Genomic DNA, 144,179 nt, shown 5'->3' with positions numbered 1-144,179 from the left:
TGTGGTCCAAAAAACCTGTGAGACAAAAAAAGGTGGTCAATACATGTATAGAAACTGAATGATCACCTACCTGTTACACACTTGCAGACAGATTGATAGCGAGCCACACACACAGTGGCAATGGAAAGACCCTTGGTTCATGCGGTCCGAAAAACCTGTAAGACAAAAAAAGAAAGTCAATACATGTATAGAAACTGAATGATCACTTAACTGTTACACACTTGCAGACAGATAGTAGCGAGTCACGCACAGTTGCAGATGCACAGACCCTTTGTTTATGTGGTCCGAAAAACCTGTAAGAGAAAAAAAGAAAGTCAAAACATGTGTGGAAACTGAATCTTCACCTTCCTGTTACTCACTTGCAGAGAGATAGTAGCGAGTCACACACAGTGGCAATGGAAAGACCCTTGGTTCATGTGGTCCGAAAAACTCGTAAGACAAAAAAAGAAAGTCAATAGATGTATTGAAAGTGAATGATCACCTACCTGTTACACACTTGCAGACAAGTAGTAGCGAGTCACACACAGTTGCAGATGCACAGACCCTTGGTTCATGTGGTCCGAAAGTCCTTTAAGACAAAAAAAGAAAGTCAATACATGTATAGAAACTGAATGATCACCTACCTGTTACACACTTGCAGAAAGATAGTAGCGAGTCACACACAGTTGCAGATGCACAGAACCTTGGTTCATGCTGTCCGAAAAACCTGTAAGACAAAAAAAGAAGGTCAAAAAATGTAGAGAAACTGATTGATCACCTACCTGTTACACACTTGCAGACAGATAGCGAGTCACATATAGTTGCAGATGCACAGACCCTTGGTTCATGCGGTCCGAAAAACCTGTAAGACAAAAAAAGAAAATCAATACATGTATAGAAACTGAATGATCACCTACCTGTTACAAACTTGCAGACAGAAAGTACCGAGTCACACACAGTTGCAGATGCACAGACCCCTGGTTCATTTGGTCCGAAAGACCTTTAAGAAAAAAAAAGAAAGTCAATACATGTATAGAAACTGAATGATCACTTACCTGTTACACACTTGCAGACAGATTGATAGCGAGCCACACACACAGTGGCAATGGAAAGACCCTTGGTTCATGCGGTCCGAAAAACCTGTAAGACAAAAAAAGAAGGCCAATACATGTACAGAAACTGAATGATCACTTACCTGTTACACACTTGCAGACAGATAGTAACGAGTCACACATAGTTGCAGATGCACAGACCCTTGTTTCTTTTGGTCCGAAAAACCTGTAAGACAAAAAAAGAAAGACAAAACATGTAATGAAACTGAATGATCACCTACCTGTTACACACTTGCAGACAGATAATAGCGAGTCACACATAGTTGCAGATGCACAGACCCTTGTTTCTTTTGGTCCGAAAGACCTGTAAGACAAAAAAAAAGAAAGTCAATACATGTATAGAAACTGAATCATCACCTTCCTGTTACACACTTGCAGACAGATAGTAGCGAGTCACACACAGTTGCAGATGCACAGACCCTTGGTTCCTGTGGTCCGAAAAACCTGTGAGACAAAAAAAGGTGGTCAATACATGTATAGAAACTGAATGATCACCTACCTGTTACACACTTGCAGACAGATAGCGAGTCACACATAGTTGCAGATGCACAGACCCTTGGTTCATGCGGTCCGAAAAACCTGTAAGACAAAAAAAGAAAGTCAACTCATGTATAGAAACTGAATAATCACCTACCTGTTACACACTTGCAGACAGATAGTAGCGAGTCACACACAGTTGCAGATGCACAGACCCTTGGTTCATGTGGTACGAAAGACCTGTAAGACAAAAAAAGGTGGTCAATACATGTATAGAAACTGAATGATCACCTACCTGTTACACACTTGCAGACAGATTGATAGCGAGCAACACACACAGTGGCAATGGAAAGACCCTTGGTTCATGCTGTCCGAAAAACCTGTAAGACCAAAAAAGAAAGTCAATACATGTATAGAAACTGAATGATCACCTACCTGTTACAAACTTGCAGACAGAAAGTAGCGAGTCACACACAGTTGCAGATGCACAGACCCTTGGTTCATGAGGTCCGAAAAACCTGTAAGACAAAAAAAGAAAGTCAATACATGTATAGAAACTGAATGATAACCTACCTGTTACACACTTGCAGACAGATTGATAGCGAGCCACACACACAGTGGCAATGGAAAGGCCCTTTGGTTCATGCGGTCCGAAAAACCTGTAAGACAAAAAAAGAAAGTCAATACATGTATAGAAACTGAATGATAACCTACCTGTTACACACTTGCAGACAGATAGCGAGTCACACATAGTTGCAGATGCACAGACCTTTGGTTCATGTGGTCCGAAAAACCTGTAAGACAAAAAAAAAAAGTCAATACATGTATAGAAACTGAATGATCACCTACCTGTTACACACTTGCAGACAGATAGCGAGTCAAACACAGTTGCAGACGCACAGACCCTTGGTTCATGCGGTCCGAAAAACCTGTAAGACAAAAAGAAAAAAGAAAGTCAATATATGTATAGAAACTGAATGATCACCTTCCTGTTACTCACTTGCAGACAGACAGTAGCGAGTCACACACAGTTGCAGATGCACAGACCCTTAGTTCATGTGGTCCGAAAAACCTGTGAGAGAAAAAAAGAAAGTCAATACATGTATAGAAACTGAAGGATCACCCACCTGTTACACACTTGCAGACAGATTGATAGGGAGCCACACACATAGTGGCAATGGAAAGACCCTTGGTTCATGCGGTCCGAAAAACCTGTAAGACAAAAAAAAGAAAGTCAATACATGTATAGAAACTGAATGATCACTTACCTGTTACACACTTGCAGACAGATAGTAGCGAATCACACACAGTTGCAGATGCACAGACCCTTGGTTCATGCGGTCCGAAAAACTTGTAAGACAAAAAAAGAAGGTCAAAACATGTATAGAAACTGAATGATCACCTAACTGTTACACACTTGCAGACAGATTGATAGCGAGCCACACACACAGTGGCAATGGAAAGACCCTTGGTTCATGCGGTGTGAAAAACCTGAAAGACAAAAAAAGAAGGCCAATACATGTATAGAAACTGAATGATCACTTACCTGTTACACACTTGCAGACAGATAGTAGCGAGTCACACATAGTTGCAGATGCACAGACCCTTGGTTCATGTGGTCCGAAAAACCTGTAAGACAAAAACAGAAAGTCAATAAATGTATAGAAACTGAATGATCACCTACCTGTTACACACTTGCAGACAGATAGTAGCGAGTCACACATAGTTGCAGATGCACAGACCCTTGTTTCTTTTGGTCCGAAAGACCTGTAAGACAAAAAAAAAGAAAGTCAATACATGTATAGAAACTGAATCATCACCTTCCTGTTACACACTTGCAGACAGATAGTAGCGAGTCACACACAGTTGCAGATGCACAGACCCTTGGTTCATGTGGTCCGAAAAACCTGTGAGACAAAAAAAGGTGGTCAATACATGTATAGAAACTGAATGATCACCTACCTGTTACACACTTGCAGACAGATAGCGAGTCACACATAGTTGCAGATGCACAGACCCTTGGTTCATGCGGTCCGAAAAACCTGTAAGACAAAAAAAGAAAGTCAACTCATGTATAGAAACTGAATAATCACCTACCTGTTACACACTTGCAGACAGATAGTAGCGAGTCACACACAGTTGCAGATGCACAGACCCTTGGTTCATGTGGTACGAAAGACCTGTAAGACAAAAAAAGGTGGTCAATACATGTATAGAAACTGAATGATCACCTACCTGTTACACACTTGCAGACAGATTGATAGCGAGCAACACACACAGTGGCAATGGAAAGACCCTTGGTTCATGCTGTCCGAAAAACCTGTAAGACCAAAAAAGAAAGTCAATACATGTATAGAAACTGAATGATCACCTACCTGTTACAAACTTGCAGACAGAAAGTAGCGAGTCACACACAGTTGCAGATGCACAGACCCTTGGTTCATGAGGTCCGAAAAACCTGTAAGACAAAAAAAGAAAGTCAATACATGTATAGAAACTGAATGATAACCTACCTGTTACACACTTGCAGACAGATTGATAGCGAGCCACACACACAGTGGCAATGGAAAGACCCTTGGTTCATGCGGTCCGAAAAACCTGTAAGACAAAAAAAGAAAGTCAATACATGTATAGAAACTGAATGATAACCTACCTGTTACACACTTGCAGACAGATAGCGAGTCACACATAGTTGCAGATGCACAGACCTTTGGTTCATGTGGTCCGAAAAACCTGTAAGACAAAAAAAAAAAGTCAATACATGTATAGAAACTGAATGATCACCTACCTGTTACACACTTGCAGACAGATAGCGAGTCAGACACAGTTGCAGACGCACATACCCTTGGTTCATGCGGTCCGAAAAACCTGTAAGACAAAAAGAAAAAAGAAAGTCAATATATGTATAGAAACTGAATGATCACCTTCCTGTTACTCACTTGCAGACAGACAGTAGCGAGTCACACACAGTTGCAGATGCACAGACCCTTAGTTCATGTGGTCCGAAAAACCTGTGAGAGAAAAAAAGAAAGTCAATACATGTATAGAAACTGAAGGATCACCCACCTGTTACACACTTGCAGACAGATTGATAGGGAGCCACACACATAGTGGCAATGGAAAGACCCTTGGTTCATGCGGTCCGAAAAACCTGTAAGACAAAAAAAAGAAAGTCAATACATGTATAGAAACTGAATGATCACCTACCTGTTACACACTTGCAGACAGATAGTAGCGAATCACACACAGTTGCAGATGCACAGACCCTTGGTTCATGCGGTCCGAAAAACTTGTAAGACAAAAAAAGAAGGTCAAAACATGTATAGAAACTGAATGATCACCTAACTGTTACACACTTGCAGACAGATTGATAGCGAGCCACACACACAGTGGCAATGGAAAGACCCTTGGTTCATGCGGTGTGAAAAACCTGAAAGACAAAAAAAGAAGGCCAATACATGTATAGAAACTGAATGATCACTTACCTGTTACACACTTGCAGACAGATAGTAGCGAGTCACACATAGTTGCAGATGCACAGACCCTTGGTTCATGTGGTCCGAAAAACCTGTAAGACAAAAATAGAAAGTCAATACATGTATAGAAACTGAATGATCACCTTCCTGTTACACACTTGCAGACAGATAGCGAGTCAGACACAGTTGCAGATGCACAGACCTTTGGTTCATGCGGTCCGAAAAACCTGTAAGACAAAAAAAAAGAAAGTCAAAATATGTATAGAAACTGAATGATCACCTTCCTGTTACTCACTTGCAGACAGATCGTAGCGAGTCACAGATAGTTGCAGATGCAAAGACCCTTGGTTCATGTGGTCCGAAAGACCTGTAAGACAAAAAAAGAAAGCCAATACATGTATAGAAACTGAATGATCACCTACCTGTTACACACTTGCAGACAGATTGATAGCGAGCCACACACACAGTGGCAATGGAAAGACCCTTGGTATATGCGGTCCGAAAAACCTGTAAGACAAAAAAAGAGGGTCAATACATGTATAGAAACTGAATGATCACCTACCTGTTACAAACTTGCAGACAGAAAGTAGCGAGTCACACACAGTTGCAGATGCACAGACCCTTGGTTCATGAGGTCCGAAAAACCTGTAAGACAAAAAAAAGAAAGTCAATACATGTATAGAACCTGAATGACCACCTACCTGTTGCACACTTGCAGACAGATAGAAGCGAGTCACACACACAGTTGCAGATGCACAGACCCTTGGTTTATGCGGTCCGAAAAACATGTAAGAGAAAAAAAGAAAGTCAAAACATGTGTGGAAACTGAATGATCACCTTCCTGTTACTCACTTGCAGAGAGATAGTAGCGAGTCACACACAGTGGCAATGGAAAGACCCTTGGTTCATGCGGTCCGAAAAACCTGTAAGACAAAAAAAGAAGGCCAATACATGTATAGAAACTGAATGATCACTTACCTGTTACACACTTGCAGACAGATACTAGCGAGTAACATACAGTTGCAGATGCACAGACCCTTGGTTCATGTGGTCCGAAAAACATGTAAGAGAAAAAAAGAAAGTCAAAACATGTGTGGAAACTGAATGATCACCTTCCTGTTACTCACTTGCAGAGAGATAGTAGCGAGTCACACACAGTGGCAATGGAAAGACCCTTGGTTCATGCGGTCCGAAAAAACTTTAAGACAAAAAAAAGAAAGTCAATACATGTATTGAAACTGAATGATCACCTACCTGTTACACACTTGCAGAAAGATAGTAGCGAGTCACACACAGTTGCAAATGCACAGACCCTTGGTTCATGTGGTCCGAAAAACCTGTGAGACAAAAAAAGGTGGTCAATACATGTATAGAAACTGAATGATCACCTACCTGTTACACACTTGCAGACAGATAGCGAGTCACATATAGTTGCAGATGCACAGACCCTTGGTTCATGCGGTCCGAAAAACCTGTAAGACAAAAAAAGAAAATCAATACATGTATAGAAACTGAATGATCACCTACCTGTTACAAACTTGCAGACAGAAAGTAGCGAGTCACACACAGTTGCAGATGCACAGACCCTTGGTTCATGAGGTCCGAAAAACCTGTAAGACAAAATAAGAAGGTCAACTCATGTATAGAAACTGAATGATCACCTACCTGTTACACACTTGCAGACAGATTGATAGCGAGCCACACACACAGTGGCAATGGAAAAGACCCTTGTTTCATGCGGTCCGAAAAACCTGTAAGACAAAAAAAGAAGGTCAAAACATATATAGAAACTGAATGATCACTTACCTGTTACACACTTGCAGACAGATAGTAGCGAGTAACATACAGTTGCAGATGCACAGACCCTTGGTTCATGTGGTCCGAAAGACCTTTAAGACAAAAAAAGAAAGTCAATACATTTTTCGAAACTGAATGATCACCTACCTGTTACACACTTGCAGACAGATTGATAGCGAGCCACACACACAGTGGCAATGGAAAGACCCTTGGTTCATGCGATCCGAAAAACCTGTAAGACAAAAAAAGAAGGCCAATACATGTATAGAAACTGAATGATCACTTACCTGTTACACACTTGCAGACAGATAGTAGCGAGTAACAAACAGTTGCAGATGCACAGACCCTTGGTTCATGTGGTCCGAAAAACCTGTAAGACAAAAGAAGAAAGACAAAACTTGTAATGAAACTGAATGATCACCTACCTGTTACACACTTGCAGACAGATAGTAGCGAGTCACACACAGTTGCAGATGCACAGACCCTTGGTTCATGTGGTCCGAAAGACCTGTAAGAGAAAAAAAAAGAAAGTCAATACATGTATAGAAACTGAATGATCACCTTCCTGTTACAGACTTGCAGACAGATAGTAGCGAGTCACACACAGTTGCAGATGCACAGACCCTTGGTTCATGTGGTCCAAAAAACCTGTGAGACAAAAAAAGGTGGTCAATACATGTATAGAAACTGAATGATCACCTACCTGTTACACACTTGCAGACAGATTGATAGCGAGCCACACACACAGTGGCAATGGAAAGACCCTTGGTTCATGCGGTCCGAAAAACCTGTAAGACAAAAAAAGAAAGTCAATACATGTATAGAAACTGAATGATCACTTAACTGTTACACACTTGCAGACAGATAGTAGCGAGTCACGCACAGTTGCAGATGCACAGACCCTTTGTTTATGTGGTCCGAAAAACCTGTAAGAGAAAAAAAGAAAGTCAAAACATGTGTGGAAACTGAATCTTCACCTTCCTGTTACTCACTTGCAGAGAGATAGTAGCGAGTCACACACAGTGGCAATGGAAAGACCCTTGGTTCATGTGGTCCGAAAAACTCGTAAGACAAAAAAAGAAAGTCAATAGATGTATTGAAAGTGAATGATCACCTACCTGTTACACACTTGCAGACAAGTAGTAGCGAGTCACACACAGTTGCAGATGCACAGACCCTTGGTTCATGTGGTCCGAAAGTCCTTTAAGACAAAAAAAGAAAGTCAATACATGTATAGAAACTGAATGATCACCTACCTGTTACACACTTGCAGAAAGATAGTAGCGAGTCACACACAGTTGCAGATGCACAGAACCTTGGTTCATGCTGTCCGAAAAACCTGTAAGACAAAAAAAGAAGGTCAAAAAATGTAGAGAAACTGATTGATCACCTACCTGTTACACACTTGCAGACAGATAGCGAGTCACATATAGTTGCAGATGCACAGACCCTTGGTTCATGCGGTCCGAAAAACCTGTAAGACAAAAAAAGAAAATCAATACATGTATAGAAACTGAATGATCACCTACCTGTTACAAACTTGCAGACAGAAAGTACCGAGTCACACACAGTTGCAGATGCACAGACCCCTGGTTCATTTGGTCCGAAAGACCTTTAAGAAAAAAAAAGAAAGTCAATACATGTATAGAAACTGAATGATCACTTACCTGTTACACACTTGCAGACAGATTGATAGCGAGCCACACACACAGTGGCAATGGAAAGACCCTTGGTTCATGCGGTCCGAAAAACCTGTAAGACAAAAAAAGAAGGCCAATACATGTACAGAAACTGAATGATCACTTACCTGTTACACACTTGCAGACAGATAGTAACGAGTCACACATAGTTGCAGATGCACAGACCCTTGTTTCTTTTGGTCCGAAAAACCTGTAAGACAAAAAAAGAAAGACAAAACATGTAATGAAACTGAATGATCACCTACCTGTTACACACTTGCAGACAGATAATAGCGAGTCACACATAGTTGCAGATGCACAGACCCTTGTTTCTTTTGGTCCGAAAGACCTGTAAGACAAAAAAAAAGAAAGTCAATACATGTATAGAAACTGAATCATCACCTTCCTGTTACACACTTGCAGACAGATAGTAGCGAGTCACACACAGTTGCAGATGCACAGACCCTTGGTTCCTGTGGTCCGAAAAACCTGTGAGACAAAAAAAGGTGGTCAATACATGTATAGAAACTGAATGATCACCTACCTGTTACACACTTGCAGACAGATAGCGAGTCACACATAGTTGCAGATGCACAGACCCTTGGTTCATGCGGTCCGAAAAACCTGTAAGACAAAAAAAGAAAGTCAACTCATGTATAGAAACTGAATAATCACCTACCTGTTACACACTTGCAGACAGATAGTAGCGAGTCACACACAGTTGCAGATGCACAGACCCTTGGTTCATGTGGTACGAAAGACCTGTAAGACAAAAAAAGGTGGTCAATACATGTATAGAAACTGAATGATCACCTACCTGTTACACACTTGCAGACAGATTGATAGCGAGCAACACACACAGTGGCAATGGAAAGACCCTTGGTTCATGCTGTCCGAAAAACCTGTAAGACCAAAAAAGAAAGTCAATACATGTATAGAAACTGAATGATCACCTACCTGTTACAAACTTGCAGACAGAAAGTAGCGAGTCACACACAGTTGCAGATGCACAGACCCTTGGTTCATGAGGTCCGAAAAACCTGTAAGACAAAAAAAGAAAGTCAATACATGTATAGAAACTGAATGATAACCTACCTGTTACACACTTGCAGACAGATTGATAGCGAGCCACACACACAGTGGCAATGGAAAGGCCCTTTGGTTCATGCGGTCCGAAAAACCTGTAAGACAAAAAAAGAAAGTCAATACATGTATAGAAACTGAATGATAACCTACCTGTTACACACTTGCAGACAGATAGCGAGTCACACATAGTTGCAGATGCACAGACCTTTGGTTCATGTGGTCCGAAAAACCTGTAAGACAAAAAAAAAAAGTCAATACATGTATAGAAACTGAATGATCACCTACCTGTTACACACTTGCAGACAGATAGCGAGTCAAACACAGTTGCAGACGCACAGACCCTTGGTTCATGCGGTCCGAAAAACCTGTAAGACAAAAAGAAAAAAGAAAGTCAATATATGTATAGAAACTGAATGATCACCTTCCTGTTACTCACTTGCAGACAGACAGTAGCGAGTCACACACAGTTGCAGATGCACAGACCCTTAGTTCATGTGGTCCGAAAAACCTGTGAGAGAAAAAAAGAAAGTCAATACATGTATAGAAACTGAAGGATCACCCACCTGTTACACACTTGCAGACAGATTGATAGGGAGCCACACACATAGTGGCAATGGAAAGACCCTTGGTTCATGCGGTCCGAAAAACCTGTAAGACAAAAAAAAGAAAGTCAATACATGTATAGAAACTGAATGATCACTTACCTGTTACACACTTGCAGACAGATAGTAGCGAATCACACACAGTTGCAGATGCACAGACCCTTGGTTCATGCGGTCCGAAAAACTTGTAAGACAAAAAAAGAAGGTCAAAACATGTATAGAAACTGAATGATCACCTAACTGTTACACACTTGCAGACAGATTGATAGCGAGCCACACACACAGTGGCAATGGAAAGACCCTTGGTTCATGCGGTGTGAAAAACCTGAAAGACAAAAAAAGAAGGCCAATACATGTATAGAAACTGAATGATCACTTACCTGTTACACACTTGCAGACAGATAGTAGCGAGTCACACATAGTTGCAGATGCACAGACCCTTGGTTCATGTGGTCCGAAAAACCTGTAAGACAAAAACAGAAAGTCAATAAATGTATAGAAACTGAATGATCACCTACCTGTTACACACTTGCAGACAGATAGTAGCGAGTCACACATAGTTGCAGATGCACAGACCCTTGTTTCTTTTGGTCCGAAAGACCTGTAAGACAAAAAAAAAGAAAGTCAATACATGTATAGAAACTGAATCATCACCTTCCTGTTACACACTTGCAGACAGATAGTAGCGAGTCACACACAGTTGCAGATGCACAGACCCTTGGTTCATGTGGTCCGAAAAACCTGTGAGACAAAAAAAGGTGGTCAATACATGTATAGAAACTGAATGATCACCTACCTGTTACACACTTGCAGACAGATAGCGAGTCACACATAGTTGCAGATGCACAGACCCTTGGTTCATGCGGTCCGAAAAACCTGTAAGACAAAAAAAGAAAGTCAACTCATGTATAGAAACTGAATAATCACCTACCTGTTACACACTTGCAGACAGATAGTAGCGAGTCACACACAGTTGCAGATGCACAGACCCTTGGTTCATGTGGTACGAAAGACCTGTAAGACAAAAAAAGGTGGTCAATACATGTATAGAAACTGAATGATCACCTACCTGTTACACACTTGCAGACAGATTGATAGCGAGCAACACACACAGTGGCAATGGAAAGACCCTTGGTTCATGCTGTCCGAAAAACCTGTAAGACCAAAAAAGAAAGTCAATACATGTATAGAAACTGAATGATCACCTACCTGTTACAAACTTGCAGACAGAAAGTAGCGAGTCACACACAGTTGCAGATGCACAGACCCTTGGTTCATGAGGTCCGAAAAACCTGTAAGACAAAAAAAGAAAGTCAATACATGTATAGAAACTGAATGATAACCTACCTGTTACACACTTGCAGACAGATTGATAGCGAGCCACACACACAGTGGCAATGGAAAGACCCTTGGTTCATGCGGTCCGAAAAACCTGTAAGACAAAAAAAGAAAGTCAATACATGTATAGAAACTGAATGATAACCTACCTGTTACACACTTGCAGACAGATAGCGAGTCACACATAGTTGCAGATGCACAGACCTTTGGTTCATGTGGTCCGAAAAACCTGTAAGACAAAAAAAAAAAGTCAATACATGTATAGAAACTGAATGATCACCTACCTGTTACACACTTGCAGACAGATAGCGAGTCAGACACAGTTGCAGACGCACATACCCTTGGTTCATGCGGTCCGAAAAACCTGTAAGACAAAAAGAAAAAAGAAAGTCAATATATGTATAGAAACTGAATGATCACCTTCCTGTTACTCACTTGCAGACAGACAGTAGCGAGTCACACACAGTTGCAGATGCACAGACCCTTAGTTCATGTGGTCCGAAAAACCTGTGAGAGAAAAAAAGAAAGTCAATACATGTATAGAAACTGAAGGATCACCCACCTGTTACACACTTGCAGACAGATTGATAGGGAGCCACACACATAGTGGCAATGGAAAGACCCTTGGTTCATGCGGTCCGAAAAACCTGTAAGACAAAAAAAAGAAAGTCAATACATGTATAGAAACTGAATGATCACCTACCTGTTACACACTTGCAGACAGATAGTAGCGAATCACACACAGTTGCAGATGCACAGACCCTTGGTTCATGCGGTCCGAAAAACTTGTAAGACAAAAAAAGAAGGTCAAAACATGTATAGAAACTGAATGATCACCTAACTGTTACACACTTGCAGACAGATTGATAGCGAGCCACACACACAGTGGCAATGGAAAGACCCTTGGTTCATGCGGTGTGAAAAACCTGAAAGACAAAAAAAGAAGGCCAATACATGTATAGAAACTGAATGATCACTTACCTGTTACACACTTGCAGACAGATAGTAGCGAGTCACACATAGTTGCAGATGCACAGACCCTTGGTTCATGTGGTCCGAAAAACCTGTAAGACAAAAATAGAAAGTCAATACATGTATAGAAACTGAATGATCACCTTCCTGTTACACACTTGCAGACAGATAGCGAGTCAGACACAGTTGCAGATGCACAGACCTTTGGTTCATGCGGTCCGAAAAACCTGTAAGACAAAAAAAAAGAAAGTCAAAATATGTATAGAAACTGAATGATCACCTTCCTGTTACTCACTTGCAGACAGATCGTAGCGAGTCACAGATAGTTGCAGATGCAAAGACCCTTGGTTCATGTGGTCCGAAAAACCTGTAAGACAAAAAAAAAAAGTCAATACATGTATAGAAACTGAATGATCACCTACCTGTTACACACTTGCAGACAGATAGCGAGTCAGACACAGTTGCAGACGCACAGACACTTGGTTCATGCGGTCCAAAAAACCTGTTAGACAAAAAGAAAAAAGAAAGTCAATATATGTATAGAAACTGAATGATCACCTTCCTGTTACTCACTTGCAGACAGACAGTAGCGAGTCACACACAGTTGCAGATGCACAGACCCTTGGTTCATGTGGTCCGAAAAACCTGTGAGACAAAAAAAGAAAGTCAAAACATGTATAGAAACTGAATGATCACCTACCTGTTACACACTTGCAGACAGATTGATAGCGAGCCACACACACAGTGGCAATGGAAAGACCCTTGGTTCATGCGGTCCGAAAAACCTGTAAGACAATAAAAGAAGGCCAATACATGTATAGAAAGTGAATGATCACTTACCTGTTACACACTTGCAGACAGATAGTAGCGAGTCACACATAGTTGCAGATGCACAGACCCTTGTTTCTTTTGGTCCGAAAAACCTGTAAGACAAAAAAAGAAAGACAAAACATGTAATGAAACTGAATGATCACCTACCTGTTACACACTTGCAGACAGATAGTAGCGAGTCACACATAGTTACAGATGCACAGACCCTTGTTTCTTTTGGTCCGAAAGACCTGTAAGACAAAAAAAAAGAAAGTCAATACATGTATAGAAACTGAATGATCACCTTCCTGTTATACACTTGCAGACAGATAGTAGCGAGTCACACACAGTTGCAGATGCACAAACCCTTGGTTCATGTGGTCCGAAAAACCTGTGAGACAAAAAAAGGTGGTCAATACATGTATAGAAACTGAATGATCACCTACCTGTTACACACTTGCAGACAGATAGCGAGTCACACATAGTTGCAGATGCACAGACCCTTGGTTCATTTCGTCCGAAAGACCTGTAAGACAAAAAAAGAAAATCAATACATGTATAGAAACTGAATGATCACCTTCCTGTTACACACTTGCAGACAGATAGTAGCGAGTCACACACAGTTGCAGATGCACAGACCCTTGGTTCATTTCGTCCGAAGGACCTGTAAGACAAAAAAAGAAAATCAATACATGTATAGAAACTGAATGATCACCTACCTGTTACACACTTGCAGACAGATTGATAGCGAGCAACACACACAGTGGCAATGGAAAGACCCTTGGTTCATGCTGTCCGAAAAACCTGTAAGACCAAAAAAGAAAGTCAATACATGTATAGAAACTGAATGATCACCTACCTGTTACAAACTTGCAGACAGAAAGTAGCGAGTCACACACAGTTGCAGATGCACAGACCCTTGGTTCATGAGGTCCGAAAAACCTGTAAGACAAAAAAAGAAAGTCAATACATGTATAGAAACTGAATGATAACCTACCTGTTACACACTTGCAGACAGATTGATAGCGAGCCACACACACAGTGGCAATGGAAAGACCCTTGGTTCATGCGGTCCGAAAAACCTGTAAGACAAAAAAAGAAAGTCAATACATGTATAGAAACTGAATGATAACCTACCTGTTACACACTTGCAGACAGATAGCGAGTCACACATAGTTGCAGATGCACAGACCTTTGGTTCATGTGGTCCGAAAAACCTGTAAGACAAAAAAAAAAAGTCAATACATGTATAGAAACTGAATGATCACCTACCTGTTACACACTTGCAGACAGATAGCGAGTCAGACACAGTTGCAGACGCACAGACCCTTGGTTCATGCGGTCCGAAAAACCTGTAAGACAAAAAGAAAAAAGAAAGTCAATATATGTATAGAAACTGAATGATCACCTTCCTGTTACTCACTTGCAGACAGACAGTAGCGAGTCACACACAGTTGCAGATGCACAGACCCTTAGTTCATGTGGTCCGAAAAACCTGTGAGAGAAAAAAAGAAAGTCAATACATGTATAGAAACTGAAGGATCACCCACCTGTTACACACTTGCAGACAGATTGATAGGGAGCCACACACATAGTGGCAATGGAAAGACCCTTGGTTCATGCGGTCCGAAAAACCTGTAAGACAAAAAAAAGAAAGTCAATACATGTATAGAAACTGAATGATCACTTACCTGTTACACACTTGCAGACAGATAGTAGCGAATCACACACAGTTGCAGATGCACAGACCCTTGGTTCATGCGGTCCGAAAAACTTGTAAGACAAAAAAAGAAGGTCAAAACATGTATAGAAACTGAATGATCACCTAACTGTTACACACTTGCAGACAGATTGATAGCGAGCCACACACACAGTGGCAATGGAAAGACCCTTGGTTCATGCGGTGTGAAAAACCTGAAAGACAAAAAAAGAAGGCCAATACATGTATAGAAACTGAATGATCACTTACCTGTTACACACTTGCAGACAGATAGTAGCGAGTCACACATAGTTGCAGATGCACAGACCCTTGGTTCATGTGGTCCGAAAAACCTGTAAGACAAAAATAGAAAGTCAATACATGTATAGAAACTGAATGATCACCTTCCTGTTACACACTTGCAGACAGATAGCGAGTCAGACACAGTTGCAGATGCACAGACCTTTGGTTCATGCGGTCCGAAAAACCTGTAAGACAAAAAAAAAGAAAGTCAAAATATGTATAGAAACTGAATGATCACCTTCCTGTTACTCACTTGCAGACAGATCGTAGCGAGTCACAGATAGTTGCAGATGCAAAGACCCTTGGTTCATGTGGTCCGAAAAACCTGTAAGACAAAAAAAAAAAGTCAATACATGTATAGAAACTGAATGATCACCTACCTGTTACACACTTGCAGACAGATAGCGAGTCAGACACAGTTGCAGACGCACAGACCCTTGGTTCATGCGGTCCGAAAAACCTGTTAGACAAAAAGAAAAAAGAAAGTCAATATATGTATAGAAACTGAATGATCACCTTCCTGTTACTCACTTGCAGACAGACAGTAGCGAGTCACACACAGTTGCAGATGCACAGACCCTTGGTTCATGTGGTCCGAAAAACCTGTGAGACAAAAAAAGAAAGTCAAAACATGTATAGAAACTGAATGATCACCTACCTGTTACACACTTGCAGACAGATTGATAGCGAGCCACACACACAGTGGCAATGGAAAGACCCTTGGTTCATGCGGTCCGAAAAACCTGTAAGACAATAAAAGAAGGCCAATACATGTATAGAAAGTGAATGATCACTTACCTGTTACACACTTGCAGACAGATAGTAGCGAGTCACACATAGTTGCAGATGCACAGACCCTTGTTTCTTTTGGTCCGAAAAACCTGTAAGACAAAAAAAGAAAGACAAAACATGTAATGAAACTGAATGATCACCTACCTGTTACACACTTGCAGACAGATAGTAGCGAGTCACACATAGTTACAGATGCACAGACCCTTGTTTCTTTTGGTCCGAAAGACCTGTAAGACAAAAAAAAAGAAAGTCAATACATGTATAGAAACTGAATGATCACCTTCCTGTTATACACTTGCAGACAGATAGTAGCGAGTCACACACAGTTGCAGATGCACAGACCCTTGGTTCATGTGGTCCGAAAAACCTGTGAGACAAAAAAAGGTGGTCAATACATGTATAGAAACTGAATGATCACCTACCTGTTACACACTTGCAGACAGATAGCGAGTCACACATAGTTGCAGATGCACAGACCCTTGGTTCATTTCGTCCGAAAGACCTGTAAGACAAAAAAAGAAAATCAATACATGTATAGAAACTGAATGATCACCTTCCTGTTACACACTTGCAGACAGATAGTAGCGAGTCACACACAGTTGCAGATGCACAGACCCTTGGTTCATGTGGTCCGAAAAACCTGTGAGACAAAAAAAGAAAGTCAAAACATGTATAGAAACTGATTGATCACCTACCTGTTACACACTTGCAGACAGATAGCAGAGAGTCACACACAATTGCAGATGCACAGACCCTTGGTTCATGTGGTCCAAAAAACCTGTAAGACAAACAAAGAAAATCAATACATGAATAGAAACTGAATTATCACCTACCTGTTACAAACTTGCAGATAGAAAGTTCCGAGTCACACACAGTTGCAGATGCACAGACCCCTGGTTCATTTGGTCCGAATGACCTTTAAGACAAAAAAAGAAAGTCAATACATGTATAGAAACTGAATGATCACCTACCTGTTACACACTTGCAGACAGATTGATAGCGAGCCACACACACAGTGGCAATGGAAAGACCCTTGGTTCATGCGGTCCGAAAAACCTGTAAGACAAAAAAAGAAGGCCAATACATGTATAGAAAGTGAATGATCACTTACCTGTTACACACTTGCAGACAGATAGTAGCGAGTCACACATAGTTGCAGATGCACAGACCCTTGTTTCTTTTGGTCCGAAAAACCTGTAAGACAAAAAAAGAAAGACAAAACATGTAATGAAACTGAATGATCACCTACCTGTTACACACTTGCAGACAGATAGTAGCGAGTCACACATAGTTGCAGATGCACAGACCCTTGTTTCTTTTGGTCCGAAAGACCTGTAAGACAAAAAAAAAGAAAGTCAATACATGTATAGAAACTGAATGATCACCTTCCTGTTACACGCTTGCAGACAGATAGTAGCGAGTCACACACAGTTGCAGATGCACAGACCCTTGGTTAATGTGGTCCGAAAAACCAGTGAGACAAAAAAAGGTGGTCAATACATGTATAGAAACTGAATGATCACCTACCTGTTACACACTTGCAGACAGATAACGAGTCACACATAGTTGCAGATGCACAGACCCTTGGTTCATGCGGTCCGAAAAACCTGTAAGACAAAAAAAGAAAGTCAACTCATGTATAGAAACTGAATAATCACCTACCTGTTACACACTTGCAGACAGATAGTAGCGAGTCACACACAGTTGCAGATGCACAGACCCTTGGTTCATGTGGTACGAAAGACCTGTAAGACAAAAAAAGAAAGTCAATACATGTATAGAAACTGAATGATCACCTACCTGTTACACACTTGCAGACAGATTGATAGCGAGCAACACACACAGTGGAAATGGAAAGACCCTTGGTTCATGCTGTCCGAAAAACCTGTAAGACCAAAAAAGAAAGTCAGTACATGTATAGAAACTGAATGATCACCTACCTGTTACAAACTTGCAGACAGAAAGTAGCGAGTCACACACAGTTGCAGATGCACAGACCCTTGGTTCATGAGGTCCGAAAAACCTGTAAGACAAAAAAAGAAAGTCAATACATGTATAGAAACTGAATGATCACCTACCTGTTACACAGTTGCAGACAGATAGAAGCGAGTCACACACACAGTTGCAGATGCACAGACCCTTGGTTCATGTGGTCCAAAAAACCTGTAAGACAAACAAAGAAAATCAATACATGAATAGAAACTGAATTATCACCTACCTGTTACAAACTTGCAGATAGAAAGTTCCGAGTCACACACAGTTGCAGATGCACAGACCCCTGGTTCATTTGGTCCGAATGACCTTTAAGACAAAAAAAGAAAGTCAATACATGTATAGAAACTGAATGATCACCTACCTGTTACACACTTGCAGACAGATTGATAGCGAGCCACACACACAGTGGCAATGGAAAGACCCTTGGTTCATGCGGTCCGAAAAACCTGTAAGACAAAAAAAGAAGGCCAATACATGTATAGAAAGTGAATGATCACTTACCTGTTACACACTTGCAGACAGATAGTAGCGAGTCACACATAGTTGCAGATGCACGGACCCTTGTTTCTTTTGGTCCGAAAAACCTGTAAGACAAAAAAAGAAAGACAAAACATGTAATGAAACTGAATGATCACCTACCTGTTACACACTTGCAGACAGATAGTAGCGAGTCACACATAGTTGCAGATGCACAGACCCTTGTTTCTTTTGGTCCGAAAGACCTGTAAGACAAAAAAAAAGAAAGTCAATACATGTATAGAAACTGAATGATCACCTTCCTGTTACACGCTTGCAGACAGATAGTAGCGAGTCACACACAGTTGCAGATGCACAGACCCTTGGTTAATGTGGTCCGAAAAACCAGTGAGACAAAAAAAGGTGGTCAATACATGTATAGAAACTGAATGATCACCTACCTGTTACACACTTGCAGACAGATAACGAGTCACACATAGTTGCAGATGCACAGACCCTTGGTTCATGCGGTCCGAAAAACCTGTAAGACAAAAAAAGAAAGTCAATACATGTATAGAAACTGAATGATCACCTACCTGTTACAAACTTGCAGACAGAAAGTAGCGAGTCACACACAGTTGCAGATGCACAGACCCTTGGTTCATGTGGTACGAAAGACCTGTAAGACAAAAAAAGAAAGTCAATACATGTATAGAAACTGAATGATCACCTACCTGTTACACACTTGCAGACAGATTGATAGCGAGCAACACACACAGTGGAAATGGAAAGACCCTTGGTTCATGCTGTCCGAAAAACCTGTAAGACCAAAAAAGAAAGTCAGTACATGTATAGAAACTGAATGATCACCTACCTGTTACAAACTTGCAGACAGAAAGTAGCGAGTCACACACAGTTGCAGATGCACAGACCCTTGGTTCATGCGGTCCGAAAATCCTGTAAGACAAAAAAAGAAAGTCAATACATGTATAGAAACTGAATGATAACCTACCTGTTACACACTTGCAGACAGATAGCGAGTCACACATAGTTGCAGATGCACAGACCCTTGGTTCATGCGGTCCGAAAAACCTGTAAGACAAAAAAAGAAAGTCAACTCATGTATAGAAACTGAATGATAACCTACCTGTTACACACTTGCAGACAGATTGATAGCGAGCCACACACACAGTGGCAATGGAAAAACCCTTGTTTCATGCGGTCCGAAAAACCTGTGAGACAAAAAAAGAAGGTCAAAACATGTATAGAAACTGAATGATCACCTACCTGTTACACACTTGCAGACAGATTGATAGCGAGCCACACACACAGTGGCAATGGAAAGACCCTTGGTTCATGCGGTGTGAAAAACCTGAAAGACAAAAAAAAAAAAAGGCCAATACATGTATAGAAACTGGATGATCACTTACCTGTTACACACTTGCAGACAGATAGTAGCGAGTCACACATAGTTGCAGATGCAAAGACCCTTGGTTCATGTGGTCCGAAAAACCTGTAAGACAAAAATAGAAAGTCAATACATGTATAGAAACTGAATGATCACCTACCTGTTACACACTTGCAGACAGATAGCGAGTCAGACACAGTTGCAGATGCACAGACCTTTGGTTCATGCGGTCCGAAAAACCTGTAAGACAAAAAAAAAGAAAGTCAATATATGTATAGAAACTGAATGATCACCTTCCTGTTACTCACTTGCAGACAGACAGTAGCGAGTCACACACAGTTGCAGATGCACAGACCCTTGGTTCATGTGGTCCGAAAAACCTGTGAGAGAAAAAAAGAAAGTCAATACATGTATAGAAACTGAAGGATCACCCACCTGTTACACACTTGCAGACAGATTGAAAGAGAGCCACACACATAGTGGCAATGGAAAGACCCTTGGTTCATGCGGTCCGAAAAACCTGTAAGACAAAAAAAAGAAAGTCAATACATGTATAGAAACTGAATGATCACTTACCTGTTACACACTTGCAGACAGATAGTAGCGAATCACACACAGTTGCAGATGCACAGACCCTTGGTTCATGCGGTCCGAAAAACCTGTTAGATAAAAAAAGAAAGTCAATACATGTATAGAAACTGAACGATCACCTATCTGTTACACACTTGCAGACAGATAGTAGCGAGTCAGAGACAGTTGCAGATGCACAGACCCTTGGTTCATGAGGTCCCAAAAACCTGTAAGACAAAAAAAGAAAGTCAAAACATGTATAGAAACTGAATGATCACCAACCTGTTACACACTTGCAGACAGATAGTAGCGAGTCACACACAGTTTCAGATGCACAGACCCTTGGTTCATGTGGTCCGAAAGACCTTTAAGACAAAAAAAGAAAGTCAATACATGTATAGAAACTGAATGATCACCTACCTGTTACACACTTGCAGACAGATAGTAGCAAGTCACACACAGTTGCAGATGCACAGACCCTTGGTTCATGTGGTCCAAAAGACCTTTAAGACAAAAAAAGAAAGTCAATACATGTATAGAAACTGAATGATGACCTACCTGTTACACACTTGCAGAAAGATAGTAGCGAGTCACACACAGTTGCAGATACACAGACTCTTGGTTCATGAGGTCCGAAAAACCTGTAAGACAAAAAAAGAAAGTCAAAACATGTATAGAAACTGATTGATCACCTACCTGTTACACACTTGCAGACAGATAGTAGCGAGTCACACACAGTTGCAGATGCACAGACCCTTGGTTCCTGTGGTCCGAAAAACCTGTGAGACAAAAAAAGGTGGTCAATACATGTATAGAAACTGAATGATCACCTACCTGTTACACACTTGCAGACAGATAGCGAGTCACACATAGTTGCAGATGCACAGACCCTTGGTTCATGCGGTCCGAAAAACCTGTAAGACAAAAAAAGAAAGTCAACTCATGTATAGAAACTGAATAATCACCTACCTGTTACACACTTGCAGACAGATAGTAGCGAGTCACACACAGTTGCAGATGCACAGACCCTTGGTTCATGTGGTACGAAAGACCTGTAAGACAAAAAAAGGTGGTCAATACATGTATAGAAACTGAATGATCACCTACCTGTTACACACTTGCAGACAGATTGATAGCGAGCAACACACACAGTGGCAATGGAAAGACCCTTGGTTCATGCTGTCCGAAAAACCTGTAAGACCAAAAAAGAAAGTCAATACATGTATAGAAACTGAATGATCACCTACCTGTTACAAACTTGCAGACAGAAAGTAGCGAGTCACACACAGTTGCAGATGCACAGACCCTTGGTTCATGAGGTCCGAAAAACCTGTAAGACAAAAAAAGAAAGTCAATACATGTATAGAAACTGAATGATAACCTACCTGTTACACACTTGCAGACAGATTGATAGCGAGCCACACACACAGTGGCAATGGAAAGGCCCTTTGGTTCATGCGGTCCGAAAAACCTGTAAGACAAAAAAAGAAAGTCAATACATGTATAGAAACTGAATGATAACCTACCTGTTACACACTTGCAGACAGATAGCGAGTCACACATAGTTGCAGATGCACAGACCTTTGGTTCATGTGGTCCGAAAAACCTGTAAGACAAAAAAAAAAAGTCAATACATGTATAGAAACTGAATGATCACCTACCTGTTACACACTTGCAGACAGATAGCGAGTCAAACACAGTTGCAGACGCACAGACCCTTGGTTCATGCGGTCCGAAAAACCTGTAAGACAAAAAGAAAAAAGAAAGTCAATATATGTATAGAAACTGAATGATCACCTTCCTGTTACTCACTTGCAGACAGACAGTAGCGAGTCACACACAGTTGCAGATGCACAGACCCTTAGTTCATGTGGTCCGAAAAACCTGTGAGAGAAAAAAAGAAAGTCAATACATGTATAGAAACTGAAGGATCACCCACCTGTTACACACTTGCAGACAGATTGATAGGGAGCCACACACACAGTGGCAATGGAAAGACCCTTGGTTCATGCGGTGTGAAAAACCTGAAAGACAAAAAAAGAAGGCCAATACATGTATAGAAACTGAATGATCACTTACCTGTTACACACTTGCAGACAGATAGTAGCGAGTCACACATAGTTGCAGATGCACAGACCCTTGGTTCATGTGGTCCGAAAAACCTGTAAGACAAAAACAGAAAGTCAATAAATGTATAGAAACTGAATGATCACCTACCTGTTACACACTTGCAGACAGATAGTAGCGAGTCACACATAGTTGCAGATGCACAGACCCTTGTTTCTTTTGGTCCGAAAGACCTGTAAGACAAAAAAAAAGAAAGTCAATACATGTATAGAAACTGAATCATCACCTTCCTGTTACACACTTGCAGACAGATAGTAGCGAGTCACACACAGTTGCAGATGCACAGACCCTTGGTTCATGTGGTCCGAAAAACCTGTGAGACAAAAAAAGGTGGTCAATACATGTATAGAAACTGAATGATCACCTACCTGTTACACACTTGCAGACAGATAGCGAGTCACACATAGTTGCAGATGCACAGACCCTTGGTTCATGCGGTCCGAAAAACCTGTAAGACAAAAAAAGAAAGTCAACTCATGTATAGAAACTGAATAATCACCTACCTGTTACACACTTGCAGACAGATAGTAGCGAGTCACACACAGTTGCAGATGCACAGACCCTTGGTTCATGTGGTACGAAAGACCTGTAAGACAAAAAAAGGTGGTCAATACATGTATAGAAACTGAATGATCACCTACCTGTTACACACTTGCAGACAGATTGATAGCGAGCAACACACACAGTGGCAATGGAAAGACCCTTGGTTCATGCTGTCCGAAAAACCTGTAAGACCAAAAAAGAAAGTCAATACATGTATAGAAACTGAATGATCACCTACCTGTTACAAACTTGCAGACAGAAAGTAGCGAGTCACACACAGTTGCAGATGCACAGACCCTTGGTTCATGAGGTCCGAAAAACCTGTAAGACAAAAAAAGAAAGTCAATACATGTATAGAAACTGAATGATAACCTACCTGTTACACACTTGCAGACAGATTGATAGCGAGCCACACACACAGTGGCAATGGAAAGACCCTTGGTTCATGCGGTCCGAAAAACCTGTAAGACAAAAAAAGAAAGTCAATACATGTATAGAAACTGAATGATAACCTACCTGTTACACACTTGCAGACAGATAGCGAGTCACACATAGTTGCAGATGCACAGACCTTTGGTTCATGTGGTCCGAAAAACCTGTAAGACAAAAAAAAAAAGTCAATACATGTATAGAAACTGAATGATCACCTACCTGTTACACACTTGCAGACAGATAGCGAGTCAGACACAGTTGCAGACGCACATACCCTTGGTTCATGCGGTCCGAAAAACCTGTAAGACAAAAAGAAAAAAGAAAGTCAATATATGTATAGAAACTGAATGATCACCTTCCTGTTACTCACTTGCAGACAGACAGTAGCGAGTCACACACAGTTGCAGATGCACAGACCCTTAGTTCATGTGGTCCGAAAAACCTGTGAGAGAAAAAAAGAAAGTCAATACATGTATAGAAACTGAAGGATCACCCACCTGTTACACACTTGCAGACAGATTGATAGGGAGCCACACACATAGTGGCAATGGAAAGACCCTTGGTTCATGCGGTCCGAAAAACCTGTAAGACAAAAAAAAGAAAGTCAATACATGTATAGAAACTGAATGATCACTTACCTGTTACACACTTGCAGACAGATAGTAGCGAATCACACACAGTTGCAGATGCACAGACCCTTGGTTCATGCGGTCCGAAAAACTTGTAAGACAAAAAAAGAAGGTCAAAACATGTATAGAAACTGAATGATCACCTAACTGTTACACACTTGCAGACAGATTGATAGCGAGCCACACACACAGTGGCAATGGAAAGACCCTTGGTTCATGCGGTGTGAAAAACCTGAAAGACAAAAAAAGAAGGCCAATACATGTATAGAAACTGAATGATCACTTACCTGTTACACACTTGCAGACAGATAGTAGCGAGTCACACATAGTTGCAGATGCACAGACCCTTGGTTCATGTGGTCCGAAAAACCTGTAAGACAAAAATAGAAAGTCAATACATGTATAGAAACTGAATGATCACCTTCCTGTTACACACTTGCAGACAGATAGCGAGTCAGACACAGTTGCAGATGCACAGACCTTTGGTTCATGCGGTCCGAAAAACCTGTAAGACAAAAAAAAAGAAAGTCAAAATATGTATAGAAACTGAATGATCACCTTCCTGTTACTCACTTGCAGACAGATCGTAGCGAGTCACAGATAGTTGCAGATGCAAAGACCCTTGGTTCATGTGGTCCGAAAAACCTGTAAGACAAAAAAAAAAAGTCAATACATGTATAGAAACTGAATGATCACCTACCTGTTACACACTTGCAGACAGATAGCGAGTCAGACACAGTTGCAGACGCACAGACCCTTGGTTCATGCGGTCCAAAAAACCTGTTAGACAAAAAGAAAAAAGAAAGTCAATATATGTATAGAAACTGAATGATCACCTTCCTGTTACTCACTTGCAGACAGACAGTAGCGAGTCACACACAGTTGCAGATGCACAGACCCTTGGTTCATGTGGTCCGAAAAACCTGTGAGACAAAAAAAGAAAGTCAAAACATGTATAGAAACTGAATGATCACCTACCTGTTACACACTTGCAGACAGATTGATAGCGAGCCACACACACAGTGGCAATGGAAAGACCCTTGGTTCATGCGGTCCGAAAAACCTGTAAGACAATAAAAGAAGGCCAATACATGTATAGAAAGTGAATGATCACTTACCTGTTACACACTTGCAGACAGATAGTAGCGAGTCACACATAGTTGCAGATGCACAGACCCTTGTTTCTTTTGGTCCGAAAAACCTGTAAGACAAAAAAAGAAAGACAAAACATGTAATGAAACTGAATGATCACCTACCTGTTACACACTTGCAGACAGATAGTAGCGAGTCACACATAGTTACAGATGCACAGACCCTTGTTTCTTTTGGTCCGAAAGACCTGTAAGACAAAAAAAAAGAAAGTCAATACATGTATAGAAACTGAATGATCACCTTCCTGTTATACACTTGCAGACAGATAGTAGCGAGTCACACACAGTTGCAGATGCACAAACCCTTGGTTCATGTGGTCCGAAAAACCTGTGAGACAAAAAAAGGTGGTCAATACATGTATAGAAACTGAATGATCACCTACCTGTTACACACTTGCAGACAGATAGCGAGTCACACATAGTTGCAGATGCACAGACCCTTGGTTCATTTCGTCCGAAAGACCTGTAAGACAAAAAAAGAAAATCAATACATGTATAGAAACTGAATGATCACCTTCCTGTTACACACTTGCAGACAGATAGTAGCGAGTCACACACAGTTGCAGATGCACAGACCCTTGGTTCATTTCGTCCGAAGGACCTGTAAGACAAAAAAAGAAAATCAATACATGTATAGAAACTGAATGATCACCTACCTGTTACACACTTGCAGACAGATTGATAGCGAGCAACACACACAGTGGCAATGGAAAGACCCTTGGTTCATGCTGTCCGAAAAACCTGTAAGACCAAAAAAGAAAGTCAATACATGTATAGAAACTGAATGATCACCTACCTGTTACAAACTTGCAGACAGAAAGTAGCGAGTCACACACAGTTGCAGATGCACAGACCCTTGGTTCATGAGGTCCGAAAAACCTGTAAGACAAAAAAAGAAAGTCAATACATGTATAGAAACTGAATGATAACCTACCTGTTACACACTTGCAGACAGATTGATAGCGAGCCACACACACAGTGGCAATGGAAAGACCCTTGGTTCATGCGGTCCGAAAAACCTGTAAGACAAAAAAAGAAAGTCAATACATGTATAGAAACTGAATGATAACCTACCTGTTACACACTTGCAGACAGATAGCGAGTCACACATAGTTGCAGATGCACAGACCTTTGGTTCATGTGGTCCGAAAAACCTGTAAGACAAAAAAAAAAAGTCAATACATGTATAGAAACTGAATGATCACCTACCTGTTACACACTTGCAGACAGATAGCGAGTCAGACACAGTTGCAGACGCACAGACCCTTGGTTCATGCGGTCCGAAAAACCTGTAAGACAAAAAGAAAAAAGAAAGTCAATATATGTATAGAAACTGAATGATCACCTTCCTGTTACTCACTTGCAGACAGACAGTAGCGAGTCACACACAGTTGCAGATGCACAGACCCTTAGTTCATGTGGTCCGAAAAACCTGTGAGAGAAAAAAAGAAAGTCAATACATGTATAGAAACTGAAGGATCACCCACCTGTTACACACTTGCAGACAGATTGATAGGGAGCCACACACATAGTGGCAATGGAAAGACCCTTGGTTCATGCGGTCCGAAAAACCTGTAAGACAAAAAAAAGAAAGTCAATACATGTATAGAAACTGAATGATCACTTACCTGTTACACACTTGCAGACAGATAGTAGCGAATCACACACAGTTGCAGATGCACAGACCCTTGGTTCATGCGGTCCGAAAAACTTGTAAGACAAAAAAAGAAGGTCAAAACATGTATAGAAACTGAATGATCACCTAACTGTTACACACTTGCAGACAGATTGATAGCGAGCCACACACACAGTGGCAATGGAAAGACCCTTGGTTCATGCGGTGTGAAAAACCTGAAAGACAAAAAAAGAAGGCCAATACATGTATAGAAACTGAATGATCACTTACCTGTTACACACTTGCAGACAGATAGTAGCGAGTCACACATAGTTGCAGATGCACAGACCCTTGGTTCATGTGGTCCGAAAAACCTGTAAGACAAAAATAGAAAGTCAATACATGTATAGAAACTGAATGATCACCTTCCTGTTACACACTTGCAGACAGATAGCGAGTCAGACACAGTTGCAGATGCACAGACCTTTGGTTCATGCGGTCCGAAAAACCTGTAAGACAAAAAAAAAGAAAGTCAAAATATGTATAGAAACTGAATGATCACCTTCCTGTTACTCACTTGCAGACAGATCGTAGCGAGTCACAGATAGTTGCAGATGCAAAGACCCTTGGTTCATGTGGTCCGAAAAACCTGTAAGACAAAAAAAAAAAGTCAATACATGTATAGAAACTGAATGATCACCTACCTGTTACACACTTGCAGACAGATAGCGAGTCAGACACAGTTGCAGACGCACAGACCCTTGGTTCATGCGGTCCGAAAAACCTGTTAGACAAAAAGAAAAAAGAAAGTCAATATATGTATAGAAACTGAATGATCACCTTCCTGTTACTCACTTGCAGACAGACAGTAGCGAGTCACACACAGTTGCAGATGCACAGACCCTTGGTTCATGTGGTCCGAAAAACCTGTGAGACAAAAAAAGAAAGTCAAAACATGTATAGAAACTGAATGATCACCTACCTGTTACACACTTGCAGACAGATTGATAGCGAGCCACACACACAGTGGCAATGGAAAGACCCTTGGTTCATGCGGTCCGAAAAACCTGTAAGACAATAAAAGAAGGCCAATACATGTATAGAAAGTGAATGATCACTTACCTGTTACACACTTGCAGACAGATAGTAGCGAGTCACACATAGTTGCAGATGCACAGACCCTTGTTTCTTTTGGTCCGAAAAACCTGTAAGACAAAAAAAGAAAGACAAAACATGTAATGAAACTGAATGATCACCTACCTGTTACACACTTGCAGACAGATAGTAGCGAGTCACACATAGTTACAGATGCACAGACCCTTGTTTCTTTTGGTCCGAAAGACCTGTAAGACAAAAAAAAAGAAAGTCAATACATGTATAGAAACTGAATGATCACCTTCCTGTTATACACTTGCAGACAGATAGTAGCGAGTCACACACAGTTGCAGATGCACAAACCCTTGGTTCATGTGGTCCGAAAAACCTGTGAGACAAAAAAAGGTGGTCAATACATGTATAGAAACTGAATGATCACCTACCTGTTACACACTTGCAGACAGATAGCGAGTCACACATAGTTGCAGATGCACAGACCCTTGGTTCATTTCGTCCGAAAGACCTGTAAGACAAAAAAAGAAAATCAATACATGTATAGAAACTGAATGATCACCTTCCTGTTACACACTTGCAGACAGATAGTAGCGAGTCACACACAGTTGCAGATGCACAGACCCTTGGTTCATGTGGTCCGAAAAACCTGTGAGACAAAAAAAGAAAGTCAAAACATGTATAGAAACTGATTGATCACCTACCTGTTACACACTTGCAGACAGATAGCAGAGAGTCACACACAATTGCAGATGCACAGACCCTTGGTTCATGTGGTCCAAAAAACCTGTAAGACAAACAAAGAAAATCAATACATGAATAGAAACTGAATTATCACCTACCTGTTACAAACTTGCAGATAGAAAGTTCCGAGTCACACACAGTTGCAGATGCACAGACCCCTGGTTCATTTGGTCCGAATGACCTTTAAGACAAAAAAAGAAAGTCAATACATGTATAGAAACTGAATGATCACCTACCTGTTACACACTTGCAGACAGATTGATAGCGAGCCACACACACAGTGGCAATGAAAAGACCCTTGGTTCATGCGGTCCGAAAAACCTGTAAGACAAAAAAAGAAGGCCAATACATGTATAGAAAGTGAATGATCACTTACCTGTTACACACTTGCAGACAGATAGTAGCGAGTCACACATAGTTGCAGATGCACAGACCCTTGTTTCTTTTGGTCCGAAAAACCTGTAAGACAAAAAAAGAAAGACAAAACATGTAATGAAACTGAATGATCACCTACCTGTTACACACTTGCAGACAGATAGTAGCGAGTCACACATAGTTGCAGATGCACAGACCCTTGTTTCTTTTGGTCCGAAAGACCTGTAAGACAAAAAAAAAGAAAGTCAATACATGTATAGAAACTGAATGATCACCTTCCTGTTACACGCTTGCAGACAGATAGTAGCGAGTCACACACAGTTGCAGATGCACAGACCCTTGGTTAATGTGGTCCGAAAAACCAGTGAGACAAAAAAAGGTGGTCAATACATGTATAGAAACTGAATGATCACCTACCTGTTACACACTTGCAGACAGATAACGAGTCACACATAGTTGCAGATGCACAGACCCTTGGTTCATGCGGTCCGAAAAACCTGTAAGACAAAAAAAGAAAGTCAACTCATGTATAGAAACTGAATAATCACCTACCTGTTACACACTTGCAGACAGATAGTAGCGAGTCACACACAGTTGCAGATGCACAGACCCTTGGTTCATGTGGTACGAAAGACCTGTAAGACAAAAAAAGAAAGTCAATACATGTATAGAAACTGAATGATCACCTACCTGTTACACACTTGCAGACAGATTGATAGCGAGCAACACACACAGTGGAAATGGAAAGACCCTTGGTTCATGCTGTCCGAAAAACCTGTAAGACCAAAAAAGAAAGTCAGTACATGTATAGAAACTGAATGATCACCTACCTGTTACAAACTTGCAGACAGAAAGTAGCGAGTCACACACAGTTGCAGATGCACAGACCCTTGGTTCATGAGGTCCGAAAAACCTGTAAGACAAAAAAAGAAAGTCAATACATGTATAGAAACTGAATGATCACCTACCTGTTACACAGTTGCAGACAGATAGAAGCGAGTCACACACACAGTTGCAGATGCACAGACCCTTGGTTCATGTGGTCCAAAAAACCTGTAAGACAAACAAAGAAAATCAATACATGAATAGAAACTGAATTATCACCTACCTGTTACAAACTTGCAGATAGAAAGTTCCGAGTCACACACAGTTGCAGATGCACAGACCCCTGGTTCATTTGGTCCGAATGACCTTTAAGACAAAAAAAGAAAGTCAATACATGTATAGAAACTGAATGATCACCTACCTGTTACACACTTGCAGACAGATTGATAGCGAGCCACACACACAGTGGCAATGGAAAGACCCTTGGTTCATGCGGTCCGAAAAACCTGTAAGACAAAAAAAGAAGGCCAATACATGTATAGAAAGTGAATGATCACTTACCTGTTACACACTTGCAGACAGATAGTAGCGAGTCACACATAGTTGCAGATGCACGGACCCTTGTTTCTTTTGGTCCGAAAGACCTGTAAGACAAAAAAAAAGAAAGTCAATACATGTATAGAAACTGAATGATCACCTTCCTGTTACACGCTTGCAGACAGATAGTAGCGAGTCACACACAGTTGCAGATGCACAGACCCTTGGTTAATGTGGTCCGAAAAACCAGTGAGACAAAAAAAGGTGGTCAATACATGTATAGAAACTGAATGATCACCTACCTGTTACACACTTGCAGACAGATAACGAGTCACACATAGTTGCAGATGCACAGACCCTTGGTTCATGCGGTCCGAAAAACCTGTAAGACAAAAAAAGAAAGTCAATACATGTATAGAAACTGAATGATCACCTACCTGTTACACACTTGCAGACAGATTGATAGCGAGCAACACACACAGTGGAAATGGAAAGACCCTTGGTTCATGCTGTCCGAAAAACCTGTAAGACCAAAAAAGAAAGTCAGTACATGTATAGAAACTGAATGATCACCTACCTGTTACAAACTTGCAGACAGAAAGTAGCGAGTCACACACAGTTGCAGATGCACAGACCCTTGGTTCATGTGGTACGAAAGACCTGTAAGACAAAAAAAGAAAGTCAATACATGTATAGAAACTGAATGATCACCTACCTGTTACACACTTGCAGACAGATTGATAGCGAGCAACACACACAGTGGAAATGGAAAGACCCTTGGTTCATGCTGTCCGAAAAACCTGTAAGACCAAAAAAGAAAGTCAGTACATGTATAGAAACTGAATGATCACCTACCTGTTACAAACTTGCAGACAGAAAGTAGCGAGTCACACACAGTTGCAGATGCACAGACCCTTGGTTCATGCGGTCCGAAAAACCTGTAAGACAAAAAAAGAAAGTCAATAAATGTATAGAAACTGAATGATAACCTACCTGTTACACACTTGCAGACAGATAGCGAGTCACACATAGTTGCAGATGCACAGACCCTTGGTTCATGCGGTCCGAAAAACCTGTAAGACAAAAAAAGAAAGTCAACTCATGTATAGAAACTGAATGATAACCTACCTGTTACACACTTGCAGACAGATTGATAGCGAGCCACACACACAGTGGCAATGGAAAAACCCTTGTTTCATGCGGTCCGAAAAACCTGTGAGACAAAAAAAGAAGGTCAAAACATGTATAGAAACTGAATGATCACCTACCTGTTACACACTTGCAGACAGATTGATAGCGAGCCACACACACAGTGGCAATGGAAAGACCCTTGGTTCATGCGGTGTGAAAAACCTGAAAGACAAAAAAAAAAAAAGGCCAATACATGTATAGAAACTGGATGATCACTTACCTGTTACACACTTGCAGACAGATAGTAGCGAGTCACACATAGTTGCAGATGCAAAGACCCTTGGTTCATGTGGTCCGAAAAACCTGTAAGACAAAAATAGAAAGTCAATACATGTATAGAAACTGAATGATCACCTACCTGTTACACACTTGCAGACAGATAGCGAGTCAGACACAGTTGCAGATGCACAGACCTTTGGTTCATGCGGTCCGAAAAACCTGTAAGACAAAAAAAAAGAAAGTCAATATATGTATAGAAACTGAATGATCACCTTCCTGTTACTCACTTGCAGACAGACAGTAGCGAGTCACACACAGTTGCAGATGCACAGACCCTTGGTTCATGTGGTCCGAAAAACCTGTGAGAGAAAAAAAGAAAGTCAATACATGTATAGAAACTGAAGGATCACCCACCTGTTACACACTTGCAGACAGATTGAAAGAGAGCCACACACATAGTGGCAATGGAAAGACCCTTGGTTCATGCGGTCCGAAAAACCTGTAAGACAAAAAAAAGAAAGTCAATACATGTATAGAAACTGAATGATCACTTACCTGTTACACACTTGCAGACAGATAGTAGCGAATCACACACAGTTGCAGATGCACAGACCCTTGGTTCATGCGGTCCGAAAAACCTGTTAGATAAAAAAAGAAAGTCAATACATGTATAGAAACTGAACGATCACCTATCTGTTACACACTTGCAGACAGATAGTAGCGAGTCAGAGACAGTTGCAGATGCACAGACCCTTGGTTCATGAGGTCCCAAAAACCTGTAAGACAAAAAAAGAAAGTCAAAACATGTATAGAAACTGAATGATCACCAACCTGTTACACACTTGCAGACAGATAGTAGCGAGTCACACACAGTTGCAAATGCACAGACCCTTGGTTCATGCGGTCCGAAAAACTTGTAACACAAAAAAAGAAAGTCAATACATGTATAGAAACTGAATGATCACTTACCTGTTACACACTTGCAGACAGATAGTAGCGAATCACACACAGTTTCAGATGCACAGACCCTTGGTTCATGTGGTCCGAAAGACCTTTAAGACAAAAAAAGAAAGTCAATACATGTATAGAAACTGAATGATCACCTACCTGTTACACACTTGCAGACAGATAGTAGCAAGTCACACACAGTTGCAGATGCACAGACCCTTGGTTCATGTGGTCCAAAAGACCTTTAAGACAAAAAAAGAAAGTCAATACATGTATAGAAACTGAATGATGACCTACCTGTTACACACTTGCAGAAAGATAGTAGCGAGTCACACACAGTTGCAGATACACAGACTCTTGGTTCATGAGGTCCGAAAAACCTGTAAGACAAAAAAAGAAAGTCAAAACATGTATAGAAACTGATTGATCACCTACCTGTTACACACTTGCAGACAGATAGTAGCGAGTCACACACAGTTGCAAATGCACAGACCCTTGGTTCATGCGGTCTGAAAAACTTGTAAGACAAAAAAAAGAAAGTCAAGACATGTATAAAAACTGAATGATCACTTAACTGTTACACACTTGCACACAGATAGTAGCGAGTAACACACAGTTGCAGATGCACAGACACTTGGTTTATGTGATCCAAAAAACCTGTAAGACAAAAAAAGAAAGTCAATACATGTATAGAAACTGAATGATCACCCACCTGTTACACACTTGCAGACAGATTGATAGCGAGCCACACACACAGTGGCAATGGAAAGACCTTTGGTTCATGCGGTCCAAAAAACCTGTAAGACAAAAAAAGAAGGTCAATACATGTATAGAAACTGAATGATCACTTACCTGTTACACACTTGCAGACAGATAGTAGCGAGTCACACACAGTTGCAGATGCGCAGACCCTTGGTTCATGTGGTACGAAAGACCTGTAAGACAAAAAAAGAAGGTCAATACATGTATAGAAACTGAATGTTCACCTACCTGTTACAAAGTTGCAGACAGAAAGTAGCGAGTCACACACAGTTGCAGATGCACAGTCCCTTGGTTCATGAGGTCCGAAAAACCTGTAAGACAAAAAAAAGAAAGTCAAAACATGTATAGAAACTGAATGATCACCTACCTGTTACACACTTGCAGACAGATAGTAGCGAGTCACACACAGTTGCAAATGCACAGACCCTTGGTTCTTGCGGTCCGAAAAACTTGTAAGACAAAAAAAGAAAGTCAATACATGTATAGAAACTGAATGATCACTTAACTGTTACACACTTGCAGACAGATAGTACCGAGTCACACACAGTTGCAGATGCACAGACCCTTGGTTTATGCAGTCCGAAAAACCTGTAAGAGAAAAAAAGAAAGTCAAAACATGTGTGGAAACTGAATGATCACCTTCCTGTTACACACTTGCAGACAGATAGTAGCGAGTCACACACAGTGGCAATGGAAAGACCCTTGGTTCATGCGGTCCGAAAAACCTTTAAGACAAAAAAAGAAAGTCAAAACATGTATAGAAACTGAATGATCACCCACCTGTTACACACTTGCAGACAGATAGCGAGTCACACAGAGTTGCAGATGCACAGACCCTTGGTTCATGCGGTCCGAAAAACCTGTAAGACAAAAAAAGAAAGTCAATACATGTATAGAAACTGAATGATCACCCACCTGTTACACACTTGCAGACAGATTGATAGCGAGCCACACACACAGTGGCAATGGAAAGACCCTTGGTTCATGCGGTCCGAAAAACCTGTAAGACAAAAAAAAGAATGTCAATACATGTATAGAAAATGAATGATCACTTACCTGTTACACACTTGCAGACAGATAGTAGCGAGTCACACAGTTGCAGATGCGCAGACCCTTGGTTCATGTGGTACGAAAGACCTGTAAGACAAAAAAAGAAAGTCAATACATGTATAGAAACTGAATGTTCACCTACCTGTTACAAACTTGCCGACAGAAAGTAGCGAGTCACACACAGTTGCAGATGCACAGTCCCTTGGTTCATGAGGTCCGAAAAACCTGTAAGACAAAAAAAGAAAGTCAAAAAATGTATAGAAACTGAATGATCACCTACCTGTTACACACTTGCAGACAGATAGTAGCGAGTCACACACAGTTGCAAATGCAAAGACCCTTGGTTCATGCGGTCCGAAAAACTTGTAAGACAAAAAAAGAAAGTCAATACATATATAGAAACTGAATGATCACCTACCTGATACACACTTGCAGACAGATAGAAGCGAGTCACACAGTTGCAGATGCACAGACCCTTGGTTTATGCAGTCCGAAAAACCTTTAAGACAAAAAAAGAAAGTCAATATATGTATAAAAACTGAATGATCACCTACCTGTTACACACTTGCAGACAGATAGTAACGAGTCACACACAGTTGCAGATGCACAGACCCTTGGTTCATGTGGTCCAAAAGACCATTAAGACAAAAAAAGAAAGTCAATACATGTATAGAAACTGAATGATCATCTACCTGTTACATACTTGCAGAAAGATAGTAGCGAGTCACACACAGTTGCAGATGCACAGACCCTTGGTTCATGCGGTCTGAAAAACTTGTAAGACAAAAAAAAGAAAGTCAAGACATGTATAAAAACTGAATGATCACTTAACTGTTACACACTTGCACACAGATAGTAGCGAGTAACACACAGTTGCAGATGCACAGACACTTGGTTCATGTGATCCAAAAAACCTGTAAGACAAAAAAAGAAAGTCAATACATGTATAGAAACTGAATGATCACCCACCTGTTACACACTTGCAGACAGATTGATAGCGAGCCACACACACAGTGGCAATGGAAAGACCTTTGGTTCATGCGGTCCAAAAAACCTGTAAGACAAAAAAAGAAGGTCAATACATGTATAGAAACTGAATGATCACTTACCTGTTACACACTTGCAGACAGATAGTAGCGAGTCACACACAGTTGCAGATGCGCAGACCCTTGGTTCATGTGGTACGAAAGACCTGTAAGACAAAAAAAGAAGGTCAATACATGTATAGAAACTGAATGTTCACCTACCTGTTACAAAGTTGCAGACAGAAAGTAGCGAGTCACACACAGTTGCAGATGCACAGTCCCTTGGTTCATGAGGTCCGAAAAACCTGTAAGACAAAAAAAAGAAAGTCAAAACATGTATAGAAACTGAATGATCACCTACCTGTTACACACTTGCAGACAGATAGTAGCGAGTCACACACAGTTGCAAATGCACAGACCCTTGGTTCTTGCGGTCCGAAAAACTTGTAAGACAAAAAAAGAAAGTCAATACATGTATAGAAACTGAATGATCACTTAACTGTTACACACTTGCAGACAGATAGTACCGAGTCACATACAGTTGCAGATGCACAGACCCTTGGTTTATGCAGTCCGAAAAACCTGTAAGAGAAAAAAAGAAAGTCAAAACATGTGTGGAAACTGAATGATCACCTTCCTGTTACACACTTGCAGACAGATAGTAGCGAGTCACACACAGTGGCAATGGAAAGACCCTTGGTTCATGCGGTCCGAAAAACCTGTAAGACAAAAAAAGAAAGTCAATACATGTATAGAAACTGAATGATCACTTACCTGTTACACACTTGCAGATAGATAGTAGCGAGTCACACAGTTGCAGATGCACAGACCCTTGGTTCATGTGGTCCGAAAAACCTGTAAGACAAAAAAAGAAAGTCAAAAAATGTATAGAAACTGAATGATCACCTACCTGTTACACACTTGCAGACAGATAGTAGCAAGTCACACACAGTTGCAGATGCACAGACCCTTGGTTCATGCGGTCCGAAAAACTTGTAAGACAAAAAAAGAAAGTCAATACATATATAGAAACTGAATGATCACCTACCTGATACACACTTGCAGACAGATAGAAGCGAGTCACACAGTTGCAGATGCACAGACCCTTGGTTTATGCAGTCCGAAAAACCTTTAAGACAAAAAAAGAAAGTCAATATATGTATAAAAACTGAATGATCACCTACCTGTTACACACTTGCAGACAGATAGTAACGAGTCACACACAGTTGCAGATGCACAGACCCTTGGTTCATGAGGTCCAAAAAACCTGTAAGACAAAAAAAGAAGGTCAATACATGTATAGAAACTGAATGATCACCTACCTGTTACACACTTGCAGACAGATTGATAGCGAGCCACACACACAGCGGCAATGGAAATACCCTTGGTTCATGCGGTCCGAAAAACCTGTAAGACAAAAAAAGAAGGCCAATACATGTATAGAAACTGAATGATCACTTACCTGTTACACACTTGCAGACAGATAGTAGCGAGTAACACACAGTTGCAGATGCACAGACCCTTGGTTCATGTGGTCCGAAAAACCTGTAAGACAAAAAAAGAAAGTCAATACATGTATAGAAACTGAATGATCACCTACCTGTTACACACTTGCAGACAGATAGTAGCAAGTCACACACAGTTGCAGATGCACAGACCCTTGGTTCATGAGGTCCGAAAAACCTGTAAGACAAAAAAAGAAGGTCAATACATGTATAGAAACTGAATGATCACCTACCTGTTACACACTTGCAAACAGATGGAAGCGAGTCACACACAGTTGCAGATGCACAGACCCCTGGTTCATTTGGTCCGAAAGACCTTTAAGACAAAAAAAGAAAGTCAATACATGTATAGAAACTGAATGATCACCTACCTGTTACAAACTTGCAGACAGATAGCGAGTCACACATAGTTGCAGATGCACAGACCCTTGGTTCATTTCGTCCGAAAGACCTGTAAGACAAAAAAAGAAAATCAATACATGTATAGAAACTGAATGATCACCTTCCTGTTACACACTTGCAGACAGATAGTAGCGAGTCACACACAGTTGCAGATGCACAGACCCTTGGTTCATTTCGTCCGAAGGACCTGTAAGACAAAAAAAGAAAATCAATACATGTATAGAAACTGAATGATCACCTTCCTGTTACACACTTGCAGACAGATAGTAGCGAGTCACACACAGTTGCAGATGCACAGACCCTTGGTTCATGTGGTCCGAAAAACCTGTGAGACAAAAAAAGAAAGTCAAAACATGTATAGAAACTGATTGATCACCTACCTGTTACACACTTGCAGACAGATAGCAGAGAGTCACACACAATTGCAGATGCACAGACCCTTGGTTCATGTGGTCCAAAAAACCTGTAAGACAAACAAAGAAAATCAATACATGAATAGAAACTGAATTATCACCTACCTGTTACAAACTTGCAGATAGAAAGTTCCGAGTCACACACAGTTGCAGATGCACAGACCCCTAGTTCATTTGGTCCGAATGACCTTTAAGACAAAAAAAGAAAGTCAATACATGTATAGAAACTGAATGATCACCTACCTGTTACACACTTGCAGACAGATTGATAGCGAGCCACACACACAGTGGCAATGGAAAGACCCTTGGTTCATGCGGTCCGAAAAACCTGTAAGACAAAAAAAGAAGGCCAATACATGTATAGAAACTGAATGATCACTTACCTGTTACACACTTGCAGACAGATAGTAGCGAGTCACACATAGTTGCAGATGCACAGACCCTTGTTTCTTTTGGTCCGAAAAACCTGTAAGACAAAAAAAGAAAGACAAAACATGTAATGAAACTGAATGATCACCTACCTGTTACACACTTGCAGACAGATAGTAGCGAGTCACACATAGTTGCAGATGCACAGACCCTTGTTTCTTTTGGTCCGAAAGACCTGTAAGACAAAAAAAAAGAAAGTCAATACATGTATAGAAACTGAATGATCACCTACCTGTTACACACTTGCAGACAGATAACGAGTCACACATAGTTGCAGATGCACAGACCCTTGGTTCATGCGGTCCGAAAAACCTGTAAGACAAAAAAAGAAAGTCAACTCATGTATAGAAACTGAATAATCACCTACCTGTTACACACTTGCAGACAGATAGTAGCGAGTCACACACAGTTGCAGATGCACAGACCCTTGGTTCATGTGGTACGAAAGACCTGTAAGACAAAAAAAGAAAGTCAATACATGTATAGAAACTGAATGATCACCTACCTGTTACACACTTGCAGACAGATTGATAGCGAGCAACACACACAGTGGCAATGGAAAGACCCTTGGTTCATGCTGTCCGAAAAACCTGTAAGACCAAAAAAGAAAGTCAGTACATGTATAGAAACTGAATGATCACCTACCTGTTACAAACTTGCAGACAGAAAGTAGCGAGTCACACACAGTTGCAGATGCACAGACCCTTGGTTCATGAGGTCCGAAAAACCTGTAAGACAAAAAAAGAAAGTCAATACATGTATAGAAACTGAATGATCACCTACCTGTTACACAGTTGCAGACAGATAGAAGCGAGTCACACACACAGTTGCAGATGCACAGACCCTTGGTTCATGCGGTCCGAAAAACCTGTAAGACAAAAAAAGAAAGTCAATACATGTATAGAAACTGAATGATAACCTACCTGTTACACACTTGCAGACAGATAGCGAGTCACACATAGTTGCAGATGCACAGACCCTTGGTTCATGCGGTCCGAAAAACCTGTAAGACAAAAAAAGAAAGACAAAACATGTAATGAAACTGAATGATCACCTACCTGTTACACACTTGCAGACAGATAGTAGCGAGTCACACATAGTTGCAGATGCACAGACCCTTGTTTCTTTTGGTCCGAAAGACCTGTAAGACAAAAAAAAAGAAAGTCAATACATGTATAGAAACTGAATGATCACCTACCTGTTACACACTTGCAGACAGATAACGAGTCACACATAGTTGCAGATGCACAGACCCTTGGTTCATGCGGTCCGAAAAACCTGTAAGACAAAAAAAGAAAGTCAACTCATGTATAGAAACTGAATAATCACCTACCTGTTACACACTTGCAGACAGATAGTAGCGAGTCACACACAGTTGCAGATGCACAGACCCTTGGTTCATGTGGTACGAAAGACCTGTAAGACAAAAAAAGAAAGTCAATACATGTATAGAAACTGAATGATCACCTACCTGTTACACACTTGCAGACAGATTGATAGCGAGCAACACACACAGTGGCAATGGAAAGACCCTTGGTTCATGCTGTCCGAAAAACCTGTAAGACCAAAAAAGAAAGTCAGTACATGTATAGAAACTGAATGATCACCTACCTGTTACAAACTTGCAGACAGAAAGTAGCGAGTCACACACAGTTGCAGATGCACAGACCCTTGGTTCATGAGGTCCGAAAAACCTGTAAGACAAAAAAAGAAAGTCAATACATGTATAGAAACTGAATGATCACCTACCTGTTACACAGTTGCAGACAGATAGAAGCGAGTCACACACACAGTTGCAGATGCACAGACCCTTGGTTCATGCGGTCCGAAAAACCTGTAAGACAAAAAAAGAAAGTCAATACATGTATAGAAACTGAATGATAACCTACCTGTTACACACTTGCAGACAGATAGCGAGTCACACATAGTTGCAGATGCACAGACCCTTGGTTCATGCGGTCCGAAAAACCTGTAAGACAAAAAAAGAAAGTCAACTCATGTATAGAAACTGAATGATAACCTACCTGTTACACACTTGCAGACAGATTGATAGCGAGCCACACACACAGTGGCAATGGAAAAACCCTTGTTTCATGCGGTCCGAAAAACCTGTGAGACAAAAAAAGAAGGTCAAAACATGTATAGAAACTGAATGATCACCTACCTGTTACACACTTGAAGACAGATTGATAGCGAGCCACACACACAGTGGCAATGGAAAGACCCTTGGTTCATGCGGTGTGAAAAACCTGAAAGACAAAAAAAAAAAAAGGCCAATACATGTATAGAAACTGGATGATCACTTACCTGTTACACACTTGCAGACAGATAGTAGCGAGTCACACATAGTTGCAGATGCAAAGACCCTTGGTTCATGTGGTCCGAAAAACCTGTAAGACAAAAATAGAAAGTCAATACATGTATAGAAACTGAATGATCACCTACCTGTTACACACTTGCAGACAGATAGCGAGTCAGACACAGTTGCAGATGCACAGACCTTTGGTTCATGCGGTCCGAAAAACCTGTAAGACAAAAAAAAAGAAAGTCAATATATGTATAGAAACTGAATGATCACCTTCCTGTTACTCACTTGCAGACAGACAGTAGCGAGTCACACACAGTTGCAGATGCACAGACCCTTGGTTCATGTGGTCCGAAAAACCTGTGAGACAAAAAAAGAAGGTCAAAACATGTATAGAAACTGAATGATCACCTACCTGTTACACACTTGCAGACAGATTGATAGCGAGCCACACACACAGTGGCAATGGAAAGACCCTTGGTTCATGCGGTGTGAAAAACCTGAAAGACAAAAAAAAAAAAAGGCCAATACATGTATAGAAACTGGATGATCACTTACCTGTTACACACTTGCAGACAGATAGTAGCGAGTCACACATAGTTGCAGATGCAAAGACCCTTGGTTCATGTGGTCCGAAAAACCTGTAAGACAAAAATAGAAAGTCAATACATGTATAGAAACTGAATGATCACCTACCTGTTACACACTTGCAGACAGATAGCGAGTCAGACACAGTTGCAGATGCACAGACCCTTGGTTCTTGCGGTCCGAAAAACTTGTAAGACAAAAAAAGAAAGTCAATACATGTATAGAAACTGAATGATCACTTAACTGTTACACACTTGCAGACAGATAGTACCGAGTCACACACAGTTGCAGATGCACAGACCCTTGGTTAATGCAGTCCGAAAAACCTGTAAGAGAAAAAAAGAAAGTCAAAACATGTGTGGAAACTGAATGATCACCTTCCTGTTACACACTTGCAGACAGATAGTAGCGAGTCACACACAGTGGCAATGGAAAGACCCTTGGTTCATGCGGTCCGAAAAACCTTTAAGACAAAAAAAGAAAGTCAAAACATGTATAGAAACTGAATGATCACCCACCTGTTACACACTTGCAGACAGATAGCGAGTCACACAGAGTTGCAGATGCACAGACCCTTGGTTCATGCGGTCCGAAAAACCTGTAAGACAAAAAAAGAAAGTCAATACATGTATAGAAACTGAATGATCACCCACCTGTTACACACTTGCAGACAGATTGATAGCGAGCCACACACACAGTGGCAATGGAAAGACCCTTGGTTCATGCGGTCCGAAAAACCTGTAAGACAAAAAAAAGAATGTCAATACATGTATAGAAAATGAATGATCACTTACCTGTTACACACTTGCAGACAGATAGTAGCGAGTCACACAGTTGCAGATGCGCAGACCCTTGGTTCATGTGGTACGAAAGACCTGTAAGACAAAAAAAGAAAGTCAATACATGTATAGAAACTGAATGTTCACCTACCTGTTACAAACTTGCCGACAGAAAGTAGCGAGTCACACACAGTTGCAGATGCACAGTCCCTTGGTTCATGAGGTCCGAAAAACCTGTAAGACAAAAAAAGAAAGTCAAAAAATGTATAGAAACTGAATGATCACCTACCTGTTACACACTTGCAGACAGATAGTAGCGAGTCACACACAGTTGCAAATGCAAAGACCCTTGGTTCATGCGGTCCGAAAAACTTGTAAGACAAAAAAAGAAAGTCAATACATATATAGAAACTGAATGATCACCTACCTGATACACACTTGCAGACAGATAGAAGCGAGTCACACAGTTGCAGATGCACAGACCCTTGGTTTATGCAGTCCGAAAAACCTTTAAGACAAAAAAAGAAAGTCAATATATGTATAAAAACTGAATGATCACCTACCTGTTACACACTTGCAGACAGATAGTAACGAGTCACACACAGTTGCAGATGCACAGACCCTTGGTTCATGTGGTCCAAAAGACCATTAAGACAAAAAAAGAAAGTCAATACATGTATAGAAACTGAATGATCACCTACCTGTTACACACTTGCAGAAAGATAGTAGCGAGTCACACACAGTTGCAGATGCACAGACCCTTGGTTCATGCGGTCCGAAAAACCTGCAAGACAAAAAAAGAAAGTCAATACACATGTATAGAAACTGAATGATCACCTACCTGTTACACACTTGCAGACAGATAGTAGCAAGTCACACACAGTTGCAGATGCACAGACCCTTGGTTCATGAGGTCCAAAAAACCTGTAAGACAAAAAAAGAAGGTCAATACATGTATAGAAACTGAATGATCACCTACCTGTTACACACTTGCAGACAGATTGATAGCGAGCCACACACACAGCGGCAATGGAAATACCCTTGGTTCATGCGGTCCGAAAAACCTGTAAGACAAAAAAAGAAGGCCAATACATGTATAGAAACTGAATGATCACTTACCTGTTACACACTTGCAGACAGATAGTAGCGAGTAACACACAGTTGCAGATGCACAGACCCTTGGTTCATGTGGTCCGAAAAACCTGTAAGACAAAAAAAGAAATTCAAAACATGTAATGAAACTGAATGATCACCTACCTATTACACACTTGCAGACAGATAGTAGCGAGTCACACACAGTTGCAGTTGCACAGACCCTTGCTTCATGTGGTACGAAAGACCTGTAAGACAAAAAAAGAAAGTCAATACATGTATAGAAACTGAATGATCACCTACCTGTTACACACTTGCAGACAGATAGTAGCAAGTCACACACAGTTGCAGATGCACAGACCCTTGGTTCATGAGGTCCGAAAAACCTGTAAGACAAAAAAAGAAGGTCAATACATGTATAGAAACTGAATGATCACCTACCTGTTACACACTTGCAAACAGATGGAAGCGAGTCACACACAGTTGCAGATGCATAGACCCCTGGTTCATTTGGTCCGAAAGACCTTTAAGACAAAAAAAGAAAGTCAATACATGTATAGAAACTGAATGATCACCTACCTGTTACAAACATGCAGACAGATAGCGAGTCACACATAGTTGCAGATGCACAGACCCTTGGTTCATTTCGTCCGAAAGACCTGTAAGACAAAAAAAGAAAATCAATACATGTATAGAAACTGAATGATCACCTTCCTGTTACACACTTGCAGACAGATAGTAGCGAGTCACACACAGTTGCAGATGCACAGACCCTTGGTTCATTTCGTCCGAAGGACCTGTAAGACAAAAAAAGAAAATCAATACATGTATAGAAACTGAATGATCACCTTCCTGTTACACACTTGCAGACAGATAGTAGCGAGTCACACACAGTTGCAGATGCACAGACCCTTGGTTCATGTGGTCCGAAAAACCTGTGAGACAAAAAAAGAAAGTCAAAACATGTATAGAAACTGATTGATCACCTACCTGTTACACACTTGCAGACAGATAGCAGAGAGTCACACACAATTGCAGATGCACAGACCCTTGGTTCATGTGGTCCAAAAAACCTGTAAGACAAACAAAGAAAATCAATACATGAATAGAAACTGAATTATCACCTACCTGTTACAAACTTGCAGATAGAAAGTTCCGAGTCACACACAGTTGCAGATGCACAGACCCCTGGTTCATTTGGTCCGAATGACCTTTAAGACAAAAAAAGAAAGTCAATACATGTATAGAAACTGAATGATCACCTACCTGTTACACACTTGCAGACAGATTGATAGCGAGCCACACACACAGTGGCAATGGAAAGACCCTTGGTTCATGCGGTCCGAAAAACCTGTAAGACAAAAAAAGAAGGCCAATACATGTATAGAAACTGAATGATCACTTACCTGTTACACACTTGCAGACAGATAGTAGCGAGTCACACATAGTTGCAGATGCACAGACCCTTGTTTCTTTTGGTCCGAAAAACCTGTAAGACAAAAAAAGAAAGACAAAACATGTAATGAAACTGAATGATCACCTACCTGTTACACACTTGCAGACAGATAGTAGCGAGTCACACATAGTTGCAGATGCACAGACCCTTGTTTCTTTTGGTCCGAAAGACCTGTAAGACAAAAAAAAAGAAAGTCAATACATGTATAGAAACTGAATGATCACCTACCTGTTACACACTTGCAGACAGATAACGAGTCACACATAGTTGCAGATGCACAGACCCTTGGTTCATGCGGTCCGAAAAACCTGTAAGACAAAAAAAGAAAGTCAACTCATGTATAGAAACTGAATAATCACCTACCTGTTACACACTTGCAGACAGATAGTAGCGAGTCACACACAGTTGCAGATGCACAGACCCTTGGTTCATGTGGTACGAAAGACCTGTAAGACAAAAAAAGAAAGTCAATACATGTATAGAAACTGAATGATCACCTACCTGTTACACACTTGCAGACAGATTGATAGCGAGCAACACACACAGTGGCAATGGAAAGACCCTTGGTTCATGCTGTCCGAAAAACCTGTAAGACCAAAAAAGAAAGTCAGTACATGTATAGAAACTGAATGATCACCTACCTGTTACAAACTTGCAGACAGAAAGTAGCGAGTCACACACAGTTGCAGATGCACAGACCCTTGGTTCATGAGGTCCGAAAAACCTGTAAGACAAAAAAAGAAAGTCAATACATGTATAGAAACTGAATGATCACCTACCTGTTACACAGTTGCAGACAGATAGAAGCGAGTCACACACACAGTTGCAGATGCACAGACCCTTGGTTCATGCGGTCCGAAAAACCTGTAAGACAAAAAAAGAAAGTCAATACATGTATAGAAACTGAATGATAACCTACCTGTTACACACTTGCAGACAGATAGCGAGTCACACATAGTTGCAGATGCACAGACCCTTGGTTCATGCGGTCCGAAAAACCTGTAAGACAAAAAAAGAAAGTCAACTCATGTATAGAAACTGAATGATAACCTACCTGTTACACACTTGCAGACAGATTGATAGCGAGCCACACACACAGTGGCAATGGAAAAACCCTTGTTTCATGCGGTCCGAAAAACCTGTGAGACAAAAAAAGAAGGTCAAAACATGTATAGAAACTGAATGATCACCTACCTGTTACACACTTGCAGACAGATTGATAGCGAGCCACACACACAGTGGCAATGGAAAGACCCTTGGTTCATGCGGTGTGAAAAACCTGAAAGACAAAAAAAAAAAAAAGGCCAATACATGTATAGAAACTGGATGATCACTTACCTGTTACACACTTGCAGACAGATAGTAGCGAGTCACACATAGTTGCAGATGCAAAGACCCTTGGTTCATGTGGTCCGAAAAACCTGTAAGACAAAAATAGAAAGTCAATACATGTATAGAAACTGAATGATCACCTACCTGTTACACACTTGCAGACAGATAGCGAGTCAGACACAGTTGCAGATGCACAGACCTTTGGTTCATGCGGTCCGAAAAACCTGTAAGACAAAAAAAAAGAAAGTCAATATATGTATAGAAACTGAATGATCACCTTCCTGTTACTCACTTGCAGACAGACAGTAGCGAGTCACACACAGTTGCAGATGCACAGACCCTTGGTTCATGTGGTCCGAAAAACCTGTGAGAGAAAAAAAGAAAGTCAATACATGTATAGAAACTGAAGGATCACCCACCTGTTACACACTTGCAGACAGATTGATAGAGAGCCACACACATAGTGGCAATGGAAAGACCCTTGGTTCATGCGGTCCGAAAAACCTGTAAGACAAAAAAAAGAAAGTCAATACATGTATAGAAACTGAATGATCACTTACCTGTTACACACTTGCAGACAGATAGTAGCGAATCACACACAGTTGCAGATGCACAGACCCTTGGTTCATGCGGTCCGAAAAACCTGTTAGATAAAAAAAGAAAGTCAATACATGTATAGAAACTGAACGATCACCTATCTGTTACACACTTGCAGACAGATAGTAGCGAGTCAGAGACAGTTGCAGATGCACAGACCCTTGGTTCATGAGGTCCCAAAAACCTGTAAGACAAAAAAAGAAAGTCAAAACATGTATAGAAACTGAATGATCACCAACCTGTTACACACTTGCAGACAGATAGTAGCGAGTCACACACAGTTGCAAATGCACAGACCCTTGGTTCATGCGGTCCGAAAAACTTGTAACACAAAAAAAGAAAGTCAATACATGTATAGAAACTGAATGATCACTTAACTGTTACACACTTGCAGACAGATAGTAGCGAATCACACACAGTTTCAGATGCACAGACCCTTGGTTCATGTGGTCCGAAAGACCTTTAAGACAAAAAAAGAAAGTCAATACATGTATAGAAACTGAATGATCACCTACCTGTTACACACTTGCAGACAGATAGTAGCAAGTCACACACAGTTGCAGATGCACAGACCCTTGGTTCATGTGGTCCAAAAGACCTTTAAGACAAAAAAAGAAAGTCAATACATGTATAGAAACTGAATGATGACCTACCTGTTACACACTTGCAGAAAGATAGTAGCGAGTCACACACAGTTGCAGATGCGCAGACCCTTGGTTCATGTGGTACGAAAGACCTGTAAGACAAAAAAAGAAGGTCAATACATGTATAGAAACTGAATGATGACCTACCTGTTACACACTTGCAGAAAGATAGTAGCGAGTCACACACAGTTGCAGATACACAGACTCTTGGTTCATGAGGTCCGAAAAACCTGTAAGACAAAAAAAGAAAGTCAAAACATGTATAGAAACTGATTGATCACCTACCTGTTACACACTTGCAGACAGATAGTAGCGAGTCACACACAGTTGCAAATGCACAGACCCTTGGTTCATGCGGTCTGAAAAACTTGTAAGACAAAAAAAAGAAAGTCAAGGCATGTATAAAAACTGAATGATCACTTAACTGTTACACACTTGCACACAGATAGTAGCGAGTAACACACAGTTGCAGATGCACAGACACTTGGTTCATGTGATCCAAAAAACCTGTAAGACAAAAAAAGAAAGTCAATACATGTATAGAAACTGAATGATCACCCACCTGTTACACACTTGCAGACAGATTGATAGCGAGCCACACACACAGTGGCAATGGAAAGACCTTTGGTTCATGCGGTCCAAAAAACCTGTAAGACAAAAAAAGAAGGTCAATACATGTATAGAAACTGAATGATCACTTACCTGTTACACACTTGCAGACAGATAGTAGCGAGTCACACACAGTTGCAGATGCGCAGACCCTTGGTTCATGTGGTACGAAAGACCTGTAAGACAAAAAAAGAAGGTCAATACATGTATAGAAACTGAATGTTCACCTACCTGTTACAAAGTTGCAGACAGAAAGTAGCGAGTCACACACAGTTGCAGATGCACAGTCCCTTGGTTCATGAGGTCCGAAAAACCTGTAAGACAAAAAAAAGAAAGTCAAAACATGTATAGAAACTGAATGATCACCTACCTGTTACACACTTGCAGACAGATAGTAGCGAGTCACACACAGTTGCAAATGCACAGACCCTTGGTTCTTGCGGTCCGAAAAACTTGTAAGACAAAAAAAGAAAGTCAATACATGTATAGAAACTGAATGATCACTTAACTGTTACACACTTGCAGACAGATAGTACCGAGTCACACACAGTTGCAGATGCACAGACCCTTGGTTTATGCAGTCCGAAAAACCTGTAAGAGAAAAAAAGAAAGTCAAAACATGTGTGGAAACTGAATGATCACCTTCCTGTTACACACTTGCAGACAGATAGTAGCGAGTCACACACAGTGGCAATGGAAAGACCCTTGGTTCATGCGGTCCGAAAAACCTTTAAGACAAAAAAAGAAAGTCAAAACATGTATAGAAACTGAATGATCACCCACCTGTTACACACTTGCAGACAGATAGCGAGTCACACAGAGTTGCAGATGCACAGACCCTTGGTTCATGCGGTCCGAAAAACCTGTAAGACAAAAAAAGAAAGTCAATACATGTATAGAAACTGAATGATCACCCACCTGTTACACACTTGCAGACAGATTGATAGCGAGCCACACACACAGTGGCAATGGAAAGACCCTTGGTTCATGCGGTCCGAAAAACCTGTAAGACAAAAAAAAGAATGTCAATACATGTATAGAAAATGAATGATCACTTACCTGTTACACACTTGCAGACAGATAGTAGCGAGTCACACAGTTGCAGATGCGCAGACCCTTGGTTCATGTGGTACGAAAGACCTGTAAGACAAAAAAAGAAAGTCAATACATATATAGAAACTGAATGATCACCTACCTGATACACACTTGCAGACAGATAGAAGCGAGTCACACAGTTGCAGATGCACAGACCCTTGGTTTATGCAATCCGAAAAACCTTTAAGACAAAAAAAGAAAGTCAATACATGTATAGAAACTGAATGATCACCTACCTGTTACAAACTTGCAGACAGATAGTAGCGAGTCACACACAGTTGCAGATGCACAGACCCTTGGTTTATGCAGTCCGAAAAACCTTTAAGACAAAAAAAGAAAGTCAATATATGTATAAAAACTGAATGATCACCTACCTGTTACACACTTGCAGACAGATAGTAACGAGTCACACACAGTTGCAGATGCACAGACCCTTGGTTCATGTGGTCCAAAAGACCATTAAGACAAAAAAAGAAAGTCAATACATGTATAGAAACTGAATGATCACCTACCTGTTACACACTTGCAGACAGATTGATAGCGAGCCACACACACAGCGGCAATGGAAATACCCTTGGTTCATGCGGTCCGAAAAACCTGTAAGACAAAAAAAGAAGGCCAATACATGTATAGAAACTGAATGATCACTTACCTGTTACACACTTGCAGACAGATAGTAGCGAGTAACACACAGTTGCAGATGCACAGACCCTTGGTTCATGTGGTCCGAAAAACCTGTAAGACAAAAAAAGAAATTCAAAACATGTAATGAAACTGAATGATCACCTACCTATTACACACTTGCAGACAGATAGTAGCGAGTCACACACAGTTGCAGTTGCACAGACCCTTGCTTCATGTGGTACGAAAGACCTGTAAGACAAAAAAAGAAAGTCAATACATGTATAGAAACTGAATGATCACCTACCTGTTACACACTTGCAGACAGATAGTAGCAAGTCACACACAGTTGCAGATGCACAGACCCTTGGTTCATGAGGTCCGAAAAACCTGTAAGACAAAAAAAGAAGGTCAATACATGTATAGAAACTGAATGATCACCTACCTGTTACACACTTGCAAACAGATGGAAGCGAGTCACACACAGTTGCAGATGCACAGACCCCTGGTTCATTTGGTCCGAAAGACCTTTAAGACAAAAAAAGAAAGTCAATACATGTATAGAAACTGAATGATCACCTACCTGTTACACACTTGCAGACAGATTGATAGCGACCCACACACAGTGGAAATAGAAAGACCCTTGTTGGCTGTATGCACCATCATGAAGGGGGGAGCCATTGGTCCTGAAAGCCTGTAAGACAACAAAAAGGCAATACATGTATACAAACTGAATGATCACCTACCTGTTACACATTTGCAGATAGATAGTAGCGAGTCACACACAGTTGCAGATGCACAGACCCTTGAAGGACAGATCCACCATCAGGAAAGGAGGGAGGGGATCATGCTGTCCGAAAAACCTGTAAGACAAAAAAAGAAAGTCAATACATGTATAGAAACTGAATGGTCACATACCTGTTACACACTTGCAGACAGATAGATAGCAAGCCACACACAAATTTGCAATTGACAGACCCTTGTTGGTTGTATGCACCATCAGGAAGGGGGGAGCCATTGGTCCTGAAAGCCTGTAAGACAACGAAAAGGCAATACATGTATAGAAACTGAATGATCATCTACCTGTTACACACTTGCAGACAGAGAGTAGCGAGTCACACACAGTTGCAGATGCACAGTCCCTTGGTTCATGCGGTCCAAAAAACCTGTAAGACAAAAAAAGAAAGTCATTACATGTATAGAAACTAAATGATCACCTACTTGTTACACACTTGCAGACAGATAGTAGCGAGCCACACACAGTTGCAGATGCACAGACCCTTGGTTCATGCGGTCCGAAAAACCTGTAAGACAAAAATGAAAGTCAATACATGTATAGAAACTGAATGATCACCAACCTGTTACACACTTGCAGACAGATAGTAGCTAGTCACACACAGTTGCAGATGCACAGACCCTTGGTTCATGCGGTCCGACAAACCTGTAAGACAAAAAAAGAAAGTCAATACATGTATAGAAACTGAATGATCACCTACCCGTTACACGCTTGCAGACAGATTGATAGTGCATACAGCCAACAAGGGTCTTTCCATTGATACTGTGTGTGTGTCTCGCTATCAGGAAGGAGGGAGCCATTGGTCCTGAAAGCCTGTAAGACAATGAAAAGGCAATACATGAATACAAACTGAATGATCACTTACCTGTTACACACTTGCAGACAGATAGTAGCGAGTCACACACAGTTGCAATGGACAGACCCTTGTTGGCTGTTTCACCATCAGGAAGGGGGGAGCCCTTGGTCCTGAAAGCCTGTAAGACAACAACAAGTCAATACATGTTTAGAAACTGAATGATTACCAACCTGTTACACACTTGCAGAGAGATAGCAGCGAGTCACACACAGTTGCAGATGCACAGACCCTTGGTTCATGCGGTCCGAAAAACCTGTAAGACAAAAAAAGAAAGTCAATACATGTATAGAAACTGAATGATCACCTACCTGTTACACACTTGCAGACAGAAAGTAGCGAGTTACACACCGTTGCAGATGCACAGACCTTTGGTTCATTCGGTCCGAAAAACCTGTAAGACAAAAAAAGAAAGTCAATACATGTATAGAAACTGAATGATCACCTACCTGTTGCACACTTGCAGACAGATAGATAGCGAGCCACACAAACAGTTGCAATGGACAGACCCTTGTTGGCTGTATGCACCATCAGGAAGGGGGGAGCCATTGGTCCTGAAACCATGAAAGACAACAAAAAGGCAATACATGTATACAAACTGAATGATCACCTACCTGTTACACACTTGCAGATAGATAGCAGCGAGTCACACACAGTTGCAGATACACAGACCCTTGAAGGACAGATACACCATCAGGAAGGGAGGGAGGGGATCATGCTGTCCGAAAAACCTTTAAGACAAAAAAAGAAAGTCAATACATGTATAGAAACTGAATGATCACCTACTTGTTATACACTTGCAGACAGATAGATAGCAAGCCACACACAAATTTGCAATGGACAGACCCTTGTGGGCTGTATGCACCATCAGGAAGGGGGGAGCCATTGGTCCTAAAAGCCTGTAAGACAACGAAAAGGCAATACATGTATAGAAACTGAATGATCACCGACCTGTTACACACTTGCAGATAGATAGCAGCGAGTCACACACAGTTGCAGATACACAGACCCTTGAAGGACAGATACACCATCAGGAAGGGAGGGAGGGGATCATGCTGTCCGAAAAACCTGTAAGACAAAAAAAGAAAGTCAATACATGTATAGAAACTGAATGATCACCTACCTGTTTCACACTTGCAGACAGATAGATAGCAAGCCACACACAAATTTGCAATGGACAGACCCTTGTTGGCTGTATGCACCATCAGGAAGGGGGGAGCCATTGGTCCTGAAAGCCTGTAAGACAACGAAAAGGCAATACATGTATAGAAACTGAATGATCACCTACCTGTTACACACTTGCAGACAGACTGATAGTGAGCCACACACACAGTGGAAATAGAAAGACCCTTGTTGGCTGTATACACCATTAGGAAGGTGGGAGCCATTGGTCCTGAAATCCTGTAAGACAACGAAAAGGCAATAAATGTATAGAAACTGAATGATCACCTACCTGTTACACAATTGCAGACAGATAGTAGCGAGTCACACACAGTTGCAGATGCACAGACGCTTGGTTCATGTGGTCCGAAAGACCTTTAAGACAAAAAAAGAAAGTCAATACATGTATAGAAACTGAATGATCACCTACCTGTTGCACACTTGCAAACAGATAGTAGCGAGCCACACACAGTTGCAGATGCACAGACCCTTGAAGGACAGATCCACCATCAGGAAGGGAGGGAGGGGATCATGCGGTCCGAAAAACCTGTAAGACAAAAAAAGAAAGTCAATACATGTATAGAAACTGAATGATCACCTACCTGTTACACACTTGCAGACAGATAGCAGAGAGTCACACACAATTGCAGATGCACAGACCCTTGGTTCATGTGGTCCAAAAAACCTGTAAGACAAACAAAGAAAATCAATACATGAATAGAAACTGAATGATCACCTACCTGTTACACACTTGCAGACAGATTGATGGCGAGCCACACAAACAGTGGAAATAGAAAGACCCTTGTTGGCTGAATACACTATCAGGAAGGGGGGAGCCATTGGTCCTGAAAGCCTGTAAGACAATGAAAAGGCAATACATGTATAGAAACTGAATGATCACCTAACTGTTACACACTTGCAAACAGATAGCAGAGAGTCACACACAATTGCAGATGCACAGACCCTTGGTTCATGTGGTCCGAAAGACCTTTAAGACAAAAAAAGAAAGTCAATACATGAATAGAAACTGAATGATCACCTACCTGTTACACACTTGCAAACAGATAGTAGCGAGCCACACACCGTTGCAGATGCACAGACCCTTGGTTCATGTGGTCGGAAAAACCTGTAAGACAAAAAAAGAAAGTCAATACATGTATAGAAACTGAATGATCACCTACCTGTTACACACTTGCAGACAGATTGATAGCGACCCACACACAGTGGAAATAGAAAGACCCTTGTTGGCTGTATACACTATCAGCAAGGGGGGAGCCATTGGTCCTGATAGCCTGTAAGACAACGAAAAGGCAATACATGTGTAGAAACTGAATGATCATCTACCTTTTACACACTTGCAGACAGACAGTAGCGAGTCACACTCACAGTTGCAGATGCACAGTCCCTTGGTTCATACGGTCCGAAAAACCTGTAAGAAAAAAAAAGAAAGTCAATACATGTATAGAAACTGAATGATCACCTACCTGTTACACACTTGCAGACAGATTGATAGTGCATACAACCAATAAGGGTCTTTCCATTGATACTGTGTGTGTGGCTCGCTATCAGGAAGGGGGGAGCCATTGGTCCTGAAAGCCTGTAAGACAATGAAAAGGCAATACATGAATACAAACTGAATGATCCCTTACCTGTTACACACTTGCAGACAGATAGTAGCGAGTCACACACAGTTGCAATGGACAGACCCTTGTTGGCTGTTTCACTATCAGGAAGGGGGGAGCCCTTGGTCCTGAAAGCCTGTAAGACAACAACAAGTCAATACATGTTTAGAAACTGAATGATTACCAACCTGTTACACACTTGCAGAGAGATAGCAGCGAGTCACACACAGTTGCAGATGCACAGACCCTTGGTTCATGCGGTCCGAAAGACCTTTAAGACAAAAAAAGAAGGTCAATACATGTATAGAAACTGAATGATCACCTACCTGTTACACACTTGCAGACAGATAGATAGCAAGCCACACAAACAGTTGCAATGGACAGACCCTTGTTGGCTGTATGCACCATCAGGAAGGGGGGGGGGACATTGGTCCTGAAAGCCTGTAAGACAACAAAAAGGCAATACATGTATAGAAACTGAATGATCACTTACCTGTTACAGAGTTGCAGAAGGATGGACAGCGAACCCCACACAGTTGCAGATGAAAATATATTTGTTCGACGGATACACCTTCAGGGAGAAGAGGTTGACGGATTTCTTGAGAACCTGTAACACAAAAAAGAAAATCAATACATGTATAGAAACTGAATGATCACTTACATGTTACAGAGTTGCAGAACACACAGTTCAGACAGTGAGCCACACAGTTGCCGATGAAAATACATTTGTTGGGTTGATGGGGTTCCTGAGAACCTGTAACACAAAAAAGAAAGTCAATACATGTATAGAAACTGAATATAGTGAGGCCCATGGGGTAGTCTTGGAAAGGAGATAGTGGGGGCTAATGATGATTCCTTATGGATGAAATGCAGACATCCTGCATATGAGAACAGTCCAACAACATACACACAGTCCTAAATTTTCTTTAATCTAGAGTTACTATCAGGTTTGGCTGATATATAGAGCAGTGTCATCTGCATCTGTAAGTTAACATCCTGTCTGCTTATAACTGCCCTGTGGTAACATCTATAATGAAAATAATAGATACCCTTAAATAGAGCATTGTGGAACTCCATATCGGACTTCTGTGTAATTTAGAAATACGGACTGATAGGGTTCGTTTAGATATGATTTGAACCACAATAGGGCTGTTTCTGTGATTCCAACCATGTTCTCTAATCTTTCAAAGAGAATAGTGCTATCTATAGTGTCAAAGGCTAAACTGAGGGCGAGTAGGGCTACGTAGCCTTGATCAGAGGCAAGAAAGAGATCGTTTGTAATCTTTACTTGGGCTGTCTGAATCCAGATTGGAATTTCTCATACATTTCATTTTTACTCTGGTATAAGCAGAGTTGTTGAGGCACAGCATTTTCTAATATCTTGGACAGAAATGTCAGGCTTGAGATGGGTCTGTAATTGACAGTACACCAGGACCAAGATTTAGTTTCTTAATTAAAGGTTTTATAACTGCAAATTAAAGGGATTTGGGTACATGGCCTTAGGTAAGGGATGAATTTATTATTGTTAAAAAAGGTCTGATTATAATTGGGAGTAATTCTGTCAGTATTTTAAAGGGAATTGGGTCGAGTGTACAGGCTGTATTATAAAAAATGTATAAAAATATATTACTGGTTAAGGTAGTAGGGATCTGGGGTTGAGAATCTGCCTGGCATACCTGACTTAGGTTGTATATTTAACAGTCTAAATTTAAATTTATTTGTGGAAGTTACTGGTACTGGTAAGAATTGATACGTAGGTTTCCTTTTTTCCCCCAAGACTGTTAAAACCAATTTTCTGTTCTCAATATATGCTCGATACTGCAGGGTTTGTTTAAATGTGAGCAAGTGATACTAATATTACTTTTTTAATACAAGCAGAGAAAGGGAAGAACAAATGGTTTGAATATAGTAAATTATCACTTACCTGACAGATCTCAGGCAGCACAGGTGTAGCCTTTCTCGGTGGTAGAGGACAGAATGTCAAACCTGCAGTCAGCAGTGGAGCGCGAAGAGTCAGCTGAATGGCTTGCTTCCTCGATCCTGCCGTCTGTTTTCTTCCAAACGGTGTCTGGAATTTAGTGTACTAGAGGTCTTCCAGGCCACAGGTACCGCAGTATTACTCTTTGGGCACGATAATTAATAGGGTCTTACAATAAAATCTCCAACAATGAGAACACCATCTGGAGTAGTTGCCCTCTCTGCTGGAGCATGCAGAGCCATAGACAAAGTTTTTCTTTTTTCTGTCCTAGGGAGAAAAAGGAAATTGCGCAATATGCAGAGGTGGTCAGAGTTAGGGGACCGGTCAATAATAGGTGCCTTTCTCACACTTTTCTACATCTGTTGAAGGAAAAATTAAGAAAAATCTCATTAACTTGTTTACTGTAAATGCAGTGTCTTGTCTGCTAATGATACTGAACATGTATACATCACTCTGTATTTAAAAGTAAAAATTAATTAGAACATTTTTGTGTACGATGTAAGCTGGGAAATACCGGTACCGGTTTAGCTTTGTGTGAATATACATTCAGACAGGCTTAGAAGAGGTAGATGGAGAATGAATACATCTCTACTACAGATGTCTGAAAACCTGTATTAGACCTGATCAATATTTAGCACTAAATAAAGCCACCCCTGCAGGTTATAAATATGTACATAGCCCTAGATTATCAGGCAGAGGAGGTGGAGTATGCAAAATCTACCAGAAAACGCTTGATATTCAAAAACACTGTATCAAATTCACTTTGTTTGAGATTCTCTACGTTAATATATCATATCCAGCCACAAATAAAAATGCATTCACACTATTATTTGTAGGCCTTCAGCACCACACTCTGAATTTTTAAAAGAATTGAGTGATTTTGCTGCAGACTTGGCAGTGTGCAACAACAAAGTTATAATAGTAGGAGACTTTAATATTCATTTTGAAAAAGCAGACAATCCATTAACAAAGGCCCTTGCATCGATATTAGACTGTAACTGGACCCACACATTACTGTAATCATACCCTAGATTTAGTCCTGACCCTGGGTGTTAGCATTAAGCTTAGTAACATCAGACCATTATCTAATCTCCTATGAGCTACATCTTAGGCAAAATGTTAATTTGGCCCCTTGCCACTTTTTAAAGCATGCAATAACCCAATGACCACTGAACAGTTTACTGAAAACCTCCCAGACCTACCAACCTTAGCTTACACTCCGTTAGATTAAACATAGCTAGATAGATTAACAAACAGTCTTTAAAATACCCTTCAATTAACCGTAGACAAGGTGGCTCCACCCGCACAGTGGTACAGTGATCAAACTCGTACCTTAAAACAAACAGCGCAGAAACTAGAGCAAAAATGGCGGACGACCCAAGTGTCCCAAGATTCCAGCTTCTTTAACCAGTAATGTTTTTATGGACTATTTTAATAATAAAATAGAAAGCATTAAACAACAAATCCAACACTCCTTATTAAATCAAACATTTGACCTTAAATCAAAATTGCCTGGTATAGCTGCTTTAGAACATAACTTGGTTGTAGAATAAAGGCTGGAAGCCTTCTACCCACTTCCACAGCCAGAACTAAAAAAAGATTTCCTCAGCAAATTGCACAACCTGTACACTTGATCCAATTCCCTCTAAAATACTAAAAGAAATACTCCCAATTATAATCAGACCTCTTTTAACAATAGTAAATTCATCCCTTAGCTTAGGGCATGTACCCAAAACCCTTAAATTAGCAGTCATGAAACCTTTCATTAAGAAACCAAATCTCCTAGTCCATCCATGAATAAGAAATTCCTATCTGGATTCAGACCCAATCATAGCACAGAGACAGTCCTAGTGAAGATTACAAAGATCTCTTTCTTGCCTCTGATCAAGGCTACGTATTCTTTATTAGCCCTACTAGACTGCAGTGCAGCCTTTGATACAATAGGTCACACTATTCTACTAGAAAGATTAGAGAAAATGGTTGGAATCACAGGAACAGCCCTACCGTGGTTCAAATCATATCTAACTGAACACCATCAGTTTATAAAGATAAAAGATTTAAAATTATCAAATTACACAAGTAAGATATGGAGTTCCACATTTCTTTATTTTAGGACTGCTATTATTTACATTATACATGTTACCACTGGGCAGTTATAATTTCCATTGCCATTGCAGATGACACACAGCTCTATATATCAGCCCAACATGTTGATAAATTTAGATTGAAAAAAATGGAGGACTGTGTATAGGATATAAAACTCTGGATGTCACATAACTTCTTTCTTCTTAACAGTAACAAAACAGAGTTTCAAGTTCTCCTTTTAGGTCCAAAACTAGAAATAAACTATTTTTATTTAGACTTAATGTTAGATCAGCTGATTTTTCCATTATCCCTGGTCCAGCAACTAAAATCATTTGACTGAATAAAGATTTGAATAAAGTAAACCATCACTTACCTGACTGGTGTGACTGGGTAAGGTCTTGGTGTAGCACCTTCTCAATGTTTCCGGAGAGCACAACAGATTCCAGGCAGCAGAGGTGAAGCCTTTCTCTGTGATAGAGGACCGGACATCATACCCAATTTCATCAGTTTAACTGGTGGTACTATTTCCACATATTTCTCAGACTAGGAGAAGCTGCATTTTCAAACACTAGTAAATGAAACTTCACAGAAATTAATCGGGCTGTCTTACTAATGAGCTAAAAAACACAGTCACTTAAAATCCAAACACATTTGAGTTTGAGAACCTTGAGTTTGAAAAGCTCAGTCAACTTAGTTTGATATTGGATCATTAGATATTCACTTTGCCCCTCCTCTCACTCACAAACAAATCCCTTAAAACCTCAAACATGACTAAAAAAAACGATGGAGAACAGAGAAACTACACTCATTATATTTCCTCAACATTTCCAGTCTTTCCATTTGGACAAGGATATTTAATCAGAATAGCCAGAATTCCTGCAACAGGTGCTGTTGATGGTAAAAGACAAAATGTGCGGAAATCAAAAACTCTCAGAGATAAAGAGCTGCTGGTGTTACTTAAAGACAAACAAACCTACTGAAGAACAGAGAAGAAATTAAAATCAATGACAAACCTTAACTTCTTCAACAAACAGATTTTTTTTGCACTTTAGAGGTTCTAAACATGCATGTAGCGCATTTTCATAATGAATAAATCACTACTGTGACACTGCCTATTTTAACCATTTTTAATGTAATATAGTTCCAGTTAAACATCCATAAAGCATATAAATCCAAAATCAGCTGTAGTGTAGAGAGACATCTGAAATATACTACTACCCTTAGAATAGCCAGATAACAAGTACTTAAGAGAGCCTGCAAATTTCTTGTGGACTGCTCACTAGTGCTTGAAGGTGGGTAAAATTTTGTCTGTACTCACCCTCTTATTAACGGTACTTACTTGAAGTCCATAGAACCAATCCAAAACATAGGAGTTGGAAAGCTCTCACAAAGTGGTTTGTATTCCAGACATCCTTCTTTCTGATAACAGTTTATAATCCTGGGTGTTTCCTTGTGAAAGGAAAGTCTGAACCATGGAAATCCCTGGTTTGAGTTACTGAGAGTCAATTCAGGAGTGATACATTTGTCTTCTGTGTGTAAAGTATATCCCAGTGTCCATAAGAAGAGCAAGTTAGTTGTAAGGACTGCAAATAGAGAAACAAACAAACAGAAAACAAGACAAAAGTGAAGCTTTCTGCAAAAACAGAACAGCACAAAACCTCATGAAGCCACATCTAAACCACCTTGCTGCTTCATAGTTCCCTCCCTTTTGGCTTTAAACCTGGCCTACTTCCAATATACTGCCACATAGTGGATGGAGTAGGAATTACCATGAAAAAAAAACAGTCACAACACTGGAGTCACACGAGTGTCAGCTATGGCTTCAAGTAGGCCTAAGTTTTAGGATTTTTTTTATGCCAATATAGAAAATAGACAATAGGCAAGTGGCTTAAAGTTCCAACCACAACAGGCCCAATGAGACCTAAAGAACCAGCACAACAGGCCCAATGATAATGATAATTACAAATCAATACACATAACCAATCATCAAAATTATTGCATTTTCAACTAAAAAAAAAAAACATTCTGTTAATAGACATCTCATATGAAGACTTTTGTATCCTTTGAAAAGAACAAAATCTGGCATGTGTGACTGTCTCCTATAAATACTTATAAATAAATGAACACATTGTAAGGTGAATGCTGTGCCAAGCTCTCACAAAGTGGTTTGTATTCCAGACATCCTTCTTTCTGATAACAGTTTATAATCCTGGGTGTTTCCTTGTGAAAGGAAAGTCTAAACCATGGAAATCCCTGGTTTGAGTTGCTGAGAGTCAATTCAGGAGTGATACATTTGTCTTCTGTGTGTAAAGTTTATCCCAATGTCCATAAGAAGAACAAGTTAGTTGTAAGGACTGCAAATAGAGAAACAAACAAACAGAAAACAAGACAAAAGTGAAGCTTTCTGCAAAAACAGAACAGCACAAAACCTCATGAATAAAACATACACAAAGCTTGACTGAATATAGAAAGAATGAAATGATAGCAAACTTACAGTGAGTGTTAAAACCTGTAGCTCCACCAGTAAGGATCTTCATTACAGTGAGGCCTGAAGTGAGCCACATCTAAACCACCTTGCTGCTTCATAGTTCCCTCCCTTTTGGCTTGTAACCTGGCCTCCTTCCAATATACTAATATAATATAATAGTGGATGGAGTAGGAATTACCATGAAAAAAACAGTCACAACACTGGAGTCACACGAGTGTCAGCTATGGCTTCAAGTAGGCCTAAGTTTTAGGATTTTTTTTATGCCAATATAGAAAAAAGACAATAGGCAAGTGGCTTAAAGTTCCAACCACAACAGGCCCAATGAGACCTAAAGAACCAGCACAACAGGCCCAATGATAATGATAATTACAAATCAATACACATAACCAATCATCAAAATTATTGCATTTTCAACTAAAAAAACATTCTGTTAATAGTCATATCTCATATGAAGACTTTTGTATCCTTTGAAAAGAACTAAATCTGGCATGTGTGACTGTCTCCTATAAATACTTATAAATAAATGAACACATTGTAAGGCGAATGCTGTGCCAAGGTCCTGCACAATTGTTTCTTATTTTAGTGACAAATAAATAGCAATTTAATACATTTATAACTATTTTACAAAGTTAGTGAGATAATGTTTACATCAATCCTGATGCTTTAAATCTCTCCCACATGGTGAGGTATACGGTTTATTTATTTAACAATGGTATCGGATCGGTACTGTGTATCGATCAATAAGTTTATGTATTGGTATCGATTATGTATGGTGTATCTGTAAATGTAACATATAGGAAACAGCATATGACAGCATTATTGTAAGGCATTTCTGGCAACTTCACTGGTTAATAGAATATGCCTACATTGATAAATCCCCTTAAGTTGCACCCTGATTGGTGAATGTTTAGCATGTCAAATGTATGCTTGAATGTGATTGGCTAATACCAACCACAATAATTGACATATCAAGTCCTCTGGTCAGACTATTATAGAACAGGCTAAAGATGCAGCATGTAAAATTGCAGGTTGACTGGATGAATGGTTTCTAAGAGTTATGTACTATTGGCCTCGCTTTCTTGTGACAAATGTCCACCAAACTTGACATACCCCCTCAAAATAATGTGCTGAACAGATTTTGTTAAAATGGGCTTGTTCAAAGTCAAAGTGTTCAAAAGGTACAAGTTGACATTATTCATTATAAATATTATTAATTATAAATATTGCAGGTATTTTGCTACCAGATATGTGAGGATTGGTAAAAAAAAAAAATCTTGAAGTAGGAAGGATCAAGAAATGACCAAAAAAAAAAGAAGAATTTTGTGTGTAGGACACAGATGCTACAGACCAGATGCTATTGAATAAAAACGCTTAATGCTTTCCTGTAACGCCACCATCAAACCAGTGAATGTCATTTTTATTGAAGCTGCTGTAACTTGTTTGATGTTTCTGGGATTTACGGCTCTTTATGGCAGGAGTAAACAGACCCAAAGTGCCATCACAGTGCTGAGGCAAGGCTTTCGTAATATGGTACGTGGCAGTGGATGGCATTTTCAGATGATGCTGTGGCCACTTCCTAGTGCCAGATGTTGATTAGGAACTGAACCCCCTTACAAAATGTGCCTCAGCTCTTTACGTATTGGATAGGCTTGACTCTGGGCTTAAGTTTTCTCGCTAATTGGAGGAATCCTGCTTTGTGAAATGCCCCCCATTAGATGAACAGAATTACTGGATACATTTGATTCATTTTGTTGCTCTTGATGTGCAGGGATCCCACCAATGCAGAGTATGTCCAAGTTACCAAAGCTTTAATGGCGAAGAGCTCTTTCCTGAGGGATGTTGAGGAGAACAGTTATGTAAGTTTGTTTAAGAACGATTTTATTATGGTTGATCACAGAAGAGTAGTTGGTGTAATATTGGTATTGGAGAGATTTGAGTAATTCTCTTTTTATGGTTGGGACTGATATTTTGTGTCTTTGATGAGGGAATCATGCGTTGTTGAAGAGGATACTATGTCTGAGGCCCACAATAAGGTGTTGCCTGAAAAACCTGATTTGATGATCGTGAAGGACCTTATGAAAGCCTTTGCATTGGCAGCATGGAGAACTAGCTGAGGGAATGACTATTGAAAAGCTCTTGGAAGATTCTTGGGGGTAAGTGGAATAATGTAATGGGGAAAAACAGCAGAGCCATCAAATGTGATGTGATGAACCAACTTCATATGAATAGTTGTGTCTTTTATAGTCTATTATTAGATATTTCTGACTGTTCTAGGTTTTTTACTCTCCACTACTGCCTTCATCACTACACTTTTTTGCAACATCATAATGAAGCTTATGTGTATTTTAAGGTTAATGCCATCCATCCTGTGATGGTGTACATTGTCACCGCTTCATCTGAAACAGTGCTTGGAGTTTTCCTCTAAAGGACTCCTAGGTGATCTTCAGGAGATGCTTAGCAAAAGTGTAAGCACACCACTTTCATTTCCACCAGCAGACCTACAGAAGACTCTTAAATTCAGTGCTGCTCTCAGAGGTGTACAGGGTCAAGAGGAGGTGCATCAGTGTGTATCTAATATTACACTAAATTATGTAAGTATTCCCTTGATGCTGTTGGTGTGTACATGCACTCAGTCTCTAATGTTGTTGAACTGTGCAGGTCTAGTGTAAAGTGGTGTAAGGAGATTGAGTTTGGAAAAAAGTCGAGTCTACTGGCCTCCAAGTGGGTTGTCCTCACAACTGCACAACTATACGCTTTGACTTTGGCTATGTTTTATACTTTAGTTGGAGAAGCGGGCAGGGAAGAGGAGGAGTACTCAGTACAGCTGGTTATTCTAGTGGTCTACAGCTTTGTCTGACGTTACCACACCAAGGACTGGTACAGAGATATTCAGTTTCCCTGAATGGCTTTGTAGCATATTTCTGTTATAGAGGACCCTAACCCTCATATATAGGTATTGCAGTTACAGTTATTGCCACAGTCATAGCCACAGTTACTGTCACAGTTAATGTTACTGTGTGATAGAAACAGTAATCCACGGATGAGGTCGTTTACAGTTGCAGTATTACTGCATAGTACTAAATACTTAATGCAGAACTGCTGTAACACACAGTATTGTGCAAAAGATGACTAGAGCAGAACAGGCAGTGATGGAAATGAAGTGCAGGTGATATACAGATGTACAATGATGCTGAGTAACAGATTAATTTGATGGATTGGAGTGTAGATTTGTACAATCCGATGGCTGTAGGAAGAAATGACCTGTCAGTGTTTTTCCTGCAGCGAGGTCTGCTGCCCATTGTGTGCTCTCTGTCCATGTAGTGTTTTGTGGACTGGGTGAGAGTTCTTCATGATCACGGACACCTTTGCCAACATCCCATTACCCTCTCCAGCACCATCTCCACTGTGTCCAGTTTAGCCCCCAGGACTGAGTCGGTCAGTCTAATGATCTTGCTCAGTCTGTTTGGGTCTTTTGTTGTAGTATTGCTGCCCAGCACACAATGGCACAGAAAAATTATACTTGGCACCACAGATTTGTAGAAAGTTCATAGCAGCTAGGTTGTCACACCAAAGAACCTCAGCCTTCAAAAAGTAGCGCTGGCTTTGGCCTTTCTTGTACAGCTTGTCCATGTTTACTTCCCATTCCAACTTGTCCCACAATTGAACACCCAAAAATAGTCCAAGACTAAGCTTAATCCCTGTGCAGGAAATTGGCCCCTGTAGTTTCATGGTTCTTTCATAAGAGTCTGGAATTTCATCTTCATACTGGATTTATAATCACTGTATGCTTTTTATCATCACCTACATTTGTTTAAAACTAATTATAACTGAAAATGATTCTGATCTGCTTTTTTGGGGGTATTTTCATTTCACTTCTCACTCTGTGTGGCCAGGCCATCTGATAACACACCAGCCTGGTCCCTCAAAGCCCTGCAGGTTCTTGTTAGATGGTTCCACTGTTGTCTCATTTCTTCCACAAGTAGAGCCTCTTCCTCGATAAGTCTCTCCAGCTGCATCACCTTGTCAAAAACGTTCTTCTTCATGTCTAAGTGTTTCAGAGGATATAGGTAGGGCTAGCTCGTATTGGGTTTCACAGTAAACAGGATGGTGCATTGGTAAGGACACAGGAATAAAGATGAGGGAACATCATTTCTTCTTATTAAACTGTATTGTAATCCAATAGTACTTCGCAGTACAACTTGACATTCAGCATTGCTCACAGTCTGAAATAACAAATAAAAAAAAACAAAACATCAAATCATATTCGAACAAATATTGTAAACTGCTGAATCAGACAAGAAATGATCACTTAATAAATAATAAGTATTAACATTCAGTTCTAGCAGGAATAGTATTTAAGGGACATTACGTTCTAGAGAATATGCACAGGGTTACATATAGAGCTTCCCTATATTTTTGGCGAACATGAGAACTGCACTACTATGTCCTCAGGCAGAAGCCATTTTCCGCACAGAACAAGAACTTTACTGCAGCTCGAACGACTTTCTTTGTCTCTTTATTCTTTAACATGGAATTAATTCTCACAAGGAACAAACTTGAACAGCCAACTAGCTGGCACTTACTTGTCGTCATCAACTCAGTGCATGGATATCCCCAGCTGAACGGAATTGGTTGGCAGGGGAGTGTAACTGAACTGAAAGGCGATGCACACAGCATCAGAGCTCCTGCTTCTCTCTCCTACTTCACACGTCATTTCCAGTTCTCCTGCAGTGTGAGTGTTAATAATTTGACATCTGATGTTAGTGCTGCAGCTTTCTGTCCTGACTACACAGGCAACGCGTGACTGGTTTTACATTGTGGAGGAAGAAAAGCAGAAGCACTGTGACAGTTAATCAGAGGAGTCGGGCGTTCAGTCACTTCTCCTGACTCTGGAACATGGTCACTCTGTAAGGTTGAAAGCACAGTTTAGTGCAAGTGGTCAAAAAAGGGGGTAAAAATGTCCGGTCTAATGATCTTCATGGTCAAAATCTGCACATTTCTACGGTCTGAAACAAATGAAAAGCACATAGACCTCTTTCCTTTAAAAGTCTGAGTTTAATGAGTTCAAATGAAGAGTCACGAAAATGGTTCATGTCAAAATTAACATACCAGAATCCCAAGTCATAACGTCAGCGAATACAAAAGTAATCGTCGCATACATCAGAAACAGCAGTGCTGCTAGAGTTTTTAAACATTGTGTCCACTCACTGTCCACTCGATTAGACACTCCTACCAAGTTGGTAGGTGTGTACAATTACAAGCAAACGTCTCCAAAGCAGAATGACAAGCTTGGTTTGTCTACAGAGTGAACAGTGAAAACTCCAACAGCCCTTCTGTGTCTGATTCAGTCACACCAGTGCAATAAACTGGTACTATCTGGGTGGTGGGTTATTCTCAGCACTGCAGTAACACTGACAGGGAGGTGGCATGTTAGTGTGTGTTGCACCAGTTGCACAAGTGTTCAGCAACTCATGAAAATGTATTTTACAAAATGACCTGTAAAGGAGGGACAAGGCACTGGTGACCCCTGTGTCCATCAGGGGGGTCAATGTGGACACTGTGGAGAGCTACAAATATCTAGGAGTTTACATTGACAACTAACTAGACTGGGCTAAGAAGACTGACGCCCTCTACAGGAAGGACCAAAGTCGTCTCTATTTTCTAAGGTCCTTCAATAACTGCCAGACTATGCTCAGGATCTTCTATGAGTCTGTGGTGGCAAGTGCAAGTGCATGCTGGGACAGGCTGAGAGTGGCAGACACCAACAGACTAAACAAACTGATCCAAAAGGCCAGTGATTATGTGGGTGTGGGTGTGGACTCACTGAGGCAGTGTCAGAGGGGAGGATGCTGTATAAGCTGCATGCCATTACGGATAATGGCTCCCACCCACAGGAGCACATTCAGTGCAAGACTCATCACCAAAATGCACCACAGAGCACCACAAGTCATTCCTACCTGTGACCATCAAACTCTAACTCCTCCCTCAATGTGTGACACTGTGGTTCATCAGAAAAATACTCAAATTATACTGTTTATATGTGCAATAATACTGGTAATGCAATTCATTGAAATATGTGCAATAAATCAGTGGTGCAATAATTTCAACACATTACACATTGTTTCACACATGGTGATTTAGATCAGAAAGGGCTGATTACCCAGACATGGATTGATCATCATTGATTTTTTCCAGTGGTGATCTTCACTTCACTCTTTTAGTCAAGGACTAGGTTTAATGCAAGTCTGGAAAACCAGCTCAGATAGCTCTAACATTCAGATGATTAACCTCAAATAATCAAATTAGCCCATTTTCACAAAACCCATCATTAACTCATCTGTCCACGTATCGAACTGGTCCCTGCAAGAGGCAGAGAAAGACACTGAGAATGCTTAAAATAAAAAACATCCTGACTGTTCTACAATTCATTTAATACAGTCATTTATCGAACTGTCCTAAAATTCTCCAAATGGATAAAAAAAATGACGGGTTAACAGACACATAGCTAGCTAGAGAGATAAATAGACAGATAAATAGTTAGAAAGATGAATTTTTCAGAGTTTTCTACTCTCAGTATAAGAGGTAAGGGCTAATTTAATTTTAAAAATTCTTGATATTTTTCTATTTAAATGATAAACAGCATTATCTGATTTCTTTTTTTTCATTACAAGAACCTGTGTTTGAAATTAAACAAAGACAAACACCCTGACTGTCCTACAATTTCTCCAACTGGATAAAAACAATGACCGGTTAACAGACACATAGCTAGCTACCTAGATAAATAGAAAGATAGAAAGAAAGATAGCTAGATAGATGGATTCCTTCGAGTTTTCCGCTCTCAGTATAAGAGGTAAGAGGTATTCTTTTTTTCATTACAGGAACCTGTGTTTGAAATGAAACAAAGAGAAACACTCTGACTGTCCTGCAATTTCACCAACATAAGTAGCAATATGGCCTAGAAGCAATAATACGGTAATAAATGTCGTCCCGCTGCTAGAGGGAAAAGCTAGAGCTGCGTATGTTGCCATGGATAACTATCGTGAACTGTATAACTGAAATCACTGTCTGAAAAGTGGATGACTCCCAGAGAAAAAAAAGAAACCAGTACCTTAGAATTGTAAGTCCAGACCTCAGACGTTGGATAACTGAACGCAGCCCGGCGTCCATAACACAAGCAGTGGAAGCAGCTGAAGCTTTTGTGGCAGCAAGGCAAGCTGAGGAGTTCCTGCTCTGTGATTCCAGCATCAGAGTGTACCAATACGCGCAGACAAGTAAGTCTGGGGCCGGGGTCAGTTGTGGTCCTAAGCCGCTAGTGAATTTATCAACCACACAGGGGCGCTGGAGTACTAGCAAAAGAAGCAAAGATAGTCAGGCAACAGATAATCGCCAAACTGTTTAAATATAGCTAGCTAAAATCAGGTTGGCCAAAAGATTTAAGATTGTCCTAAGCTTGTTACCAGCACAAATCATCTTTGATATGTTCCAAGACCCGAAATAAGCTTTCAGGAACAGGACAGTAGTGAGATAACCATACCTGTAAAAATAGGACACAAAACATTTAAAGCCCTTATTGACACTGGAGCTAGTCACACCATGATAACACCACAGCGTCTTCCAGAATCCCAGTTTGAGAGTACAGGTAAACTTGGGGTCAGGTGTATACATAGAGATGAAGAGGTATACCCCACAACTAAACTCACGGTTAACATCAACAACCAAAGCTACATATTAAAGGTAGACATAATGCAAAAATCTGCTCATGCTGTCGTTTTAGGTAGAAATATCCCGATTCTGGTAGATCTTTTAAACACTGAGCAGAGAACTGCAGAGGTTATGGCTGTAACAAGGTTGTAGGCTAGAAAGGTTTAAACTGCAAACAAAACAGTGGAGTTTTAAAAGAATTACCATATGCTGTCAAACCAAAATGCAAGAAAACAAAAAAGACAGGAAAAAATTAGAGGCACAACAATAGTGGAACAATTGGATACACCCATAAGTGAAACATTTGCCTAACCTGGTGACATAGCAACGTTGCAAAGGCAGGATGAAGCACTCAAACCCTTGTTTTTAGACTGTGCTAAGGAAAGAGAATAAGCTCAGAGAAGTCAACTCATTCTGAAAGACAACAAGCTCTAGGTCAAAAATGGTGTTGAGCCATTAGTGGTTCCCAAATGTCTCAGAGATGAAGTTTTAAAGCTGGGTCATTCGGACCCGTGGCCAGGTCAGTTGGGTCAGACTAAAACACACAGCAGATTTGCAAGTCGATTTTACAGGCCAAGTCAGCTGCTAGATATAGCTGAATTTTGTAATGTCTATCCAGAGTGTCAGTTAACAGCATCTGAGAAAACGTCAGACAGGGTGCCATTAATAAGTCTGACAGTTATTGACATGCCATTTTCACGGATTGCCACGGATATAGCTGAGGGAGCTGAAGGAAAGGATACCAGCTGGGCTGTTTAAAGAACAACCAGGACAGACAAGCCTCATGCAGCACATTATCTGGTACTGGTATCTGGTATCGGTCACTGGTAGCTGACTCATCACCAGCCCATACACAGCAGAGACTTGTGACTATGTGACATGTTAACTACCTGGTGATTCTGGGGGGATGAGGGCGCTGCAATTTCACCAACTGGATAAAACAATGATGGGTGGATAGACACATAGCTAGCTAGCTAGATAAATAGATAGATAGTTGGATAGATGAATTCCTCTGAATTTTCTGCTCTTAGTATAAGAGGCAAGGGGTCATTTAATTCAATAATTAATTCTTTACATTTTTCTATTTAAACAATAAGCAGCATTTTCTGCTTTTCTCTTTCATTACAGAAACCTGTTTCTGAAATAAAACAAAGAGAAATGTCCTGACTGTCCTACAACTTCTTCAATTGGATCAAATCTGTCTAGTTAGGTAGATAGACAGATACGTAGCACGCGTAAATGTAACACAGGAGCTACGTTAGCTAACTCAGTGTCTACACCAACCGTTACGCCACAATAGGAATTTCTATTGAGGGACAGATCAACCATAGGTTGGGATTCTTCAGGGGTTTGGACCAGTGTTGATATCTCACTAGGTACTCTAAGGAGAGCTTGGACAGAGATGTGACGGACCAGTGAGTACAGGGTTAAAGATACAATCATATATTTATTCACAGAAATGATGTGACCTTCTTCTTATGTGTGTGTGTGAATAGTTGTGAGTGGCTAATAGGAAAGAAAAAAAAACATAAAAATGGAGTAGGAGTTATAAATGAGTTATAAGAGGAAACTGTAGATCAATGAGGCTCTATAAATAAATAAATTAACGGTACTGGAAAAATGCAGAAGTTCAGATTTAACAACAAAACCCAATACACATAAGGCCCTCAACAAAAGATTAAATGGTAGTAAAATAATAAACTTCAGAGGCAAGAATTCGTGAGATATTTTACTCAACTTTAACAATATAACAGTCCTTTAAGTCTGAAATGTGAACCAACAGTTTTTTCCTTTTGTTATAATCAAAGTTCCTTTCTGGAGTAATATCGTCTCAAAGTGTCAGAAAAGTGTGTTTAAATCTTCACTACCCGGATAGACTAAGACTGTGTGTGTGTGTGTGTGTGTGTGTGTGTGTGTGTGTGTGTGTGTGTGTGTTCCCGCTTCTGACGTCACTCGCGCAGTACTCTGGGAAGTGTAGTCTCGCCATCTTGGACAAATTCGCTCGCTTTTCCCGTCAACAAAACAACCTGTACGATACAGCACTAAGTTCAGCAAGACTGTACGACAAGCATATTCATCTCAGCATGTCTCTGAGTCCGTAAACAGCAGGATTTAACACTTAACATCGTAGATTTACACTTAAACAAGATGCTAATCCCGCTAGCCTCTGCCTGTTAGCCTACAGCTTAGCAGCTGAAACGAACTAGCCGAGGTCTGTCTCCCACATTTATACTCCGGCTGTTTAATAATCTTTTAACTCCCTTATCAACACTTTCAACATCTTATCACTTGGAAATCTACACTTACTAACTCATAATCCCTCCTTAAACAGCCCTGTCTGAACTCACCGGTGTTTCTCTTCACAACTGAACACAAACTGATGAGAGTTTATCAAACTCAGGACTAAAGAACACTGAAAAAACGAGGAATGGGGGATTTTATATCCCCTCTGGACCCTTAATCAGCTTTTAACTTCAATAACTGCTCACAAAAAATAGCACCACAGCATCAGCTCTGGACACAACACACACTCACACTTGAAGAGAGCAAGAAGTGAAGAGGGGGAGAGAAGGTGGGCGGGGCAAATGAACAGCCTCTGTAGAAGAGCTCAGAAAAAGGCTCCTAATTTTAACAGGGTTACAGACAGACAGACAGACAGATAGAGAGACAGATAGACAGACAGATAGATAGAGAGACAGACAGACAGATAGATAGATAGATAGACAGACAGAGAGACAGACAGACAGACAGACAGACAGAGAGACAGACAGACAGATAGATAGATAGACAGACAGATAGACAGATAGACAGACAGACAGACAGACAGATAGATAGATTCATTTTTATCAGAGGTTTCTGCTCTCAGTATAAGAAGTAAGAGGTAATTTACTTATTTATATTTTTCTATTTACATGATAAACAGTAGTGTTGTCACGATACCAAACTTATGACTTTAGATACGATACCTGCCTAAATATCTCAATACCGATACTGAAACGATACCACAGCAAAAACTAAAACATTAGGAAAAGTAATGGAATAATAGATGATCGAAAAAAGTATTATTAATAAACAGAAAGGTCTCTGTGTGTGTGTGTGTGTGTGTGTGTGTGTGTGTGTTTCTGGTAGAGGGGAGAACAGAAAAGCTCGCCTGGTTAAAGGTCTTAAAAACACACAAATAAACAAAACTTCATTATCGATTCCTCCAAAATGATGGAGGTCATAATCATTGATCATACGATCAGTTTCTAACGTAATTACTGCGACAGGTCTGTTTATAACTGCTGCTGATCTACTTGTGAACGTCTGATATTTAGCAGCATGGAGGTTCAGGTAAACATAACGCTACCAGTTCTCCACATTGGTAGTTATCAATAAAGAAAAGCCAGTTCACTTCAACAGCTCTCTGCCCTAAACTCCTCCTGAAAAACTCCCCCTCCTCTGACTGGAGCTTGGTGTGATTGTTAGAGCTGTATCACTCTTCACTGATCTGACCTTCTCTGACCTCTTTAAACTCTGCAGGTCTGTCAGAAAGAGGCTGTGCTCAGTTGGAGGTGTTGGCTCCTTTGGTCTGTACAGGTTTAAAGCATATAAACAGCATGATCTGATTTCCCCTTTCATTACAGGAACCTCTGTGTGAAATACGAGAGTAAATGCAAGCTATATTAATGTGACGTATCTCTTAAACATAGCAATCTGGCAGCTGGAGTGCAGGAATCCATGTACCCTAAAAGACCAAGGTAAGCATCATACTAACCTATTAACGCCAATCAGGCAATTGGTCACAGATGACACCTACCTGTGTCAGACCAGCTGCCACCTACCAGTCCGACCAGCAGGCCCCCCACCACCACCACCCATACCAGACCAGCTGCACACCCTCCTACCACTGCTACCTGTCTAATGACCATGTTAAAACCTAAATGGACTCTTAACTATCTGCCACTATTAATATCACCACTATTTAGTCTAGACCCTTTTTCCTCCACTAGTGATGATGATAGTGTTTGTACTGAATGTGAGCTCGTAGCTCTGTGGAGGAGAAAGTGGAGCAGTTAGAGGTGGAGCATCATGGCTTTACTAAAGGATAGAGCGCAGGAGTCACTGCTAGCAGCCCGGATGCCTTAGGGAGAGCTAGCACCCCCCACTCCGGCGTTAGAGCCTCACAGCGGGGCGATTGGGAGACGTCTCGGCGCCATAGCCGGAAAGCTAAGGCTAATGCTAGCTCTAAGGCCGAAGCTAGTCCACCGGAACACCACGCTGACCCTGGGTGTTAGCATTGATCAGCTAAATATTCTACCTCAAAGCTCAGTAATATCAGACCATTATCTAATCTCCTTTGAGCTACATCTAAGGCAAAATGTTAATTCGCTCCCCCAACACTGTCTAAAGCGCACAATAACCACAATGACAGCTGTACAGTTTACTAAAATCTCCCACCCCTATCCACCTTAGCTTACACTCCGTCAGACCAAACGGAGCTAGTTAAATTAACAAACGATCTAGAAAATACCCTTCGATCAACCTTAGACAAAGTAGCACCGTTTAAAAATAAAATGATGAGGCAAAAAAGGCTCGCACCGTGGTACAGTGATCATACTCGTACCTTAAAACAAACAGTGCGGGAACTAGAGCGTAAATGGCGGACGACCAAACTAGAGGTGTTCCACTCTGCGTGGAAGGACAGCCTTAGTCAATATAGAAAGGCACTCATTAAAGCTCGCTCAGTGTATTTGGCCTCGCTGATCGAGAAAAACAAAAACAATCCCAGAATTCTTTTTAATGAGATCTCTAAACTTAGTAAAAGCCAGGCAGATTCTCAACCCCAGATTCCAACATCTTTAACCAGTAATGTTTTTATGGACTATTTTAAAAATAAAATAGAAAATATTAGACAACAAATCCAACCCTGCTTATTAAATCAAACATGGCCGTCACCTGATGTAGTTGCTTTAGAACATAACTTAGTTGTAGAACAAAGGCTGGAAGCCTTCTACCCACTTCCACAAAAATTATTTCCTCAGCTAATTGTACAAACTGTACACTCGACCCAATTCCCTCTAAATTGCTAAAAGAAATACTCCCAATTATAATCACACCTCTTTTAACTATTGTAAATTCATCCCTTTGCCTTGGGCATGTACCCCAAACCCTTAAAATAGCAGTTATAAAACCTTTAATCAAGAAACCAAATCTTGAGCCTAGCGTATTATCTAATTATAGACCCATCTCAAACTTAACATTCGTATTTAAGATATTAGAAAAAGCTGTGGCCCAACAACTCTGCTTATACCTGAGTAAAAATTACATGTATGAGAAATTCCAATCTGGATTTAGACCAAATCACAGCACAGAGACAGCCCTAGTGAAGATTACAAATGATCTCCTTCTTGCCTCTGATCAAGGCTACGTATCTTTATTAGTCCTACTAGACCTTAGTGCAGCCTTTGATACAATAGATCATACTATATTACTAGAAAGATTAGAGAAAATGGTTGGAATCACAGGGACAGCCCTATCATGGTTCCAATCATATCTAACGGGACGCTATCAATTCGTAAAGATAAAATATTTATCTTCAAATTACACAGAAGTAAGATATGGAGTTCTGCAAGGCTCAATTTTAGGACCGCTATTATTTACATTATACATGTTACCACTGGGCTCAGTTATAAGCAGACATGGCGTTAATTTCCATTTCTATGCAGATGACACACAGCTCTATATATCAGCCAAACCTGACGATAATTTAGACTACAGAAAATGGAGGACTGTGTAAAGGATATAAAACTCTGGATGTCACATAACTTCCTTTTTCTTAACAGTGACAAAACCGAGGTTCTCCTTTTAGGTCCAAAGGACACTAGACATAAACTATCTGACTTAATGTTAGACTTGGCCGATGCTTCCATCATTCCTGGTTTAGCAGCTAAAAATCTTGGTGTCACATTTGACTCAGATTTATCATTTGAGCAACATATAGCTAATATTAGTAGAACAGCCTTTATGCAGCTTAGGAACATCTCCAAACTAAGAAACTCCTTATCACTAGATTAGACGCAGAAAAGCTAGTACATGCTTTTATTACCTCAAGGCTAGATTACTGTAATGCATTACTGTCAGGTTGTTCCAGCAGGAACCTCAATAAACTTCAGCTGGTGCAAAATGCTGCAGCCAGGGTCCTTACTAAAACTAGAAAATTTGACCATATCAGTCCAGTTCTATCAGCACTTCATTGGCTCCCAGTTAAATTCCGTATCGAATACAAAATTCTTCTATTAACATGTAAGGCCCTACATGGCCTCGCTCCTGAATACCTGCGGGATCTTATTGTATATTACGAACCATCAAGACTACTTAGATCTCAGGGTGCTGGCCTCTTACTCGTGCCCAAAATTCAGAAAACCTCAGCAGGGGGAAGAGCCTTTTCTTATAAAGCCCCCCAACTCTGGAATAACCTTCCAGATAATGTTCGGGACTCAGACACAGTCTCAATCTTTAAATCTAAGCTGAAAACGTTTAGTTTAGCTTTTGGTAATTAATGTTTCTTAGATAAGGGTTGCAGGTCCAGGGAATTGTAGGGAATTGTAGGGAATTGTAGTACACTGAGATGCTGGAGCTGTCGTCTCGCTGCTTACACGCGATCACTCAGGTTTGTTGGAGCAGATAGATGCTGGTGTTTTCAGGGTGCTCCCGTGTCCATGTTACCTTCTGGCTCTCTCCTTTTAAGTAGGCTGTTATAATCAGTCCAGTCTTTTTACCTTCTCAGAGTAAATAGCCACCCAGCCCGACCTGCTGGAAGATTGCCCGCTGAGGTCCCCTGCGTCAAACCAGCTGCCACCTACCAGTCCGGCCAGCGACCCATGGCGGACCGGCGGCTCTTCTGCCTGCCGCTGCTGCCTGTTTGGTGGCCGTATTGAAACCTAGATGGACTTGTGTCTGTCTGCCACTATTAATATCACCACTATTAACTTTCTGTTGTATCTGGTTTGGTAATTTTTATCATTAATGTTTAAATAGTTCTGACCAAAGGAGGATGGGTCCCCCTTGTGAGTCTTGGTTCCTCCCAAGGTTTCCTTCTCCAGCTCTGAGGGAGTTTTTCCTTGCCACTGTCGCCGTTGGCTTGCTCACAGGGGTCTTTGATCCTTCATGTTATTTCTTCTTTCTTCTCTGTCTCTGTCCTTTATTAAGTACTAATTATGTAAAGCTGCTTTGTGACAACAACAGTTGTAAAAAGCGCTATACAAATAAATCTGACTTGACTTGACAGTGACTGAATGTGTGTAATTTAGCTTCATTACACCACCTCAGGGGATCTGAAATCAAGTAGTCACACAAATGAGCGGGGCCTTGGCATCGCCTTCCACACTTTCAGCTTCCTCTGGTTTTTCTGTTCTTTCTGTCATTAGCAGTGCAAGCTGTTGTAGGAACCCGTGTGATGAGTATCACAGATCTGCTCCTCAAGGGTTGTTTTAACAACAGCAAGATTTATTTCCTACAGAAATGGTACATTTATCTTCTGAGGTGTATTTTTATTACATTAGACTAATTATTGTAACTGTGCATAATTATTAAATATACATATTTTAGTTTCAGGATTCGAGGAATCGTTCCTCTGGCGGTCAGTACAGCCTCAGGAGGAAACTAGTACCTACTAGACGGCTGAGAGAGTACTTGGAGGAAGCGTCTGCAGCTAAAAGTAGACCTTCTAAGCCCAAAGCTCCAGACATCTCAATACAGGTGTTGACATGTCCCTGGCAATGAACCACATGATAATTGGAGCAAACAATTAGAAAGGTGTACTTGCTCTTCTCCTACTGTAATACCCTTAGTATGGGTTACACTAGCTTTACCTGTTAGTATCAGTTAGTTAGTTTAAATGCCAGAGTAGCAACAGTATTACATCAGTTTAACATGCTAGTGTTTAACATTTAATTAATAAAGATACATTTATATTAAGATAAAAGCAAAACTTTATTGAGAGAAAAACATCTCAGTAATGATCAATAAATATCTTTCCATAAATTTTAATCTGGCATATAAGTATGAAGATGGGCAATTAATCATGTGGGGGGGGGGGGGATAAAGGTGTCACGGCACCGGCCCGTCTCACCTACTTACACCTAGAGTCTTTATACAAGGAAGCTGTTACTGACATAATAATCGCTACATGGAGCTTCTTTCACCTGTCATTCAGTTGGGTGTAGAGACTCTCGATATGTCAGGTAAGTATAGACTGTGCTTATAAAAATAATATTATAATTATGTTATATTACATAATGAAAATATATATTACAATAATCCATTGATAATATAATACCAAACGTATATTTAAATAATTGTTTACTGTTGACTACAGAATATTGGTTCCTCAAAATACCACTTCCCTTCTATTACCATAAAGGTAACACTAACAAGTGATTGTCATTTTAGTTCATTTAGACTTTAATTTATTGTATTTATTCATTATTATTGTATTTGGTGTATTAGAATGTATTGCTTGTTTTCTAGAAAAAAATCCATAATCCTGTGTGAATAATTCATAAGAGTATTTTATGGACAATCAATTCTTTAACAGGCTTATTTACTATTTAAGTGGTGAAAAATGCACAGACACATCAGTGGAATGCACCTCGCACCAGCAGGTGTTACAGTATAAGAGCATCACAAAGACTATAAACCTTTGAGAAACTGCCCTTCTAGGAAGAAAAACAGCATACCCCAGCAAACCAGACCAGCATAAACCAGTTTAAACCATTTTAGATGAAGATGTAATCCTCAGTTTGGAAAAGTAGAGATTTTTTAACAGGTTTTGGGAGGCATCGTTGGCAGCTGATGATTAATAGCCTTTTATTAAAGATGAATGAAGATGACCTAGGCCCAAATATGTGATGTCCTCATACTTTATTAAAACTACTGTAATAAAAGAAGTGGGAATGTTACTTTTTACCTCTGGAAATAGATGAAAACAGACCACTTTACACAGTAAGCCCCAAATCTCAAAATCTCTTTATTTAACCAACTATGTTACAATTTTACTTGGTGAGAGCAACACAACTATGACATGTAACAAAACAACAGGCCGTTAACAAGTATTATACTAAAAGAGAAAAATACACGAAACAATAAATAGAATAAATAATAAGTTAAAAAAGTAACAAAGAGCTGTAAAAATCTGTAGTCAGAAATCTGTACTTGTACAGGTATGAATACTGTACATAAATATGTAGCCCGAGTAGACATCTATATACAAACTATTATGTACAGATATGATAAACATCTACAGAAACTTAACATCTGTGCAAATAATCATAGTGCAAATGGTAAGCATGTTGTGTATCCATACTTTGTTGAAGTTAAATCCAGTTTGGTTCAGTGAAATTTAGAAGCTCAGTTCTAAAGAACTTTTCTTTAGAATAGGTTTATAGATTAGGGTGTGAACCCTAATGTAAAATTTGCAGTTCTATTATTAAGCTTATATTTCACAATTGCACATTTCTGTTCCAAAGTTCATGACAGTACATCAGTTATGAGAGAAAAAAAAAGTACATTTTAATAACAATAATAATAAGAAGAAGAATAAGAATAAGAAGAAGAAGAAGAAGAAGAAGAAGAAAAGTAGTTAAAATAGTAAAAAAGAGTTAAAAGTCATGTTTGCTGCTTTTTCTGATCTCAGTGTCTTCGCCTCCTCCTTTTCCTCTTGGGTTGCTTAGGCAGTGGCTCTCTGCTTGTGTCCAGTTCAAAGTGAGGGGCGAAGCTTGTCCCAGTTGGTGAGCTGAAGACCTCTGCGATCTGGACCTCCATACTCCGAGCAGGACAGCGGCACTCCTCCCACAGGCGCTGCTTAATTTCTCGGCCTAGCTGCAGGCTGTAGGGATGGAGATGTCCTGATGGAGTTCTGAGCAGAGGGTCCACCACAGAACCAGAAGTGAGGTCTCTCTACCAGTGGAGCTCATCACTGGGACTGAGTCAGGAGCAGTGGGTGGACTGACAACAGTCTGAATCAAGAAGCACAAAAAGAAGATTCAGATGGACAGAACCTTGTTGCCCGGGGGGCGTCCTATGAACCTGTAAGACAAAACAAATGACAATACATATATAGAAACTTTATGATCACCTATGTGTTACACAGAAGCAGACCAATTTAAAGCAAAAAACACACAGTTGCAGAAGGACAGACCCTCGTTGGCCACATCTACCATCACAAGTTTTGAAATGGAATGGTCACTAACCTTTCACACTTGCAGAAAGATAGATAGCAAGTCACACACACAGTTGCACATGGACAGACCCTTGTCCACCACATCCACCATCAGAACCTGTAGGACAAAAAAAGAAAGTCAATACATGTATAGAAACTGAATGATCACCTACCTGTTAGACAGTTGCAGACAGATAGACAGTGAGCCATACACAGATGCAGATGGAGGGAGGGGATAATGACATCCTCAGAACCTGTAAGACAACAAATAAAGTCAATACAGGTTTTAAAACTGAAAGATCACTTACCTTTAACACAGTTGCAGAACATTAGACAGCGAGCAAGACAGCTACAGATGGACAGACTGTGGTGGCTGGATGCATGGTCAGGGAGGGAGGGGCTCATGGGGTCATGAACCTATAAGACAAAAAAAGAAAATACATGTATAGAAACTGAATGATCACCTACCTCTTACACACTTGCAGACAGATAGATAGCGAGCCACACACAGGTGACTTGAAGGAAAGATCCACCATCAGGAATGGGGGGAGCATTGGGTCCTGAAAGCATGTAAGACAACAGAAAGGCAATACATGTATAGAAACTGAACGATCACTTACCTGTTACAGAGTTGCAGAATGATGGACAGCGAACCACACACAGTTGCAGATGAAAATATATTTGTTAAAAGGATACACCTTCAGGGAGAAGAAGAGGTTGATGAACTTCTTGAGAATCTGTCACACAAAAAAGAAAGTCAATACATGTATAGAAACTGAATGATCATCCACCTGTTACACACTTCCACATGGATAGTAGAGAGTCACACACAGTTGCAGATGCACAGACCCTTGAAGGACAGATCCACCATCAGGAAGGGGGGAGCCATTGGTCCTGAAAGCCTGTAAGACAACAAAAAGAAAGTCAATACATGTATAGAAACTGAATGATCACTTACCTGTTACACACTTGCAGACAGATAGTAGCGAGTCCAACACAGTTGCAGATGCACAGACCCTTGGTTCATGCGGTCCGAAAAACCTGTAAGACAAAAAAAGAAAGTCAATACATGTATAGAAACTGAATGATCACCTACCTGTTACACACTTGCAGTCAGATATATAGCCACACACACAGTTGCAATGGACAGACCCTTGTTGGCTGTATGCACCATCAGAAAGGCGGGAGCCGTTGTTCCTGAAAGCCTGTAAGACAACAAAAAGAAAGTCAATACATGTATAGAAACTGAATGATCACCTACCTGTTACACACTTGCAGACAGATAGTAGCGAGTCACACACACAGTTGCAATGGACAGACCCTTGTTGGCTGTATGCACCATCAGAAAGGCAGGAGCCATTGTTCCTGAAAGCCTGTAAGACAACAAAAAGGCAATACATGTATAGAAACTGAACGATCACTTACCTGTTACAGAGTTGCAGAATGATGGACAGCGAACCACACACAGTTGCAGATGAAAATATATTTGTTAGAAGGATACACCTTCAGGGAGAAGAAGAGGTTGATGGACTTCTTGAGAACCTGTAACACAAAAAAGAAAGTCAAAACATGTATAGAAACTGAATGATCACCTACCTGTTACACACTTGCAGACAGATAGATAGCGAGCCACACACACAGTTGCAATGGACAGACCCTTGTTGGTTGTATGCACCATCAGGAAGGGGGGAGCCATTGGTCCTGAAAGCCTGTAAGACAACAAAAAGGTGTAGTGTATTTATTGGCTATACAGATGTCCATAGGCCTGAAGGAATGGTATGGAGTTGAGGAATGATATGGTAAGCCACACGGGGTAGATGTGGAAAAGAAAGGGGGTCCTGTTTCCTGACCAAATGTGAAAACTATACATGAATCAACAAACATAAGATGCTGTTTAGATTTGGACATCCCTTTGGGTGTACATGACATAGATTTAAACGTGGTCCAGATGTGTCTGTGGACAATGTATGTAATGGTGGGGGCTGATGAGTGTTCCTTATGGATGAAATGCAAAGATTCTGCATATGGGAACAATCCAACAGAATATGACGTGTAGTAGGGTATACACACTCAAGGTATTCCTATGTCGAGGAGAGAGATCGAGGAGCACTCAGAATTGGCAGACTCTCTCCACACTTACTGTACTTTTGATTGGAATAAAATATTTCATTGTTACAACTAAAGACGGTGGTTACAGACTCTCCTTTTTAAATAAGAAGTCCATCTCCAGAGTGTTAGAAATCCGGCGTCCATGAGACAGATTCAGGAGTCAGGAGACTGGATCTTCAGTGTTGATGAGTTTATTGGTACACACAGAGATGTACAACTCGATTGGTCACGGTCAATCCAGTCTGATTAGGGGTATTTTGAGAGGGCCTTATATACATTGGAAATTGTGGGAGGAGAAAGGTTGATGAAGAGGAGTTTAAGGAGGGGTAGGAGGGGGATGAAGGATAGGTCACTTGGAGTATCAACAATAGGGGGTGATAGTTATCACTTTAAAGAGGGGTAGGAGGTGGGTGAAGTTGAGGGGGGGTTGATGGTATACAAAGAGAAAGAGTGACCACTTTAGGCCGGCAGACGAAGGGTAACAAAAGGTGAGACAAAGGATTAAGATAACCATTTGATAACAAGTTGAAACCACATGAAAGTAATGTTAGAAAATACCATATTTTCTCTCAATTCCCCCTTTGATTCTCCCTCATGGAGAATCACAAAACAATATTAAGACTACTAAGTACAATACAAATGTACAATAAGAAGTCAAAAACAAAAACAAACAAAATAAACAATGTAAAAGGCAATAACTATACAAAAACAGGGCAGTGCCTATTTCTATATTATTATGCTAAAGAATGTCACATTGAAGTTGTCCACGGCTGCAACTTCCTGAAAAACACCATAGAGAGTTTTCTTCTGTGTCTGTGAGCAGTCACAGTGTGTGTCCAAGTTATGTTTGTGAACATCAGCCAATGGTAGATCATCCAAGTAGTCCAGTGGTCAGTTGGTTCTTCGAGTCTGAAGCTTGGGTGCAATGTGTCAAAAACTATTCTTGCCATTCTCAATGAACAGGAGCACTGTCTGGCTCCAACTGATCTGTAACACAGAAGTAACATTGCGCAGTAAACTGTTCATTGTTGTTGGGAATTTTTCACCATTAGTTTACCTGCTCATCCCCACTATCTGTCCCTCAGAGGAGGCTGCTATGGTAATGCATAGTGTGTTGAAAGTCTTCACCAAAGGGTTGGCCCCTATGGCATAAAAACCATAGTTCTTCCCTGAGGCTCTGTGCATTACCCACCTCTTCTCTTTACTGACCCTATTATTTCGTTCGGATGAGCAGATACAACCTTACAGTAAGAAACATGAATAACTGTTTCCTTTACATTTCACTGCTGAATCAGGGATTAGCATAACCTGAAATGGGCCACCCCATCTAAGTTCTAAGGACTGTTCATCACTGTTTCCTCACCAAGATCCATTGACCTTTCAGCAAGTAGCACAGTTTTGGCCAGCTAATCTTGTTAGTTCTGAAAACATTTCTGAAACACTAATGTAACCAGGTAGTGTAATGCTAGTGTCACATCATCTGGAGAAATTTTCACACCATTATTTAGCCATATCTATTATTCCACAGATCAGTGGTTCACTCTAGTGTTCACTCTAAATCTACAATAGGGCCATGTTGCCCAGGGTTATCTTTAAGCAGATCGTATAGTGGTTTTTAAAAATGTAGCATTACTTACAAGGCCTAAGAAAGCTTGGCAATTAGTGCACTGTGCTTGGCAGTGACATTGCGATAACTGCAGCTTCTCTACAAGGCACAATTCCTCTAGAACCCTGGGTAACATTGTCCAGAATATGTACACCAGCACAACACAACTGAACTGCATCAGGACTGACCTTATGTCCCTTGCTTACATAAAAAACAGTAAAAAAGAATAAAATATGATATGCATTTTCTCATTCACACTACTTGGGTGTCATTAACATGCTACAGTAAGTATGGTGAGTTCAATTCTGTGGACAGTTTAGTTTAAACCACAGCAGGAGGAACTGTTGATGTCCCTATGACTCTCTGTATTCCATTGAATATCAGAAACAACTGCTCTGTGACTCCCTGCAAGGTCCTTGACGTCAAAGACAATTGCTCTTGTGAAATCCCTGCTGGGCTTCCCTGTGAAAACCCCCCAGAAGAATTTCCCACTAGGTTGTCTCTCAACCTTGCACCCATATTGTGGCTATCTGCCCGCTTTTTGCGACATACTCTAGAAAAGTGACCAATTTGATGACAGAAATGACACTGTTTCTTCTGATTAGAGAACCTCTTGCTTGCATCTGAGTTAGAGCTAGTCTCTGTGAGGACATGGATTGATGCTGGAACATGGCATGGTTCTAGATCAATGTCCAATCAGTCAAGTTCATTCTTAAGGTCACTCCACTTAGTTTGCCGCCAATTTGGAACAGCAGTCACCAGAGCTTGTTTTAGATCTGTCCGTAGTGACTCAACCAGCTGTCCAAAATGGGGACCATCAGTTGTACTGTCAATGTTATCACCATTGTATTGATGAATACCTGAGTGACGCAAAAAGACTCTTTCAAACCTCTCACAGAAGTCTGCTGCAGATTCTCCCTTTCTTTGTCTACATTTGGTTATCTGTGTCCAGTCAGTTGTTTTATGGCATTGACAGCTAATCCAATCATTGAAAGCTTTCCATCCCCCTTCAAGGTTCTGGCCATTGTTACCCATAGCATTTAACACCTTTTTAGCAAGCTGTCTACTGTCTGCAACGTTAAGTACCTGGCTTGCTATAGCTACAGCATCATTGGGGTGCAAAGAGTAGAGATTCCTTTTCTTATGCATGAGGTCAATGAAATCAAGCCCCATTTTCCTTGGATGCTTAAACTCCTTGGACAACTTGTCCAAAGTATCTGCATCTAAAGGAACATGACCAATTTCTACACTGGTTTCAGTACCTCAGCATTTTGCGTGATTAAGTACTTCAGAAGATACAATGGTTACAGGTCTCATCTGAACTCGCCTTGCACTAGCATGTTCAGAACCCTCGTCAGAAGATGAAGATTCTGATCCATCAGAATGAACAGTCTCACTGCCTTTGTCGTTTACAGATAATTCAGGATACAGCCTTACTGTTACTTGAGAATCTCCATCCTCTGTGTAACATGGCTGACCTGCTGGAGGGGCAACAGAAGGACACTGGCACCTTGATTTAGTTTTACAACTAGCATGCTGCTGTTCAACTTCTGTCAGGTTTTGCTGAAGTGTCTTACATGTTCTATTGGCATTTATGGTAGCTGTTTTATGCCGTCTGCATTCACTAATTAGTTCTAAGATCTTTCCCTGAGCTTCCTTTAACTCATCTTCCATAGACTTTAACTTGCATTTCCAATATTGCTTAATTACAAAAAGACACTTCTTCACTGAGTCATGCTTAAGGCCATAACCTAAAACTACCTTACACTCAGCAAAAGTCCATTCTCTATCAGCAGAGAAACCTTTGGAGGAAAAGTACTGAGTTATCTTTTGCTCATTAATATGTTTCTTCACTATGCCATTGATTACCTTTTCAAAATCAGAATCAGTCCACTGAAGCATTTCAGTCCCTCCCTTAACTAAGGTGCTGCTTTTATAGTTAAGAGGCTTCCATGAGTCTTTACCAAGATTCTGAGTATGTTGGCCTTTTCTGGACATGGTGAGGGAACAGGAGAACAAAACAAAGTTTTCTTCTTATTAACTATAGAAGAACAAAAACACTACTAATCAGTAACAAACAGACCTCTCTCTGTTCAGAGAGGATTCCGGTTACAAACGTTACGTTTAACAGTAACAAAACAAACTTCTCTCCTTTAGAGAGGATAACAGCCACAAAACACTAGGTTTTTGTCAGTGACAAACAACAAAACTATCCTCAAAAACAGAGGATAACAGCCACAAACACTAGGTTTCTATCAGTGACAAACAACCAAACTTCCCTCAAACAGAGAGGATAACAGCCACAAAACACTAAGTTTCTATCAGTGACAAACAACAAAACTTCTCTTCTTTCAGAGAGGCTAACAATTACTGACTCCTCTGTCTTAGGAAACCAGAATTTCTCTTTGATTCGAAATGGCGTTTACTCACCAAGAAGGTTTCAGTAGGCCATCCGGGTCACGGCACCAAATTGTTAGAAATCCGGCGTCCAGGAGACAGATTCAGGAGTCAGGAGACTGGATCTTCAGTGTTGATGAGTTTATTGGTACACACAGAGATGTACAACTCGATCGGTCACGGTCAACCCAGTCTGATTAGGGGTATTTTGAGAGGGCCTTATATACATTGGAAATTGTGGGAGGAGAAAGGTTGATGAAGAGGAGTTTAAGGAGGGGTGGGGGGGGGATGAAGGATAGGTCACTTGGAGTATCAACAATAGGGGGTCATAGTTATCACTTTAAAGAGGGGTAGGAGGTGGGTGAAGTTGAGGGCACTTGGAGTGTCAACAATAGGGGGTGATAGTTATCACTTAAAGAGGGGTAGAATGTGGGTGAAGTTGAGGGGGGGTTGATGGTATACAAAGAGAGAGAGTGACCACTTTAGGCCGGCAGACGAAGGGTAACAAAAGGTGAGACAAAGGATTAAGATAACCATTTGATAAGTTGAAACCACATGAAAGTAATGTTAGAAAAGACCATATTTTCTCTCAAGAGGAAGACGAACCGAGACGACAAAGGCAATACATGTATAGAAAATGAATGATCACCCACCTGTTACAAACTTTCAGACAGATAGATAGCGAGCCACACACAGTTGCAATGAACAGACCCTTGTTGGCGTTATGCACCATCAGGAAGGGGGGAGCCATTGGTCCTGAAAGCCTAAAAGACAACAAAAAGGCAATACATGTATAGAAACTGAATGATCACTTACCTGTTACAGAGTTGCAGACAGATAGATAGCGAGCCACACACAGTTGCAATGAACAGACCCTTGCTGGCTGTATGCACCATCAGGAAGGGAGGGGGTCATTCGGTCCAAAAGACCTTTAAGACAAATAAAGAAAGTCAATACATGTACAGACACTGAATGATCACCAACCTATTACAGCGAACCAAACACAGTTGCAGATGAAAATATATTTCTTAGAAGGATACACCTTCAAGGACAAGAAGAGGTTGATGGACTTCTTGAGAACCTGTACACAAAAAACAAAGTCAATACATGTATAGAAACTGAAAGATCACCAACCTGTTACACACTTGCAGACAGATAGTAGCAAGTCACACACAGTTGCAGATGCACAGACCCTTGGTTCATGCGGTCCGAAAAACCTGTAAGACAAAAAAAGAAAGTCAATACATGTATAGAAACTGAATGATCACCTACCTGTTACACACTTGCAGACAGATTGATAGCGAGCCACACACACAGTTGCAGTGGACAGACCCTTGTTGGCTGTATGCACCATCAGGAAGGGGGGAGCCATTGGTCCTGAAAGCTTGTAAGACAACAAAAAGTCAATTCATGTATAGAAACTGAATGATCACCTATCTGTTACACACTTACAGACAGATAGATAGCGAGCCACACACACAGTTGCAATGGACAGACCCTTGCTGGCTGTATGCACCATCAGGAAGGGAGGGGGTCATTCGGTCCAAAAGACCTTTAAGACAAATAAAGAAAGTCAATACATGTACAGACACTGAATGATCACCAACCTCTTATACACTTGCAGACAGATAGCAGCGAGTCACACACAGTTGCAGATGCACAGACACTTGGTTCATGTGGTCCGAAAAACCTGGAAGACAAAAAAAGAAAGTCAATACATGTATAGAAACTGAAAGATCACCTACCTGTTACACACTTCCAGACAGATAGTAGCGAGTCACACACAGTTGCAGATGCACAGACCCTTGGTTCATGCGGTCCAAAAAACCTGTAAGACAAAAAAAGAAAGTCAATACATGTATAGAAACTGAATGATCACTTACCTGTTACACACTTGCAGACAGATAGTAGCGAGTAACACACAGTTGCAGATGCACAGACCCTTGGTTCATGTGGTCCGAAAAACCTGTAAGACAAAAAAAAGAAAGTCAAAACATGTATAGAAACTGAATGATTACCTACCTGTTACAAACTTGCAGACTGAGAGTAGCGAGTCACACACAGTTGTAGATGCACAGAGCCTTGGTTCATGTGGTCCGAAAAACCTGTAAGACAAAAAAAGAAAGTCAATACATGTATAGAAACTGAATGATCACCAACCTATTACACACTTGCAGACAGAGAGTAGCGAGTCACACACAGTTGCAGATGCACAGACCCTTGGTTCATGCGGTCCAAAAAACCTGTAAGACAAAAAAAAGAAAGTCAAAACATGTATAGAAACTGAATGATCACCTACCTGTTACACACTTGCAAAAAGATAGTAGCGAGTCACACACAGTTGCAGATGCACAGACCCTTGGTTCATGTGGTCCGAAAAACCTGTAAGACAAAAAAAGAAAGTCAAAACATGTATAGAAACTGAATGATCACCTACCTGTTACACACTTGCAAACAGATAGTAGCGAGTCACACACAGTTGCAGATGCACAGACCCTAGTTCATGTGGTCCGAAAAACTTGTAAGACAAAAAAAAAAGAAAGTCAATACATGTATAGAAACTGAATGATCACTCACCTGTTACACACTTGCAGACAGATAGTAGCGGGTCACACAGTTGCAGATGCACAGACCCTTGGTTCATGAGGTCTGAAAAACCTTTAAGACAAAGAAAGAAAGTCAATACATGTATAGAAACTGAATGATCACCTACCTGTTACACACTTGTAGACAGATAGTAGCGAGTCACACACAGTTGCAGATGCACAGACCCTTGGTTCATGTGGTCCGAAAAACCTGTAAGACAAAAAAAGAAAGTCAAAACATGTATAGAAACTGAAGACATGTATAGAAACTGCAGACAGATAGTAGCGATTCACACACAGTTGCAGATGCACAGACCCTTGGTTCATGCGGTCCTAAAAATCTGTAAGACAAAAAAAGAAAGTCAATACATGTATAGAAACTGAATGATCACCTACCTGTTACACACTTGCAGTCAGATTGATAGCAAGCCACACACACAGTGGCAATGGAAAGACCCTTGGTTCATGCGGTCCGAAAAACCTGTAAGACAAAAAAAAAAAAAGTCAATACATGTATAGAAAATGAATGATGACTTACCTGTTACACACTTGCAGACAGATAATAGTGAGTCACACACAGTTGCAGATGCACAAACCCTTGGTTCATGTGGTCCGAAAAACCTGTAAAACAAAAAAAGAAAGTCAAAACATGTATAGAAACTGAATAATCACCTACCTGTTGCACAATTGCAGACAGATAGTAGCGAGTCACACACAGTTGCAGATGCACAGACCCTTGGTTCATGCGGTCCAAAAAACCTGTAAGACAAAAAAAGAAAGTCAATGAATGTATAGAAACTGAATGATCACCAACCTGTTACACACTTGCAGACAGATAGTAGCGAGTCACACACAGTTGCAGATGCACAGAACCTTGGTTCATGTGGTCCGAAAAACCTGTAAGACAAAAAAAGAAAGTCAAAACCTGTTACACACTTGCAGACAGATTGATAGCGAGTCACACAAACAGTGGCAATGGAAAGACCCTTGGTTCATGCGGTCCGAAAAACCTGTAAAACAAAAAAAGAAAGTCAATACATGTATAGAAACTGAATGATCACCTTCCTGTTACACACTTGCAAACAGATAGTAACGAGTCACACAGTTGCAGATGCACAGACCCTTGGTTCATGTGGTCCGAAAGACCTTTAAGACAAAAAAGAAAGTCAATACATGTATAGAAACTGAATGATCACCAACCTGTTACACACTTGCAGACAGATTGATAGCGAGTCACACACAGTTGCAGATGCACAGACCCTTGGTTCATGCGGTCCAAAAAACCTTTAAGATAAAAAAAAGAAAGTCAATACATGTATAGAAACTGAATGATCACCTACCTGTTACACACTTGCAAACAGATAGTAGCGAGTAACACAGTTGCAGATGCACAGACCCTTGGTTCATGTGGTCCGAAAGACCTTTAAGACAAAAAAGAAAGTAAATACATGTATAGAAACTGAATGATCACCTACCTGTTACACACTCGCAGACATATAGTAGCGAGTCACACACAGTTGCAGATGCACAGACTCTTGGTTCATGCGGTCTGAAAGACCTTTAAGACAAAAAAAGAAAGTCAATACATGTATAGAAACTGAATGATCACCAACCTGTTACACACTTGCAGACAGATAGTAGCGAGTCACACACAGTTGCAGATGCACAGACCCTTGGTTCATGTGGTCCGAAAAACGTATAAGACAAAAAAAAAAAAGTCAATACATGTATAGAAACTGAATGATCACCTACCTGTTACACACTTGCAGACAGATTGATAGCGAGCCACACACACAGTGGCAATGGAAAGACCCTTGGTTCATGCGTTCCGAAAAACCTGTAAGACAAAAAAAAAAAGTCAATACATGTATAGAAAATGAATGATGACTTACCTGTTACACACTTGCAGACAGATAATAGTGAGTCACACACAGTTGCAGATGCAGAGACCCTTGGTTCATGTGGTCCGAAAGACCTTTAAGACAAAAAAAGAAAGTCAAAACATGTATAGAAACTGAATGATGACCTACCTGTTACACACTTGCATAAGGATAGTAGCGAGTCAAACACAGTTGCAGATCCACAGACCCTTGGTTCATGTGGTCCGAAAGACCTTTAAGACAAAAAGAGAAAGTCAATACATGTATAGAAACTGAATGATCACCAACCTGTTACACACTTGCAGACAGATAGTAGCGAGTCACACACAGTTGCAGATGCACAGACCCTTGGTTCATGTGGTCCGAAAAACCTGTAAGACAAAAAAAGAAAGTCAAAACATGTATAGAAACTGAAGGATCACCTACCTATTACACACATGCAGACAGATAGTAGCGAGTCAAACACAGTTGCAGATGCACAGACCCTTGGGTCATGTGGTATGAAAGACCTTTAAGACAAAAAAAGAAAGTCAATACATGTATAGAAACTGAATGATCACCTACCTGTTACACACTTGCAAACAGATAGTAGATTGTCACACACAGTTGCAGATGCACAGACCCTTGGTTCATGCGGTCCGAAAAACGTGTAAGACAAAAAAAGAAAGTCAAAACATGTATAGAAACTGAATGATGACCTACCTGTTACACACTTGCAGAAGGATAGTAGCAAGTCAAACAGAGTTGCAGATGCACAGACCCTTGGTTCATGTGGTCCGAAAGACCTTTAAGACAAAAAAAGAAAGTCAATGCATGTATAGAAACTGAATGATCACCTACCTGTTACACACTTGCAGACAGATAGTAGACAGTCACACACAGTTGCAGATGCACAGACTCTTGGTTCATGCGGTCCGAAAAACCTGTAAGACAAAAAAAGAAAGTCAAAACATGTATAGAAACTGAATGATCACCAATTTGTTACACACTTGCAGACAGATAGTAGCGAGTCAAACACAGTTGCAGATGCACAGACCCTTGGTTCATGCGGTCCAAAAAACCTTTAAGATAAAAAAAAGAAAGTCAATACATGTATAGAAACTGAATGATCACCTACCTGTTACACACTTGCAAACAGATAGTAGCGAGTCACACACAGCTGCAGATGCACAGACCCTTGGTTCATGTGGTCCGAAAGACCTTTAAGACAAAAAAAGAAAGTCAAAACATGTATAGAAACTGAATGATAACCTACCTATTACACACTTGCAGACAGATAGTAGCAAGTCAAACAGAGTTGCAGATGCACAGACCCTTGGTTCATGTGGTCCGAAAGACCTTTAAGACAAAAAAATAAAGTCAATGCATGTATAGAAACTGAATGATCACCTACCTGTTACACACTTGCAGACAGATAGTAGACAGTCACACACAGTTGCAGATGCACAGACTCTTGGTTCATGCGGTCCGAAAAACCTGTAAGACAAAAAAAGAAAGTCAAAACATGTATAGAAACTGAATGATCACCTACCTGTTACACACTTGCAGACAGATAGTAGCGAGTCACACACAGTTGCAGATGCACAGACCCTTGGTTCATGTGGTCCGAAAAACGTATAAGACAAAAAAAAAAGTCAATACATGTATAGAAACTGAATGATCACCTACCTGTTACACACTTGCAGACAGATTGATAGCGAGCCACACACACAGTGGCAATGGAAAGACCCTTGGTTCATGCGGTCCGAAAAACCTGTAAGACAAAAAAAAAAAAGTCAATACATGTATAGAAAATGAATGATGACTTACCTGTTACACACTTGCAGACAGATAATAGTGAGTCACACACAGTTGCAGATGCACAAACCCTTGGTTCATGTGGTCCGAAAAACCTGTAAAACAAAAAAAGAAAGTCAAAACATGTATAGAAACTGAATGATCACCTACCTGTTGCACAATTGCAGACAGATAGTAGCGAGTCACACACAGTTGCAGATGTACAGACCCTTGGTTCATGTGTTCCGAAAAACCTGTAAGACAAAAAAAGAAAGTCAAAACATGTATAGAAACTGAATGATCACCAATTTGTTACACACTTGCAGACAGATAGTAGCGAGTCACACACAGTTGCAGATGCACAGACCCTTGGTTCATGCGGTCCAAAAAACCTTTAAGACAAAAAAAAGAAAGTCAATACATGTATAGAAACTGAATGATCACCTACCTGTTACACACTTGCAGACAGATAGTAGCGAGTAACACACAGTTGCAGATGCACAGACCCTTGGTTCATGCGGTCCAAAAAACCTGTAAGACAAAAAAAGAAAGTCAATGAATGTATAGAAACTGAATGATCACCAACCTGTTACACACTTGCAGACAGATAGTAGCGAGTCACACACAGTTGCAGATGCACAGAACCTTGGTTCATGTGGTCCGAAAAACCTGTAAGACAAAAAAAGAAAGTCAAAACCTGTTACACACTTGCAGACAGATTGATAGCGAGTCACACAAACAGTGGCAATGGAAAGACCCTTGGTTCATGCGGTCCGAAAAACCTGTAAGACAAAAAAGAAAGTCAATACATGTATAGAAACTGAAGGATCACCTACCTATTACACACATGCAGAATATAGTAGCGAGTCAAACACAGTTGCAGATGCACAGACCCTTGGTTCATGTGGTATGAAAGACCTTTAAGACAAAAAAAGAAAGTCAATACATGTATAGAAACTGAATGATCACCTACCTATTACACACTTGCAGACAGATAGTAGTGAATCAAACACAGTTGCAGATGCACAGACCCTTGGTTCATGTGGTCCGAAAGACCTTTAAGACAAAAAAAGAAAGTCAAAACATGTATAGAAACTGAATGATCACCTACCTGTTACACACTTGCAAACAGATAGTAACGAGTCACACAGTTGCAGATGCACAGACCCTTGGTTCATGTGGTCCGAAAAACCTGTAAGACAAAAAAAGAAAGTCAAAACATGTATAGAAACTGAATGATCACCTACCTGTTACACACTTGCAGACAGATAGTAGCGAGTCACACACAGTTGCAGATGCACAGACTCTTGGTTCATGCGGTCCGATAAACCTGTAAGACAAAAAGAGAAAGTAAATACATGTATAGAAACTGAATGATCACTAACCTGTTACACACTTGCAGACAGATAGTAGCGAATCACACACAGTTGCAGATGCACAGACCCTTGGTTCATGCGGTCCGAAAAACTTGTAAGACAAAAAAAGAAAGTCAATACATGTATAGAAACTGAATGATCACCTACCTGTTACACACTTGCAAACAGATAGTAACGAGTCACACAGTTGCAGATGCACAGATCCTTGGTTCATGTGGTATGAAAGACCTTTAAGACAAAAAAAGAAAGTCAATACATGTATAGAAACTGAATGATCACCTACCTGTTACACACTTGCAGACAGATAGTAGCGAGTCACACACAGTTGCAGATGCACAGACCCTTGGTTCATGCGGTCCGAAAAACCTGTAAGACAAAAAAAGAAAGTCAAAACATGTATATAAACTGAATGATCACCTACCTATTACACACTTGCAGACAGATAGTAGCGAGTCAAACACAGTTGCAGATGCAGAGACCCTTGGTTCATGTGGTCCGAAAGACCTTTAAGACAAAAAAAGAAAGTCAAAACATGTATAGAAACTGAATGATGACCTACCTGTTACACACTTGCATAAGGATAGTAGCGAGTCAAACACAGTTGCAGATCCACAGACCCTTGGTTCATGTGGTCCGAAAGACCTTTAAGACAAAAAGAGAAAGTCAATACATGTATAGAAACTGAATGATCACCAACCTGTTACACACTTATACAGATAGTAGCGAGTCACACACAGTTGCAGATGCACAGACCCTTAGTTCATGCGGTCCGAAAAACCTGTAAGACAATAAAAGAAAGTCAAAACATGTATAGAAACTGAATGATCACCTACCTGTTACACACTTGCAAACAGATAGTAACGAGTCACACAGTTGCAGATGCACAGACCCTTGGTTCATGTGGTCCGAAAAACCTGTAAGACAAAAAAAGAAAGTCAAAACATGTATAGAAACTGAATGATCACCTACCTGTTACACACTTGCAGACAGATAGTAGCGAGTCACACACAGTTGCAGATGCACAGACTCTTGGTTCATGCGGTCCGATAAACCTGTAAGACAAAAAAAGAAAGTCAAAACATGTATAGAAACTGAATGATCACCTACCTATTACACACTTGCAGACAGATAGTAGCGAGTCAAATACAGTTGCAGATGCACAGACCCTTGGTTCATGCGGTCCGAAAAACTTGTAAGACAAAAAAAGAAAGTCAATACATGTATAGAAACTGAATGATCACCTACCTGTTACACACTTGCAAACAGATAGTAACGAGTCACACAGTTGCAGATGCACAGACCCTTGGTTCATGTGGTATGAAAGACCTTTAAGACAAAAAAAGAAAGTCAATACATGTATAGAAACTGAATGATCACCTACCTGTTACACACTTGCAATCAGATAGTAGATTGTCACACACAGTTGCAGATGCACAGACCCTTGGTTCATGCGGTCCGAAAAACGTGTAAGACAAAAAAAGAAAGTCAAAACATGTATAGAAACTGAATGATGACCTACCTGTTACACACTTGCAGAAGGATAGTAGAGAGTCAAACACAGTTGCAGATGAACAGACCCTTGGTTCATGCGGTCCGAAAAACCCGTAACACAAAAAAAGAAAGTCAATACATGTATAGAAACTGAATGATCACTAACCTGTTACACACTTGCAGACAGATAGTAGCGAATCACACACAGTTGCAGATGCACAGACCCTTGGTTCATGCGGTCCGAAAAACCTATAAGGCAAAAAAAGAAAGTCAAAACATGTATAGAAACTGAATGATCACCTACCTGTTACACACTTGCAAACAGATAGTAGCAAGTCACACACAGTTGCAGATGCAAAGACCCTTGGTTCATGTGGTCCGAAAAACCTGTAAGACAAAAAAAGAAAGTCAAAACATGTATAGAAACTGAAAGATCACCTACCTATTACACACATGCAGACAGATAGTAGCGAGTCAAACACAGTTGCAGATGAGCAGACCCTTGGTTCATTCGGTCCGTAAAACCTGTAAGACAAAAAAAGAAAGTCAAAACATGTATAGAAACTGAAGACATGTATAGAAACGGCAGACAGATAGTAGCGAGTCACACACAGTTGCAGATGCACAGACCCTTGGTTCATGTGGTCCTAAAAACCTGTAAGACAAAAAAAGAAAGTCAATACATGTATAGAAACTGAATGATCACCTACCTGTTACACACTTGCAGACAGATTGATAGCGAGCCACACACACAGTGGCAATGGAAAGACCCTTGGTTCATGCGGTCCAAAAAACCTGTAAGACAAAAAAAGAAAGTCAATACATGTATAGAAACTGAATGATCACCAACCTGTTACACACTTGCAGACAGATAGTAGCAAGTCACACACAGTTGCAGATGCACAGACCCTTGGTTCATGCGGTCCAAAAAACATGTAAGACAAAAAAAAGAAAGTCAATACATGTATAGAAACTGAATGATCACCTACCTGTTACACACTTGTAGACAGATAGTAGCGAGTCATACACAGTTGCAGATGTAAAGGCCCTTGGTTCATGAGGCCACACAGACAGTGGCAATGGAAAGACCCTTGGTTCATGCGGTCCAAAAAACCTGTAAGACAAAAAAAGAAAGTCAATACATGTATAGAAACTGAATGATCACCTACCTGTTATAGAAACCTGTTACACACTTGCAGACAGATTGATAGCGAGCCACACACACAGTGGCAATGGAAAGACCCTTGGTTCATGTGGTCCGACAGACCTTTAAGACAAAAAAAGAAAGTCAATACATGTATAGAAACTGAATGATCACCTACCTGTTACACACTTGCAGACAGATAGATAGCGAGCCACACACAAAGTTGCAATAGATAGACCTTTGTTGGCTGTATTCACCATCAGGAAGGGGGGAGCCATTGGTCCTGAAAGCCTGTAAGACAACAAAAAGGCAATACATGTATAGAAACTGAATGATCACTTACCTGTTACACACTTGCAAAAAGATAGTAGCGAGTCACACACAGTTGCAGATGCACAGACCCTTGGTTCATGTGGTCCGAAAAACCTGCAAGACAAAAAAAGAAAGTCAAAACATGTATAGAAACTGAATGATCACCTACCTGTTACACACTTGCAAACAGATAGTAGATTGTCACACACAGTTGCAGATGCACAGACCCTTGGTTCATGTGGTCCGAAAGGCCTTTAAGACAAAAAAAGAAAGTCAATACATGTATAGAAACTGAATGATCAGCTACCTATTACACACATGCAGACAGAGAGTAGCGAGTCAAACACAGTTGCAGATGCACAGACCCTTGGTTCATGTGGTATGAAAGACCTTTAAGACAAAAAAAGAAAGTCAATACATGTATAGAAACTGAATGATCACCAACCTGTTACACACTTGCAGACAGATAGTAGCGAGTCACACACAGTTGCAGATGCACAGACCCTTGGTTCATGTGGTCCGTAAAACCTGTAAGACAAAAAAAGAAAGTCAAAACATGTATAGAAACTGAAGACATGTATAGAAACGGCAGACAGATAGTAGAGAGTCACACACAGTTGCAGATGCACAGACCCTTGGTTCATGCGGTCCTAAAAACCTGTAAGACAAAAAAAGAAAGTCAATACATGTTTAGAAACTGAATGATCACCTACCTGTTGCACACTTGCAGACAGATTGATAGCGAGCCACACACACAGTGGCAATGGAAAGACCCTTGGTTCATGCGATCCAAAAAACCTGTAAGACAAAAAAAGAAAGTCAATACATGTATAGAAACTGAATGATCACCTACCTGTTACACACTTGTAGACAGATAGTAGCGAGTCACACACAGTTGCAGATGTAAAGGCCCTTGGTTCATGAGGTCCGAAAAACCTTTAAGACAAAAAGAGAAAGTCAATACATGTATAGAAACTGAATGATCACCTACCTGTTACACACTTGCAGACAGATTGATAGCGAGCCACACACACAGTGGCAATGGAAAGACCCTTGGTTCATGCGGTTCAAAAAACCTGTAAGACAAAATAAGAAAGTCAATACATGTATAGAAACTGAATGATCACCTACCTGTTATAGAAACCTGTTACACACTTGCAGACAGATTGATAGCGAGCCACACACACAGTGGCAATGGAAAGACCCTTGGTTCATGTGGTATGAAAGACCTTTAAGACAAAAAAAGAAAGTCAATACATGTATAGAAACTGAATGATCACCTACCTGTTACACACTTGCAAAGAGATAGTAGATTGTCACACACAGTTGCAGATGCACAGACCCTTGGTTCATGTGGTCCGAAAAACCTGTAAGACAAAAAAAGAAAGTCAATACATGTATAGAAACTGAATGATCACCTACCTGTTACACACTTGTAGACAGATAGTAGCGAGTCACATACAGTTGCAGATGCACAGACCCTTGGTTCATGTGGTCCGAAAAACCTGTAAGACAAAAAAAGAAAGTCAATACATGAATAGAAACTGAATGATCACCTACCTGTTACACACTTGCAGACAGATAGTAGCGAGTCACACACAGTTGCAGATGCAAAGACCCTTGGTTCATGAGGTCCGAAAAACCTTTAAGACAAAAAAAGAAAGTCAATACATGTATAGAAACTGAATGATCACCTACCTGTTACACACTTGTAGACAGATAGTAGCGAGTCAAACACAGTTGCAGATGCACAGACCCTTGGTTCATGTGGTCCGAAAAACCTGTAAGACAAAAAAAGAAAGTCAAAACATGTATAGAAACTGAATGATCACCTACCTATTACACACTTGCAGACAGATAGTAGCAAGTCACACACAGTTGCAGATGCACAGACCCTTGGTTCATGTGGTCCGAAAAACCTGTAAGACAAAAAAAGAAAGTAAAAACATATATAGAAACTGAATGATAACCTACCTATTACACACTTGAAGACAGAGAGTAGCAAGTCAAACAGAGTTGCAGATGCACAGACCCTTGGTTCATGTGGTCCGAAAGACCTTTAAGACAAAAAAAGAAAGTCAATACATGTATAGAAACTGAATGATCACCTACCTGTTACACACTTGTAGACAGATAGTAGCAAGTCACACACAGTTGCAGATGCACAGACCCTTGGTTCATGTGGTCCGAAAAACCTGTAAGACAAAAAAAGAAAGTAAAAACATATATAGAAACTGAATGATAACCTACCTATTACACACTTGCAGAAGGATAGTAGCGAGTCAAACACAGTTGCAGATGCACAGACCCTTGGTTCATGTGGTCCGAAAGACCTTTAAGACAAAAAAAGAAAGTCAATACATGTATAGAAACTGAATGATCACCTACCTGTTACACACTTGCAGACAGATAGTAGCAAGTCACACACAGTTGCAGATGCACAGACCCTTGGTTCATGCGGCCTAAAAAACTTGTAAGACAAAAAAAGAAAGTCAATACATGTATAGAAACTGAATGATCACCTACCTGTTACACACTTGCAGACAGATAGTAGCGAGTCACACACAGTTGCAGATGCAAAGACCCTTGGTTCATGAGGTCCGAAAAACCTTTAAGACAAAAAAAGAAAGTCAATACATGTATAGAAACTGAATGATCACCTACCTGTTACACACTTGTAGACAGATAGTAGCGAGTCAAACACAGTTGCAGATGCACAGACCCTTGGTTCATGTGGTCCGAAAAACCTGTAAGACAAAAAAAGAAAGTCAAAACATGTATAGAAACTGAATGATCACCTACCTATTACACACTTGCAGACAGATAGTAGCGAGTCAAACACAGTTGCAGATGCACAGACCCTTGGTTCATGTGGTCCGAAAGACCTTTAAGACAAAAAGAGAAAGTAAATACATGTATAGAAACTGAATGATCACTAACCTGTTACACACTTGCAGACAGATAGTAACGAATCACACACAGTTGCAGATGCACAGACCCTTGGTTCATGCGGTCCGAAAAACCTATAAGACAAAAAAAGAAAGTCAAAACATGTATAGAAACTGAATGATCACCTACCTGTTACACACTTGCAAACAGATAGTAGCAAGTCACACACAGTTGCAGATGCACAGACCCTTGGTTCATGTGGTCCGAAAAACCTGTAAGACAAAAAAAGAAAGTAAAAACATATATAGAAACTGAATGATAACCTACCTATTACACACTTGCAGACAGATAGTAGCAAGTCAAACAGAGTTGCAGATGCACAGACCCTTGGTTCATGTGGTCCGAAAGACCTTTAAGAGAAAAAAAGAAAGTCAATGCATGTATAGAAACTGAATGATCACCTACCTGTTACACACTTGCAGAAGGATAGTAGCGAGTCAAACACAGTTGCAGATGCACAGACCCTTGGTTCATGTGGTCCGAAAGACCTTTAAGACAAAAAAAGAAAGTCAATACATGTATAGAAACTGAATGATCACCTACCTGTTACACACTTGCAGACAGATAGTAGCAAGTCACACACAGTTGCAGATGCACAGACCCTTGGTTCATGCGGTCCGAAAAACTTGTAAGACAAAAAAAGAAAGTCAATACATGTATAGAAACTGAATGATCACCTACCTGTTACACACTTGCAAACAGATAGTAGATTGTCACACACAGTTGCAGATGCACAGACCCTTGGTTCATGCGGTCCGAAAAACCTATAAGACAAAAAAAGAAAGTCAAAACATGTATAGAAACTGAATGATCACCTACCTGTTACACACTTGCAAACAGATAGTAGCAAGTCACACACAGTTGCAGATGCACAGACCCTTGGTTCATGTGGTCCGAAAAACCTGTAAGACAAAAAAAGAAAGTAAAAACATATATAGAAACTGAATGATAACCTACCTATTACACACTTGCAGACAGATAGTAGCAAGTCAAACAGAGTTGCAGATGCACAGACCCTTGGTTCATGTGGTCCGAAAGACCTTTAAGAGAAAAAAAGAAAGTCAATGCATGTATAGAAACTGAATGATCACCTACCTGTTACACACTTGCAGAAGGATAGTAGCGAGTCAAACACAGTTGCAGATGCACAGACCCTTGGTTCATGTGGTCCGAAAGACCTTTAAGACAAAAAAAGAAAGTCAATACATGTATAGAAACTGAATGATCACCTACCTGTTACACACTTGCAGACAGATAGTAGCAAGTCACACACAGTTGCAGATGCACAGACCCTTGGTTCATGTGGTCCGAAAAACCTGTAAGACAAAAAAAGAAAGTCAATACATGTATAGAAACTGAATGATCACTTACCTGTTACACACTTGCAGACAGATAGTAGCGAGTCACACACAGTTGCAGATGCACAGACCCTTGGTTTATGAGGTCCGAAAAACCTTTAAGACAAAAAAAGAAAGTCAATACATGTATAGAAACTGAATGATCACCTACCTATTACACACTTGCAGACAGATTGATAGCAAGCCACACACACAGTGGCAATGGAAAGACCCTTGGTTTATGAGGTCCGAAAAACCTTTAAGACAAAAAAAGAAAGTCAATACATGTATAGAAACTGAATGATCACCTACCTGTTACATACTTGCAGACAGATTGATAGCAAGCCACACACACAGTGGCAATGGAAAGACCCTTGGTTTATGAGGTCCGAAAAATCTGTAAGACAAAAAAAGAAAGTCAATACATGTATAGAAACTGAATGATCACCTACCTGTTACATACTTGCAGACAGATTGATAGCAAGCCACACACACAGTGGCAATGGAAAGACCCTTGGTTCATGTGGTCCGAAAAATCTGTAAGACAAAAAAAGAAAGTCAATACATGTATAGAAACTGAATGATCACCTACCTGTTACACACTTGCAGACAGATAGTAGCGAGTCACACACAGTTGCAGATGCAAAGACCCTTGGTTCATGAGGTCCGAAAAACCTTTAAGACAAAAAAAGAAAGTCAATACATGTATAGAAACTGAATGATCACCTACCTGTTACACACTTGTAGACAGATAGTAGCGAGTCAAACACAGTTGCAGATGCACAGACCCTTGGTTCATGTGGTCCGAAAAACCTGTAAGACAAAAAAAGAAAGTCAAAACATGTATAGAAACTGAATGATCACCTACCTATTACACACTTGCAGACAGATAGTAGCGAGTCAAACACAGTTGCAGATGCACAGACCCTTGGTTCATGTGGTCCGAAAGACCTTTAAGACAAAAAGAGAAAGTAAATACATGTATAGAAACTGAATGATCACTTACCTGTTACACACTTGCAAACAGATAGTAGATTGTCACACACAGTTGCAGATGCACAGACCCTTGGTTCATGCGGTCCGAAAAACCTATAAGACAAAAAAAGAAAGTCAAAACATGTATAGAAACTGAATGATCACCTACCTGTTACACACTTGCAAACAGATAGTAGCAAGTCACACACAGTTGCAGATGCACAGACCCTTGGTTCATGTGGTCCGAAAAACCTGTAAGACAAAAAAAGAAAGTAAAAACATATATAGAAACTGAATGATAACCTACCTATTACACACTTGCAGACAGATAGTAGCAAGTCAAACAGAGTTGCAGATGCACAGACCCTTGGTTCATGTGGTCCGAAAGACCTTTAAGAGAAAAAAAGAAAGTCAATGCATGTATAGAAACTGAATGATCACCTACCTGTTACACACTTGCAGAAGGATAGTAGCGAGTCAAACACAGTTGCAGATGCACAGACCCTTGGTTCATGTGGTCCGAAAGACCTTTAAGACAAAAAAAGAAAGTCAATACATGTATAGAAACTGAATGATCACCTACCTGTTACACACTTGCAGACAGATAGTAGCAAGTCACACACAGTTGCAGATGCACAGACCCTTGGTTCATGCGGTCCGAAAAACCTGTAAGACAAAAAAAGAAAGTCAATACATGTATAGAAACTGAATGATCACTTACCTGTTACACACTTGCAGACAGATAGTAGCGAGTCACACACAGTTGCAGATGCACAGACCCTTGGTTTATGAGGTCCGAAAAACCTTTAAGACAAAAAAAGAAAGTCAATACATGTATAGAAACTGAATGATCACCTACCTGTTACACACTTGCAGACAGATTGATAGCAAGCCACACACACAGTGGCAATGGAAAGACCCTTGGTTTATGAGGTCCGAAAAACCTTTAAGACAAAAAAAGAAAGTCAATACATGTATAGAAACTGAATGATCACCTACCTGTTACATACTTGCAGACAGATTGATAGCAAGCCACACACACAGTGGCAATGGAAAGACCCTTGGTTCATGTGGTCCGAAAAATCTGTAAGACAAAAAAAGAAAGTCAATACATGTATAGAAACTGAATGATCACCTACCTGTTACACACTTGTAGACAGATAGATAGCGAGCCACACACAAAGTTGCAATAGATAGACCCTTGTTGGCTGTATTCACCATCAGGAAGGGGGGAGCCATTGGTCCTGAAAGCCTGTAAGACAACAAAAAGGCAATACATGTATACAACCTCAATGATCACTTACCTCTTACACACTTGCAGACAGATAGTAGCGAGTCAAACACAGTTGCAGATGCAAAGACCCTTGGTTCATGTGGTCCGAAAGACCTTTAAGACAAAAAAAGAAAGTCAATACATGTATAGAAACTGAATGATCACCTACCTGTTACACACTTGCAGACAGATAGTAGCGAGTCACACACAGTTGCAGATGCAAAGACCCTTGGTTCATGAGGTCCGAAAAACCTTTAAGACAAAAAAAGAAAGTCAATACATGTATAGAAACTGAATGATCACCTACCTGTTACACACTTGTAGACAGATAGTAGCGAGTCATACACAGTTGCAGATGCACAGACCCTTGGTTCATGTGGTCCGAAAAACCTGTAAGACAAAAAAAGAAAGTCAATACATGTATAGAAACTGAATGATCACCAACCTATTACACACTTTCAGACAGAGAGTAGCGAGTCACACACAGTTGCAGATGCACAGACTCTTGGTTCATGCGGTCTGAAAAACTTGTAAGACAAAAAAAGAAAGTCAATACATGTATAGAAACTGAATGATCACCTACCTGTTACACACTTGCAGACAGATAGTAGCGAGTCACACACAGTTGCAGATGCAAAGACCCTTGGTTCATGAGGTCCGAAAAACCTTTAAGACAAAAAAAGAAAGTCAATACATGTATAGAAACTGAATGATCACCTACCTGTTACACACTTGTAGACAGATAGTAGCGAGTCACACACAGTTGCAGATGCACAGACCCTTGGTTCATGTGGTCCGAAAAACCTGTAAGACAAAAAAAGAAAGTCAATACATGTATAGAAACTGAATGATCACCTACCTGTTACACACTTGTAGACAGATTGATAGCGAGCCACACACACAGTGGCAATGGAAAGACCCTTGGTTCATGCGGTCCAAAAAACCTGTAAGACAAAAAAAGAAAGTCAATACATGTATAGAAACTGAATGATCACCAACCTATTACACACTTTCAGACAGAGAGTAGCGAGTCACACACAGTTGCAGATGCACAGACCCTTGGTTCATGCGGTCCAAAAAACCTGTAAGACAAAAAAGAAAGTCAATACATGTATAGAAACTGAAGGATCACCTACCTATTACACACATGCAGAATATAGTAGCGAGTCAAACACAGTTGCAGATGCACAGACCCTTGGTTCATGTGGTATGAAAGACCTTTAAGACAAAAAAAGAAAGTCAATACATGTATAGAAACTGAATGATCACCAACCTGTTACAGACTTGCAGACAGATTGATAGCGAGTCACACACAGTTGCAGATGCACAGACCCTTGGTTCATGTGGTCCGAAAGACCTTTAAGACAAAAAAAGAAAGTCAAAACATGTATAGAAACTGAATGATCACCTACCTATTACACACTTGCAGACAGATAGTAGCGAGTCACACACAGTTGCAGATGCACAGACCCTTGGTTCATGCGGTCCGAAAGACCTTTAAGACAAAAAGAGAAAGTCAATACATGTATAGAAACTGAATGATCACCAACCTGTTAAACACGTACAGACAGATAGTAGCGAGTCACACACAGTTGCAGATGCACAGACCCTTGGTTCATGCTGTCCGAAAAACCTGTAAGACAAAAAAATAAAGTCAATACATGTATAGAAACTGAATGATCACCTACCTATTACACACTTGCAGACAGATAGTAGCGAGTCAAACACAGTTGCAGATGCACAGACCCTTGGTTCATGTGGTCCGAAAGACCTTTAAGACAAAAAGAGAAAGTAAATACATGTATAGAAACTGAATGATCACTAACCTGTTACACACTTGCAGACAGATAGTAACGAATCACACACAGTTGCAGATGCACAGACCCTTGGTTCATGCGGTCCGAAAAACCTATAAGACAAAAAAAGAAAGTCAAAACATGTATAGAAACTGAATGATCACCTACCTGTTACACACTTGCAAACAGATAGTAGCAAGTCACACACAGTTGCAGATGCACAGACCCTTGGTTCATGCGGTCCGAAAAACTTGTAAGACAAAAAAAGAAAGTCAATACATGTATAGAAACTGAATGATCACCTACCTGTTACACACTTGCAGACAGATTGATAGCAAGCCACACAAACAGTGGCAATGGAAAGACCCTTGGTTCATGCGGTCCGAAAAACCTGTTAGACAAAAAAGAAAGTCAATACATGTATAGAAACTGAATGATCACCAACCTGTTACACACTTGCAGACAGATAGTAGCGAGTCACACACAGTTGCAGATGCACAGAACCTTGGTTCATGCGGTCCGAAAAACCTGTAAGACAAAAAAAGAAAGTCAATACATGTATAGAAACTGAATGATCACCTACCTGTTATAGAAACCTGTTACACACTTGCAGACAGATTGATAGCGAGCCACACACACAGTGGCAATGGAAAGACCCTTGGTTCATGTGGTCCGACAGACCTTTAAGACAAAAAAAGAAAGTCAATACATGTATAGAAACTGAATGATCACTTACCTGTTACACACTTGCAGACAGATAGGAGCGAGTCACACACAGTCGCAGATGCACAGACCCTTGGTTCATGTGGTCCGAAAGACCTTTAAGACAAAAAAAGAAAGTCAATACATGTATAGAAACTGAATGATCACCTACCTGTTACACACTTGCAGACAGATTGATAGCAAGCCACACACACAGTGGCAATGGAAAGACCCTTGGTTCATGTGGTCCGAAAAATCTGTAAGACAAAAAAAGAAAGTCAATACATGTATAGAAACTGAATGATCACCTACCTGTTACACACTTGCAGACAGATAGATAGCGAGCCACACACAAAGTTGCAATAGATAGACCCTTGTTGGCTGTATTCACCATCAGGAAGGGGGGAGCCATTGGTCCTGAAAGCCTGTAAGACAACAAAAAGGCAATACATGTATACAACCTCAATGATCACTTACCTCTTACACACTTGCAAAAAGATAGTAGCGAGTCACACACAGTTGCAGATGCACAGACCCTTGGTTCATGTGGTCCGAAAAACCTGTAAGACAAAAAAAGAAAGTCAAAACATGTATAGAAACTGAATGATCACATACCTATTACCTATTACCTTGCAGACAGATAGTAGCGAGTCACACACAGTTGCAGATACACAGACCCTTGGTTCATACGGTCTGAAAGACCTTTAAGACAAAAAAAGAAAGTCAATACATGTATAGAAACTGAATGATCACCTACCTGTTACACACTTGCAAACAGATAGTAGATTGTCACACACAGTTGCAGATGCACAGACCCTTGGTTCATGTGGTCCGAAAAACCTGTAAGACAAAAAAAGAAAGTCAATACATGTATAGAAACTGAATGATCACCTACCTGTTACACACTTGTAGACAGATAGATAGCGAGCCACACAAAGTTGCAATAGATAGACCCTTGTTGGCTGTATTCACCATCAGGAAGGGGGGAGCCATTGGTCCTGAAAGCCTGTAAGACAACAAAAAGGCAATACATGTATACAACCTCAATGATCACTTACCTCTTACACACTTGCAGACAGATAGTACCGAGTCACACAGTTGCAGATGCACAGACCCTTGGTTCATGTGGTCCGAAAGACCTTTAAGACAAAAAAAGAAAGTCAATACATGTATAGAAACTGAATGATCACCAACCTATTACACACTTTCAGACAGAGAGTAGCGAGTCACACACAGTTGCAGATGCACAGACTCTTGGTTCATGAGGTCCGAAAAACCTTTAAGACAAAAAAAGAAAGTCAATACATGTATAGAAACTGAATGATCACCTACCTATTACACACTTGCAGACAGATAGTAGCGAGTCACACACAGTTGCAGATGCACAGACCCTTGGTTCATGCGGTCTGAAAGACCTTTAAGACAAAAAAAGAAAGTCAATACATGTATAGAAACTGAATGATCACCTACCTGTTACACACTTGTAGACAGATTGATAGCGAGCCACACACACAGTGGCAATGGAAAGACCCTTGGTTCATGCGGTCCAAAAAACCTGTAAGACAAAAAAAGAAAGTCAATACATGTATAGAAACTGAATGATCACCAACCTATTACACACTTGCAGACAGATAGTAGCGAATCACACACAGTTGCAGATGCACAGACCCTTGGTTCATGCGGTCCGAAAAACCTATAAGACAAAAAAAGAAAGTCAAAACATGTATAGAAACTGAATGATCACCTACCTGTTACACACTTGCAAAGAGATAGTAGCAAGTCACACACAGTTGCAGATGCAAAGACCCTTGGTTCATGTGGTCCGAAAAACCTGTAAGACAAAAAAAGAAAGTCAAAACATGTATAGAAACTGAATGATAACCTACCTATTACACACTTGTAGACAGATTGATAGCGAGCCACACACACAGTGGCAATGGAAAGACCCTTGGTTCATGCGGTCCAAAAAACCTGTAAGACAAAAAAAGAAAGTCAATACTTGTATAGAAACTGAATGATCACCTACCTGTTACACACTTTCAGACAGAGAGTAGCGAGTCACACACAGTTGCAGATGCACAGACCCTTGGTTCATGCGGTCCAAAAAACTTGTAAGACAAAAAAAAGAAAGTCAATACATGTATAGAAACTGAATGATCACCAACCTGTTACACACTTGCAGACAGATAGTAGCGAACCACACACAGTTGCAGATGCACAGACCCTTGGTTCATGCGGTCCGAAAAACCTGCAAGACAAAAAAAGAAAGTCAATACATGTATAGAAACTGAATGATCACCTACCTGTTACACACTTGCAAACAGATAGTAGCGAGTCAATCACAGTTGCAGATGAACAGACCCTTGGTTCATGTGGTCCGAAAGACCTTTAAGACAAAAAATAGAAAGTCAATACATGTATAGAAACTGAATGATCACTTACCTGTTACACACTTGCAGACAGATAGTAGCGAGCCACACACAGTGGAAATAGAAAGACCCTTGTTGGCTGTATATACTATCAGGAAGGGGGGAGCCATTGGTCCTGAAAGCCTGTAAGACAACGAAAAGGCAATACATGTATAGAAACTGAATGATCACCTACCTGTTACACACTTGCAGACAGATAGTAGCGAGTCACACACAGTTGCAAATGCACATACCCTTGGTTCATGCGGTCCGAAAAACCTGAAAGACAAAAAAGAAAGTCAATACATGTATAGAAACTGAATATAGTGAGGCCCATGGGGTAGTCTTGGAAAGGAGATGGTGGGGGCTAATGATGATTCCTTATGGATGAAATGCAGACATCCTGCATATGAGAACAATCTTACAACATATGACGTATAGAAGGGTATAAAACATAAGGTATTCCTTTGTCTGGGAGAGAGAGAAGAGGGGCACCCAGAATTGGCAGACTCCCTCCACACTGTACTTTTGTTTGGAATAAAATGTTTCATTGTTACAACTGAAAGACATTGGTCACGAGTCTCCATTCAAAAGAAGTCCTCTGAAGAAGAAGTAGAAGAACCACGACAAAGTTTATTGAGGTACCTGCTGGAACAGCCTGACAAAAGTGTGTTGCAATAATCTAACCGTGAGGTTAAGTGTTGTTATGGAAAATTATATTATAACCACATTATAATTTTATGTTGATTCATAATAGACTCATTTAAAATCCACTCATTTATTGTAATCATGCTTAGCCTGGTGATAGTGTGTGCTAACTATAATCATGTGTTGGCCTTGCAACTGCCTGTACGGCATGTTAAATCGCTCTTCTTTTTCCATGAAACGCTATTGTTTTTCCTAGCATAGATTACAGCTACATTGAGAGTGCACCTGACATATTTACAGCCTATCTTGACCTGCTAGTAACCTCTCGACCCAGACAATGTGTCCTCTCAGGCGCCAGCACTCTGATCTATGGGTCACAGCGACCTGAACAATGTATCTCTTCAGATGTCGGTGTGGCACGCACACCCTCTTCCCCTCGCTTTTCTCAACTCCCTAATCTATACTATAAATATGTACGTCAATTGTTTTTACCTCAGTCTGCACTGTGGTTTCGAACTGCTAACAGACTCAATAAAACTTTGCTACTCAATGCATATTCTTGTGTGCCTTATTGATTCTTGACAGAATTCCACGACAGTGTGTACTAGCTTTTCTGCATCCTGTAGAGAAGGAATTTCTTAGTTTGGCAATGTAGGCCGTCTTAGTTATTTAGCTATATGTTGCTCAAATGATAGATCCGAATTAAATAAGACACCAAGATTTGTAGCTGCTGGACCCGAAACAATGCAAAAAAACAGCCAAGTCTAACATTTAGTCTGAGTTTACTTCTAGTGTCTTTTGGACCTAAAAAGAGAACCTATGTTTTGTTACTGTTAAGGAGAACGAAGTCATGTGGCATCCAGAGTACATCCTTCACACAGTCCTCAATTTTCTTTAATCTAGAGTTACTATCAGGTTTGGCTGATATATAGAGCAGTGTCATTTGCATCTGTAAGTTAACATCCTGTCTGCTTATAACTGCCCTGTGGTAACATCTATAATGTAAATAATAGATACCCTTAAATAGAGCTTTGTGGAACTCCATATCGGACTTCTGTGTAATTTAGAAATACGGACTGATAGGGTTCGTTTAGATATGATTTGAACCACAATAGGGCTGTTTCTGTGATTCCAACCATGTTCTCTAATCTTTCAAAGAGAATAGTGTTATCTATAGTGTCAAAGGCTAAACTGAGGGCGAGTAGGGCTACGTAGCCTTGATCAGAGGCAAGAAAGAGATCGTTTGTAATCTTTACTTGGGCTGTCTGAATCCAGATTGGAATTTCTCATACATTTAATTTTTACTCTGGTATAAGCAGAGTTGTTGAGGCACAGCATTTTCTAATATCTTGAACAGAAATGTCAGGCTTGAGATGGGTCTGTAATTGACAGTACACCAGGACCAAGATTTAGTTTCTTAATTGAAGGTTTTATAACTGCAAATTAAAGGGATTTGGGTACATGGCCTTAGGTAAGGGATGAATTTACTATTGTTAAAAGAGGTCTGATTATAATTGGGAGTAATTCTGTCAGTATTTTAAAGGGAATTGGGTCGAGTGTACAGGCTGTATTATAAAAAATTTATTATAAAAATATTACTGGTTAAGGTAGTAGGGATCTGGGGTTGAGAATCTGCCTGGCATACCTGACTTAGGTTGTATATTTAACAGTCTAAATTTAAATTTATTTGTGGAAGTTACTGGTACTGGTAAGAATTGATATGTAAGTTTCCTTTTTTCCCCCCAAGACTGTTAAAACCAATTTTCTATTCTCAATATATGCTCGATACTGCAGGGTTTGTTTAAATGTGAGCAAGTGATACTAATATTACTTTTTTAAAACAAGCAGAGAAAGGGAAGAACAAATGGTTTGAATATAGTAAATAATCACTTACCTGACAGATCTCAGGCAGCACAGGTGTAGCCTTTCTCGGTGGTAGAGGACAGAATGTCAAACCTGCGCGAAGAGTCAGCTGAATGGCTTGCTTCCTCGATCCTGTCGTCTGTTTTCTTCCAAACGGTGTCTGGAATTTAGTGTACTAGAGGTCTTCCAGGCCACAGGTACCGCAGCATTACTCTTTGGGCCCGATATTAATAATAGGTGCCTTTCTCACACTTTTCTACATCTGTTGAAGAAAAAATTAAGAAAAATCTCATTAACTTGTTTACTGTAAATGCAGTGTCTTGTCTGCTAATGATACTGAACATGTATACATCACTCTGTATTTAAAAGTAAAAATTAATTAGAACATTTTTGTGTACGATGTAAGCTAATTACAAATAATGCTAATGGGTACAATACACACAGTGCAGCATACGGAATGATGAAGCATCTGGTGCTAAGGTAGTGGTATGGGGGCCCCAAATGAAAATCTGCTTAGGGCCCCATAAAGTCTTGGGCTGGCCCTGGTCATGCTGATGCTCCCAGTGCCTCTCCATGGCCACCATATTCCTCGAAAGTAAACAGAAGTTAGTTAGTGAGATAATGTCTTAAAAGCTGTGAGGGAGAAAGGAGGTGTAGTGTGGAGTGGAAGCAACATTTCCTTGTTTCCATACATGTCGAAGAAGCTGGTTGAGAGGAGGAAAACGTTCTGATTGGCGAAACAGCTGCTGCGTGACAAGAAAGTGAGGTTTCCTTTAGTCTTTCCTGCAGCGCTCCAGTTTGCGTGGAAGAGGAGAAACAAAGTTTGACGTCACAACAGAAGCTGTCAAGTTCATCAAGAAGCAAGTTACTGATGGAGAATAAACTATAAAACATCCACTAGCACAAGGAGACTGAGAGGTATGATTGGTCTGGATAGCTTTGTGTAGCTGTTTAGGCTATAACCTAGTAGAAGTCTCAGACATTCCACTGACCCAAGTTAAGTTCTCTTCTTTTTTTTCTTCCTTTTTTCTTTTTGTTGTTAGTTTTGTGGACATGAATTTAACAAGAAGAGAATCCTCAGCTGGCTACTGGAGACATTTTTCTGTTCATGTTCTATCCTCTGCTGTGGAGAAAAGATTTTTGTTGGCCTGTTTGGCTATGCTGGTTCTATTTAGAATTACAGGTATCCTAATAATGTTCACTGGTACAAAAGCAGTAGCCTATATTTTGAAATTAGGAAGGTCAGATGGCATGGAACGATTGCTATGCCAATCTTTTATTTCAGTTTTGTTATCTTATCATATGAATGGCAAATAGTGCTAATGTTAATGTTCCTGGAATATTAATAGTTCTTATGGAGTTCTTATTTTGGTCCATAGGAGGTTGAACTTTGCTGAGAGAGTATAAGGATAGTAATGGTAGAGTTATTTATATAGAAGCCAATATAAATTGGGGGGGGGGGGGTAAATAACACTGTGTAATATCTATGCTCCTAACATGGAGGACCCATCTTTCTTTCATGGAGTTAATAAATTGGGAAATGCCCAAGGACAAATGCTTTTGGCAGGAGACTTCAATTAGGTCTTAAATGGGATATTAGATAAAAGTAAATAATCAGGTACCTCAACGCCGAAGGATAGAGCTGCCATTCACATGCTGATGGTGGACAATGACCTGATTCAATCCTAGAAACCAGGAATGCACATTTTACTACCATTGCCATAATTCCTACCCAAGACTTGACCTTGATTTTAATCTCCCAGAGTCTAACCAATAATATCACTGATAGCACTATCAACGCTATTTCCCTGTCGGACCATGCACCTGTTTAGCTTTGTGTGAATATACATTCAGACAGGCTTAGAAGAGGTAGATGGAGAATGAATACATCTCTACTACAGATGTCTGAAAACCTGTATTAGACCTGATCAATATTTAGCACTAAATGAAGCCACCCCCGCAGTTTATATGTACATAGCCCTAGATTATCAGGCAGAGGAGGTGGAGTATGCATAATCTACCAGAAAACGCTTGATATTCAAAAACACTGTATCAAATTCACTTTGTTTGAGATTCTCTACATTAATATATCAAATCCAGCCACAAATAAAAATGCATTCACACTATTATTTGTAGGCCTTCAGCACCACATTCTGAATTTTTAAAAGAATTGAGTGATTTTGCTGCAGACTTGGCAGTGTGCAACAACAAAGTTATAATAGTAGGAGACTTTAATATTCATTTTGAAAAAGCAGACAATCCATTAACAAAGGCCCTTGCATCGATATTAGATAACTGTAACTGGACCCACACATTACTGTAATCATACCCTAGATTTAGTCCTGACCCTGGGTGTTAGCATTAAGCTTAGTAACATCAGACCATTATCTAATCTCCTATGAGCTACATCTTAGGCAAAATGTTAATTTGGCCCCTTGCCACTTTTTAAAGCATGCAAAAACCCAATGACCACTGTACAGTTTACGGAAAACCTCCCAGACCTACCGACCTTAGCTTACACTCCGTTAGATTAAACATAGCTAGATAGATTAACAAACGGTCTATAAAATACCCTTCAATTAACCGTAGACAAGGTGGCTCCGCCCGCACAGTGGTACAGTGATCAAACTCGTACCTTAAAACAAACAGCGCAGAAACTACAGCAAAAATGGCGGACGACCCAAGTGTCCCAAGATTCCAGCTTCTTTAACCAGTAATGTTTTTATGGACTATTTTAATAATAAAATAGAAAGCATTAAACAACAAATCCAACACTCCTTATTAAATCAAACATTTGACCTTAAATCAAAATTGCCTGGTACAGCTGCTTTAGAACATAACTTGGTTGTAGAATAAAGGCTGGAAGCCTTCTACCCACTTCCACAGCCAGAACTAAAAAAAGATTTCCTCAGCAAATTGCACAACCTGTACACTTGACCCAATTCCCTCTAAAATACTATACGAAATACTCCCAATTTTAATCAGACCTCTTTTAACAATAGTAAATTCATCCCTTAGCTTAGGGCATGTACCCAGAACCCTTAAATTAGCAGTCATGAAACCTTTAATTAAGAAACCAAATCTCCTAGTCCATCCATGAATAAGAAATTCCTATCTGGATTCAGACCCCATCATAGCACAGAGACAGCCCTAATGAAGATTACAAAGATCTCTTTCTTGCCTCTGATCAAGGCTACGTATTCTTTATTAGCCCTACTAGACCGCAGTGCAGCCTTTGATACAATAGGTCACACTATTCTACTAGAAAGATTAGAGAAAATGGTTGGAATCACAGGAACAGCCCTACCGTGGTTCAAATCATATCTAACTGAACACCATCAGTTTATAAAGATAAAAGATTTATCATCAAATTACACAAGTAAGATATGGAGTTCCACAATACTCTATTTTAGGACTGCTATTATTTACATTATACATGTTACCACTAGGCAGTTATAATTTCCATTGCCATTGCCAATGACACACAGCTCTATATATCAGCCCAACATGTTGATAAATTTAGATTAAAGAAAATGGAGGACTGTGTAAAGGATATAAAACTCTGGATGTCACATAACTTCTTTCTTCTTAACAGTAACAAAACAAAACTTTTCCTTTTAGGTCCAAAAGACACTAGAAATAAACTTTTTATTTAGACTTAATGTTAGATAAGCTGATTTTTCCATTATCCCTGGTCCAGCAACTAAAAATCTTTTGACTGAATAAAGATTTGAATAAAGTAAACCATCACTTACCTGACTGGTGTGACTGGGTAAGGTCTTGGTGTAGCACCTTCTCAATGTTTCCGGAGAGCACAACAGGTTCCAGGCAGCAGAGGTGAAGCCTTTCTCTGTGATAGAGGACCGGACATCATACCCAATTTCATCACTTTAACTGGTGGTACTATTTCCACATATTTCTCAGACTAGGAGAAGCTGCATTTGCAAACACTAGTAAATGAAACTTCACAGAAATGAATCGGGCTGTCTTACTAATGAGCTAAAAAACACAGTCACTTAAAATCCAAGCACATTTGAGTTTGAGAACCTTGAGTTTGGAAAGCTCAGTCAACTTAGTTTGATATTGGATCATTAGATATTCACTTTGCCCCTCCTCTCACTCACAAACAAATCCCTTAAAACCTCAAACATGACTAAAAAAAAAACAATGGAGAACAAAGAAACTACACTCATTATATTTCCTCAACATTTCCAGTCTTTCCATTTGGACAAGGATATTTAATCAGAATAGCCAGAATTCCTGCAACAGGTGCTGTTGATGCTAAAAGACAAAATGTGCGGAAATCAAAAACTCTCAGAGATAAAGAGCTGCTGGTGTTACTTAAAGACAAACAAACCTACTGAAGAACAGAGAAGAAATTAAAATCAATGACAAACCTTAACTTCTTCAACAAACAGATTTTTTTTGCACTTTAGAGGTTCTAAACATGCATGTAGTGCATTTTCATAATGAATAAATCACTACTGTGACACTGCCTATTTTAACCATTTTTAATGTAATATAGTTCCAGTTAAACATCCATAAAGCATATAAATCCAAAATCAGCTGTAGTGTAGAGAGACATCTGAAATATACTACTACCCTTAGAATAGCCAGATCACAATTTACAAAACAAGTACTTAAGAGAACCTGCAGATTTCTTGTGGACTGCTCACTAGTGCTTGAAGGTAGGTAAAATTTTGTCTGTACTCACCCTCTTATTAACGGTACTTACTTGAAGTCCATAGAACCAACCCAAAACATAGGAATTGGAAAGCTCTCACAAAGTGGTTTGTATTTCAGACATCCTTCTTTCTGATAACAGTTTATAATCCTGGGTGTTTCCTTGTGAAAGGAAAGTCTGAACCATGGAAATCCCTGGTTTGAGTTACTGAGAGTCAATTCAGGAGTTACATTTGTCTTCTGTGTGTAAAGTCTATCCCAGTGTCCATAAGAAGAGCAAGTTAGTTGTAAGGACTGCAAATAGAGAAACAAACAAACAGAAAACAAGACAAAAGTGAATCTTTCTGCAAAAACAGAACAGAACAAAACCTCATGAAGCCACATCTAAACCACCTTGCTGCTTCATAGTTCCCTCCCTTTTGGCTTGTAACCTGGCCTACTTCCAATATACTGCCACATAGTGGATGGAGTAGGAATTACCATGAAAAAAGGTCACAACACTGGAGTCAAACGAGTGTCAGCTATGGCTTCAAGTAGGCCTAAGTTTTAGGATTTTTTTTTATGCCAATATAGAAAATAGACAATAGGCAAGTGGTTTAAAGATCCAACCACAACAGGCCCAATAAGACCTAAAGAACCAGCACAACAGGCCCAATGATAATGATAATTACAAATCAATACACATAACCAATCATCAAATTTATTGCATTTTCAACTAAAAAAAAAAAAACATTCTGTTAATAGACATCTCATATGAAGACTTTTGTATCCTTTGAAAAGAACAAAATCTGGCATGTGTGACTGTCTCCTATAAATACTTATAAATAAATGAATACATTGTAAGGTGAATGCTGTGCCAAGCTCTCACAAAGTGGTTTGTATTCCAGACATCCTTCTTTCTGATAACAGTTTATAATCTTGGGTGTTTCCTTGTGAGAGGAAAGTCTAAACCATGGAAATCCCTGGTTTGAGTTGCTGAGAGTCAATTCAGGAGTGATACATTTGTCTTCTGTGTGTAAAGTTTATCCCAATGTCCATAAGAAGAGCAAGTTAGTTGTAAGGACTGCAAATAGAGAAACAAACAAACAGAAAACAAGACAAAAGTGAAGCTTTCTGCAAAAACAGAACAGCACAAAACCTCATGAATAAAACATACACAAAGCTTGACTGAATATAGAAAGAATTAAATGATAGTAAACTTACAGTGAGTGTTAGAACCTATAGTTCCACCAGTAAGGATCTTCATTACAGTGAGGCCTGAAGTGAGCCACATCTAAACCACCTTGCTGCTTCATAGTTCCCTCCCTTTTGGCTTGTAACCTGGCCTACTTCCAATATACTGCCACATAGTGGATGGAGTAGGAATTACCATGAAAAAAGGTCACAACACTGGAGTCACACGAGTGTCAGCTATGGCTTCAAGTAGGCCTAAGTTTTAGGTCCTGCACAATTGTTTCTTATTTTAGTGACAAATAAATAGCAGTTTAATACATTTATAACTATTTTACAAAGTTAGTGAGATAATGTTTACATCAATCCTGATGCTTTAAATCTCTCCCACATGGTGAGGTATACGGTTTATTTATTTAACAATGGTATCGGATCGGTACTGTGTATCGATCAATAAGTTTATGTATTGGTATCGATTATGTATGGTGTATCTGTAAATGTAACATATAGGAAACAGCATATGACAGCATTATTGTAAGGCATTTCTGGCAACTTCACTGGTTAATAGAATATGCCTACATTGATAAATCCCCTTAAGTTGCACCCTGATTGGTGAATGTTTAGCAAGTCAAATGTATGCTTGAATGTGATTGGCTAATACCAACCACAATAATTGACATATCAAGTCCTCTGGTCAGACTATTATAGAACAGGCTAAAGATGCAGCATGTAAAATTGCAGGTTGACTGGATGAATGGTTTCTAAGAGTTATGTACTATTGGCCTCGCTTTCTTGTGACAAATGTCCACCAAACTTGACATACCCCCTCAAAATAATGTGCAGAACAGATTTTGTTAAAATGGGCTTGTTCAAAGTCAAAGTGTTCAAAAGGTACAAGTTATTCCTTATAATTATTATTAATTATAAATATTGCAGGTATTTTGCTACCAGATGTGTGAGGATTGGCAAAAAAATTCTTGAAGTAGAAAGGATCAAGAAATTACCCCCCCCCCCCCCCCCCCAAAAAAAAAAAAAAAAGAATTTTGTGTGTAGGACACAGATGCTACAGACCAGATGCTATTGAATAAAAAACGCTTAATGCTTTGTTGTAACGCCACCATCAGGCCAGTGAATGTCATTTTTCTTGAAGCTGCTGTAACTTTGTTGTGTCCATATGCAATGTGTTTAATGCATATATTAAACAAATTCGTTGTTACGGATTTAGGACACTGGGGGCACTAGTGGACTGTTTGAGGTAAGAGAAAGAAGAGAGGAAAGGAGGAGAAGAATAAACAAAATAGTAAGCTCTCTGTTCCATAATCGTGTGTGGTTAATGTCTGACTCTGAACGACAAGCAACACAACAAAGTGGCGACGAGAGAAGGAGTGAAGATACAGACATGGCTCTGCTCTCCTTGCAACCTCCTGCTGTGTTCCTGGACTGCCCAGGCAACCCGACAATTCCATTTGCTACTTGGAAAATGCTATTCGATAACTATCTGCTTGCTGTCGGGGGAGGCGAGTTTCCTGCCGAGAGGAAGAGAGCCTTGCTTATTCACTGCTTGGGAACGGAGGGTAACCGAATCTACAGCACCTTACCACTCGAAAAAGATGACTATGAGGGCTCAGTAAAGGCTTTGGAGAAGCACTTCAGTCCAAAACTAAACATTGTCGCAGAAAGATACCGCTTTAGGCAAAGAGCACAAGCTGTAGGTGAGTCAATTGATCACTATGTCGCAGCATTGCGTGAACTGGTAAAAAAATGTCAGTTTGGAGCTATGGAGGATGAGATGCTTCGGGATCAAATTGTAGAGAAAACAAACAGTTCCCGCATCCGTGAAAGACTTTTAATGGAAGAAGGTTTGACACTGGATAAAACTCTGGATGTAGCCAGGCGTACTGAAGCCGCTATAGCTGTTAGCGATTTCTGTGACTGATACAAAGCCCGTTGCTGCTGTGCAAGTGCAAAAGAAGGCCCGTAACCCAAAAAAAAACCTGCTCGTAAAACTGATGGTGCGACGTCATGCTACCGGTGTGGTGCTGCTGAGCACAAAGCAAATGACAAGTCGTGCCCTGCAACAAACTCTAAATGCAAGTCATGTGGAAAATTGGGACACTTCTCAAGAGTATGCAAGTCCTCTCGAAAGCCAGTTAATGAAGTGACTGTGCCTGAAATGTGTGTTTTAAGTGTTGAAAATAATTTCACTGTTGATGCAATTAAACTAATGTGCCCTGTTACCATCACTCTACCAAATACTACTGCTGCATGTAATGTAAAATTGCTAGTTGATACAGGATCTGGCGTTTCTATACTGCCTAATAGTATTTACAATGCTAATTTTAGCTCAGTTAAACTGCATAATCCAAAAGTGCAGCTTGTGACGTATTCTAAGGAAAAACTGAATGTGATAGGATGTCTTAGAGCTGACGTTACTCACAATGGTAGTACTGCCTCTACTGACTTTTACATAGTGAAGACAGGGACACCTGTACTGGGCATGGACCTGGTTACTGCTCTCCAGCTGCAGATTAAAGGAGGACAGTGTCTAACACAGGCGTCGGAAATCTGTGCAACGCTCCACCAAGCCAAAGCTCCATCTACTCACTTTGAACATGATGGTGGGTCACCTGCCACGTTCGGATGTGCGAGAAACTTCGTGCACAAAGTGAAGCTCCGGCCTGATGTGAAGCCTGTACGACAGAACCTCCGACACTTACCTCTCTCAGTTCGCGATGCTGTCTCCGAGGAACTCAAGGACCTGGAAAAACACGGCATAATTGAGAAAATTGATGCGTCTGAATGGGTCTCTCCAATTGTGGTCACCAAAAAAGAGAACTGGTGGCATACGCATGTGTGTTGACCTGAGGGAACTTAACAAGGCTGTGATTAGGGATAGCCATCCATTGCCACTGATTGAGGACATTCTGTCAGAACTGCGTGGCGCCGTGATGTTCTCAACTCTGGATTTGAAATCTGCTTACCATCAACTGACGCTGCATGAAGAGAGTAGGGGGCTCACTGCTTTCATTACACATGAAGGACTGTACCGGTACTGCAGAGTCCCATATGGACTGTGTTCAGCCCCAGCAGCTTTCCAAAAGATGATGATGCAGATTCTCAGTGGCATGAAGGGGGTGCAATGCTACCTTGATGACGTCATTACATATGGATCGTCAGAGGCGGAGCATGACGCCAACCTGAGTGCGGTGTTGCGCAAAATCAACGATGCTGGACTGAAGCTCAATGTTAACAAATGCCAACTCCGGCAAACCACACTAAGCTTCCTTGGTCAAAAGATTGGACCAGAGGGTCTGCTGCCAGATGACTCTCACGTTGCTGCTATTCTGAATGCACCGTCCCCTTCCGATCCTGCAACCTTGCGCTCTTTCCTTGGCCTGAGTGCATGGTACAGCAAGTTTGTGCCAAATTACGCAACTGTCGTTGAGCCCATGAGAGCTCTTCTTTGAAAAGATTGTTCATTTCACTGGAACAAGACAGCTCAAGCAGCATTTAAGCAAGTCAAGCAGTTGATTGTGCATAGCACTGCACTGGTGATGTTTGACCCCAGTAAGTCAACCATTGTTTCAACAGATGCCTCAGACTATGGGGTAGGTGCAGTCTTGACTCAGATGGACAGTAACAGGGCAGAGGAGACTGTTGCTTTTGCATCTCGCAGTCTTTCTGAGGCAGAGAGGAAATACTCTATAGTCGAGAAGGAAGCGCTAGCTTGCATCTGGGCTGCCGAGAAATGGCGGACATGGCTGTGGGGAAGGAGATTCCTGTTACGCACTGATCACCAAGCACTTACCACGCTGCTGACTACCAAAGGCAATAACCGTGCTGGTCTCCGCATTACCCGATGGTCTGCTCGTCTCCTAGAGTTTGACTACGACGTTGAATACAGAACAGGGTCCCTGAACCATGTTGCTGACTGCCTGTCGAGACTCCCACTGCCTGAAACTGACACTGCATACGCAGAAGAGATTGAGTCAGTGGCTGCCATACTCACTGACCTGAGTGCTGTGTCTGAGGAAGACTTCCGTTCAGAATGTAATGACTGTCCAGTGCTCACTAAACTCCGTGCACAGATACAGAGAGGCTGGCCATCACGGAAGTCTACACTCGATCTTAACATACAGCCATACTTTCCAATTCGCCATGAACTTGCTGTCATGAATGAATGCATAGTCAGAGGGTCTCACAGATTACTTGTGCCAGAGTCATTGCAGAAAAGACTCATTGTGCTAGCCCATGAAACCCACCAGGGTATTGTGCGTACCAAACAACGCCTTAGAGAGTTGTACTGGTGGCCCAAAATGGACTCTCAGATAGAAATATGCATTAAGAACTGCTCAACCTGCCAACAGAATGACAAGACAACTGTCACCCATGATGCTCCACTGCAACCAGTTCCCCTACCAGCTGCTGCTTGGGAAAAGGTGTCCGTAGACATCATAGGCCCATTTGAGAAAGCTCCTCCTGATTGTAGATTTGCCATATCACTGGTAGATTACTTTAGTAAATGGCCTGAAGTAGCGTTTGCTCACCGCGTTGACACAGCTACTATTATACAGTTCCTGACTGCCCTTTTCTCTCGAGAAGGAATCCCAAAGACGCTGATAAGTGACAATGGTCCTCAATTTCTCTTGTTTGCTGACTTTCTCAAAGAGAGTGGAATACAACACCTGAGATCTTCAGTGTACTACCCAAGAGCTAATGGAGAAGTTGAGAGATTCAACAGAAGTGTTAAGGACTGCTTACAGACTGCATCCATTCAAGGAGAACCCTGGAAGTCATTCCTGAGAACTTACCTGAGGGACTACAGAGCAACTCCTCATTCAACCACTGGAGTATCCCCATCAGAACTGCTCCATGGCCGGCGAATGAGAACAAAGCTACAGGTGATCGATATGCCTGCCCCACTAACAGAGAAGAAAGCGATGCGAGAAAGAGTGGGGAGTAAACAACAGAAAATGAAAGCGTACACCGATCAGCAAAGACATGCCAAGTCTTCCAACTTCCGGCCTGGTGACAAAGTGAGGGTGAGGAAACCATGGAAAGTGAAGAAAGGAGAACTGAAGTTTTCTAAACCTAGAACTATCGTGACAAAGAAAGGACCGGATACATACTTGTTGGATGATGGAAGAACCTGGAACTCCTCACATCTGTCCGTACTTCCCAACTTGAGCACAGATGTGGATTCTGATAGGGCAATGGACTGTACTGATACAGGGACTGACCAAATAACTAACTCTGACTCGGTTAGCCAGTCCAGACCTGTCAGAATTAGAAATGCACCTAGCTGGACTAAAGATTTTGTTATGGAATGATCATAAAATGTGATTTACAATATTCAGGTTTTAGTTAAAGCATTACTGTTACATTAATAATACTGTCAGGTTCTTCTGAGTTACAAGAAGGTATTCTTTGTTCAAGAGGGAAGATGTTGTGTCCATATGCAATGTGTTTAATGCATATATTAAACAAATTCGTTGTTACAGATTTAGGACACTGGGGAACACTAGTGGACTGTTTGAGGTAAGAGAAAGAAGAGAGGAAAGGAGGGGAAGAATAAACAAAATAGTAAGCTCTCTTTTCCATAATCGTGTGTGGTTAATGTCTGACTCTGAACGACAAGTCAACACAACAAGCGCCTGTCTAGTAAACAGGAGATCCTGGCTTGGAATCCCAGCGGTGCCTTTTCCTTGGGTAATCTTTAATCAGTAACTGCTACAATGAGTAAATCAACCCAATCAAACAATTTTTTATTGGTGTCAGACTATGACTAACAGTATGCAGAGCTTTGGTGTGTGCTTTGACTTGCAGATAATCATCAGACCACTGGGATTTACATATGCATAGTAAATTTATTATTTGCCTCAAATATTAGCAGCACTACTGTTATTTTATAGGAAGGTTGGCCAAGGAACCAACTTCTTCGCCTGGGCTCTGTGGCGCAATGGATAGCGCATTGGACTTCTAGATAAATAGCTGGAGCAATTCAAAGGTTGTGGGTTTGAGTCCCACCAGAGTGTTTCCTCTTCTTTATAGCTCTGTCTACTACCTTTTTGTACTTTTATTTGCAAGATTTTCTCTAGTCTTTTTACCTAATTAATAGCAATTTCAAACTTTCAGAAATATTCTGTTTGATGTTGGGGTATTGGAACATATTTGTGCTGCAGAAGATTCTGCATGTATTTGTGAAAAGTGAGATGAAGCAGTTTGAAATGTAGCCTTTTCTGAATCAGAATGATGTTTGCTGATCCATTAAAAGATGTTTAAACGGAACCTGAAGGGTAAACAAAAGATGCTAAGTTTTGTGTGTACATTCTGCGTGACAAGGTCTAGTACTCTGTACATGTATATGATAGGTTTAAGCAACTGAGACAAGCTTTCAGAGTTGATGTTATTTGTTTCTGGAAAATGAAGGGAAGTTGTTTTTGCTGTCTGTGTAAAGTTTGTATGCAAGAGAATGTTTTTGAGTTTGCCTGAAGCTACATTGTATTGATATAGAAAACCAGTCATGTAGGGTGCTGTGGCTTAGTTGGTTATAGCGCCTGTCTAGTAAACAGGAGATCCTGGGTTCGAATCCCAGCGGTGCCTTTTCCTTGGGTAATCTTTAATCAGTAACTGCTACAATGAGTAAATCAACCCTTTTTTTATTGGCGTCAGACTATGACTAACAGTATGCAGAGCTTTGGTGTGTGCTTAGACTTGCAGATAATCATCAGACCACTGGGATTTACATATGCATAGTAAATTTATTATTTGCCTCAAATATTAGCAGCACTACTGTTATTTTATAGGAAGGTTGGCCAAGGAACCCGTTTTTTCACCTGGGCTCTGTGGCGCAATGGATAGCGCATTGGACTTCTAGATAAATAGCTGGAGCAATTCAAAGGTTGTGGGTTCGAGTCCCACCAGAGTCGAGAGTGTTTCCTCTTCTTTATAGCTCTGTCTACTACCTTTTTGTACTTTTATTTGCAAGATTTTCTCTAGTCTTTTTACCTAATTAATAGCAATTTCAAACTTTAAGAAATATTCTGTTTGATGTTGGGGTATTGGAACATATTTGTGCTGCAGAAGATTCTGCATGTATTTGTGAAAAGTGAGATGAAGCAGTTTGAAATGTTGGATTTTAGCCTTTTCTGAATCAGAATGATGTTTACTGATCCATTAAAAGATGTTTAAACGGAACCTGAAGGGTAAACAAAAGATGCTAAGTTTTGTGTGTACATTCTGCGTGACAAGGTCTAGTACTCTGTACATGTATATGATAGGTTTAAGCAATTGAGACAAGCTTTCAGAGTTGATGTTATTTGTTTCTGGAAAATGCAGAGGTTCCTAATCAGGGAAGTTGTTTTTGCTGTCTGTGTGAAGTTTGTATGCAAGAGAATGTTTTTGAGTTTGCCTGAAGCTACATTGTATTGATATAGAAAACCAGTCATGTAGGGCGCCGTGGCTTAGTTGGTTATAGCGCCTGTCTAGTAAACAGGAGATCCTGGGTTCGAATCCCAGCAGTGCCTTTTCCTTGGGTAATCTTTAATCAGTAACTGCTACAATGAGTAAATCAACCCTTTTTTTATTGGCGTCAGACTATGACTAACAGTATGCAGAGCTTTGGTGTGTGCTTAGACTTGCAGATAATCATCAGACCACTGGGATTTACATATGCATAGTAAATTTATTATTTGCCTCAAATATTAGCAGCACTACTGTTATTTTATAGGAAGGTTGGCCAAGGAACCCGTTTCTTCACCTGGGCTCTGTGGCGCAATGGATAGCGCATTGGACTTCTAGATAAATAGCTGGAGCAATTCAAAGGTTGTGGGTTCGAGTCCCACCAGAGTCGAGAGTGTTTCCTCTTCTTTAAAGCTCTGTCTACTACCTTTTTGTACTTTTATTTGCAAGATTTTCTGTAGTCTTTTTACCTAATTAATAGCAATTTCAAACTTTCAGAAATATTCTGTTTGATGTTGGGGTATTGGAACATATTTGTGCTGCAGAAGATTCTGCATGTATTTGTGAAAAGTGAGATGAAGCAGTTTGAAATGTTGGATTTTAGCCTTTTCTGAGTCAGAATGATGTTTACTGATCCATTAAAAGATGTTTAAACGGAACCTGAAGGGTAAACAAAAGATGCTAAGTTTTGTGTGTACATTCTGCGTGACAAGCTTTCAGAGTTGATGTTATTTGTTTCTGGAAAATGCAGAGGTTCCTAATCAGGGAAGTTGTTTTTGCTGTCTGTGTAAAGTTTGTATGCAAGAGAATGTTTTTGAGTTTGCCTGAAGCTATATTGTGTTGATATAGAAAACCAGTCAGGTAGGGTGCCGTGGCTTAGTTGGTTATAGCGCCTGTCTAGTAAAAAGGAGATCCTGGGTTGGAATCCCAGCGGTGCCTTTTCCTTGGGTAATCTTTAATCAGTAACTGCTACAATGAGTAAATCAACCCTTTTTTTATTGGCGTCAGACTATGACTAACAGTATGCAGAGCTTTGGTGTGTGCTTAGACTTGCAGATAATCATCAGACCACTGGGATTTACATATGCATAGTAAATTTATTATTTGCCTCAAATATTAGCAGCACTACTGTTATTTTATAGGAAGGTTGGCCAAGGAACCAGTTTCTTCACATGTGCTCTGTGTAGCAGTGGATAGCGCATTGGACTTCTAGATAAATAGCTGGAGCAATTCAAAGGTTGTGGGTTCGAGTCCCACCAGAGTCGAGAGTGTTTCTTCTTCTTTATAGCTCTGTCTACTACCTTTTTGTACTTTTATTTGCAAGATTTTCTCTAGTCTTTTTACCTAATTAATAGCAATTTCAAACTTTCAGAAATATTCTGTTTGATGTTGGGGTATTGGAACATATTTGTGCTGCAGAAGATTCTGCATGTATTTGTGAAAAGTGAGATGAAGCAGTTTGAAATGTTGGATTTTAGCCTTTTCTGAATCAGAATGATGTTTACTGATCCATTAAAAGATGTTTAAACGGAACCTGAAGGGTAAACAAAAGATGCTAAGTTTTGTGTGTACATTCTGCGTGACAAGGTCTAGTACTCTGTACATGTATATGATAGGTTTAAGCAATTGAGACAAGCTTTCAGAGTTGATGTTATTTGTTTCTGGAAAATGCAGAGGTTCCTAATCAGGGAAGTTGTTTTTGCTGTCTGTGTAAAGTTTGTATGCAAGAGAATGTTTTTGAGTTTGCCTGAAGCTATATTGTGTTGATATAGAAAACCAGTCAGTTAGGGTGCCGTGTCTTAGTTGGTTATAGCGCCTGTCTAGTAAACAGTAGATCCTGGGTTGGAATCCCAGCGGTGCCTTTTCCTTGGGTAATCTTTAATCAGTAACTGCTACAATGAGTAAATCAACCCTTTTTTTATTGGAGTCAGACTATGGCTAACAGTATGCAGAGCTTTGGTGTGTGCTTAGACTTGCAGATAATCATCAGACCACTGGGATTTACATATGCATAGTAAATTTATTATTTGCCTCAAATATTAGCAGCACTACTGTTATTTTATAGGAAGGTTGGCCAAGGAACCAGTTTCTTCACCTGGACTCAGTGTTGTAATGGGTAGCGCATTGGCCTTCTAGATGCATAGCTGGAGCAATTCAAAGGTTGTGGGTTCGAGCCTCACCAGAGTCGGGAGTGTTTCTTCTTCTTTATAGCACTGTCTACTACCATTTTGTACTTTTATTTGCAAGATTTTCTCTAGTCTTTTTTACCTAATTAATAGCAATTTCAAACTTTCAGAAATATTCTGTTTGATGTTGGGGTCTTGGAACATATTTGTGCTGCAGAAGATTCTGCATGTATTTGTGAAAAGTGAGATGAAGCAGTTTGAAATGTTGGATTTTAGCCTTTTCTGAATCAGAATGATGTTTACTGATCCATTAAAAGATGTTTAAACGGAACCTGAAGGGTAAACAAAAGATGCTAAGTTTTGTGTGTACATTCTGCGTGACAAGGTCTAGTACTCTGTACATGTATATGATAGGTTTAAGCAATTGAGACAAGCTTTCAGAGTTGATGTTATTTGTTTCTGGAAAATGCAGAGGTTCCTAATCAGGGAAGTTGTTTTTGCTGTCTGTGTGAAGTTTGTATGCAAGAGAATGTTTTTGAGTTTGCCTGAAGCTACATTGTATTGATATAGAAAACCAGTCATGTAGGGCGCCGTGGCTTAGTTGGTTATAGCGCCTGTCTAGTAAACAGGAGATCCTGGGTTCGAATCCCAGCAGTGCCTTTTCCTTGGGTAATCTTTAATCAGTAACTGCTACAATGAGTAAATCAACCCTTTTTTTATTGGCGTCAGACTATGACTAACAGTATGCAGAGCTTTGGTGTGTGCTTAGACTTGCAGATAATCATCAGACCACTGGGATTTACATATGCATAGTAAATTTATTATTTGCCTCAAATATTAGCAGCACTACTGTTATTTTATAGGAAGGTTGGCCAAGGAACCAGTTTCTTCACCTGGGCTCTGTGGCGCAATGGATAGCGCATTGGACTTCTAGATAAATAGCTGGAGCAATTCAAAGGTTGTGGGTTCGAGTCCCACCAGAGTCGAGAGTGTTTCCTCTTCTTTAAAGCTCTGTCTACTACCTTTTTGTACTTTTATTTGCAAGATTTTCTGTAGTCTTTTTACCTAATTAATAGCAATTTCAAACTTTCAGAAATATTCTGTTTGATGTTGGGGTATTGGAACATATTTGTGCTGCAGAAGATTCTGCATGTATTTGTGAAAAGTGAGATGAAGCAGTTTGAAATGTTGGATTTTAGCCTTTTCTGAGTCAGAATGATGTTTACTGATCCATTAAAAGATGTTTAAACGGAACCTGAAGGGTAAACAAAAGATGCTAAGTTTTGTGTGTACATTCTGCGTGACAAGCTTTCAGAGTTGATGTTATTTGTTTCTGGAAAATGCAGAGGTTCCTAATCAGGGAAGTTGTTTTTGCTGTCTATGTGAAGTTTGTATGCAAGAGAATGTTTTTGAGTTTGCCTGAAGCTATATTGTGTTGATATAGAAAAGCAGTCAGGTAGGGTGCCGTGGCTTAGTTGGTTATAGCGCCTGTCTAGTAAACAGGAGATCCTGGCTTGGAATCCCAGCGGTGCCTTTTCCTTGGGTAATCTTTAATCAGTAACTGCTACAATGAGTAAATCAACCCTTTTTTTATTGGTGTCAGACTATGACTAACAGTATGCAGAGCTTTGGTGTGTGCAGTGGATAGCGCATTGGACTTCTAGATAAATAGCTGGAGCAATTCAAAGGTTGTGGGTTTGAGTCCCACCAGAGTCAAGAGTGTTTCCTCTTCTTTATAGCTCTGTCTACTACCTTTTTGTACTTTTATTTGCAAGATTTTCTCTAGTCTTTTTACCTAATTAATAGCAATTTCAAACTTTAAGAAATATTCTGTTTGATGTTGGGGTCTTGGAACATATTTGTGCTGCAGAAGATTCTGCATGTATTTGTGAAAAGTGAGATGAAGCAGTTTGAAATGTTGGATTTTAGCCTTTTCTGAATCAGAATGATGTTTGCTGATCCATTAAAAGATGTTTAAACAGAACCTGAAGGGTAAACAAAAGATGCTAAGTTTTGTGTGTACATTCTGCGTGACAAGGTCTAGTACTCTGTACATGTATATGATAGGTTTAAGCAATTGAGACAAGCTTTCAGAGTTGATGTTATTTGTTTCTGGAAAATGCAGAGGTTCCTAATCAGGGAAGTTGTTTTTGCTGTCTGTGTAAAGTTTGTATGCAAGAGAATGTTTTTGAGTTTGCCTGAAGCTATATTGTGTTGATATAGAAAACCAGTCAGGTAGGGTGCCGTGGCTTAGTTGGTTATAGCGCCTGTCTAGTAAAAAGGAGATCCTGGGTTGGAATCCCAGCGGTGCCTTTTCCTTGGGTAATCTTTAATCAGTAACTGCTACAATGAGTAAATCAACCCTTTTTTTATTGGCGTCAGACTATGACTAACAGTATGCAGAGCTTTGGTGTGTGCTTAGACTTGCAGATAATCATCAGACCACTGGGATTTACATATGCATAGTAAATTTATTATTTGCCTCAAATATTAGCAGCACTACTGTTATTTTATAGGAAGGTTGGCCAAGGAACCAGTTTCTTCACATGTGCTCTGTGTAGCAGTGGATAGCGCATTGGACTTCTAGATAAATAGCTGGAGCAATTCAAAGGTTGTGGGTTCGAGTCCCACCAGAGTCGAGAGTGTTTCCTCTTCTTTATAGCTCTGTCTACTACCTTTTTGTACTTTTATTTGCAAGATTTTCTCTAGTCTTTTTACCTAATTAATAGCAATTTCAAACTTTCAGAAATATTCTGTTTGATGTTGGGGTATTGGAACATATTTGTGCTGCAGAAGATTCTGCATGTATTTGTGAAAAGTGAGATGAAGCAGTTTGAAATGTTGGATTTTAGCCTTTTCTGAATCAGAATGATGTTTGCTGATCCATTAAAAGATGTTTAAAATGAACCTGATGGGTAAACAAAAGATGCTAAGTTTTGTGTGTACATTCTGTGTGACAAGGTCTAGTACTCTGTACATGTATATGATAGGTTTAAGCAATTGAGACAAGCTTTCAGAGTTGATGTTATTTGTTTCTGGAAAATGCAGAGGTTCCTAATCAGGGAAGTTGTTTTTGCTGTCTGTGTGAAGTTTGTATGCAAGAGAATGTTTTTGAGTTTGCCTGAAGCTATATTGTATTGATTTTGAAGACCAGTCAGGTAGGGTGCCGTGGCTTAGTTGGTTATAGCGCCTGTCTAGTAAAGAGGAGATCCTGGGTTCAAATCCCAGCGGTGCCTTTACCTTGGGTAATCTTTATTCAGTAACTGCTACAATGAGTAAATCAACCCTTTTTTTATTGGAGTCAGACTATGACTAACAGTATGCAGAGCTTTGGTGTGTGCTTAGACTTGCAGATAATCATCAGACCACTGGGATTTACATATGCATAGTAAATTCATTATTTGCCTCAAATATTAGCAGCACTACTGTTATTTTATAGGAAGGTTGGCCAAGGAACCAGTTTCTTCACCTGGCCTCTGTGGCGCAATGGATAGTGCGTTGGACTTTTAGATGCATAGTTGAAGCAATGCAACGGTTACGGATTCGAGTCCCACCAGAGTCAGGAGTGTTTCCTCTTCTTTATAGCCCTGCCTACAACCTTTTTGTACTTTTATTTGCAAGATTTTCTCTAGTCTTTTTACCTAATTAATAGCAATTTCAAACTTTCAGAAATATTCTGTTTGATGTTGGGGTATTGGAACATATTTGTGCTGCAGAAGATTCTGCATGTATTTGTGAAAAGTGAGATGAAGCAGTTTGAAATGTTGGATTTTAGCCTTTTCTGAATCAGAATGATGTTTGCTGATCCATTAAAAGATGTTTAAACGGAACCTGAAGGGTAAACAAAAGATGCTAAGTTTTGTGTGTACATTCTGTGTGACAAGGTCTAGTACTATGTACATGTATATGATAGGTTTAAGCAATTGAGACAAGCTTTCAGAGTTGATGTTATTTGTTTCTGGAAAATGCAGAGGTTCCTAATCAGGGAAGTTGTTTTTGCTGTCTGTGTGAAGTTTGTATGGAAGAGAATGTTTTTGAGTTTGCCTCAAGCTATATTGTATTGATATAGAAAAACAGTCAGGTAGGGCGCCGTGGCTTAGTTGGTTATAGAGCCTGTCTAGTAAATAGGAGATCCTGGGTTTGAATCCCAGCGGTGCTTTTTCCTTGGGTAATCTTTAATCAGTAACTGCTACAATGAGTAAATCAACCCTTTTTTTATTGGTGTCAGACTATGACTAACAGTATGCAGAGCTTTGGTGTGTGCAGTGGATAGCGCATTGGACTTCTAGATAAATAGCTGGAGCAATTCAAAGGTTGTGGGTTTGAGTCCCACCAGAGTCAAGAGTGTTTCCTCTTCTTTATAGCTCTGTCTACTACCTTTTTGTACTTTTATTTGCAAGATTTTCTCTAGTCTTTTTACCTAATTAATAGCAATTTCAAACTTTAAGAAATATTCTGTTTGATGTTGGGGTCTTGGAACATATTTGTGCTGCAGACGATTCTGCATGTATTTGTGAAAAGTGAGATGAAGCAGTTTGAAATGTTGGATTTTAGCCTTTTCTGAATCAGAATGATGTTTGCTGATCCATTAAAAGATGTTTAAACAGAACCTGAAGGGTAAACAAAAGATGCTAAGTTTTGTGTGTACATTCTGCGTGACAAGGTCTAGTACTCTGTACATGTATATGATAGGTTTAAGCAATTGAGACAAGCTTTCAGAGTTGATGTTATTTGTTTCTGGAAAATGCAGAGGTTCCTAATCAGGGAAGTTGTTTTTGCTGTCTGTGTAAAGTTTGTATGCAAGAGAATGTTTTTGAGTTTGCCTGAAGCTATATTGTGTTGATATAGAAAACCAGTCAGGTAGGGTGCCGTGGCTTAGTTGGTTATAGCGCCTGTCTAGTAAAAAGGAGATCCTGGGTTGGAATCCCAGCGGTGCCTTTTCCTTGGGTAATCTTTAATCAGTAACTGCTACAATGAGTAAATCAACCCTTTTTTTATTGGCGTCAGACTATGACTAACAGTATGCAGAGCTTTGGTGTGTGCTTAGACTTGCAGATAATCATCAGACCACTGGGATTTACATATGCATAGTAAATTTATTATTTGCCTCAAATATTAGCAGCACTACTGTTATTTTATAGGAAGGTTGGCCAAGGAACCAGTTTCTTCACATGTGCTCTGTGTAGCAGTGGATAGCGCATTGGACTTCTAGATAAATAGCTGGAGCAATTCAAAGGTTGTGGGTTCGAGTCCCACCAGAGTCGAGAGTGTTTCCTCTTCTTTATAGCTCTGTCTACTACCTTTTTGTACTTTTATTTGCAAGATTTTCTCTAGTCTTTTTACCTAATTAATAGCAATTTCAAACTTTCAGAAATATTCTGTTTGATGTTGGGGTATTGGAACATATTTGTGCTGCAGAAGATTCTGCATGTATTTGTGAAAAGTGAGATGAAGCAGTTTGAAATGTTGGATTTTAGCCTTTTCTGAATCAGAATGATGTTTGCTGATCCATTAAAAGATGTTTAAAATGAACCTGATGGGTAAACAAAAGATGCTAAGTTTTGTGTGTACATTCTGTGTGACAAGGTCTAGTACTCTGTACATGTATATGATAGGTTTAAGCAATTGAGACAAGCTTTCAGAGTTGATGTTATTTGTTTCTGGAAAATGCAGAGGTTCCTAATCAGGGAAGTTGTTTTTGCTGTCTGTGTGAAGTTTGTATGCAAGAGAATGTTTTTGAGTTTGCCTGAAGCTATATTGTATTGATTTTGAAGACCAGTCAGGTAGGGTGCCGTGGCTTAGTTGGTTATAGCGCCTGTCTAGTAAAGAGGAGATCCTGGGTTCAAATCCCAGCGGTGCCTTTACCTTGGGTAATCTTTATTCAGTAACTGCTACAATGAGTAAATCAACCCTTTTTTTATTGGAGTCAGACTATGACTAACAGTATGCAGAGCTTTGGTGTGTGCTTAGACTTGCAGATAATCATCAGACCACTGGGATTTACATATGCATAGTAAATTCATTATTTGCCTCAAATATTAGCAGCACTACTGTTATTTTATAGGAAGGTTGGCCAAGGAACCAGTTTCTTCACCTGGCCTCTGTGGCGCAATGGATAGTGCGTTGGACTTTTAGATGCATAGTTGAAGCAATGCAACGGTTACGGATTCGAGTCCCACCAGAGTCAGGAGTGTTTCCTCTTCTTTATAGCCCTGCCTACAACCTTTTTGTACTTTTATTTGCAAGATTTTCTCTAGTCTTTTTACCTAATTAATAGCAATTTCAAACTTTCAGAAATATTCTGTTTGATGTTGGGGTATTGGAACATATTTGTGCTGCAGAAGATTCTGCATGTATTTGTGAAAAGTGAGATGAAGCAGTTTGAAATGTTGGATTTTAGCCTTTTCTGAATCAGAATGATGTTTGCTGATCCATTAAAAGATGTTTAAACGGAACCTGAAGGGTAAACAAAAGATGCTAAGTTTTGTGTGTACATTCTGTGTGACAAGGTCTAGTACTATGTACATGTATATGATAGGTTTAAGCAATTGAGACAAGCTTTCAGAGTTGATGTTATTTGTTTCTGGAAAATGCAGAGGTTCCTAATCAGGGAAGTTGTTTTTGCTGTCTGTGTGAAGTTTGTATGGAAGAGAATGTTTTTGAGTTTGCCTCAAGCTATATTGTATTGATATAGAAAAACAGTCAGGTAGGGCGCCGTGGCTTAGTTGGTTATAGAGCCTGTCTAGTAAATAGGAGATCCTGGGTTTGAATCCCAGCGGTGCTTTTTCCTTGGGTAATCTTTAATCAGTAACTGCTACAATAAGTAAATCAACACTTTTTTTTATTGACGTCAGACTATGACTAACAGTATGCAGAGCATTGGTGTTTGCTTAGACCTGCAGATAATCATCAGACCACTGGGATTTACATATGCATAGTAAATTCATTATTTGCCTCAAATATTAGCAGCACTACTGTTATTTTATAGGAAGGTTGGCCAAGGAACCCATTTCATAAACTGGCCTCTGTGATGCAATGGATAGCACATTGGACTTCTAAATGACTAGCTGGAGCAATTCAAAGGTTGTGGGTTTGAGTCCCACCAGAGTCGAGAGTGTTTCCTCTTCTTTATAGCTCTGTCTACTACCTTTTTGTACTTTTATTTGCAAGATTTGGTCTAGTCTTTTTACCTAATTAATAGCAATTTCAAACTTTCAGAAATATTCTGTTTGATGTTGGGGTATTGGAACATATTTGTGCTGCAGAAGATTCTGCATGTATTTGTGAAAAGTGAGATGAAGCAGTTTGAAATTTTGGATTTTAGCCTTTTCTGAATCAGAATGATGTTTGCTGATCCATTAAAAGATGTTTAAATGGAACCTGAAGGGTAAACAAAAGATGCTAAGCTTTTGTGTGTACATTCTGTGTGACCAGGTCTCCTACACTGTACATGTATATGTACATGTGATGTTTTTTGTTTCTGGAAAATGCAGAGGTTCCCATTCAGGGAAGTTGTTTTTTCTGTCTGTGTGAAGTTTGTATGCAAGAGAATGTTTTTGAATTTGCCTGAAGCTATATTGTATTGATATAGATTACCTTTCAGGTAGGGCGCAGTGGTTTAGTTGGTTGTAGTGCCTGTCTAGTACACAGGAGATCCTGGGTTTGAATCCCAGCAGTGCATTTTCCTTGGGTAATCTTTAATCAGTAACTGCTACAATGAGTAAATCAACCCTTTTTTATTGGCGTCAGACTATGACTAACAGTATGCAGAGCTTTGGTGTGTGCTTAGTCTTGCAGATAATCATAGACGTTCAAAAATCAATTTTAACAACCCAATCAGAATCAACAGCGCTTCGTGATGTCCGAGTACTAGCAACTTATATATATATAATATTGCCGTTAAGTAAATTCTACTCAGCTAATTTTATTATTAAAGCAATATTTGTGTTACATACAATTAATAAAAACATTAAAAACTCGATTTGATTTTAAACTACATATATTCTTATTTTATTATGTGTTGGTAACTTTTAATTATTTAGTAAATATTAATGAACCCCAGTCCCACTTTTTACAGTGCATTGCTTCTCAGTAAGTCCTCTTCATGTCCACATCAGAAACAACTGAGTTTCCATATATATATATATATATATATATATATATATATATATATATATATATATATATATATATATATTGATAGATATAATATAAATATTGAATTTGGGGTTTCATTAGTTGTCAGTTATAACCATCAAAATTAAAATAAATAAACACTTGAAATATATCAGTCTGTGTGTAATGAATTAATATAATATACAAGTTTACCTTTTTGAATGGAATTGAAATAAATCATCTTTTTCAAAATATTCTAATTTTATGACCAGCACCTGTACATGACTCAACTGAAGATGTTCAGAAATCAGGTTCTGAATCTTCTTGTTGTGCTTCTTGATTCAGACTGCCTTCAGAACACCCACTGCTCCTGATTCAGTCCCAGAGACGAGCTTCATTGGTGGAGAGACATCTCTGCTGTTCCATGGCCTCAGTATGGATCACTTTCCGGTCCTCTGGTCCTAGGCTGGTAAATCAAGCAGTGTCTATGGGAGGAGATCCGCTGTCCAACAGAGTGTGGAAGTTCTGGTCTGTATCACTGAGGCCACCGGAACAAGCTTCACCCTCCATATTGAACTGGACACCAGTGGAGAGCTGATGCCTGAGGTGAAGAACATTCAACCACTGCACTTTTTTCAGGGTTGTCTGAGAGTAACCTACTTTCAAACCTACCAAGCGTTTCACTTAACTTACACAATAAGTCCAAATATTTGTGGACAACCTTTCTAAACAATGCTTTCAGCTACTTTATGTTGCACCCATTGCTGACACAGATGTGCAAATGCACACACACACAGCTTGTCTAGCCCCTGTAGGTTAGATTGAGCTGTGGAGCAGTGGAACTGTGTTTTCTGAAATGATGGATGGTGCTCCATACAAAATTTTAGAGATGGGTTGGAGAGTTGGGGATGATTAGGTGGGGTGATCAACCAATATACTGACCTCACTAAAGCTGTTGTCGCAGAATGCAATCAAATCCACCAGGTAACCATAATTGGTTCATATCTGGTTTAAAAAAATAATTGTTTAAATAACAGGAAAATAGGAACCTTGGCATCGCTGTCCAGACCTTCAGCTCCTTATGGATGATGAGTACCACAATCTGCTCCTCAATGGTTGTTTTACCAACAGCAAGATTTATTTGGGAACATCTCCTACAGAAATGGTACATTTATCTTCTGAGGTATATTTTTATGAAATTTAGATAAATATTTTTAAATGTACATAATGATTAAATATTCATATTTTAGTTTCAGGGTTTGAGAAATCGTTTGTCTGCAGGTCAGGGCGGCCTCATTACTATGCTCCTCCCTCATTGAATACACTTCTCCTGACAGATCAGCAGCATTCATACATGACTCAACTGAAGATGTTCAGAAATCAGGTTCTGAATCACACTTGATTTAGACTTCCGTTAGTCCACCCACTATTTCTGACTCAGTCCGAGACAAGCTCCACTGGTGGAGGGACCTCTGTGCTGGTCCATGGCCTCTTCAGCCTTTACTGAGAGACAGACACAGACAGACAGAGACATTATCAGGCTAACAAATGAGTGCTTCCCTAAAATCTTTTATAGTCTTTTATATTTATATTTAAAAATCTTTTATAGTGACCAAGTATACAATATTCACATTCAAATACAGAATATATAAACATATACACTATTTTACACTATTATGCACGATCTGTTCCAAATAAACATATTTACATATAAGCTCTTATAGTGAGTGATTCTGTAGTAGAAAATAAGGTTATATTACAGGATATAAACAACATATATTATTGTACTATTCCAAATATACCAATTTTACATATTTTCCCTGATGTTTATATAATTTCCATATAATATTCCACATAATTACCAACTGTTTAGATTCTAATATTAGTAATATTACTGTTTTTTAATTTCATTACTTTACAGAACAAACCAGACAGAATATCTGCTGTAGGGGTGCAACAGCTAATCGACATAGTCTACAAAAATCGACGACCCAATTAGTTCATTAGTATTTAATAGACGATTAGTTGTTGACGTCACCACGCATATTTCTTGTGCTAACTCGGACCGTTTGTACATGGATCACATGTTCTGGTGAGTTTCACTTACTTGTCAAAGCAAGCTACCATAGTGTAGATTTATTGGACCATGTATGTGATACAGATGTTATTAGTCATTGGTAGTTGTGAATACTGATGGAGCAAAATTCATTTTAGTTTGTGTATATGCGATTAACAGTATTGCGATTAACCAAATATTTGAAGCAGACCTTTGTAGGAAGATAAAGTAATGGAAGGTAAAATACTCGACAGATCAGGTTGTTATAGGAGAAGACTTTAATGTAGTTCCAGATGGCTCAGTTGACCGTCTTCCCTCTAGAGGGCAGCATCATCTTTTTGATTATATTTTCAATAACTTAGTCTCCAATACTAATCTGACAGACTGTTGGAGGACAGGAAACCCCAATGCCAGACAGTACACCTGGTTTAATGCTTCCAATAACGGTCAGTGTTCAAGGCTACACTACTGGTTAATCCCTCACAATGTGACGGATAGTATTTTAAGCTGTGAAATTTCAGCATCTCCTTTAACTGATCACTGTTCAGTTACCTTGTTCCTCTCTTGGGAACAAATGTAAATCACCTTTGAATTCAATTTGGAAATTTAATAGTAACCTTTTACTTAATTGAAGATATTTCACTACTGGAAATTTCACCTCTGAACAAATGGGAGTGGTTTAAATGCAATGTTAGGGCAGCAGCAATTAGGATAGCATGCGTCTAAACAGATGAGGGCCCAACAATCCCAACAGACACACACAGACTCGTTTAGCATTGATTAGGAAGTGAATATGGGTTGAATGCAGTCACTCTGACGCCCACTTTCCAGAGTGTGTGAAAGTGTGTAAAAAAAGAAAAAAGAGAGAGACATTTTTAGGTAAAATAAAGTTTATTTTATTATCTTTATCGGTTGTTAATAAGAATGAGAATTATATCAGTGGTATATTAATTTAATTTAGAAAATATCAAATTGACATTTACATTGTATTAAAGGACAGAAACAGTCATTGTAGGAAATGAAACTAGACGCTAGATGGCAGCATGGAGTCAGGAGTCAAATGCTTCAACAGCACTGAACTGTGTTAATACTCTGAAAAGCTTCTCAATAACCATCTCTACACCAAAGCTGCTCAAGTACTTCTAATAAGGAGAGGATGTAGTTTGTACCTGTTTGATAATTGCTATGCAGACGATGGCGGTCCGGTCGAGTTGTGCAGCCATGTGTTTCTTTATGAAGGTAAATGTGCCTAAATGAACCAGTAGGTGGGATATTTCTACAGGCTAAAAGCATCATATCAGAGAATGCTCCCAGCAGACGTATATGAGAGATATAGTGTTAGTGACTATATGAGAGTAATAATTATGAGGTAACAGAGGTGATAAGAAATCGTTTTTTATTACTTTTATTTTTTTAATCACAGTTTACACTTTTTCACTCTAGCAAATATTAACAGTAAGCAGAGATTGCATGAAGCAACGAGAAAAACAGAATTATCATGAAAAACACATGAAAACTGTAAAAAAAATTGGTCCACGCATGCGCAGAATCGACTCAAACAGAGCTAGTTGTGCACTAATGGCACCCCCTGTGGAGAGTCTTAAGCTTGCGGGAGCCATTACAGCACAGTGTGTAATAAAAACTGAATAAAAATTTCTAAAGAATTTAATTTTTAAAGCATAAAGAAAAATGATATCACTCTCCAGTGTAAATTAGACCTTCCAGCAGTAAATATTCACTCAGCTTCTAGTTTAAGGAAACAGTGGCGTAGGGTTCAATTAAACTCCTCATACCACTTTATATTTATACAAGGAAGCTGTTACTGACATATAATGATCGCTAGATGGCGTTTCTTCCACACGTCATTCAGTTGGGTGTAGAGATTCTCGATATGCCAGGTGAGTTTAAACTGTTCACTGGATGTTCAAAAATAATATTATTATAATTAAAAGATATTAAATAATAATAGTAATAATAATAAGGACTTCCTGTTCGTTTCTGTTCATTTGTGTTGATTCATTGTTCATGTGTTTCACCTGGGACTGGGAGTACTAAAGGAGCGTAGTTCCCTTTGTTCACTGCCGTGAATTGACTCTACTGGAATCCCTGTGACGCTCTGGGATTCCTCACACGTTACCGCCGTGTTCAGGTCAGCTCTAGTTTTGCGGCCCATGTTTAGGAGAGATTCTCTGTCCGACTCGGAGGCAAGCCAGGTACGTTCGCTTCCTGCTCAGGTTCCATGGTGAACCAAGTTCTAGGCAGTACTCTACAGGTTCAGGTTAGGTCGGCCTTGCTTTCTGGTCTGGCAGCTGGTTCCCCCGCTACCTTTGTTTGTACACAGAGCTCGGCTCTGTCCTTAGTATCTCCCCTCTCTGCCCAAGCGAGGTTTGTGGCTTTGTGTTTATACCCCTTTAGTTTTCCCCCTCGTTTCACTCTCGTTTAGCTCCCTGCTCCTCCCAGTCCCAGGTTTGTTTTGTTTGCCATCTGACTTGTTGCGTTTTGGTTCTGTTCATGGTTTTGCCCATGTTGCTGCACTTTGCTTTTTGGATCCCATTGTTTTGTATTTGGTTAATAAAGTATCTTGCTTCGATTTCCATTTCTGCGAGTGTTCATCCCTTCAGGTCTGGCCGTACACGCCATGACAATAACATTAACAGGTGAACGTCATTCTTTATTTTAGTTCATTTATTTTGATTTTCATTTGTTGTATTTAATAATCATTTATAGTGAGACAAAAAAAAGTATTTAGTCAGCCACTGATTGTGCAAGTTCTCCTACTTAGAACAATAAGAGGTGTGTGAAACTATGAAAGACAAGGGAGGACAATGAGGAAAACAAATCCAGGAAATCAGATGGTAGAATTTTTAAAGAATTTATTTGTAAATTATGTTGGAAAATAAGTATTTGGTCACCCACAAACAAGCAAGATTTCTGGCTCTCACAGGCCTGTAACGTCTTCTTTAGGAAGCTATTCTGTCCTCTACCTGTTACCTGTATTAATGCCACCTGTTTGACCTTGTTATCTGTATAAAAGACACCTGTCCACAGCCTCAAACAGTCAGACTCCAAACCTAACCATGGACAAGACCAACATTAGATAAACATTAGAGCTTAAAATGTTGGGCTGATTTAAATACAATCAGGGTCATAAGTAATTGGACAGTGACTGAATGTGTGTAATTTAGCTTCAGTACACCACCTCAGGGGATCTGAAATCAAGTAGTCACACAAATGAGCTGGGCCTTGGCATCGCCTTCCACACCTTCAGCTTCCTCTGGTTTTTCTGTTCTTTCTGTCATTAGCAGTGCAAGCTGTTGTAGGAACCAGTGTGATGAGTATCACAGATCTGCTCCTCAAGGGTTGTTTTAACAACAGCAAGATTTATTTCCTACAGAAATGGTACATTTATCTTCTGAGGTGTATTTTTATTAAATTAGACTAATTATTGTTACTGTGTGTAATTATTAAATATACATGTTTTAGTTTCAGGATTTGAGGAATCGTTCCTCTGCAGGTCAGTACGGCCTCAGGAGGAAACTAGTACCTGCTAGACGGCTGAAGTACTTGCAGCTAAAAAGTAGACTTTCTAAGGCCAAAGCTCCAGAGATCTCAATACAGGTGTTGAGCTCCAGGCTGGTCCACACTTACAGCTGCATCTCCAAGTCTGTAAGTACTCCTCAGCAGGTAAATCACACACCAGCACAACCTAGAACCCCTTCAACCATGATCCTCCCTCATTTAATAGACTCCTCCTTCAGATCAGAGGTAGTAAAGCTCCTCTGTAGATGAGGTGAAGAACATTTAACCACTGCACTTTAATGATCACTTCTCTTGTAAATAAATGTACTTTTTCTCTCAGAACAGATGTTTAATCATGAGCTGCATGAAGAATTGTACAATGAAATGCAGATATTGTTAAATTTTATTGTAAAAAGATCTTTTTCAAATTTCTCCTTTTCAGTTGTTTAAAACTAACCTACTTTCAGACTTACCAAAAAAGAAAAAGGTAAAGGTGCATGTATTTGTCACTGCACAGCGAAATGTGTCCTCCGCATTTAACCGATCTGTGGTAGTGAACACACACACACTAGTGATCTAGGGGCAGGGAGTACACACACACCCCGAGCGGTGGGCAGCCAACTCCAGCGACCCAGGGAGCAGAGAGGTTAAAGGGCCTTGCTCAAGGGCCCAACATTGGCAGCTTGCCAAGCCCAGGAATTGAACCCACAACCCTGTTATCGATAGCCAGACGCTCTAACCGCTGAGACACCGCTGCCCCTAAAACCAAGCGTTTCAGTTAACTTACACTTTATGTCCAAATGTTTGTGGAGACCCCTTCTTAGAAATGCATTCATCTACTTTATGTTGCACACACTTTTGACACATATGTGCAAACTGTGGAACTGTGGGGTGTTCATCATCCAACATCCTGACCTCACTAATGCTCTTGTGGCTGAATGCTTCAAAATCTAGTAGAGAGTCTTTTTTCCCTGGACACTGAAGACATCCAACAAAAACAGGTTGTTTTAGGACCTAAATCTACATCTACAGAGGAGCTTTACTACCTCTGCTCTGAAGGAGGAGTCTATTAAATCATTGAGAATTGATGAAGGGTTTCTAGGTTGTGCTGGTGTACCTATTTTCCAATACAGGTGCTGAGCTCCAGGCTGGACCATACTGACCTCATGAACAGACTCTTCCTTCAGAGGTAGATGTAGATTTACTTCCAAAAGCAACCAGTTTAAGAAACAGATCAGGAAAAATCATACATGACTCAACTGAAGATGTTCAATAATCAGGTTCTGAATCTTCTTGTTGTGCTTCTTGATTCAGACTGCCTGCCGACCACCTACTGCTCCTGATTCAGTCACAGAGACGGGCTGCCCCCCGGACGGGCTGGTCCATGACCTCAGTGTGAGGGACTACCAGAATGTGGTAGGACATCTCCAGTCCTACAGTCTGCAGCTGGGCCAAAAAAAATCTAGCAGTGTCTGTAAGAGGAGGTCCGCTGTCCAACACTAATTAAGTGTGGAAATTTAGGTCCGCATCACTTAGGTCTTCAGGTCACCCTCTGGAACACGCAAGTGGATGCCTGAGCAGGACAAGAAGAAGAGGTGAAGACTGTGGTGCTGCATTCAACCACTGCACTTTAATGATCACTTCTCTTGTAAATAAATGTACTTTTTCTCTCATGTTTAATCATGAGCTGCATGAAGAATTGTTCAATAAACTGCAGATATTGTAACATTTTACTGTAAAAATATTTGTAAAATTTGGGTTGTCTAAAACTACTTGCAAACCCTTTCACTTAACCCACACTATATGCCCAAATGTTTGTGGACACCCCTTCTAATAAATGCATTCAGCTACTTTAAATTGCACCCATTGCACATATATGCAAATGCACACACTTTAGTCTTTGTAGAGAAGTAGTGCCAACAGAATAGGACTCTCTGGAGCATTCATCTATTGGCACCATGCTGCCTAATGCCAGTCGTGGGGCAGAGGGGTATAAAGCCCCCCAGTATTGAGCTGTGGCACAGTGGAACTGTGGAATGTTCCACTGCGCCACAGCTCAAACACATTCTCTGGAGTGATTAATGGTGTTTCATCCAATATTTTTGGAATAAGTTGGGGTGGTGATTATTTAACATCCTGACCTTACCAATGCTCTTCTTGCTGAATGCAATCAAATCCTCACAGCAATGCTCCAAAATCTAGTAAGCTGTCTCCAGCCTTCCCTAGACACTAGAGACAGTCAATCCAATAAAACAGCATCAAGAATGAATGAGCAGGTGTCCCAATACATCTGTCCATGTAGTGCATGAGTCTCACTTATCCTACACCTCAAACACCTATAAAATAAAGCATAACACTACTCATAAACCTAATTCCAATCCAAAACCTTTAACTAACTTTACCCTGTTGAACATACACTGAGATGGTGATGATGGTTCGCTCGATGAAAGCTAGTCTGTGTGTGTACTCACATTTCACTGATCTGTTGACAGGGTCCCTGCACCTTCCCCGCCACTGTGTGTACTGACTGACAGACAGACAGACAGAGACATTATCAGGCTGACAAATGATCCTCATCTGCAGAATTATCACCATTAACAATATTATCATGATCCAGATTCAGTGGCTGCTTACCTAAATCAAGTCAAGTGACTTTTATTATATAGTATATGATACACAAATTCAAATCCAGAATCTATACACATAAATACACACTATTTTACACTATTCTGCAAGGTCTGGGTGCAACAACTAAGATTAGTTTTAAATTTAGTTAAATAAAAAAAATTAGTTGATGTCATCACTCATGTTTCTCGCACTAACCAGGAACGGTTTGTGCATGGATCACGTTTTCTGTCAATGTTACCATAGTGTATATTTACAGATAAAGCTGCCTAAATACACCAGTAAGTAGGAAATGATGATAGACTAAAATCATTATATGAGAGAACGCTCCCAGCAGGAGAGTGTAAATCACCATGTCAGTGTAAATATAAGCTAATAATGGTAATAAGAAATCATTTTTATATATTTATATATATTAACACCCAAGTAAATCCTCAGATTCAGAGATATATAGTAATGAAGTAGAACTACTTCAGTACTGTACTTAAGTACTAAAATACTGTATCTGTATCTACTGGAGGATTATTTTATCTCCTACTTCCACTTTTACTTCACTACATATTTTGGATGAGTTTAATACTTTTACTCCGTTAGATGTTTATGTGCTGCAGCTGCAGTGAGGACACTAACGCTAGAGCTCTGTAGTTTATTCCGAGATGGAAGAACCACTAGAAGAAACACCACCTTCCCCACCTTCAAATACTCGTATGTGGCCGAATGGTTCATGTTCATGAACTCCGTCTTCTACAGTTCTGTCCTTCTACTACAGCCAGAGGAACTGTGACAGTACTTAAGTCTGAGCATTTGAAATAATAGAAACACTGATACTCAGACTTTTGACTGCTTTCTGTAAGAACTACAGAACACAATACTGTACTCTTACTTTCAGTACTTAAGTAACTACATGCAAGTACTTCCACTTAAGTCTGGAGCTTAAAGACACTTCTACTTCTACTCAAGTCACTTTTTTGATAGAGCACTTGTACTTTTACTCAAGTCTGGGTCTCTAGTACTTTCTACATGTCTGCTGAGATTGTATTTTGCACGTGAGAAAAACAGATTTATCATAAAAAAAAAAAACACATGAAAGCATTTGTTGGTGGGTTGTGGGTCCGCGCTTGCACAGGTCACATTTGGATGGGTAGAAATCGGCAGAACACCAGTCTTCTGCGGCACGGCAGAGGAGAGGTGCGTACAGCTTGAGCTCTAGTTCTTAAACTGTTTAAAGAGTTAAAACTCATGATATGCTTAAAAGAAGAGAAAGCTTTAGTGAAAGCAGACTCGTTTAGCATTGATTACGAAGTGAGTATCGGTTGAATGCAGTGGATTAAGGTTTGGCCTCTATACAACCTTAACATCTTGTACAGAAATGGTACATTTATATGTAAAAAATAGTAATATTTTAAACTGTGCAAAATAATTAATAATAATAATTAAACATTCGTATTTTAGTTTCAGAATTCAAGGAATCATTCCTCTGCAGACCAGTACGGCTTCAGAAGGACACTAGTATCTACAAAACGGCTGACTTGGAGGAAATGTCTGCATTAGAGCTGCTACACTGAATCTATAAAATTGATAATAATCGATTGTTAAAAGTGTTGGCAACGAATTTCATTATGGATTTGTTGTGTCGCACGATGTATGTGTTACTCGCCTTGTCATATCAGCTCATCTCCGCTTACGTTACCTGTGGCGCTTTGTCTACTCTGGAAAAAATTTATAAATAAGAGGGAGATGAGCGAAGCGAGTCAGAGCGGAGGCGTAATCTTTAAAATAAATTTAACATCAAGAAGTAAAAATATTCCAAAAAATTAAACATGAATGACGCAGAACAGAAGTTCAGCTTAAATCCTCACCAATGTGGGAGCACAGTCACTACAATAACCCCAGTTAGTTCTGTTTTGAAGTGAGGAAACATAACGGTGCACTCACACTATGTGAACCGGTGTAACACGGCACATGCTGTTTTTTGCTTAACTGGACAATGACAATGATAGAGTGTGTAAGTGTGTGTGTGTGTGTTACTTTTATTATCTGTGTAATTCGCTTAAGCAGTGTTTAAATGTGCTTTATAAAAGTTTAAAAAAAAAACATACAAACTAAAGGCAATTCATCCTGTCTCACTCCTCACTCCAATACAGTGCAGTGTTTGCATCAGCAATGCACTTATTTTTCTTTATTATTTCATTTATTTTATTTTTTATTTATTTAATTTATTTAATAATGTAATCTATTATTATTGAATTATTGTACACACTTATTTTGTTGTGTTCTATTTTTAAATAAAGACATGGAAATGTATTTTTTTTCGACAGATTAATTGATTATTAAAATAATCGTTAGTTGCAGCCCTAGTCTGCATCTCCACGTCTATCAGTACTCCTCAGCAGGTAAACCACACACCAGCTCAACCTAGAAACCCTTCATCTATGATCCTCCCTCATTTAATATACTCCTCCTTCAGAGCAGAGGTAGTAGATGGAAGCTCCTCTGTAGATGTAGATTTAGGTCCAAAAACAACTAGTTGAAGAAACAGATCAGGAACAATCATACATGACTCAACTGAAGATGTTCAAAAATTAGGTTCTGAATTTTCTTGTTGTGCTTCTTGATTCAGACTGCCTTCAGAACACCCACTGCTCCTGATTGAGTCCCAGAGACGAGCTTCATTGGTGGAGAGCCTCCCTGCTGTTCCATGGCCTCAATATGGATCACTCTCCAGTCCTCCAGTCCTAGGCTGGTAAATTAAGCAGTGTCTAAGTCCAAATATTTGTGGACACCCCTTCTAAACAATGCTTTCAGCTACTTTATGTCCCGCCCTTCAACAAAAACAACCAATCAGGTTGCTGCTTACAGATTAAGTCCCGCTCTCCGGTAACGAGCTAAAGTCTCTTGACTACTTTGTGGCTCTGGCCAGACCCCACAAAATAAAAGTGACTAATACAAACGAATCTGCAACATAAAATACTTTTTGACTGAGAAAATTACTGTCTTACATTAATTCCCACTTCCACTTTTATTTTGTTGTTCATCCAAAAATGTATATGAAAACTGATTAAGGGAAAACTGATCTATTTTTGTTATATTTTATTGCTGCTACATTACTAATCCTTGGGTTTAAAATTTAAAAGAGAAAAGGTATTGGAGTTTTATTAATCTTTTATATTATATAACTTTTATATTAGCAGCGTAATTCATTAACACAGTGAAT

General features: G+C 40.1%; 4 non-coding genes across 4 annotated transcripts; all 4 read left to right on the top strand.

Moving 5' to 3' along the window:
- Positions 1–121,592: 121,592 nt before the first annotated feature.
- Positions 121,593–121,666, top strand: trnat-agu (transfer RNA threonine (anticodon AGU)). The gene has a single exon. It is a non-coding gene; the product is annotated as a tRNA-Thr (tRNA).
- A 236-nt stretch (positions 121,667–121,902) lies between these two features.
- On the top strand, positions 121,903–121,992 carry trnar-ucu (transfer RNA arginine (anticodon UCU)). The gene is given in 2 exon segments: positions 121,903–121,939; positions 121,957–121,992. It is a non-coding gene; the product is annotated as a tRNA-Arg (tRNA).
- An 833-nt stretch (positions 121,993–122,825) lies between these two features.
- trnar-ucu (transfer RNA arginine (anticodon UCU)) lies at positions 122,826–122,915 on the top strand. Its single transcript is given in 2 exon segments — positions 122,826–122,862; positions 122,880–122,915. It is a non-coding gene; the product is annotated as a tRNA-Arg (tRNA).
- A 2,631-nt stretch (positions 122,916–125,546) lies between these two features.
- Positions 125,547–125,636, top strand: trnar-ucu (transfer RNA arginine (anticodon UCU)). Its single transcript is given in 2 exon segments — positions 125,547–125,583; positions 125,601–125,636. It is a non-coding gene; the product is annotated as a tRNA-Arg (tRNA).
- The last annotated feature ends 18,543 nt before the right edge of the window (positions 125,637–144,179 follow it).

Source organism: Salminus brasiliensis, chromosome 4 (assembly GCF_030463535.1).
Source record: "Salminus brasiliensis chromosome 4, fSalBra1.hap2, whole genome shotgun sequence".
NCBI lineage: Eukaryota > Metazoa > Chordata > Actinopteri > Characiformes > Bryconidae > Salminus > Salminus brasiliensis.
Note: the sequence above shows the minus strand (reverse complement) of the source record. Positions and strands in the feature narration are given on the sequence as shown.